Source organism: Stegodyphus dumicola, chromosome 1 (assembly GCF_044657685.1).
Source record: "Stegodyphus dumicola isolate Sdum_Otavi_A_Nest chromosome 1, ASM4465768v1".
In the NCBI taxonomy this organism is placed as follows: Eukaryota; Metazoa; Arthropoda; class Arachnida; order Araneae; family Eresidae; genus Stegodyphus; species Stegodyphus dumicola.
In genome coordinates, this window is record NC_140768.1 from 223,504,384 (window position 1) to 223,621,428 (window position 117,045).

At 33.5% G+C, this 117,045-nt stretch overlaps 1 protein-coding gene across 1 annotated transcript; it reads right to left on the reverse strand.

Annotated features, from left to right (window-relative positions):
* Positions 1-6,658: 6,658 nt before the first annotated feature.
* On the reverse strand, positions 6,659-88,891 carry LOC118188730 (retroviral integration site protein Fli-1 homolog). Its single transcript, XM_035359220.2, has 5 exons — positions 88,501-88,891; positions 79,482-79,805; positions 17,785-17,835; positions 12,167-12,214; positions 6,659-7,329 (listed from the first exon to the last, which is right to left on the reverse strand). The coding sequence occupies exons 1-5, from the start codon at positions 88,811-88,813 to the stop codon at positions 6,788-6,790; spliced, it is 1,278 nt and encodes a 425-aa protein (XP_035215111.1). The 5' UTR covers positions 88,814-88,891; the 3' UTR covers positions 6,659-6,787.
* Between the last annotated feature and the right edge of the window lie 28,154 nt (positions 88,892-117,045).

Sequence of the window (117,045 nt, forward strand, 5' to 3'; positions counted from 1 at the left end):
CAGAAATTATTAACGAGCAAGTTAGCTCAAATCTACATCAGCGGGACAGCACTATCAGCAAGATCAAAGCAACGCCACAGACAGAATGCCATCGTAGAATTTCAACGAGGTAATATGGCCTTCAACAGGCGGAGCACGCTCTATTTAAGCAATCTAAAAACCTCTCTTTAAATGCTATCTCTTTGTACTTTATTTATATGTATACGCGAACTAAAATTTACATTCTGATAGGAAAACTGAAAAGGAGAAGTGACAGTATAGATTCTGAACATAAAATAATTGATTAATTTATATAAATACCTTACAAACTAATATTTTGTCCAATTTATTGAAGCAAGAGTAACAACCTTTTCTCAATATGTCAAGAAAATATAAACGGCCTTGAAGAAGCAGATTTATGAAATGACTGGTAGACGTTTCTGTGACTTTTCAAAAGGCTTTCATGCCAATGTTATAGGCTTTTCTCAAATAAAAGATATTACCTTCAACACAAACTGCTTTCGAACTGTTTTCGATACAGCCAGTTAGTGATAATTATCTTGCTTAGGGTTCAAACAAGGCGTTCTATCACCAGTGACGTATAGAAACATTAAACTACTGACTATGTTTGCAGCACATTGGCATATTATGCCTCGCTGTGTACGATAGTAGTTGCCGCATTCAGTAGCACCATCGTAACCGAAAACCTTAATCGACGGACTTCATTATGAGCCTTGCGTAGGGCTTCAGCTATTGCTAATAGCATTTCTAAATGGGATCAGCTTAAAGGCCTAATGGAAAGCATTTATCAGATCATTTTGCTTTCGCTATGTATGCTATTGAAGGCATTTATCAAGGCTGTTCATAAATATGACATGGAAGTAATACATACTTACTCACGCACACACATACATACATACTATATATATATATATATATATATATACATATATATACCCATACTTTTTTTATTTCCAATGGCAGATTGTGAACAGTTACAGGGAAAAAAAAAAAAAAAAAAGTCTGTAACAGAGTCCATTAACACATCTCTTGCCTCCTAGTAACGCTCGGCGAGAAAAGTCTTGGCAAGAGCAGGACAGTAGAGAAGATGTAAAACAGCAGAATTCGCATAGTGCACTAATTTAAAAAAGAATAAAATCTTCTAAATTTTGATAGAACTACACTTCTTGTTTATGATAGAATTATATTATTTTTAGTGCAAATAAGAATACACATAAAATAAAAATATTCATTCTCAACTGAACCGAAAACTGTTGTTTTTGGCAGAACGATAACCAGAACTGAATCGATGTATTTTTTTTTTAGTTGAACCGGAGCTAAAAAATTACGGTTCGAAGCCCTGACTTGATTAAATCTTCAGTAATGTAAAAGAAGTGAGTCTGTAGAGTCATTAGGTAATTTTTTGATGCAGGAGAGATGAAAAATGAGCAATGCCCTCTCCAGGAATCAAACCACGGACCTCTTGAATACGCGCCGAGCGTGCTGATCACTACGCTACGAAAACATACTAAGAAGACGGGAGAAATATCTTATAGGTCAAAGTAATAGACATGCAAATTAGAGGTGAAAGAAATGTGCTCGGATTTCTTGTAAGTTTTTTCATGCTGTAGTAATTTATATAGTCAGGATTGTATTTCATCCTCTCCATAACAGGGGGTGACCAAATTTCAAGACGATAGGAGCAGTATGGTAGATTTCATGAACATTTGAGAGCCATAAGTCGAAATTTATATCCTTTACAAAATAATAAAGCAGATTTTGAATATTAAAAAAAACTTTTGAAGTAAATTATGAGAATTTCGCAATTTATACGGGATTAACATAGTTGCATATAAATATGAATAAATAAATCTCATATCTCCTGCTCTGTGTTCCGAAAATTTAATTCCAAGAAAATATAAATTTGTAACTCTTATAGAATGCAACTGAGCGTTCCTTCTTTCAGGTAGAAAAACCAACTATTTTCATCTAATCTTCTTTATCCCCCTCCGTTTATAATTATTGTTTTTTGATTTTAGTAAAAGTAAATTGAAATCAGAAGCAAATGCACTGGTTTTCAACTATGTAAACAAATTTTATTTGAGTGAATTATAAATCATTATTTTTTTAAAAAAAGGAGGTGTGCTTTTCTTTTTTTAACTCATAAGCAATCTTTTAAAATAAAAAAATAAAAAATACAGTTCAACGTGCATTGCAGAGAAATTGTTATTTAAGAAAGAAAAATTATTAAAAATGAGTTATGAATTTTTTTATGGGTTTTTTTTTTTTTCATAAAAATTAATTTTATTTTTCCACACAGTTAACAGGAGGATCAACATACCGAAATTAAATCTAATTTTAAGCAACTGAATTAATTCATTAGACGACAAATGGCTTATAAATTACATTTTTTTATCTGTTATTGATACTTTCGAATGATCAGATCTCGGAAATCTTCAGAAAGATTTTAAATTCCAAACATCGGATTTTAGAACTTTCTTCATCACTCGAATCTTCTGAATCATAACCTAAGAAATCGGTAAAATTTTTATCCCCAAATTTTGGTGTGGCTACTTTTACTGATGCCCATTGTAGAAGAATCCACTAAAAAAGAAAGAACATGATTACAATTTCAACGGTATCTGAATCATCACTATCACTCCCAACAGCCCTCTTGCTACACAATTTTGGTGCGGCATCCAACAAAATTTTCCAGAATTTTTATGAACACTCTGAGTCGTAAAAATTTCTCGAAACTATGTCTCGTATCATCCGATAACTCTGGACATAGGTAAGCTATTGCTAATAAATCTAGCAGTTCAATGCCGGTTGATGTAAACGCTTCGTCTAGCACATATTCCAACCGTCTACTAGTCGAACTTTTAGCCATATCTATTGAATTTCGAGCTATTTTTCAAATGGTGTCCTCCGAAAACATCGCAGACGGAAGTGTCGCGGTGAACACAACCGAAACCGTCGTGGTAAAAAACATCGTGGGAGAAAAGAAATCAAAGGGTGAAAAATTGCAATTATTTAAAACATCGAATATAAATAATCGAAAATAAAGCTCTTCAGAAACTTTCGTAGTTTAAAAACATGATCGTCGAAATCATCAAAATCGTTGTATCGTGGTAAAAACTAAAGTACCTACAAATCATCGCATGACGATAACATCGCACACATGCGTTTTTCAGGTTTTAAAAACTGTATATTCATTTTCGCAAAATAATTTGGGAGCGGCAGAAGGAAAGAGGGATATTTTTACTTTCGTGTTTCATATTTTTGAATGAACTAATAAATTTTTGCTGAAAAAGTAAGAATGAAGCTTAAGCATTTAAAAACTGAAAATGAATGTAACTTATAGCACTTAATAGAATTTTAAATTTACGTAGTTGATTAACAAAGGTCATTTACGTAGTTGATTAACATAAATTAATCGTTTTTTTATAAAGTTTTACTCATAATTTTTCAGGTAAAATATAGCCCAAAAGTATTTAGAAAAGAAAGATAAATAACTGCGTGAAGTTACCTCTGAAAAAATTGCTTAGTTAATTATCAAATTACTTTCTTTAACATTCGTTAATCTGATATTGTTTTGGTGAAAATTATATCTTGTTCTGTTTCCATTTATTCGTAAAATGTTGTTAACATTTTTTGCACTTTCAAATCTTTATGCGAATAGGCATTTACAACTTCTAAAACCTGAAAAACGCATGTGCGCAATGTTATCGTCATGCGATGATTTATAGGTACTTTAGTTTTTACCACGATATTTTCAACGACGATGTTTTTAAACTGCGAAGTTTTTGAACCGCTTTATTTTTGACGACGATATTTTGTACCACGATGTTTTCTCTTTCCTTTCTTTTCTCCTACGATCTTCTGTTCCACGAAGTTTTCGCCTTGCGTTGTTTTCGCTCGCGATGTTTTCGGCTGTAACCCTTTTAAAGTTTATGTGTCTAAAGCGAAATAGACATTATAAGGTTATTAGTATTTGTCTGAAGTCAAATCGATTCACGTTACCTCTCGATATTAGTAAATATCCCCTTTATGGTGATTAGCTGAGAGTAAAACCAGGTGTCCTTTTTGAGAGGATTCGATTTTCATAATTTTAACTTCCAAACCAGTGTTAAAAGAGTTAATATCGAGAAGTAATTGATCCTTTAATTATAAATGCTTGCTTTAATAGTAACTCACCAGGCATGGCAAATAAAATTTGTTGGATTTAAAATGTGTACTAATGTTTAAGTTGGCCCACCAGCGGACGAGCGGTAAAGTCACTGAACACTGGTAGTTCGAATCCTGCGAGCGAGGTGGCTGCACGGACATTTTCGTAGTTTTCCTTATGTGTAAAGTGTTAATACGAGCTAGTTTCCCCTAGAAAGTCCTCCACGAAGGCATCTCTCCCCTCCGTGTAATGCCTTAGAACGGAGCACTTAAATAATAATAATAATAATGTTTAAGTTGACTAGACGATAACTTGCTGACAGTTAGGAAATAACTCTGAATAAATCATGTTTACTTAAGAATAGTTAAGATACCAATGTCCATTTATTGAATTGCGAGATTTGAGAGGCTCTTCTAGATGTTTGACTTTTTCTTAAAATTTTAACACAACATCTCTTATTATAATAACGAACAGATATTTAAAAGCGGTATGCTATTTTTTAACAATATAATTAAATTTCATATTATCAGTTCAGTAAACCAAATATTTTTCTCACGTCATATAATATGTGCATCCACTGCTGATTTTTATAAATACAGAGTAGTCTTTCTTACTAAATTTGCCAGATTTATGCCCGTATGCTAAGGGAAAAAAAAAAAAAAAATCATTGTTGCACGTGCTCATAAAAGTTTTGGTCTTGCACCTTCTGTCAGATTGAAAGCTCCACTCGGTTGTCAAGAGAAGTGGTTAAAGACTCATCTGGGGGCAGGATCTCTTTCAACTAGACTTAGGGTCAGGAGATTAGGCTGGCAAAGAAAAGGGCGCGTGCCGGAGAAGGCCAGTAGGTCGGAGGTCAGTTGCAGCTGCTCTTTTGTGGCATAACGCTAATGCCTCACCGATGGTGGAATTATAGTGGTTAATATATATTTGGTGAATGGGACGGAGGTATTAGTTTGTCCATAACAGATGCTGAAGGACTCATTGTAACCGCCGTCCAGAACCTATACTTCTTTTACCTCCCGCTCACCTACATAGATAGGTAACAGAGATGATGGTTTCGGTTCAAAATTTCGGTAGCGTGTTTTCAGTGCATGAGAACTTAATTAGGGGTCTTTACAACACGTTTTTACTGTTTCTATGATGACGTCTCTTAAAATTCCTTGAATACATTTTAGTCCAAAGATAAAAAGATATACAATAATTTTAATCATATTATTATTATTATTTATTACCGTAAATTTATATAATCAGTTATAATAATTATATTAGAATTCATTGCAATGAAAAATACACAATAAAATATATTAAATAATTATAATAATAATTTTTACACTTCATCAAAAAATTATGTACATACAGCAAAATTAAACTTTGAAAACATTCATATTTTTACCAATATATAAATAAATAGGTAAACGCACAAAATTAAATACAATGTAATCAAACTGTTAATTACAAATGATAATCAGCAAATTATCTTAGATTACTTAAAAGTAATTTTCTGTCTTTTTAAATGTGTGTTATGTGAACGTAATGAAAATAAACCGGGAAAGGAAAAAATTCTTACTGCATGATTCCTGTTCCATCCACCCCATTTCGTCAATAAATCGGCCAGAATGGCGCATGCGTGTTTATGCTAATGGGCGTTGCCGGCGCAGTTAAACTATATTTATTTTGAACTAAGATTATGCTTAGCTATTATCCTATTGCATATCGGAGCATTTCTAATGCATTCTAAGAAGCAGATAATTAGTAACAAATTCTAGTAAGCAGTTTGAAAGTTCAGTGCTAACCTTTTAATAAATATATAAACAATTTATGAATACCTTTTGTAATTTAACTCAGAACTGATCCAGAAACTGTTTTTACCTTATTCTCTGGACATTGTAATATATATGAAAAAAAAGTAGGAGGCTATTGTTAACACTTCTCTTTACTTAATAATAATGCATTTAAATTCCAGTTAAAATTAGGCAAATGATACTTGTTGCTGACAATAACAACTGAGAATTTAAATAGCAAAATAGCAGACAGTTAATTCAAATAATTAGTTATTGTTTTATGTACATTTCAATTAAAAGCAAATAAGTAAAATTTTAAAATATATCAATAGATTGTTAATAATACGTGGCACATCTTTTTCCATTTTCACTTCATCATTTTGCTTAATACAATTAATTTCCAAGGTACTTACGTAGAAAATCCACTACTTCTCTTCTGCATGATACCATTTACTTCAGTATATAGTAATAGCTCACGAATTCGATTTTAATTTCAATTTAGAGCTTCTAACTTTAATTTTCACACTTTGATTGCATGAAAACTGAGAATTACTATAGATTTAAAAATTCTGCATATTCATAATATTATAAAGCAAGAATCTGTATTTTTATGCCTGTTAAAGTAATCAGGTAACCAAGACTAATTTATCTTGTTAATTAAGGATTCAATAACTATGACTCATTAACATTTATGCAGTTGCATAAATGTTTTAAAAATAATGAACCAAGGCAAAGGCTGAATGACAATTTTAATGGAACGAGTCAGTTTGCATTTCCGAAGACTAATTCATATAATATTTTACTTGGCCAATAATATACAAGTATAGTTTCTTTTCTTTGCTATAGACGCAACTGTACATCATGCATAATGAGGATAATGACTAGACACATGACCAGAATGGTGATGAGGTAACGGATGAGTGGTTGAGATATTAGCATAAATACTGCTGCTTGGGCTATTCCAGTAGCTCGTTGTTGATTGAAACAAATTACTAGGGGCAGCGACCCCAGTATGGTGGGGATTCATCCCGAAATTCAGTTTTGGTCCATGTCCATAATTTGACAGGAATAAGTCTGTCTGGTACTTGTATGTGGATGATGGATCTGACAAAGTCGGCTGGGAAGCTTGTTGGGTAAGTCCGTGAAAGTCGAATTTATAAGCATAGCGTTTGCCATGCACTTTTGTCATGATGTTCTTGTCGTAGTAGTAGCGCAGAGCCCGGCTGAGTTTGTCATAGTTCATATTCGGTTTGCTTTTCCGTTGCCCCCAGCGCCGGGCAACTTCATCCGGGTCTGTCAGTTTGAATTCTCCATTGGTTCCTTCCCACGTGATACAAGAAGCATTGCTACTGTCCGACAGCAGTTCGAGAAGAAATTGCCAAAGCTGGATCTGTCCACTACCTAAAGGAAAGAACGAAAATGTGGCTGTCAGTTTCAAATATATGCATTCATTATTTAATATAATTTTAATGCTTCAACTCCTTAAACCTTTTTACTCTAATGTAGCAGATCCTTCCCTTTTGCGTTACAAAGATAGCGAGGCATTTTCTTAATTTTAATTCACTCCGATCCTCCGTTAACTAAGATTGTTATGAAGTAAATGATATTCTAGTGATAATTATTAAAAATAGTTACTAAAATATTTCTCTTCTATGTCGTATGCGAAAAAAGATATATTTTTAGAGCAAGGTGTCATCCAATGCAAAAAAATTAACTCTTGCGACGTCACTTGTGATAGGAAAAGGAGCAGCAAGTACAAGCATGCTGAAATATTTCCCATCTAACTAAAACCTTACAAACCTATATTTTTCACTCGTTTCCTGAAAAGCGCTTTTTTTTAGCGTGTATTCTATTATAGCAACGATGACGATATAATTTTATGCAAAAACTCAAATCAGTCTCATCAGTCTCATAATGAGCTTCCTTACAGCCAAAATGTCTGTATGGTAGAGTGTCTCGACGATCTCTTAATGAATATGAAAGCCATACTCATTAACAGGTTAACAATTAGGATAGTGGTTAGTGACTTTGACTGTCGTACCAAAGGGCCCGGGTTCAAATCCCGGAGAGGGCATGGATGTTTGAAAATATATAGTGTATGTGCGGCACGGATGCACTCTAAATATGCTGCGAGCCGAAAGTCCTCTCGAGAAGTTGATGGCAAGGCAGAGGAGTAGAAGGCCCTCGAATTTCTCCCCCCGGGGAATATTTTTTTCTCAAGACTGGAGACGGAATAGCTAAAGTCAGGCTGTAATCTATATGGTGCTCAAGGCTTATGCCAACGACAGGCGCATTTGACTCCTTGCTACGATGAATCTCGTTGGTTCGCCCTGACCATTGTCAGGCAAGTGAGACTGGTAACAACGACGTGAATACGAAAGGAAACTGAATTGAAATATTTCCCTTCTTTTCCTGATCTTAAACTAAAATGTTTCCTCTTTATATTATTAAGATTTTACAGGCATATTTTGAAATAGCTATATTTGTTTATTATTTATAAAAAAGATTTTTTTAAAGCTTTTTTCTATGCAAAACTCTTTTGAACAAAGTACAATGATCTACAAATATTAAAGGAAAGAATACGTATTTTTAAAATAATCTTTAAGAAAATTTCTCTCATAATAAGAAAAACTAGTTTAGGGAAATTATTTCGGGTAATTTTCTTGAATAATTATTACCAAAACACTTGCTTGCACTGAACAAATACAATTTAATTTTTTTAATGTAAAATGGTTAAATTACTAACATCTTATTAAATTTGAAAACTATGACAGACTGAACGAAGTAAATTTTACTCTTCATGTAATTAAAAGTAGCAACTATTATTTTAAAGGAAAAGTAAATTTTAATAATTATACATATAATCATTCTATTTTTTCTCTATATTTTAGACTATATATTTTTTTAATAATGGAATATATTATAATTTTTTATTTTAAAATAAGTACTTTAATTATTACGCGAGGTTCTCTATTAAAGACATGAAATTCGGTATTATTCGGGAGGATGATAGAAAGATAATATATTATCAAAATTGGTTACTTGCATTTGCCGAAAAATTCGAAAACTGCATATCTTGCTTCAGTTGCATGAAATGGATACACAGTTAACTGTCCAAGAGCAATAAAAATAAGGATTGTGTCTGCAGTTCTTAGTAAATCTATCTATTACAAAGATAGCTACATCTAATATTTGAGCTCTGAAATAAATTTAAAATCATGCGATTTTTGTATTTTTGTCCACCCAGACCTTCTTGACATTCGCCATGTTTCTCGCAAGAGTTGGGCAAATTTTAGAAGTTATCAGATAAAATGAGTAGCCACCAACATATGAATGGCAGAATGAGACGCAGGAGATTATCGGTAGATTGAAGGCAGGCGAATCACAAGCACATGTGACTACAGAGCTCCATGTGACACCAAGTGTCGCCTGCAATTTGTGGAAATAGTTTCAGGACACTGGATCCATATGAAGAAGACTTCTACAAGTTGACCAAGATCTAAAACGACGAATGAGGATCGTTATTTGGCACTTTCAGTGGGGCGACACAGGACTCCTATACTGCTTCACAGCTCTCACTGAGCTGCGTGCTGTCCTTGAAACCTGAGTTTCACGGTCTACAGTTGCCCGAATGCTTCTCGAAATAAAACTGTACGCCCGATAAAAACCGCTATTTGTGCCCGCCCTCACTGCAGCACACAGGATAGTATGGGGCAAACAGCATGCTCCTTGAACCAGACATCAGTGGAACACTGTGCTTTTTACGGATGAGTTGGGATCCAGCTTGGACACTGATATTCGGTGTACCTATATCTGGAGAGAGCCTGGAATACGATACCGTACTTTCTTTCATTAGGGAAAGTATTTTTACAGTAGTGGAGGTGTAATGGTTCGGGAAGTTTATGTTGGACGACCGCATGTGTCTGAGAAAGGCTTTCTCATTGATATGAAGTACAGAGAGGAGATCTCAGAACCGTATGTTTGACTTTTCAGGGGAACATTTGGCCCATGAGGATACTTGCCTCATGGTTTGGTCAGCCAGATCTCTTGACCGTAACCCTATAGAGCATATCTGCGATGCTCCTGGGAGGGAAATTTCATTTCGCCATCATCCCCTCGGACCTCCCAGGAGTCGACGCAGGAAAACCTGTGAAGCTATACTGGCTAGGATCTGTACTAAGCAATCTCGACCACAGTGGTATAAAATCCCGAGATTGGCAGTTTCAGAACTCAGGGACGATCGTTACATTACGGTCAGATCGGAAGGATTGGCATAAGTCCTAGAGCCGATGACACTAGTAACTCGGTAGAACGGGTGTGTTGGGTAATGTCCTCGATGACAGGCAGCCCGCTTAGTATTGGTGAAAGCATTTAAATGACCAGTCAAATTTCCAAGCGAATAGGTCACAGGTACAAGTAGCGCCGAGAATAGGGAGTAATGACTCTTTGGACTCGGCTTGAAAGTGCGATCTGAGTACTTTAGAAATCCGTATGAACCGGGTGTGGGACCCGGATGCTCGGTAAATGAATTTTCAATCATCTTTAAGGTGACTTTTGGTTGGACAACTACTCCTTGCCTAATGAGGGGGTTTTCAACTGTGACTTCAGCCCGTATAGTTGCAAGAGCACATAAATAGTCTGTTATACCCCTCGGAGACCCGTCCAGGAGTTGAAAACTGCTTTACTGCAGGACTGGGAACAACTACCACAGAGACTCTTGATCCACCTGCTGTCTAGTGTGCTAACACGCTAAGCTAGCTATCCGGCTTTGAAAGGAGACCATACCCAAAATTAGATTAATTTTTAGTTCGATATGGCAACACGTACCTTTGGTCATCTCTGCACTATGAACTCTATGAACTTTACTGATAATTATGCGAACATAAAATGACTTTTGAATAATACATCTCTTTCTCTGTTACATATATATATTCCTACCAAATTTCATTAAAACCTGTCCATTAGGTTTTTAGAGATTCGACGTAACGTTCAGATTCTAATAATTTTGCACACGAGTTGAAGAGTTATAAGATGTATCAAATAAAAAAAAAAAACTGTAAATGCATTTGGTGTACCTACTTTCTTCTGAGGAAGAGAGCACAAGGCTTTCACAGAAAATCACCATTACCGTTAAACAGTACAAGATTTAGCAATGTAACTTTATTCACTTGACTAAACCTGTAGAATTATTATGTTTATGAGAGCAGGAAACACGAAAAATAAGCAATGCCTTTTCCAGGATTTGAACTCCGGAGCTCCCGATTATCAGTTGAGTTTGTTTCCAACTACACCACTATAGCAACTATTACTTGCCAAGTGGCAAGAAGGGTGAAAATATTTTACATTTCCTTCCACTTAAATTGCGACTGAGGAGAAGGGGACCCAGCCGCCAGATATAGGTCATGATGAATTACCGTCCACTATAGTTCGGAGGCCACTTGTAGAGCAGAGCTGAAAACATAAAAAATACGCAGTGTTGTGGCTATGATTCGAACATCGGACTTCGATTGCTTGTGGGATGTATTTTCGAATCACTCTACGAAGATCCGTGGTAGGAGAAAAATCCTTACAGCCCTACGTTACTCAGCGAAACTTTTGCTCTCAGAAAAAACCTGATGCATAATCTGAACCTCAGTGAGATACAATGGGTAAAAAAAAAATTAGTTAATTTATTTGCAGCTCTTGTCGTCACTGAAAAAAAAAAAAAAAACACAGAAATTAATAAAATTATCCACCGCTTCACGCGGAGTTCAAAGTAACATAAAATTTAACGCGATTATAATTCACCTTTGCTTAACGCTAACCTAGAAACAGCTAATTCACCTTCCTCGCTGACTGTTAACTTTGACAGCAGCTTGCTTTGACAAAGTTCAAAACATTTCTACGTCTCAAGAGGCATTTTTCTAAAATGACATATTTTCATGAATTTCTTTCGGGCATTTTAAGTCTTACAGATTTTATGCATTACACTGTTATTATATGTATGTTTAGTGCATATGTCTAACTCAAAAATGTTAAAAAATATTTCGCGTTTGTCTATAATTTTGATTGGCAGTTCTATTTTGTTTTGATGTTCATTTGCTTACAAACTTCATTACCATGTAAAACTGTAATTTTAAACAGTTTGTTGAAAATGATGCAGATAGAATCAGTAGAATACCCAAAACAACTAAAATTTCTTTAAATACAAACCAAAAGAAATGAGTAATGAAGGAAAAACTAAAAACTTTTCTCTCACCTGAGTTTGCAAGACGCGTGCTAGTTGGCCCAAACATTTGATATGGATCTGAAAAAGTTGAAAAAATAAATTAACAGTAGAAAATAGATATGAGTTCAGTTTTTAATAGATGCAATAAATGCTAACCACATAACAAAATCTGAGTTATTTATATAATTTTTAAAATATGAGTATCCACTCGTGTTGCTTTCAAAGTAAATAAAAGTCCATAGCGCGTATTATTGAAATGCAAATTTTTAGAAAACATTTACATAGCTATAAGGTATTTCTTCCCTCCTTTCCGCATGCCTTCGTAACTAGAAGCGTACTCACGCGTATTCGAGAGGTCCAGGGTCCCAGTCCCGGCGAGGGCACTGCATATTTTTCACGTCTCCTGCTATAAAATAACGTAATGTATAATAAATAATATTTACTTAAATAGCAGACCTCTCCTCAAAAATGCTACATAACTGTATTTTATTCATTAAATTCATTCTACTCATTAAATAATAAGAAAATATTAATTGTCTTAATTAAAGCTGATAGTGAAATTCTAATGCAGTATATCAAAGACTATTTACCGTAACCGCAAGGAAAACTCTATTACTTTTAAGGATATTCACAGATGAATATTAAAAAATGTATTTATTCTCTTCAAGAATTTCTTCATTTTGATAAAAAACATAGTATATTAACTTACTCTATGTGCTTGTTAATCAAACTTAGAAGGAATGAAAAACATATGAAATGCTTGCATGTGAAACAATAGCATTTCATATGCAAGTCATAGAAAGAAAGGATAGTTAAGCGGCATGGGAGTCCTCTAGATATGCGGTGACCCGAAAGGCTTCTCTAGAGGTTGTTGGTAGGGAAAGAGGGGGATCAAAATTGGCGGGCGAAACTGAGCAAAGCCGTACTGTCACCTGTATGGTGCTCAAGGCTCTTGCCGAGGCCTATCTACCTAAGGGGAGGGATGCCTTCGTGGAGGACTTCTAATGGGAACTGGCTCGTATCCACGCTACACATAGTAAAACCAAGAAAATGCCCATGCAACCAGGACGTTCGCCTGGAATCGAATCCAAGGCGGAACTACCAGTGTGTAGCAACATTACCGCTAGGCCGCTGGCGGACCTTGGTTTTCGTCAGAGGTCATCATCAAGGTGATGTTCAATACCACTGTATATTTATCTTGTCAGGACTAGTGGTTACTTTCAGAGGTGGGCGTCTTAGGAAGGCGATGGCCGTAGCAGGGTTTACTTTAACTAAGCATTAGCGTTGCATAGAAAAGTGGTAGTTCATATCTGTTAAAACAGAAAATTAGGATCTACGCGATTTGATAAAATTTCAGTTATTAATAATCTACCACACAGACTATGAGAAGCGCAAGCCGATCATGCTTGGACACCCTGCAGATACAGATTTATCGCGCACAATACACATGCAATACACCCCGCCAAATGAGAAAGCATTAGCTATTTATACAGATGGCTCAAAGACGGAGAAAGGCACAGGCTGCACCTACTGTGTACTCCAAGAAGGAGAAGTGGTTAAAACTTGGGAAAGACGACTGACAGACAAAAATACCGTCTTTTAGGCAGAGCTTCTTGCATTAAAAGCAGCCATCAATTTGGCAAAATATCAATTAGGAATAAAGGTCAACATATATAGCGACTCTGCCTCAAGTTTGGAGTCCATCCGAGGGCACAAGACAAGGAGTCCTCTGGTGCAAGACATTCAGAAAATTCTTCTAAGTATCCCACCAGATAACAGACCTATTCTGATCTGGGTTCCAGCTCATGTGGGTATTACTGGCAACGAAGCGGCGGACGTGCTTGAGAAACTGCAGCCAATGACTCCAGTAGACTGGAAAACGCTGTAAGTGTTCCGCAGTCCTATTTAAAAAAATCACGCTCAATACCCTTTTACAAGAATGACAGAAAAGATGGGAAAGGGAAAGCACAGGGAGGAGAACCTACAAGTTTTTTTCTGAAAGTTACGTGCTCAATTAATACATACAGCGGAGCACAAACTCAATTCTACACTGGCCATGATCCCTTCCCACATTATCTTAAGAGATTCGGCAAGCGAGCGTCAGAATTGTGTGAATGTGGTGCGGTAGGTGATGCAGATCACTTCCTTTTCAACTGCCCACAAACCGATAAACTGCATTTTAAAATGCCAAGCAGTGAATACTGGCCGCAATGGGCGGAGAATACCTGCGGCAACAAGCAGACGAAAACTAAAATAGAGGAGGTAATCAGGCTATGCTCAGCATGGTACTAAGAAATTCTCCCCGTCCCTTGAGAATTGTATCTTCGCAGCATAATTTTAATAGCAATTCAAAATACTACAACAACTGAAAATCAACACTAGAAAATTAGTTCACCCCGTAGAATAGTAACAGGACTGTAAGAGCAAAACTATTGTAATGTAAGCATATTACTATCCAGTTTGTATGTACTTGATAAAAATAATATTGTAAAGCAATTTAAATGATATTGAAAATCCAGTCAATGTGTAAATGAATTACAAGTTCACTTTGATTATTATCTCAGTAAAAGTATTGTAAATATGAATTCAGATAATTTTTAAATGTACACATAACTGTCATGATTTTATGTAACTATCACATGTAACTTGTACAAGACAATGTTTGTAATCAACATATTTTATGCTTATACACAGGCCTTGTATATGCCCATGCAATATTTATATTTATATTTTTACACGGAAAAAATATTCCCTTCTGCCAGGATGACTATTAACACTGTAAGACTTTTACAACAAAGTTAGGTCAGTGGTTATCTCAGGCGGCGCTCAGCTATTAATAATATTCTTTTTCGGTTTTTAAAGTTTTTTTTGGTTTCAATATAGTGCGTAGAAATTATCATGGTTTTATGATGCAATAAATGTGAAAAATGCATTATATTTTTGCCGGAATTCGAATCAAGGATCTTTCAGTAAGTAACCGGATGCGCTAATCACTTACAGCAAAAGATCATTTGTATCGCATTTCCTGCCTGGAATGCGATAATCCTTTATGAACTTGTACTGAATTGTAGATATTAGGTTTCATTTAATTTGTCGCATAAATACGAAACTTCATTTTATAGAATAATCTCATAGGAATTTATTTAAAGAAATCACATAAGAATTTTGCCATCTGAGATTCACTTCTTTATTTATATATAAATAGTGGTATTTATTTACATAAAATACTTAGTATGCACCAAAGCTTAATACTGAACACTGATAACTCTCAGAAAGTGCATTCATTCTAAACATTCACTCTAAATACTCTACACTCTACAGACCGGAATTCCAACATAAGTCCTTTGTTCACCACGTCGTCAATCAGCGAATTTGCATATTTCCGGAGCTAACACAGTCGCAGAAGTGCAATTTTGTGTTCAATTGTATTTAACATAAACAGTTACCGCATTGGGCATTGGTCGCGACAGTAACTTATCGAGCATATTTTTTTCTCATTATCCTTTGATTTTGATGACCAGTGTAGCTTACATTAGTTCTTCAAAACATCATCGTTATGAAAAACGTTACAGAAAATATTAAGTAAGCATTTGCAAGCCTAAGATGAAAAGTATGTATACAAAATTTATACTTTTATGTATTTTTTTTTTTTTTACACCACAATGTTTTATGCATCGATATTTCGAATTATTATTGCATTGATGTTTATTGCGATTTTTTGTACGACGGTGATTTAAAAACCGAGACACTGTAACCTCCGTCTATAACAATGCTTTGTTCTTCACTATCTTCTTCTTGCAATGTTTTTTCTTTGAGGCTTCCTCGTCGTGCCTGCGCCGGCATGATTTCGGCAAACATTTATTTTTAGTTTAAAAGAATATATTTTAATCCAGTTTTGCAAAATGATTATGTGTCAATTTTTCTAAACAACCTGTTCGCAGATTTTTTAGACGACTTTCATTATATTTGAAGCAATATTTGACCTAAAATGTTAGTGTTTTAAATGTTCTATTGTTCCCTTATTCTTTATTATCTTTCTATACCTAAGTTCGAAGACAATAAAGCCTTTCATAATATCGAAAAGGTATTTTATCTCATTTCTCTTAAACAGCTTTCCAAAGTAGGGGGCTTGTGTTGTAGGTTGACGTTTGGCCATTCCGCTTTGTAAAGGCCAAAAGCGCTAAAATTCATGGACGATATATCAGAAGATTTAGTAGGGATATGAGTGAAGAACATGGCCTTGATATCCGTTTCTTGTTCCATTTTTTTCCCAGGAAATTAACAGTGGATTTTGGCCTGTGTCTGCTTGCTTTGTCTTGATGCAGTTCTATTGATTGATGGTTCTGTGGATAAAGAGATGGCATTTTCATATTTAAAAATTCGGTGTACAGTATGCTCCTGTTAATATGGGGAGTTGATATAACATATGTATCCACTTTTTTTACTTTAATTTGCCGTTATAGGATAAGCCAGCAACAATCATAAATCCTTTTGAAAAACATTCTTTATATTCTTTGAATCATGTTTTTAAATTTGTTTTCTCCTCTGTGATGATAATAAATAGATCTTTTTTCATTGCAGTCATTTCAATACGCTCAAGATTCATCTAATACGACAACATTTTTCTGTTTTTGTCCAGATAAATGTTTCTCATAAAGAATTCTGCAGCACCTTCTGTGTTCGGCGATATGTCGTGGAGAAATACGATGTACAATGCGTTTTCCCGCCTTTTAAAAATTCAAACCAGCATTGATCACTTTATTTATAGTTAACACTGAGCATTTCAATGATTTGAAAGTGCCCTTTGACTTGTGAATTTTCTTTCAACATTAAAGATTGCAACATTCGAAGCATTCCGCTTCTTCCCTGGATGCGTATTTGGAGCAATTTTTTCCATCTGGCCCCAAAATGTTTTTTTCTTGCTTTCTTGTTGACATTATTACCTATTGCAACTTTAGATATCGAAAAGTCATGGCTTTCACAGCGTTGTGTAATAACTAAACTCTAAAACTCAGCGGCACAAACAGCCCTTAGAGAGCCATGGCCGGCAATTCCCTGATATCTGCTGTTTAGACCGTGGGTTCCGGGGTGCATGAACATATTCCTGGACAAGTGGTCAGTTTGTCGCAGGATTCTCGGTGTTTAGTTCCCAAGCAAACTTGCTACTCATTTTACCGATTTACTCAAGGGATAAAAGGCTAAGTCAACCTTATCCAGCCCGAGGACCGAACCCCGGACCTGTGGGGCTGCTGTGCGACGCGCTAGCCACTGCGCCACCGGGCCCTTTTTAATAACAAGATATGAATAATTTTCTTCAGAAAGAGCACAGTCATAGCCTCCCATCTATTGCTTCTTTTAAAGTGCCATTTTGCATGAAAACAAAACTGTCAAGAAACTGACGATAATTTAGGTTCTCAAAAAATATAGTTGAAGTTTAAAAAAATTTCCAAGTAGAAGACTTTTATATTATAGCAAAGCAAAATCGTCTAATAAATGTGCGAACAACTTCAATAGTTTAAAGAACACTTTTCAACTATAAATGCTCTTCGCATTTTCTCAAATATTTTGTATGAAATTTTTTGCTAAATCATTATATATTAAAATGTTAAGAAAATTAATTTGTGATTTGTTTTGAAAAGTGCACTTACCTTGTGTTTGGACTGGTGTTGGTGGACTCCATGGCGTTTTGTAGGAACTTTCTAAAAAAAAAAAAAAAAAAAAAAAAAAAAAAAAAAGGTAATATGTTAGGATGTTAGGTGTTTATAGGTTAAAATATCATTAGTTGATTACAGAATGACATACATTTGACATACAAAACTACGAAAATTATAAAAAGTTATCACATTTTTATCTGATAACGTAAAGACATGCTTTATAGCTATCCGTCATCGAATTTTTTTATTATTTTTTATTTTTATTTATTTATTTATTTATTTTTTTTTATTTCTAGTGGTAGATTACAGAGACAAGTGTAAACAGAACAAGCAAAGATAAAAGAAAATGGGTTTACAACAATCTATAAATCTGTTCTATGTCTCGCCTCCCAATATCTCTCTCAAATATCCATCATTGAGTACAGGGCAACGACTCAGATGAGAGGCATCCATTTCCTCACGCAAGTTGCCCAATTTAAAAATTGGGGTTGGAATAAATTTCATTCGATGCAAATGTTTTAAAAGGCAATCATAGCTAGTAACAAGACGAAAAATAGCAACAGATTTCTTTCTGGCCATAAAGGAGTATCAAAAATTCTGTTAATCCATATTTTATGACTCTTCTTTTCTTCTTTTCGATAACGTCATTCCAGAAAGCTTCTCTGTAGTTATCTTTGATTACTCTTTTGGCAGTGTAAAAAGGGATGTGCTTGTAAGTTATTTGAAGAGAGGAAATAAATTTAAGCCGAATGCACCAAAAAATGTGGATAATTAAATAGACCGTGCAAGGAAGTCATGTGGTGTTCATATCAGATTTTCTTTCCTCAACTGATATTAAATTTACTAGAATCTTGCATCAGATTGATAAGTTTTATAATTTAGAAAATTGAATGGGTCGTATGGAAAAAAATCCTATTGTTTTAATGGTATATTATATCAGTTTATATCAATATCAGTATTATAAGGTGTCATTTATATCAATAATAATTATATTAATAGTTGTCGTGCTATATATCAGTGCTTCTTTCGAAATTTCAAAGTGGGATTTCTAAATTCCTGAGTGGATTTAACAGTTGGCATAAATATCGGCATTGGCAAAAGGCAGAGATTATTTATTATCCATAAGCAATTCAAAGGTATCCTATCAATGAAGCATATATCTAATACATTGGCTATACAATTGGTTTTTGTGGTTTTTTTCCCTGTGCAACGTGAATTCGAGCCAATTTCCTTTAAAAATTCTCAACGAAGGCATCCCTTCCCTCAGGCAGATAGCCCTCGTGTACTTTGCCATATGCAAATAACTTAACCTAACGAAAAAAAGATATACATAAACAATTTAACAAGGCTTAACGGTATAAACGTTTGGATATTAAAAAGTTAAAAAAATTCAGGAGATTATTAGACAGTAGAAGTTAATAATAAGAAATGAAAAGTCATTAAATAAAGCTCACTGCAGTAAAAAGTTGATGGTTTGTTATCAATTATCAGCTTATCAACAAATCTCTGAGATAAATGCTATAGCAAAATTTATATAGTTTACATATTCCTATGAACTATATCTGCTATCACAACTCGAAAAAACAGCAACATTTAAAAATCTTATTTGACTTATATGAAATCAAAGAAGTTAAAAAATTAATGATTTTATTTAAAAAAATAGTGCAAATTTGTACGGATGAAAAAAAGTCAAAATTTTATGAAAATCCGTTTGAGATAAATTACCTCAATGTAGAATTTATTCTAACGAATTTTTAGAAATTTATACAGATATTTTTTACAAAGGGCAAATTATACGCTTGTGTATAATGTCTGATAGCAAGGCCTACATGATGAACGCAACACATTAAAAGGCACATACGTTAAGTATAGTAATATTATTGTATTCAGTTTTATTAACTTCACTTTTTAGTTTATAAGTTATTAGTAACCAAAATACTCTTACAAAACATTTTTCTTCCTGCACGTGTATTTTGTTTGTTTCTATAAATCAGAAGTTTCTAAATCATATGATATAAGAACTAATAAAGAAAATACACGAGGGCTATATGCAAGTAACTTTGGCATAATTCTCGGTATTATGTATGATCACGTGCTAGGAGACAGCGCCATTATGCGGGAGGTGGGAATTTGATATCGAAATTTTGATGGGAAATTTTTTTTTTTTTTTTTTTTTTTTTTTTTTTTTTTTTGTGCCGCTATTGCTGACTAAACAATTTTTTGGGAATTAAACACTAAATGAACAAAAGTTACAGAGTGACACGAAATTTTCTCCATGAATATTTTGATGAAAGACTATGTAGTTCCGAATGTTTTTCATCTTTAATGTGTTATCTTTATTTATTAATCGTCGCTTAACAAAGTTAAGCAATCATATAAAAGTAGAAAACTGAATTTGTATTTTAGTTCCTCACTCGCTATCTACCTCTTTATAATTATCTACCTCTCTCTTAATGTGTTATCTTTATTTATTAATCGTAGCTTAACAAAGTTAAGCAATCATATAAAAGTAGAAAACTGAATTTGTATTTTAGTTCCTCACTCGTTATCTACCTCTTTATAATTAATATTCGTACCCACAAGCGGCCGATCGGTAAGGTCGCTGAACACTGGTAGTTCAGTCCGAGGTTGGAATCCCGCGAACGGGCTGGTTGCACGAATGTTTTCGTGATTTTCCTTATGTGTAATGTGCACACAAGTCAGTTTCAGTTAGAAAGTCCTCTACGAAGGCAACAATTAATATTCTACGTGTTTCTCTCTACTTTGTATTGCGCTCTGTTCATTTCGTGGCGTTGAATTAAACATAATTTCAACGGTGTCTTCTAGAATGACACCCAAGTCCATCAGACTATGTCCAAATTGATCGAGGTTTATTGGTAGACTGTGGTAATGCATCATTCTTCGTTTAAATATACCCCCACACATTTTCTTGAAGGATAAATCAGGTAGTCTAGTTGGTCAAACAAAATATGGGACATCATTAATTCTGAAAGCTCGTTTTGGTAGTATACTATGAGGACTGAGAAGCATAGTCTTGCTAAAAAATTGCTCCAGGAAGATGGTGCAAGTATGAAAGTGAGATCTGCTCTAACGTTATTAACATATCGAATACCTGTAGTAAAGGCTTGAACTCTTATGTTATTTATCTTTAAATCCAATAGCCATCCCATGCAAGAATTCTCCTTGTTGACATAGTACGGTAGGAATTCAGTCTTCTTACAGCTTCCCATGAGCAGCGAATTTTTTCATCTAAAATAAATCTTGATTCATCAGAGCAGATGATGTCATGTTACTCAATTTTTCTCTCACGAATTCTACACATTTTGACTCTACACTCTGGGGTATGAAAGGTAATCTGAGAAGAGTTTAACGGGATCGTAAACCAGAGCATAATAAATGATGACACAGCATGGCAGATAACATTAGCGAATATGTTACCGTTCTCCAATGTTGTAACAATACTGTCGACGACGCAGGATACTTAGCCAACGATACTCCTATGAAACGGCAATCCTTTCCTGCCACTGTCTGCATACGACATCCAGAACCTTCTATTCATTTCTTACATCTCCTTCGAACAATTCTTTGCATTCTTTCGACAACAGAAACACTCCACCTACCCCATCCACTCATTTGTCAGTATCGTAGAAAAAAACACCGAGCTCTGCCATGGCAGATGCCAACAGTATAAGATTGCGCAAGTCGTACCACCGCTTAACCCTCTGAGCGGCCAGGGTTTTCGGTAAGAAAGCACAAATTATCTAAAACTACTATGAGAACAAATTATTATTTTTGATTTTAATGTAAAAACTCTCCTAGTATTTTACACCTGCATTTGTCTACTTTTGATATAATGCGTTAATTTCTTTGACACATTTTTATATGTACGTATATATACGTTCTTATTGATATCACAAAAATTATTCTAGGCCGTATATATACGGCCTTGCCGCTTAGAGGGTTAAGTCAAACCTTTTAAATATTAGCGTGATACCTTGACAACTGAGCCTCTGCCGGCAAAATGAATTACCCCCCAGTCCACCACATTGTTTCACATCGTGTTCCTGTAATATTTGTGTGGAGAACCGCGAAGAGAATATGATTTAGAACTTAAAATGCATAGTATGGATACACGACTTATGTGCTACAGTTGAAAGGAACACGAAAAAATATCTTTGCGATCACTGCTAGAATTAATTGTGTAAATAAATTAATTGAGAAAAAGAACGTTTTATTATAATTGTCTAATTTTAAACGCGGTATGACCTACAATCTGATGTCATTTATGGATTCTCTTACACGACATAGAGGCATTCTTACTCTATGCTAAACAGGATTCAAATCCCTATCCAGCCGCGACGCGTTTTTAAAAGAATCAAGGTTAATTTACATATAAATACATTTAGAGTTTATTTGATTGCTTCGGAATTTATAGATAAATGAGGCATGTAATGCTAACTTTTTGTTCTGTACTTTTTGTTCTGCATCTTTTTGTTCTGTTCTACTTTATACATTGTTGGAAAAAAAATGAAACTAATAGCCACATTTCTGCTAGGTCTTCTATTTTTGCTTTTTCAGCGGTTTTGAACAAGAACTCTAAAGCATCTTAGAAGAAAGAAAGATAAAATATACATTAGTTTTTACCGTAAGATTCAATCTTTAATCAACTTCAAAATTTAGGAATAGCATAATGTCATTAGATAATATCTTAGAGTAGTGTTTTTTAAATACCCATTTGAAAACCAAAAAGGGAAAAAGAAATTTCTGAAGTAAGAAATCGAAGCGGAATAAAACTTCAGTGAATTCTGTCCTCGCGATCATTTGTCTAATCTCTTGTGATCAATACTTTTAAGAACTATCTCTGAAAGTGATCAGTACTTCTGAGAACATAAATAACAATCGGCTTTTACATAACCTCTTTGGGCGACCACCTTTGAAGAAAACCAAAATCATCCATAACCACAAGCGTATCAGAAAAAATAGAGAAACTGTATAAGACTGGCAATAATGCTTGAAGTCTGAAGAAGTATTTGCATTGTCTGTAACTTACTTTTATTATTCGTTTCTTTCCCACGAAATGCTGAAACACACAGGGGTGGGAGGCTGAAAGAGTTCATATTTTAAACGGTCATACAAAAGGGCTGTATAAACTTTAATATGATTTTCGAATAGAGCTTACCAATATAGATGACTCAGGTGAAATAAGAAAACATTTTATAGAATACTATATGAATATCATTTAGACTAACGTGGGAACGTTCTGTATCTTCTGTACATTTGAAAAGTGAAAAAATATATAATGTAATTCGATAAAAATATTTAATATTTTTATTTAGATATATCATGAATTAAATGCATTTTTATTTAAATCAATCAGATTAAAAATAATATTCTTAAGAACTGCATCTATCACTTTTAAATATCTTAGTTTGTAAATCAATAACAGACAGATTAAATTTGAAAGATAAATATCATATACTTTACGAAATTTGGCAGCAGACTCGAATTAAAAAATGAAACAACGCATTTACGGTGGACGACGTTTTTAAAAGGAATCAAAGAAAAATCGCTTTTTGAATCTAATAGCCCTTATCTGAAAGGTGTCAGATTTTAAATTACGTCCTTTTTTGAACATTTTTGTGTGCTACCTTTATTTATTAAATATCACGTTCTTCGCACTTGCGACGTATAAAATTTAATTCAACAGCAAAATCATAAAGTATTTAAAAGCAGCATACCTTCGGAATTCCCGATAGAATGTTAGAGACTGCCATACATATTTTTATATTCGCTGTATTTTTTTTTTTTTTTTTAAACTATCCGATCGAGCGGCCAGCCAACCTAAATAATAATCATAGAAAAATATATGTATAATGATTTCAATGAGACCAGCTGGTGTAATTTCATAAAATTATTGAATACTTCTAATTAGGCATTTCAGAATTTTAATACATGTTTATATCAATCACATTAAAAAGTAGAAAGATTATTCTTAATAACTGCCTTGTTGCTTTTAAATCGCTTAGCTTATTACTCAGTAATCTTCCAAACAAAAGTTGAAGGTATTTTAGGCTTTACCTAATGGCAATACACTGACGCCTGAAAGATAAAAGTATTTTATTTCCGCCAATGGCAACACATTACTTTCACGCAGCAGAGTAAGAGTTTGTTTGTTGTAAGACTTTGTTTATTAAAACTGAAAGATAAATATCTTAAATTTTTCCTATTGGCAAAAGCCTAGCGTGTTGGGTATTTAAAAAGTTTGTTTCCAAGTGTTGTCACTGCTCGCTTTCAAATCGTTGAATTTGTTAATCAAAAATTCATTAAAGTTTTACAAAATACTAAATAAATAATAAAACAAATTCGAAATTCGAGCTTCCAGGTATATGATCGGATGAAGGACTACGTCATTCAAAATTTAATGGCTTTAGGTACCGCCGTTTTTACGCAATGCGAGGAACTTACATATATATATGTATATTTTTCATTATTTAATTTCTTTAAAAATAATACGGGGCGATAATATTTGGTGGCAGAAATTTGAAAAGTGACACGCTGTTTATTCGACGCAAAATGCCAATTCGAGACTAACAGCTCCTTTTGGGCAACCCCCCCCCTTTCTTTTAACAGAGCCTTTTTTCGCCAGTGATAGAAATGCATATCAAGATAGTGGGGGGGGGGGGTAGGAAACTAAAATTATAACTCTATATACTTCAGAAAAACAAATTTTAGACTGTAGTATGTTTTTCCTTAATAAAAAATCAAATCGTACTCACAGATTTACTTTGCCGGCGTGAATTAAAGGGGTTTTAATACATATTTACTGTGCTAGCATGAGTGTGAGACTATACAAAATTTGATACATATTTACAGTACTGGCTTCTGTAAGACAGAATAGCAATTACCTTGATTGCATTTTGGATAATATTTTGTAAGAAAAAAGACTATCTTATATATACGAGAATGATATATTGGAAGTAAGAAAGACAAATAAAGTAGCTATATAGTCGAAATGAACATCGAGGAAAAATTAAGATAATTTCTTTTTTTCTGTATGCAAATAGTTAAGAGATAAGTAATACAATAATTTAACATTTTTTAAAAATAGTATTTTGAGCATTATCATCAAAAGGACATTAAAAAAAAGCATCATGTTATATTCTGGCCAATAATCTCGATAAAAATACAAGCTGAAACTTAATCTTGTATTGACAAAAATAAATATCAAAATAACAAAATAAATTACCTGCAAACAACATGATGTTGAGAGGAAATCGGCGCTCATCAGCAAGTATAAAATGACATTGTACTTTATCCTGATGTGAGATCTCTGATTAATTTACTGAAGATTTAATTTTTTTTTTTCCTTAATTAACGGAAACGTATTATTTATCTTACTAAGTCTACATTTATTTTATTTCTATAATTACTGAATTCTTGAGTATTTCTTAACGAATTTATTTCGCTCATTCATTTAATTAGAATAGAATTAGAGAATAAGTAAAGTTCTTCTTTGATGCACCTAACGAACCGAAAAAGCGAAACAGGCACAAAAACATACGAAGCGTGAACTGCGAGAGTGAAATCTTGTTTTGCCGACACAGCAGCTGATTTCTGTGGGCGGGTGTCTAGTTCGCCAAGAGCCAATTAGAATGCCTCTTCTGATGATGTCACATGGAGTACGTTTCGTTCATTGGGTATTCTATTACATCTGCGTAAGGTGTTCAAAGGGGTGGGATCTGCACGGAAAATTGAAGATTAAAAGGAAACTTAAGAGCAATTATTCAAGTTTTTTGTGCATTTATTCAAGTTCCTTTTTATATGCTATTAATATGTAACTTTATAAAGTATTTAAGTACATCATTTATAAAGTTGTATTTAAATAACTTTTTTTTTTTTTTTTTTTTTTTTTTGCCTCCCCGGCGAAGCCTCCATCGTTTGTGCTTTTATAGTGAACGTTAAACTTTAATAGTTCTTGGATATGAAGGATTATAAAAGGCTTCTGAGTTTTTATTTCAATAGTTGAAAATTAAAGTGATCTGTATGATAATTAATGATGATAATATACACGATTAACAAACATTTTATGCTACTACAAATAGCATTTTTTAAAATCTACATCGATTACAATTTTAATAGTTGGCGTTAATATGCAAAATATACTGCATACATAAAAATACAAAGGAACCTAAAAAAAAAGGTGTATATAAAAAACACAAAATATATGGAAGTGTACGGATGCTAAGAACACATTTCCCGTCGTACATGCAACTAACCACATTACAAAAAATGTCCTCGCTCACTCAGAAGTGAATTTGAAGCACTATTCTTTATAACAATCATTGTCTGGAAGTTAACAATTTAACAATCGATTAATATTTGCATGTAAGTAATAAACTGTTTCAAAAATATTTATTGCACTAGTTGTAAATTTTAAACACAAATTTAGTCACAAAATTTTTAAAATGCCTGAATTTTCAGGTATAGTAACACTAATTTAAAATGACTCAGCTATCAGACATAATCCAAATCAAACAGCATGATTATCCCCCCCCCCCAAAATACTGAAGTATTAGCGCAAACATTTTAGCGATTTTTTACGGGTGAAAAGGTAAATGTTACTTACTGGGTGTAAACTAGGGTGTAAACTAAAAACTCCTCAACTTTTATTTATAGAAAGATTAGATTTCCAAACGATAAACATTATCAACATGTGAAAGAAAAACATACTTTAGCAATTTTAAAATAGAAATTTGAATTATTAAATAAGGATTACGTGATACATTCAAAAATAAGATACTTACATTTTTCTTAAAATCTTTCTGTAATTTTTCAGTGAACTCAGAGAGAGCGTAAAAAAACCTTATCAAACCCCTTTGGGCGACCTTTGGAATCTGAATTATTTAAGATCCCCCCTTTATTTTCACTTTTTGTTATTACCGTTTGTGTGTTAAGTTTGTTTATTAAATAAATATCACGTTCTTCGCATTTACTCAACATAAAATTCAGTGCAATAAATTCAGTAATAAACAGCAAAATCGCAAAATACTTAAAAACAGCATATCTTTAGAATTTCTCACAGACAGTCTCGCATGCTGGAGATAAAAATGTTTTATCCTGTAAGTGTTTTCCCTTTTCGTTTCAGATCGTCGAGTTTATTAACCAAAAAATGATTAAAATTTTACCAAACATAATATAAGCAATAAAAAAATATAACGTCCTTCTACGAAAATATTAATAGTTTTAATTAGCTAGATCGTGAATTAAGTGCATTTTTACTATTGAAATCAATCCGATACAAAAGCAAGGAGCGAATATCTTAGGAACTGCATCTATTGGTTAGCTTAGTTCAGGGGTCCCCAATTTTTTTGTCCCTAAGAGCACATTCTAGAATATCTGTTGGACAGTGGGCACCATTTACTTTTTCAAGGTGAATTTAGAATTGGATACAGTTAATAATGCATGACACACTTAAAAAAAAAAAAAAAAAAAAAAAAAGGGGGGGGGTCGGTCGCATTTCGCTTTGTGCTGGTATCTGTGTTATCTGTGTTGGACGCAATTTCTATTTCTTTAAAAAGGAGAAAACTTTCACACAGAATTTTATTGAAAACTAAAACATTTTTATTGTGATCGCACAGCGGAGGACACATGTTAAAGGATCGGCGGGCGCCATGGTGCCCGCGGGCATAGGGTTGGAAACCCCTGTCTTTCAAATTGAATCTGTCTACTGTGGATTAATTTAATGAACTAAGCTGTTAATCTACAGACAGATTCATTTTGAAAGATAAATATCTTACATTTTTCCAAATTGGCAACAGGCTCAAAGGAACAGTGAAAAAGGCTTTATAGTGATTCGATGCAAAATCCCAATTCAAGACTATTCGACCGTTTTGGGCTAAAAATAGAATTTAGATCCGATTATTTAAAATGTGATCGTTAAAATTAATGCGTTCTGATGACGTATTGTAATAAATTAAGCAAACTAACTTTTTATCATTAATTCTAAAGTAAGGATGGAGTTAGTGATCTATGGCAAAAACACAAATATATAGTATATTTTAGTAACATTAGCTAAGCATGTTCCGTTATTTAAACTGTCTTCAACTTCCATTTTGTTGGACAAATATCCAATCGTTCGGACTAACTGAGTAGATATTTTCACCGTTTTCTCGTTGTACAACATAATTATGAGCCAGTTTACCGCAACATGTCTATCATGAAAGCATCTCTGTCCTTAGCCGATAGCCCTTGTCGCTATGCAGAATTCCGTTAAATTATCAAAGGTCCAAGTTACTCGTTTGTGGCTGAAATGGCATGAAATTTTAGCTACATAAATTAAACTCTGCAAAAGTAAAATTTCATAGCCAAAGAATTATTATTAGTTGTCTGTATAAGAAGAATTCTTGTCCATGCAAGAATTCTACTTACGTATTTCAATACAGTTAATGTTTGTGTTTCGTTTTAAGATTAAAGAATATCGGCTATAGAATTTAGAACCAATTGGGTGCAAGGTATAGTAATTGGGAACGTACAAAGTTGGCACCCTGTAATAAACTTTTCGAACTAAATACTGAGTGACTTTCATACTCTTTTCCTTTGCAACTCCCAAAAAGTACTTGTTTCTTATTTTAATAAACATCAATTAATTCGATAGAACTAGATATCTACTTCAAGCTAGATATCACCCCCATCTCCTCACTAGCCATTATAGGCGTTGGCAATTACTATGGGCGGAAGCGGTGATCGCTTTATTATGGAGGCACCTAAGAGTGAACAACCGTTGCCTCCAAGGAAGGGACAAACAATTTACGAGTACATCCATGCCTTCTCCGGGTTTCGAACCTGGGTTCCTTGGTAAGGCAGTCAGAGTTACTAACCACTTTCCCGTCTGCGCGGCCCAAGCCAGATATAAACGAATGCTTCTTTATTCAGACGGTGAACTCGTATATCATTTATTAAACTTTCATTATTTCAGAATACGCTGAAAAAGAAGATAAATGAAAAAAATACGAAGAAGCATAATTTTAAGGAAAAATTTCGGTATATCTCGATTATTCCTTTTATTTAAAAAAAATTCGGAAATTATTCAGAAAATAAGGAGGAGGGAAGAACAGCTGCTTACATTTATTAAAAACACAGGAGCTGATGCTGTCTCCGGTCTTATATAGTTTTCTTCCTGCCGCCGAGAAAACTCTAGTACCATCCATTTCTCGAAGGAAGGCATATACGGTAAAGTTACATATAAGGGCAGTTACAGTTACATATAGGAATCAATTACAATCATACAGGAACCGGACCAAAATGTCAGCAAATGGTCGCCGAGTTTCGCGACTTCTCATCAAATTTGGTGACAAAAATTAGTTGCCAAAAACATCGCCAACTTGGCGATATCTCGTTAGTTTAGCAAAATAGTAGATACCTCAGTGTTAAATAGAATTGGCCTTGCAATCTTATTTTTCCGGCAGAGCTTCGTCTCTTTGGACTTTTTCAAGACTTCTTACAATTCTTTATGTTACAATGCATTTATTACAATGCACTTCTTACAATGCATTTATGTTACATTACGCAAAAGACATTACATATAATTTCACTAAAATCATGTACATATGTACAAAATTTGTAACAATATTTATGTGAAATATTTATCGAAATAGTGATCTTTGTAACTATTGGAGCTATTTATTATGATAAATCATTATTTCAGACCACAAAATATAATTTTTTAATTGAAACTACGACCAACTAGTGGCACAGTGGATGAGACTGTTGAACACTGGTAATTAGTTCCAAGTTCTCGTCGACTGAGATATTTACATAAGCCTTTTGTAGATTTTTTTTCATAATGACCTAAATATGGACCAGTTTTCTCTAGAAAGGCTTGCACGAAGGCAGCTTTTGCGTGCTTAATAAACCTTTAACCAAACAGTTGAAATTATATCGATCAATGTTCTTTTTCCGCTGTGCTTTTCCCTCAAAACTTAAAATATTAAAGAGAGAAACCATCTGTTTTTAAGTTGCAAAACTTGTGTCAGGCGGGAACGGGCCGTGATATTCTGAAATACAACTGCCTAAATGCGGCCAGTACCTCTTTTCAGAACAATCTCAATCACAAATATGAATATGCCACTGAAACCAGTCTTCTTTTCTCATTAATAATGAAAACCGTAAGTGTCAATAATGCTTTGCTAGAAAAAAATAGGCATTTATTATTCTGTACATTCAGTTTATTTTTTCACTGTTTTATAGTCTCTCAACTACTATTAATTATATTGTAACATATTTATGAATGTTACTTAAATAGTATATTATATTATACAGCGGTTAATATTATCCGGTTTGACTTAACAGCTACATATTTACTGTTTATTATGGAGAAAGTCACTGAGATAATTTTTATAGTATATGAACCGCATTATGCTAAGTTTTACAATACATTTATTCCTGTAAATATTTCGCATCTTGTATGCAAATATTTAATTTAGCACAAAAGGACATGGTCGTTTTCAAAGACTCAGCAATACATATAATGCAATTTCACGGGAGATATAAATCATTGGTTGCTTTAAGTTGCACTTTTTCTATGCGCTTCATATACAAATGTTGTAAATAACCAACGTGAAGGACATATGTTTGCGAAATATCTAGGTTATAAGTCTGTTTTCAGTTTAAGAACATTTGTTTGCAAATAGCGTTTTAAAAAACTCGCTGAGAGTCAAGTCCACACAACTTAAATTCTGAGTATATATTTCTTCTTTTGTAGTTTCTTTCTGTAACCCCGATGCGGATGATGACAAGATAAACAAAATAATTTCTCACGCCCTCTCACAAAGGATGCGCACAAAAGCTTTTGTTGTCAAACGCGCATCATAACAATAACAATATCCATGCTGCGACTCCCACGCATGCGCACTTGTCAACAGTAACTGCATGAGAGAGCTTATGTCTCTCAGCATGGAACCGGAAGACGATGGCTCCCCTTTTTGTAGATTATAAACAGTTTCAGTAAATTTTTCAAGAATAAAAAAATTCAATATGTCATAGACTAGAATAAAAACCATATTTTTTTAGCTATTCGTAAATCTATTATTCTCCTATATATCTGTTTATTTTTCTTACTTTATCTTTCTTAAATTATACACGAATGTTTACAATTGTTCTTTACTATAAAATTTTAGCTATAACGCAACAGTTAATAAATTAAGATATATGATTAACATTTAATAAGCAACTTGTCTTTAAGTTTCTAAGCTATTATCTTTAGATAGCTACTCGTCTATGAGATTATCGTATACTTACGAATTGATTTATACTTATCAATTAATTGTTAAACATTAATACTTTTTTATGATTACTTTAATGTTAGCCCATAAGGGGCGTTAGCCAAATGGGGTATTAGTCTCGAAACGGGATTTTGTAATAAATCACTATAAGCGGAATCCCGAATTTTAAATTTCGGATTTGTTTTATTATCTATTTCATAATTTCTAAGACAGATGAATTTTTGATTAACAATCTCAACAAGTTCAAAGCGAGCAGTGACAACACTATATGAAAAAAAAAAAAAAAACCTTTTATCTCCAGCCCGCGAGACTATTTGTCGGAATTTCTAAAGACACGCTGTTTTTAAATATTGTGCAAATTTACTGTTGAATGGAATTTTATGGGGCTCAAACGCCAAGAACGTGATATTTAATAAATAAAGTTAACACAAAAAACGTTAATAATAAAAAAAGAAAAAAAGTTTTGTAAAGTCATCTTACTAAGAAAACTGGACATTGATATGAAGCGAATCTGGAACGCTATCTGGCAGCCTTCGCCCGACGAGGTGGTTACTAATTTTTTCCCCGCCTCCTTTCTGAGTAACGGTCTTACCTTTCGTATCTTGGGGTATTCTGCAGTTCCTTCGTACGTGACCTTCACCACCGCAATTCCAGCATTTTAGGATCGGTTCCTTAGACGAGCAGTCACTTGATCCACTGGCTCCTGAACATGAACAGCACTGACTGGATGGCGGTCTCTACAGATTACTTCCTGGGCTGCCTCGAATTTCATGGCGTACGCTAAAGCGCTTTTTGGATCATTGATATCCGTCATTCGCAGGGCTTTCTGCATCGTAGGATCTTGGATGCCATCCATGAAGTACTGAAAGGACAGGATTTCCTTTATTTCTGTTGGGCAGTCTGAAAGGGAGAGACGAGACAGCCTTTCGACATCCGTGGCAAACTCCTGGAGGATTTCCTCGAGCTTCCGTCGGCGAGATTTTAAATGAAATCTCATAGAGTCTTTTAAACACTTTTTGCCAAAGCGAAGCTCTAACTCGCCGGATAGAGCTTCTAGCCCCTATTTTTTGAGGAGAACTTGAAGAATATCCTCTTTGTGTGCTCTCAAAGAAGGGACGAGATGGCAAGTCTTAACTTCGAAATTCTATCCATTTCTGTCTACCACTAAAGAGAAGTGAGTCTTTTACACTTTCCGAGAGTATTTATATCATACGTGAATTGCTTTAGACAGCGGCGAGGAAACATAGGTAAGAATTTAAAGCCGTCAGAATTGTTTGTAACTGTCACTATGAATTTCTTCAAGCTGTAAGCTTCTTTGACGCAGCAGAAACTCTGCCATCGATTTGTTGTTCGAAAGCAGAAGTTCTTTCTTCGATTTTCTGTTCCTGAACAGAAACTCTATTTTCAGTTTCTCCAACTTTACTTTCAACCGTGTCTATTCTGCCTTCCCTAATCTCGAATTTGGTTACTATTATGGTAGTAATTTCCCTTTTTCCTCTTGATATGTTTCTATGTTTTCTTGAACAGACTTGACGGCTCCTTCTATAACATTTTGGCCTGCTTCCGTCTCTCCTTGAACAGCTTTTATCTCTTCTTGAATGGATTAGACGGCCACTTCCATCTTTCCCGCCCCGATTTCATCTGTTCTTGGAATGCAGAAAAGGCTGACACTAGTTGTCTTAGTAGTTCCTCCATCGCTCCTGTCACAGGCATTCAATCCTAGTTCTGACACCAAAATCTGCTCCGTGCGTACAGGTTCGTAATGGATTGAATGCATGCAGAACTGATGAGAGCTTAATAAAATTCATTAAAAAATATTTCACAGTTCTGGAATATTTTACACAAAATTTTTCGTACATCTCTTCTTAGTGTGACAGAGCGCAATCAGTAGTTACCATTTCATCTAAAACTATACACACTGATCGGACCAAAATGTCGTCATATGATTGCCAGGCTTTGCGAGTTTTGGTAATTTATCGTCAGATCCGTGGACAAAATTCGTCTCCAAAAATTAGTTAGCTTAAGGTAAATGGCTCTCTCCCAAGTTGACGAGACAGACTATTTACCTGAATGTTGGATAAACTTAACTCCTGTATACCAATTTTTCCGGCTATGCTTCTCATTGTGATGCGTTTCGTGTCATATCATAGAAGAGACATTACAATTTACAAGTAATATCAGTAAAATTATTTACATGCGTAGGGTTTCACTTTACCAGGTAGTGTTAATTAGCTCAGAAACCGTAACAAACGGGAAGCGATTTATTGCTATGTCTGAAACAGTGACAAATTTTTGAGAAGGTTAAAAATAATTTTTGTTTAAACCGAATTTAGAGAACAAAAGCACTCTCTTGTGCTACAACTTCCGCAACTCGTGATGATGCAAATTGAAATGGAACAGTTCGAAGTAAATTTAAATGTAGAACAGTAGTCAAAGACTACACATTTTATTATAATACTAGAAACTGGCTCATTACTCTACTGAAGTGTCAGAATTTAATTAATTTTAATGGCAGAGGTAGAACGCAAGGCCCAATGATTACAACTATGAGAGCTGGCAGGAAACTAAAAACCTGAGCGTGCACGCGGTGCTAGAAACAGAAAAACAAAACATCCAAAAACCTCAGTTTAAATACTGGCTGCTCATTTGCATTTTTGGTAAGAAATATGGAAAGGAGAAGTTATAGTAAAGGCTGAAATTATAAGTAACTGGTAAATTAACATAAAATTCGTTACAGATGTATGCAAAATTCGTAACAATATTGCAGTAAGTTTAATAACTGAACAACGAAGAAACATTGAGGCATAAAAGTACTTCGTATTTCATGTATAATATGAAAAGCAGTTTTTTAATGAAGCTAGTAATGCCAAGTAATGGATATTAAAATAAAATTAAATGTTTTTCATGTTGTCTGTTAGCAAGTGGGTTAGCTGCATTGGTGTGAAGTCTACAAGTTAATCAAATGAAATTTTTACATTCCTTAATTTCCATTTTTCTCAAACAAGTAATAAAATAAAAGTAAAAAGGGGGTTAGCTTTAATTACAGGCAAGATTTTATAAGAAAAACTTGAACTTGCAACTTCTTTCTTGCCGGTTTCTTTCTTATTAACTTCCAACTGTGAAGAAAAGCTGTTCACATATAAATGTCCTCGAAACAAAGCGATTAGTTTTAGTGCAAATATTCGTAGATGAGGTTATTTATATTTTTACAAGTATATAGTTGACAAGTTTGACTAGTACATACTTATATTTTTACAAGTACATAATACAACAAACACATATTTGAAATGTATTCGCCGGCCACGTAAAATCGCTTCGGGAGTCTCCAGTTTGATAGAACTAGTCTACAAAGTTGGAAACTGGAGATAATGTGGTTGTCATAACTTTTAGACACGGTCTCCAAAAGTACTCCTTTATTCCATCATGGTGGAATCTGCTTTTGTACCAACTTGACCATAAGAACATATTCATTCTTCTTCTGTGAGAAATTGAACTGCTATATCCTGTCTTATGTACGATTTATGGGTACTTCAAAATACAAGGACCCGATAATTTAATGTCTTGTTGATAATTAATTGTGCAATTTTCGCAAAGTCGTGAGGGAAATCCGTGAACAGATGCAGGCTTAGAGCTCCATGATCGGTAAGTTCACGTATATGCATATCCATTTCAACGAAACGATATCTTATTTGTAAAAAATGTCTGAGCTAAAATGAAAATGTCACCTTCAATGAAGTCTTTATAAAATAATAGTCACAGACGAGACGCGCAATTTGATAGAGTTCAGCACTTGCTCCTCTCAAAAGGTTCATCAAATATATTTCTTCCTAATAAAAATTTATGGCCTTTCACCAAACTCGTTTATGAACCCCTTACATAGAACGGAATAATATAAGAATAAGGGATCTACTGCATGCAGAATATACACAGAATTATTTATCCTTAAATGTGTGTGTTTCACTTATGGAATCTGAGTTAAATTCGTTCTAAACTGAAATTTCATAACCGTTCAACTGATGAAAGACGAATCTAAGGAAGTTTGAGCCTGATAGGCAACTTTCGGTTTAGTTAATCCATTTCCTTCTTTCTAAACTTTTTTCATAAACAATATTTAAAATTTATAGTGAACATTTCGGTGTATTCTTGATATTAGAGAAATCAGCGAATACTTGAAATTAAGTATATCTGTGTTTGATTAACATATCTTAAGAAAAGGACTAACCTTGATAGACAATTCGTGACAGAATAGACTATAGGAGACGCTTGTTAGGAAAAGTTAACTTTGTAAAGGATATTCGACGGATATTAATGTTTATTTTGCATATGGAAACATCCATGCAACTACTTATTTCAAGCACTATTGAATACAAAGCGTACTCCGGGATCATTCCTTTGTTTGGTGGATTTGGTCATTTGTCGACGACCATTTGCCACTTCCCAACTGAATCTTATCAGGTCCTGATTTTTCCAGAAATGAAAGAACCACGTGTCCGGACCCACACTTTGAAGACTCCATATGGTATTTATGTAAAATTAAGTACACATTTTCCCCTTTAGGAATAAAATGGATAATTTCATATTTATGCCTTTCCTTAAAACTCAGATGATGAGCCTTTGTTTTGCACTCTTGGTGGTTAACGATATCATTTAGTAAAGCCTGAATCAAAATTTCTTTAAATTCTGCTTTTTCAACTGATTTTTTCCTATAGTATATTTAATTTGTTGAAGATATTTCTTAATTTGAATTAACGGTTGTTTAATTACTAAGAAATAGTGTAAAAATAACTGTTATTAATTTAATTTGAAATCGCAGATTAGTAAATTATGATTTGTAATGAGCGAGAAGAGATGTCTTTTAAATAATTCCAAAATTAACTTTTAATATGGTTAGGATATAAATACCGTAAAATGATTCATCAGGAGAAAAAACTTTTGAAACGTTAGAGAGAAATTGAATTTTTAAGTTCACATTTTATTCCTATACTTTATACTGAACTGACAAACAATTTAATTGCATTAATTTGGTTATATATCTATAACTTTATTAAGGTTTGCAATAAAAAGAATAAGAACATTTTGGATACTTTACCTTTTTCAATTTTTGTAAAGATTTTAAAAAAAGAAAAAAAATGAGAAAAGGCGAAATGCGTTTTCGATTTAAAAATTTTTGAACGAAAAATGCTAAATTATAAGTTTGCGTTAGGACGTACTTAAAAAAAAAAAAAAAAAAAAAAAAAAAAAAAAAAAAAAAAATCAGAGGCGAGGTCACTATAAATATTTTTGTCCGAGACTACATTTCTGAAAATCTGAATTAGTAATAACTTAAAAAAGAGTTACTGAATTGTTTTACATATGAACTAATTTCTAATTTCTTTCCTTCGACTTCCAAATGCATTGGATGTGAAATCATAAACTGAGATTTTCCGAATTGCTCTAATTATTTTGAACATTTAATTCACACTTAAAAGTGTTTTGATTTGTAAGGAAAAATCATTATTCCCTGAATTCAAATTATTTATTCAGGCTTAAAAAGAAAATTCGACAAACCATACATTCACTGAAGTGTAATGAGCTTAATTTTCTCCGTATATCTCTGTTAAAACAAACCGCCAAGCTTTGCATTTCTCATCTGAGAAAAGCAAACAAAAACAATACTATTCTTTTTCACGCCTTTGAAGCCGTGCCAGGGCACCCAAAATCAATCAGTTAGAAAAAGCAGGCACCAAAGAAGCATATTGTGCCACTCAATCACTCCCACCAGCGGGCCGGGGGTCAATATACGCATGGGGCCTGAGTGGAATTGATATCTTCCATGGACATTGTAAACAGCTTTTATATAACTTATACGAAATGCAAGTCTGTATAGGGACTGTATACTTATCACTAATGATAAATTGCATGAATTTATGACTTAAGAAGGCGAGCATCTTGCAAGGAATGTTTGGAAATGCTTACATCTTTCTGGCTCTGAAATAAATTTTCTTGCTCTGAATTGAATTATTGATTTGAATCAACAGCAGAATGTGAAAATGTGCTGTTTCCTAAACTTCAAAATCGCGTTAAAAAAAAAAAAAAGAAAGAAAAAGAGAGAGAATCTGCTATTTTTATTTTTGCTTCTTAAATTACACCGAATACTGATGTCAAATCTTTACAAATCAGTTGAAATTCTTTAGGATAACAATTTAAAAAATATATTCATATTTAGATTTCATTGCTTCTGATTTTTTTAATAACTCAGAAGATTTCTAACCTAGCGTTTCCATTTACGATGTTTTTGTTTGGAAGATCTTTACAAAGAAGTATTTTTCATGTAAGCTTTAAATGATTTTTCCCCTGTTTTGTAATATATTAAAAGTATTAAATATATAGTTAAATATTTACTAATACCCGGGGAAGGAAACTTCGTTGGAAATGCTGAGATGATGTTTTCTTATTTCCAGAAATTAATAATGATGAAATAACAGCTGAAATGTTATATCCATTCCTGAGAAAGCATAAAAAATACCATTAGACAGCTAAAAATTTATCTTGAAAAGACTAAAAAATAGCAAAATGAAAGTAATTCAATGTATAAATGGGGATAAAATTTATTTAGGCACATTACATAAACTGAAAGGCAACCTCAAACAATTCATTAACAACAATTTCATCTTTTACTGCTTTAAGCACTTAAAGAATATGCAAAAGAATTTCTAAATCTGTTTATTTTATATAAAAATTAATAATTTAACAAAATTGTAGAGCTTAGAAAATGTGTGATGAGCTTCAGAGAAATAAAACTATTTAATCTATTTCAGAGGCGTATACGGATTACATAAATTAAGTTTGATATGATAAAATTTTAATATTTAACCTTCGCCACCCCATCGAAAAAGTGAATGAATGCGTTTGAACCTCATAATATAATATTAGTCGTTTAATTAAAATTCAGACTTTTAAATATTAGATAACTATAAAAAAATAAACAAATAAAAAAGTCAGAAAGCTTTCAAATTTTAACGGCCGCCTAGAACGGTTTGTTAAGGTTTTTTACGCTCTCGTTGAGCTCGCATTCTACCAGTCTGCTCTTGCACTCATTCCAACTAACTCATTCCTTTTTTTCCTTACTATAAAGCTTTCTTATTATATAGTCTTTTTAGCTTCACTATAAAGCATCGGTTTCTTCACACTTCTGCCATGCACGGTTTTTTTATTTTATTTGTTAAATATCAAGTGCTTCGCACTCAGCTACAGAAAATTCAATTCAACAGCAAAATCACAAAATATTTGAAACAACATATCTTCAGAATTCCCGGCAGACAGTCTCATGCGCTGAAGATAAAAATGTTTTACTTCGAACAGTGTTGGCAATGCTCGCTTTCAGATCGTTGAATTTGTCAATCAAAATTCATTAAAGTTTTACAAAGTATGGAATAAATAATAAAACAAATCTGAAATTCAAAATTTGTTTCCAGGTGCACATGTTCGGATGGAAGACCACTGTATTCAAAATTTGTTGGCTGCAGGTACCGTCGTTTTTTCACAGTGCGAGAAACTTACATACATTAATGGGAGATTCTTCATTATTTAATTTCTTTAAAAAAAGTAAGGAGCGATAATATTTGATAGCAACTGACGATTTGAAAAGTGAAACGTTGTCTATACTGAACAGACTAAAAGTCCCATTTTGAGACTAATTGATCCTTTTGGACAAATTATTGTTCACTTTCTTGGAAATAAGAGTACAGATGAGCTGATTTATAGTTTTAATAAAATTGACAATATTTTAAAATATTAAAAAAGTGACAGATTTGAAAGAAGTTGACAATATTTAAAAATAATATTTTAAATAAATAACCACTGAGCAATTACGCCTAATTAAATCATCATGCGCATAAGAAATCAATTTTTAAGTATCCTGTAAAATTTAAAAGATTTCTCTATTTAGAGTTTTAATTTAATTATATGTATAGTTAATTTTATCTCATTTTGAAAAATAATTAAGCAATCGAAGCTAAATAAGTAGAAAATGAATCAAAAAGAAACTATCTTCCTATCTTGGAAATACTATATCATTCCATAAATAATGCAGTTTCTTTCAACTGAACACTACAGGTCAGAAGGGATGATTCACCCGCATCAGCTTAACAACTAGCAGAGGATGAAGAGCGTATGTATTAGAAAGAACTTTATCTTAATTTTGGAGAATAAAGGAAGCATAAAGAAGCCAGGTAATTTATGGAATGACCCAATATTTGAGATTGCGATCTTTGAATGCCAATACGGCAGTAACGAACGATTAATGGGAGCAATGAAATTACTTTTATGTTAGTTGGTAGTATTAATTCAATACGTAATCGGGGAATGAAACTTCTCTAGTTGCGAAACGGGCAATCTTCTGGCAAAGTTACTTAAATTGCTTCGTTGATATTAGTTTAAGAATTTTATTACTTTCTGTTGTCTAAACTTAACCGACCGCTATTTGCAATCACTGTATTTGCTTATAATCCCCTTGCAGTGATTCCCAAGTAGGTCGAGCGACTCGCTCCACATCGCGCAAACAATTCTCCATCGAAGTTGGGCTCTTAAGTTTGTTTTCCCGCCACTCGCGGAGTAAAAGAGTTCTTCGTCTGAGGTGACGTGATCCCTGTATAATGCAGAGAGCGCTGACGCGTGGCTTGGGAGTGATGCCACATAGATAAGGTTTGGGAGAATTCGTTAGCTTATTGTGGACTTTTTCTCCCCTTTATTTCATAGGTGATTGTAGGGCCGAGTTTGACTTTTGACGGATTTGATTCTTGTTTACGAGTACAGCAGATCAAGCCACATGTGCAAACATATGACAGTCTGAGGTTTTCATATGATGAAAGGTGTTATTACTAAGTTTTTTGCATGGATCAAATGCTATTTTTTTGCTTGTAAAATTATTCTATATTTGGTAAAAACATGAAATATCAAATATGAAATAAAGAGGAAAGTAACGTAATCTAAAGAAATTCGAAAATACACTTAGAAATCTACATATTTGGTGTTAATAATATGTAAGTAAACTAATTGTGTTTTCTTTGGAAATTCTGAGAGAAAAGTGCTGTGAAAGAAAATTAAAATTTTGACAGGCTATCTTCCGTTTAATGAGCACAGAAGAGAAATATTTTGTGTTTTAAATGTTTTCAAGAAAATACAATCTTCTTAATTTTTATTGAGGTAATAGTTCTTTCTATTACCTCAATAAAAATTAAGAATTATTATTAGCTTAGAGAAAAAATTGTAATCCTTCCTTATACATAGTTTTAATTTTGGTTAAAATAACACGCCGAATATCGAATATTGGAGAACAACAAGAATCAGCGTAATATTTGTAAATGAAATTTGTGGAAGATGGTTCTATAAACCCTCGAAACTCGTCCTGCAAAATTTACAAATATTACGCTGATTCTTGTTTGACTTCGCTTAACTATGTGGCCAGAGGAAAACTAATATATGCGTATTCTCCTTCCTTTACGCATGCCTTCGTTGTGTAATTGGAAGCATACTCGACAGATCCAGAATTCGAGTCCCAGCTAGGGCACTGCACATTTTTCACGTCTCCTGCTTCAAACACACTAATGACTCTGCAGTGGCGCTCGACCTAAAGGATGGTAGACAATAATTCGTCACCAGCCAAGTTTTGGCGATTGGGGTCCTTAATCTCCAGTCGCCCTTTAAAAAGAGAAGGTATCTTTTGCGTGCTTTCCTCATGCCTTCGTCGCGTAATTTGAAGCATACTCGACGCGTATTCGAGAGGTCCAAGGTTCGAGCCTCGGTGAGGGCATTGCACATTTTTCACGTCTCTTGCTTCAAAAAATCTAATGAAAGTACATGCTATATATATATATAAATCACGAAAATTTTTTTGCTTTGTGCTATGGCATGTGGGTAATATCTTGCTTGTTTGTAAAGCATTGAACCAGTGAGCTCTGAAGGGATAAAGATCAGTGAGCTCTGAAGGGATAAAGATAAGTGATTCGAAAAGTTGTGAGGGGGAACGGAAAGGAATTAGACTTCAGCCCCGACGCACAAAACAGCATTTTAAAGCTTAAAATTGTTTATCAGTAGAGATTATCAATAGAGATGACCGAGGGAGAATATCGAAATATTTTACAGGATATTAGATGAACAAATATTTACACTAACATGGGAACATTATATATCTTTTGATCTTTTATACATTTGAAAAAAAAATAACATCATTAAAAATTGCATATTTTTAATTTATCTAATTAATCGATTAAATGATTAATTAAATTATACCATGAAGTAAATGTATTTTTATTTAAATCAATAAGATAAAAAGTGTATAGAATATTCTTTAGCAAAAAATACATAATATTCTTAAGAACCACATCTGTTGCTTTAAATAGCTCAGTTTGCTAATCAGTAAGAGTCAGACTAAATCTGAAAGATAAATATCTTACATTTTGCCGAATGGCAACAGAAAAATGAATCAACGCAAAATCGAGTTTCGAGACTAATAAAAAATTTCCAGAATCTACTGAAAAGCATGGGAAAAAAAAAAAAAAAAAATCAGGACTGTAAATGATACAGAGCTAAAAAAAAACTATGACATCGCAAATCATTAACATCACGGAGCATAGATTAAATCTTTCGTCATAAAAAATTATTGTCTGATGCTACTGCCAGAAGAATTAACTAAAGGCAGAACTTCAGATATGAGAACCATGAAAACTGAAATTCTTACTGTAGCATGTAACGTAGCACAAGAAAGTTTTGGAGGCAGGAGTCAAAAAGGAGAAATGATCCTGAGGCATGATTTTTTCATGATTAAACACTGGAGTAGTATACTACTCTTTTAAGTATTAAGGAACAGTAACTACTATAAGGCTGGAGTAGTATACTACCTCTGCGTTAATCACGAGGCTGATTATTATCGGCCGGAAAGGTTGCAGCACACTCTTATATTACATGGCATGGAGTTGCCAGTTTGGCACTAAGAGTGAAGCACTGTTCCAAGCTTCGGTCACCAGATGGGGGAGGGGGGTTGTTTACATTCAGAAGCTCCCTTGCCAGCGCTTCGATATTATTCCGACACACGACAGTTCCGTACAAATCGAAAAACGGGACATTTTATCATAAAAGAAACATTCATTGTGTGACGGATGATAGCAATTTGTATAGTTTAGTGACATTTACGCAAAAATCACATCTTGGCTACTTTTCGATAACTAACAACAGCGTTTTTGATTATGAATTGTTTTATAAAATTCTAATCTGTTGAACTACAAAAACGTAGATTTTAGAAAAAATGTTATGCTTAAAGAATGAAAAATACCCCACGGTACCTTTAAATATACGTCTTTCGATAACCTTGATTGAGTATTCGCTACTTTCATTTTATGTTCCAAAATGATTAAAATAAAATAATTTTTTGTCATCCACATATTATTATGGAATGTACTTTTTAAAAAAGTTTTAGAGGAGAAGCTTTATAGTTGCTCATTTTAAACTTATCATTTTATTTATATAACTGAAAAATAATCACTTTGGGTTTACACGTTTTACTTATTTGGGTTAATTAAAAATTAAAATTACCACCAAATACTGCAATCCTCGTCAAAATTAATAAATATGCATACAGATATGCCAATAAGTTAACTTTTCCTTGATTTGTAACCACACATTTGTGCAAAATTATGTAGAGTTTTACACAAACGTATGGAACAGAAGACCGATACATTTGCGAATTCCGCGGAAGTACCATGTGCGGTCAAGATGATATGACCATGTGAACGTGACACATCATCAAGATAGCTTATGTCTTGATGATGAAATATGAAAATAGGGTAATCGACGGAGGTGAAAACATTTGTGTATCCTGCCAAAGGAGGTCCGATCGTGAATGGTACTCTTATTGTTTCCAGATTGTTAAATGTTTCCCACGCAAGTCTTTTATTAGTTTTTATTTATTATATTATCAGAGAATTACTAAACTGTGTAAAATCGCTAAAAGAGGTATTGAGTGCTCTGCCAAAATATATTTAGTAGAAGATTTGAATTTAATGATGAATGTATCCTAAAACGACGTTTTAAGTCAAAAGTTTGAAACTTGATGGCTAAATGTAAATATAAAATTATGCATGTTAAAATATTTGTAATTAGGCACATAGGTCAGGTTAAGTTTTTATTAAATATAGTAAGGCATGCAAGGGCTCTCTGCCTAAAGAAAGAGATGTCATCGTGGAGGAATTTCGAAGAAAAACTGACCTTTGAGTGGGTATTAAAAATAATGCATGTAATTTTCATTCAAATTATATTTATACATATTTTTTATGTAAAAATTTCGTGTATATGCTAAATTATTGTAGATTACTTTACCCGAAAAATATAGTCAATGCACAGAAATTCAAGATTTGCACATGCCGGAAATGAAAAATGGGAAATAGGTATGGTTATTTATGCATAAGCTTGCAAAAAGCATGTATCGGCCTTTAACAGAATACGTAAATATTTATTAAATTATTTGTAAATGTATTAGAAATGAAGGATTTATTTATTCATAAACACCTGTGAAAGTTACTACGAAGAAATCTAATTAAATGTATCTAAATTTATAATGATTATAAATATTATCTGAATATATAATAAAATTAACATTGGATTGTGATCATAAATTGAAATCTTGTTGACAAATACATTATAAAACTATTTAAGCAGGAATTGTTCGTACTGGGCAATCTGTTAAAAGGTATTGTAAAGCAAATTCTATGAGACGCATACTTAAGTAATAAAGAAGAATTTTAGATTATGTTTTGTTAAAATTAAGGGTATAAAAAATCTGATAAGTATAATTAAAAGAATTATTCCCCTTACATTTTGTAATAGCTCAGTTACAAGTTTTAAATAATATTTAAAAAAAACTTTTTTTTTTATTCTCTTTCAGAGATATTCAGAGAACGTTAAGTACTGTTTAACGTATTTCGAAATTAAAATAAAAGGTGTTCTAATTTGAAATGGACCGAATAGAGCATTAATTATAAATTGACTTGATTATTCGATTTAAACATGCCTCAGAAGCTAAAAAATCATGTCATATTTGAGAAAGTATATTAGGTAGAAGCTTTATAAATAGAAAAGAAATAATGCATAATTTTAATATTAATAATACAATAAACTTTGATCTTATTTTTTGTAATCCTTAACCGAATAAAATTGAATTACCTTAAATTTTTTTTTCTAATGTAATTAACGAAAACTTGTGAAAATATTTCATTCAAATTAAACCCGTTCTGAGCTAACTGTTCTGTGAAAAGTATAGCATTTAATTCCGTTCAGAATGAAATATTGTTTAAAAATGTATTCTTTTCATATACTTTGGACTCTGAAATATTGTAGAAAAAGAAAATATATGCATTTATATGCATATTTACGACGTAATTACACAATATTTATATCTGATCGTGTCAAAACCCATTGAACTTAACGGTAAATGATCCAATGTTTTAGTCACCACGCAGGGATCGCCAGTACTTCAAAGTAGAGTATGGGGAAAACTGGTTAGGGCCACTCCATCTTACTTCATACCTCCATGTTACACGGCACTTTTACTCTTACTAAAAGATGTTTATTACAGTTCCGAATGGTGGAGCAATACTAGAGGAGAGTGGAAGCTGCTAACCAGATTTCCAATAAAAATATTAAACTGGATATTTTTTCTTTAGCAGGGCAGCTTAGACATCATATTCCAAAGTTGGATTGCCTAATAGAAAGGGGATGGAAGTTTAAAAGGGGAATTTAAAGTTTACTGTAGCCTTAAGATTAACTACACAAAGATATGGGGGGAAAAGGACCAAGCTCGACATCACATTTTATTGTCTCCTTTATTTTATAAATAGAGATTAATAGCTTTACTGAATTTATTTACATCATTAATGGAAATAAATACTTAAACAAATCTTTCTACTTATATATGCAATGTTCCACAGCAACAAAAGTAACAACAAAATCATCCTTCTATGTAAATAGCAACAAAGTCAGAAGATTTAAACAAACCTTAAAATTTGAGAAATGCATAGTTTGTGCTTACAACAAAATATCTGCAGCTTGCGGAATTTCAAATAACATGAAATGCAAATCAAAATTCAAAGGGAATTAACTCCAACAAAGTAATCCTTAGAGCTGGGCAAGGAAATAGCAAAACGGTCAGCGTCATTGCCAAAACTCTCATCTTAATTTCCAAGAGCTCGGTTTTTAAAAACACGTCTCATTTACATCCTGGTGACAGCTTTTGAAAAGTAGCTAAAATAATAAGGTAACGGGTTACAAGCATTACTAACTGGTTTATGTTAGTCGTATGTAAAACTATAGAAATTTATTCAAATGGAATTATTGTACCTAACCGATTATTTTACACAGTTTTTAGTTCTTATTAACTGCGGTTTTGTAATTTTTACAAGAATCTTATTTCCGCCAATGAGGAAGATAACCGCAAATAAAATGTACTCTTTTCGAAATGTTTGCGTCTCTCTGTTTTTATACAACCGTTTAAAAATATTTTTATAAAAAAATTTCTTCTAATACAATTTTAGAAAATTCATTATGGTCATCGAAAACTGAGCCGGAGATCTTCCAAGTTTTTGAAGTGCAGTAAAATAATAAATGTTGATGAAAACCTTTACTGCGATAACTTGATTAATATAAATAGTAAAAACTTTAAAAGGATTATATTTTGCGTTATTTATTCTTCACATTAATTTTACGGCAAAAAAATATAACTTATAATAAAACTTACAATAAAACAAATAAAATATATAAATATAACTTATAATAAAACATAATTAGTGGCACAAAATAAGACCGAAGTATCTCGATAAATCTTGGACAAGTGGAAAGCTTAAAAAGCATCGTATTGCAGACTGAATGTTCGACGTCATATCCTGTAATCTAAGGAAGGCTGATTTCAGGATGATTTTATTACTTAAATATTGAAAACATTTTATTAAAAACTAAATGTTTTCCTGTTTCTATCGGCATACATCAATTGGACATCAAAAGAAAATTTGAAACGTATCTTTAAATGAAATTCAAGCGGTATCTAACCATGCTGATAGGGTTTTTGAACGCTTTCGTGGAAGTCATGTGTTGGAATGCTTTCAAAATAATAGGGGGACCGGAAAGTAATGTCGCTTTCTTACATTAAATTCAAACGAATAAATTTGTAACAAGTTTCTATTTTTAATCAATAATATAATCACCCTCGTTATCAGCAACCTTTTGCCATCTAGTATACCGATTTCAATTCCAGATCGATAAAAATCAATTGGCTTTTGAGTAAAATATCTCGAGATGGCATTTTGGACATCATCCAAATTTTCAAATTTTTTTGTCACTAAGAAAATATAGGGATTGGAATAAATGGAAATCCGAGGGTGCGATATCGGGCGAATATGGTGGGTGAGGCAGTACCACCCACCCCAATTCATTATATTTTTCCAGTGTTCGTCTTGCACAGTACGGTATTGCATTGTCGTGTTGCAGAATGACGCCTTTTCCGTTGACAATCGCCAGATATTTTTCGATTAAAGATTGGTTCACTAGATCCAATTGTTCACAATAAAGGTCTACATTAACAGTTTTTCCAGGTTTCAGCAATTCAAAATGAACAATTCCGCGAATACTCCCTCAAAAACCCAGAAGCGCCTTTTCGGGATGTAAATCCTTTGTAAGCCCTATTAAAACTGCCTTTTCAGTTTTGGATTATCATATAGGACTTATTTTTTTTTGTCTCCACTAATCAAACGATCAAAAAAAGGTTCTGTATGGTGCCGTTGAAGCAATACGTTGCATGTGATGGATAGGTTGGTTTTGTTCTTTTCGGACAGATTATGGGGGACTTAAACACCTGCTTTTCTTATTTTTCCATTCTGCTTCAAATGTTCTTGGATGGTCGACCTCTGCCCTTAGCATGTCGTTGTCGACATGCGCAGAAACGACATTACTTTCCGGTCCCCCTATTATATATATATATATATATATATATATATATATATTCTGAATATCTAAAATGTTTTTTAAATGGTTCCGTTAAAGTTGAAACTTCGGTTTAGGGAACCAAAACTAGTCCTCAAATATCAAAATCTGGCAAAAAAGGAAGTAAACAAGTGCAGCTACATTTTTCTGTGTAGTAAACAGATTGATGATAGATGCATTGAGCTCAACGGAATTTATTTTTTGACAGCAAGAGGAGTCAGTTGTTGCTGTTACAATTAGTTGTGATTCTTGAAAGAATCACATTTTGGTCAACAATACGAAATTTTATTGCATTCAAATAGGTTGTTTTCTAAATGATAGACTAAGTAACAATTTTGACTCAACATTATTCAGCTATTAATATTTATTTATTCAACTAATTTAATTATTAATACTTATTCAACTAAACCAGTTAAAAATTACCTTTATTCTAAATTTCATTTGTCTGTTATAATTAGTGTATTAATTTCTCGCTTTAGAGCTACTGATGCTTTTTGAAGCAAATTTTTATTTCCACCAATTGGTAAACTTTTAGATTTGCCTAGTGAGATGTGAATTCAACGTCCCAGTTCTAACCTAATAGAAATAGACTAAGATTTAAGGGATGTACTTTTATAACACTTTTGTAGATTTTATATAAAAAATATCAGATAAATATTCTATAATGGAACTGCGGGTTTTGATACTTGACACCCACTTCAGTGGGAACAAATCAACCCATGTGTACAGTGAACAAAATCTCAAACATTGTTGAATCAAGACAATGCATCGCACGTAAAAATTTCAAACTCATATAAAAATAGAGGAGGGGGTACCAGTGGCAAGGATTTCTATTTTTCAAGTACCGTGGCATTTTCCTCTGTAGCTTTACGAAGGGCGTATGTATATTTGGGGAAGCCTATTCATTTGCAAAGCTGACCACGCGTCTCAACAATAGCGCCACCACCGGGGTGCTGGGAAACTAAATGATGGCTTGCACGCACTCGTTTGTTGTTGATAAATTGACGGTCCTGGGTGATAAAGAATCCATTTTTTCTCTACCTCCGAGTGGCATGAAACGTTTTGGTTTAATTGATAGCCAACTTCCGATCTTCCGTTCGCGGATCGAGGCATAGGAAATTAGTAAACGTGATTGCAATAACGTGGTGGGAATTTCTATTTAGATCAAACTTGTCATAACATTTTTCTTGTATGCGAAAAATAAATATAAGGATGTGTTAAGCAATCACAGTTTTTAAACTGCTATTGATTTTAAAAATACAAATGAAGTCAGAGCTCAAGAATGAAATTTGGGGATTAAATCATAATTTGGGGCTATAGATAAAATTATTTGTTACAGAACTAGACCTGATACAGTTCATTTAATATCGTCCTTCAGTAAAAATTGAAACCCTCACTTTTCTAAGGGGGAATTATTTTATTCTTCCTTCAGAATTATTCTTAGTGCTTAAGTAAAATAAACAGGTAAAAGACATATCCAATTAGTTACATTTATTCCAAATGCAAGATAAAACTGTCAGGTCATCAAGTACGAATTAGCAAAACGTAGCTGAGGTGGCAAGGTCTGATTAACGTTCAGGTTTCTAGCTAGGAGTCTAGGATTCCAGATTTTACACAACACCCAAATCATGCCTGGTTCCCCAAAATTTTGTTTTTTCCTTATAAAAGTAAGCAAAATAGGCATTAAGAGTTCTAAAAGAATGCTGTGCTTAGAGGCGTTAGACTGATTTAATCATACTCTGCGCAGTAGCCAAGTGACAACTTTCTCGACGGATAATAGAAGTGTCTTGAATTCAACTCTCAGTAGAAGACTGGATATTTAGAAGTTAAAAAAAAAGGCATATTTGTTACAATGTTATCAAGAGAAAGAATAAATTAATTTTCATAAAGAAATTAATGCAAAAGGCAATACTTTGACACTTTTGTTCCCAAATGCAAATTTTATAATTTAAATGTTAAATTATAATATTTCATCTGCCTAGCGTCACTGATTCTATAAACAAATTACTAAAAACTAAACTATTACTAACTAAACTAAACTATTACTAAAAATGAATTAAAATTTTGCTCAAAGAAATAATATTATTTCAAGCACAAAGTAAAACGGAGTTTCCATTCCCCCATTGAAAGCCCAATGAACATTTTAATGCAGTCAAGAACATTAGCAGCTCTTTATATTACATTTGCAGCCACCAGTTGGGTAGGGGATCCTGCTGCGGTACCCAAGGGCAAAAATGCCAATCCCGGAGAACTGTCCATCCTTTCATAGAAGGCAAGTAACTGTCTATCTCTTCATAGAAGGCAAGGTTGGCCGTCTATTAAGTGCCTCCACAATAAAATGGCCATCACTTCTGGCCTTAGGAGTGGCCGATGTTGAATAGAGAAGTGCCCACTATTGTTAAAAAATTACGTCTGTAAATACACAGCACATTCTGATGAAATTAGTTCAACGAATATGTAACTTCGAACAAGAATTTTCGACTGCAAAATTTCTATCCATAACATGTAGGGAAAATGGAATCTCTTAATATATGAGAAGTTATATGGAAGCTTATACTTCTCTTAACAACAATTTATGAAGGTAAGTTGGGTGACTTTGAAAACCTAAAAGACAGATAAGACAGAGGCAGGAAGAGAGAGAGATTTCGATGGCTTAAGATATTTCCTTAGTTTAACAATACCAGTAGTTCGCCTTTTCAGTATTTGACCCATTTAGTATCATCCAACGAAATAAAGTATTAAGAAATGCGAACCGGCATCTGCAGATAGGACAACTTCAACTCATAGATGTCTAGTTTTAAACAAATTCTTAAGCCCAACCCAAATGTTTAATTTTTGAGGGGCCAGAGTTGCATCCTAATCTTTACAGAATATTTAATTAATTGAATGTTTTAGAAAATTACAGAATTTGGTCCCTAGAAGAGATTTTTGTAATCGAATTTCGCTTAAGGAGCTCCTTTAAAAATTTGCTACTTATTAATTTTCTCAAAACGCCTCTTAAATTTCCAGTCAACCGAGACAAAAAAAACTCCATTTTTAAAAGAAAAAACTTCTCTTTAATATAACACATTTTTAATTTATGAAACTTACCAAGCTGGCACAAAAGACGAAATTTTGTTGAGTGAAATCCCCTTTTCATTATTGTACATGAGAAATTTCATGCCTTGAACAAAAGAAAGGACTAGATCAAAGGAAGGCCTAGTCTCAAGGCAATCTGCCCAGTTTGAATAAATAGATAAAATAAGGGAATTTAGGATTAGATGATAATTCATTTGCCGCATTTTCAATTATATGGCTTACGAAGACATTCTCTATGAAAACGACTTTTCAGATTTTTATTCAACAATGATAAGCTTGTATATAGATTATGTGTTTTGAGTCGTTTTCGTATTCATGTAAACTAGAGACTATTTCTCCATAAATATACTGTCCTTTTTGCTGGTATTTCTCTTGAATGTATACTTCACTTCAGCAGTAAATCTTTTTTACTTTGATCAATAGATAAAAATTTGGAATCATAGAATTACCAAACATATCTCCAAAACGAGGGAAAAAAAGAAATGAACCTGGCCCGTTCGAAAATCAAGAAGAAAATTAGAAACTTCAATAAAATGCTCACTAAACACAGTAGCTCCGAAATACTTTTGTTTGTGGCGTCCTTTATACATCGGAATTTTTCTGTAGCGCCCAGAACATAGATCTTAACGCAGTACATTTACAATACAGAACAGAACTGACACGACTCGGAGTTCTTCGCTATTAGTCTCGCCCTCTGTATTTAACGTGCCAAGATTGTTGAAAGGTCGCCAAAGTCTATCACAACCTGTCGCCAAACGACCGACCGTCTAAACCAAGGTCTAAAACAAGTAGATAAACAATGTTATGCTTCTTACAACACTCTAATTCATCATTTGACTTGAATAGAAGAACGTAGTCCAACTGCATTTAGTTCGCTAAGGGAGTAGTTGCTTTGGAATAGATAATGAGTCAATGATGTCACATGTTCGGGAAGAATAAACCTTGCAGTACAATAACCTTGGTTTTAACCACGGTCACTCATAATCCACCTGTGTTACGAGATAAGGTCTAAGTAAGCTTCGTGGTACCGCTGTATTTCTATATATATATATATATATTTTAAGAGAGAGTTACCTAGGCGACGCTAAGGACTTTCGGCAATTTGATGACAGTTTGTAACCCACATTAGCTGTTTATTGATAATCCTTGTGCCGTATAAACAACGGGGCCATAATAATAAGAAGGCTGACTAGGCTAATCACATTAAAAAAATAATAAAAAACTAAATATTCAGACATAGCTTGTATTAAATATATCAAATAAGCACATATTATTGAATAAATAAATCTATAATATGAATCGAAGGTGGAATGCTTTTGTTGGGAAGGGCGACCCCTTTTTTCTTTCACAACTTTCGAAATCTAGGAACCAAACTGGTTATAACCTCTTCATTTCCTGTTTCATGTAGATTTTTCTTATGATACTTTCTGTCACAGTGGCAGCCGAAAATCCAGGGTTACGCAAACATGACGTCGTATATGACAATTAATTTCTTTTTATGGCTTCCAAACATTAAATAATTCCTAGAGGTTGGATTTCGTTTTAAGTGTATCATCGGAAGTTCAGTAAAATTTTCTTCTATGGGAATAAATTTAGAAATAACTTTTGTTGTGAAACGGCCTTGAATTCTTACGAATAAATCAAAATTATCCACTCGAATATTCAAAAACAGTAATCGCTCCTTCAGTGTCTATTATGGGTTCTTTGCAACACAGCCGCAACGCATCTATGGTTTGATGCTAAAACCATACTGGTTTCTCGTTTATTTCATTATGCCAAAGCACACAATAGCTTCATAAAGGCAAAGAGGCTTTCACGGAGGATCTTCTAAAGAACACTAGCTCGCATCTACGTTACGTACCTAAAACCATGTTGAATAAGTGTCATTTCTATGAAAATGCTGGAAAATTTCGCGGTTCCTTCATTCTTTAAAATATTACACAGTTTGGAAAGGTATGCTAAATGTAACTACTTTATGCTAAATACTCGCTCAGATTAGTTAATAAGCCCTCTCCCCCCTGAAAAAAAAAAAAAAAAAAGAGTGTGTACTTTAGGTTGAACTCCTAGAAAATTATACCTGTAATCTACTTTGAAGACTGCAGAGTTGTTATTTACTTTGAAATCGACAGGGGCGTAGCTAGAGTTTCCAGCGCCAGGGGACAAACCATGAAAGAACAAAACCATGAAAGAAGCATTCTAACTGAAATAGATCTCAGAGTAGGGTTATCGATGTTTAGTTGTTCAAATACTTGTAAGGTTTTTCGGTATTTACGTATTAACGCAACCAGGCCAAAATTAGCATAAATCGCCAAATTTGGCGACCCTACTTACGGCAACCTTACGTGTTATACATAGTTTTGTAAAAAGAATTTATGTGTAAAAAGAAAAAATAACACTGGGCGTGTACTACCACAGCAATGGGTTTTCGGCGGAATTTGCCGAGAAAAGAAAGAGACTTTTTTGGTTTACTGTACCTAACAGAAGCGCCGTTACGTTAAATATAACTTTGTGGATTCCAACACGGGCGTTCACACTCAACATGTACAGCGCATGTGGGGCTCAGCCAAATGGCGCAACAAAAAACAGAGAGGAACAGCCCGTCATCATCTTGACTCATACCTTATCGAATTTATATGGCGCCAAGCTCAAGCTGTTAATGGTGAAGACGGTTTTCAATCAGTGCTAAAAGCAATAGCCAAAAGATTTCCGCCGAAAAAGTAATTCTGCAACTTATTCAAATTCGAAACCGGAAGGGTTTAATTGCTATTTTATATTTTAAAACAAAATAATATAAAAAACTGTATTAAAAATTATCTGTAATTAATAAATGTACATTTTCTTTCTATTCATACTTTTTTACTCAAACTTACAAATCGCGCCAACCTGGTTGCGATAATACGTAAGTACCGGTTTTTCTCCCACTTTTCTACGCGCATTCGTGGTGTAGTGGTTCTGCACACTGGGCCGGTACCCCAGAGGTCCGCGGTTCGATTCCCGGGGAAGGCGGTTGCTATTTTTCATCTTTCCCGCTTCCAAAAATATACCTAATGCCTCTTCATACTGATGGAAAAACATTGAAAGCACAAAAGTGTGAATTTACATTTTAATTGCTGTTTCATTCATAAACCAATAGAAGGTTTTGCATCGCCACATATTTCAAGAAATGGGCAGTTGATTAAAGGACTATAAGAAAGTACACGGAGGTTATCTGTCTAAAGGGGAGGACATTCTAAGGGAAATTGTTTTCTATTTGCATTAAGCATCGAGAAAAATAAGAAAAACACCTAACCCTTTCAAAGCCGGGTTGAAGTACTCATGTTCAGTGGTCTTAATTACTCAGCCGTTAGTAGGTGTCGTTTTCGGGGGAAGAGAGAGGAGTAAATTTCAAATTCATCTTAAATATAATGTGATATTTAAAAGATTCAATCCATTAACATGATCCAAACATCAAAATCAAAATAACACGAATTTATATGACAAGAAAAGCAGTATATCAATTGTGGGTTTGATTAAATAAAATCTATTCGTTTCAAATGTCAGTTATTGTATGATTCGCAGTTTCAAGTCTGTTTTAAATAAATATTATTCAAATTTTCCTCTACTACTGCAGAGACATTAAGTATTTTTGAATATTTTTGATGCTGGAGACATGAAAAATGAGCCATGCCCTTGCCGGGATTCGAACCTGAACCTCTCTAATACGCGCCGAGTATGCTAACCGTTACACCACGAATGCATGCAGAAAGGAGGGAGAAAATACCTTTAAGGTTTTCATATTCTTGGAATGTCATAAAATAAATATTAAATTACTTTAGAACATGACTGACTAAAATCGGTCAGTGCTGCCTATTTTAAAGCCTAATTTAAGGTTATTAAGATTATTATATTATGAACAGTAAGAAAATTTATTTTCTGTGTGTAATTCAATTTGATTGGTTCAGTGGCTATTGTCACATATAGAGGTAATTTTGTGTTAACAAAGTAGGGGAAAGAAATAAATGTTCTTTCCTATCAACTCAAAAAAGAAAAGATCTTGATTTTTTATTTGCATATATGCCACATTTTCTCTTTCACTAATGCCATTTAAAATTCGTTTCCAGAAAGATGTCCGAAATTTTGGAACTAAATGAATTACATGGCATTTTTAATTAGTAGTGTCTATCCAGATCAGTAATATTTATTGTTAATAAACAACGTCAAAACAAGAATTTCTATAACAACCAATACCATTTTCTGTTTATAACGATTTTTGCCATTATAAATTGAATATTTGAAAACAGAACCTTATGTGATTATTTATCGCCTCTGCAACGAAAAAATTGTTTTATTAGCTAGCGATTAGTAATAAGAAAAAAACCCAGAAATAAGCCCATTTCACAGATTTAAACAAAATACTGGATTAAGAATCATCTTTTCCTACTCCGAACTTTTTTTCTTGCATCCCTTTCAGTCCGAAACCCAGCAGCACAGACAACAATAGTTAGCTCTTCGAGTAGAGTCGGGTACACAACCACTTTCTGTCCTTTTCTATGCGATTAGGCATTCATAACTCCCCTTTTTCTTTGAAGCAGGAGGCTTTATGTCGAGGACTGGGAACAGCGTTCGCGTGATGCGGCCACGCGTTCTGCATTGTGGATCATAGTTCGCGATTCGCATATCGGGAACTGATCTACATGACGTGCTTATGGGCCACGTGTCCCCCACAGAGTGGCAGGGGTACTCATTCAAATCAGGGATCCGCTAGATCGGTTGAGGAAAATGCACACAGTATATTATTTTTACGGTGATTTTTCTGCGGAAAGCATGCGGAACGCATTTATTATGTAAACAAATTCTCACGATGGTATACGAAATATAAATACAGCATCAAGAATTTTGCATAATGTCTTGACAATTGAATAGTTCCAAACAGAAGTAAAACTTTTTTTTTTAAAGTTTTAGAAAGGTATTGATTGCTGTTATTATTATGATTTGTATTATTATAAAATATGTAATGTTAAAGTACGATAAGAGGTAAATAATTAAACGTTCTAAGCTAAAATATGAAATTACGAGAATCAAGGAATGTTAAAGTAAAAATGTGATTAAAATTACTTTTTGTAAGAACAAAAACTCTTTCAGAGGTAGAGAAAAATTTTTTTCATATCACTTATTATCCATATTATTTACAGTAAAATTCCATAGACTTTGAAACTTTTTAATTTAAGTAAGAAATTGTGCATATAAAAGAACAAGCAGAGTATTGAAAAATTTTCACACCATCAAGTTAATTGTGTTCCAGATCTTGGGAGAGTAATTCTTAAATTAGCAAGCCTGTCGTTAACTGCATGGCTTAAAACATGTCAGGAGCATATTATTAACATAAATTTAGTAAATTGTACGTAAGAAGTCCATACATAAGTAGTCTTGATAACTATAATAAATGAGAAATAAAATTAGATTAAAAATAATAAATGCTCCGATGGTGAAAAGCATGACGGGAAAAATGAATCAGTCAGAATAGAGGGCAAAGCCCGCGTGATCTAAAATGGCGGAAGACTATCCCGTGATCCAACATGGCGGTCTCCTACGCCACGCGCCTTTTCTGTGATGTCACTTCCGCCTACCATAGCGGGGCTTATACCACTTACATATGTGCCACCGAGATCTAAAGAATTTTAAAATGATTGAAACTAGAACTAAGAAACAGAAAGAATTTATAATTGCTTTCTTGAAAGCACTATTATGAGAAAGTTTAGCATGGAAGCATGCTTAGGAAATTTGATGATGGTTAACATTAAATTCTTGCGTAAAGTATGGCTTTTTATGAGCTCTCGCAACCTTTCTTGCAAGGGCATTATCGGTTGTCTTCCACAATACTTAACTGAACGATGTGTTCGACCAGCCATGGGACAGTTTCCAGATAATGCCTCATTGGCTAATACTTAGGTTACTAAGCCCATTTTTTCTATGTGGCTTGATTTGCTTTTTATAAAAGCAATGACTTTGCCTTTCCCTTCTTAGAGCGAAGATTTTAGTGTTTGGCACAAAAATTCCGCATTAATATTTTTGTTCTTTTGCATAAACTTAGTGTAAACAACTCCTTGCATTCCGAAAAAGATAGTGGCCATGATCTCTCTCGTTGACATTGCGATTTTGGATTTTGTTCTGAACAATAATATATATTTTCATTCCATAACTGCTCTTTACTTTTGTAGAATAAAATATCTTCATTGCGATGCTGTTTGAGAAATCATTGTTTCCTGTATAATAAAATTGAAGGAAGTGTAAAGCAGATAGAAACCAAGCATTTTTATGTTCGAGCGTAAAAATGATGAATTTATTGCAAACGGAATTTGCGATAATCAAGATAAATTTGAAAAATCTAATGCAATTTCTGAGACAGCCATTCTAAGATTTTTTTTAGAAAAGAAGAGTCTAAGAATATTTTATTCTAAGAGCAATTTCAAAAAATTTCGCCATAATATTTTTTGTGAATGGTTTTCATGGTCTTCCCTAGAGCTAAGCATAAGTTCAACTACCTTTAAACAGCTAGCTCTATTGCATTACAGCTGGATGAGCTATATTGCAACTAGAAAGCCCGGCAGTCATACGAAATGACCGCTGTTCTAGATATTATAAATTGTAATTAAAATGATTTGTGCAAAGGTGTCTGCTAATTCAAACTGGCAATGAAATAAAATACAGTAAATACCACTCGAAGGCAGTGACTGTGTACTGACGACCTTGCCACTCACACGCGATCGTGTATAGGGTACGCACGAAGCTTTGACTTCACCAAAACGTCGCTATTTTTAACGCGTTACCTATGCGTATCTCTTTATCCAATTTTTAATTTTCTTGTGTTTGCCAATGTGCTCTTTTATCTATCAATGATGCATTTGAATTGACTGTAACCTTTGTAGTTTTGAAGATATAGGCTTTCGCGAACACCTCAAATAGCGTCATCTTTTTTGCTTTCGCATCAGACCGTTGTGGAGGAACTTAATCCTACGTTAAAAAATTATTTCCATATTTAAAGGGCTAGATATGTGTTCTATCTTTCCGAGTGTCTCTTCTTGTTAGCTGGAGATTCCGACAATGGTAATTAACTCTTTGAATTCGTAATGAGCTTAGTAATTTTTATTTCTTTTATTCAGGTATCGTATTTACAGTAGAAATAATGGAAAAGTATTTATACTCCTTAGAGAAAAAATACATAAATAAGAAATTCTGATACGGACATCATATGACTTTCTTGTACGGCCTATCAAATATTCATTTTAGAGAAACAATGAACTGATATTAAATACTGTAAAAAATTTGTTATTTGTCGAACTGCCTATATAAACTGTTGTTATATACGCAGAAAGATTTCACTATTGGTTAGAAACGAATTTTGTTTTTTAAATTTGGTATTGCCAAAACAAAAATATTTTTCGTCATTTAAAATCTTCTATAATTGGAAGAATATTACTACGATCAACGACTGTGAAATTAAAGGCCGAATAAGAACTTTCAAACCAGATAAGTGGGTGGATAAAGAAATGAAAAAGTCGAATATACGAAGAAGAAAGTCGAATATTGGAATTTCTTATGCCGAATATATTGAATACTTATGAAGAAGTCGAATAATTCCAAGTACTCGTCCGGTTTTTAGTTATTAATAAACCTAACTATTGTCCCTTAAGTAACTCAATTACGGATGCATGATATCGTTTCAGGACCAGCAAGGAAAGTATATAGGTAGTTTCAGAAAAAAACGTAGCCGCCCAAGTTGATTTTATTGTTAGCTTCCTTAACTGACTAATAAGCCCGAATTTCAATTTTATTGAAAGGGAAAATTCTGGACAGAAATAAGATGAATTTATCATTTTGAACAATAAGGACGAAATGAAGTAAACGAATTGGAACTATATGGGAACTGACACAGAAACAAATCAATTTTTAATATACATTCGTGAATAATAATTCTTACATAATTACTTGCTGACGTTTCAGTTCTTTTGTGTTGGCTCCGCGTATGACTATAAATTAATATTTTTAAATAATCTTTACATATTCGCTTTTTCCTTCGACAACTGAAGTTATTGGAAATTGCCGAGGCATTGTTCTTTAGTCGACTAAAGGTAACAGTCTAATGCATATGTAAGTAGCTCTATCGGATATATCACTCAGCCAGTCATTTAAGAGTCACTGTAATCTAATAAATATGTAAACAGCTCATCTGTCATGAGAGTTTTGAACTACAAATGATAGGAAATAATTTTTACATTAAAAAAAGGAAGGTATATAGTAGTTTCAGAGAAAAACGTAGCCCCCGAGTTGATTTTATTGTTAGCTTTCTTAACTGACTAATAAACCCGAAGAAGTAGGAAAAGAAGATAATTATTTAAAAAGGTACGCTACGCATTATAGCATTATATAATTAAATGAACTATCCATACTAAATTTAAATACTATTCAATAAACCTGTTTTTCACAAATATATAAATTGTTCATAAAATTAAATATTATTTACTTTATATTATTATATTATTATCACCATCTTTATATTATTGTAAATATTTGTAAATATTGTTGCAAAATGCCTAGCGGCTGCATGGGTGATAGCTTCCTCGCAAAGCAGGTCGAAAACGATGGGCTTATTGTTGCCAGAAGGTAACGGGGAGGGCACTGTTGCCATATTTGGCCTGAAATCGTCCTTTTGGCCATTTTTGCCAACAAAATTGGCGATATGTTATAGACAGAGCGAGAACATTCTAGAACGCATTTTTTGCAGTTTTCTCGGGAATATTCTCGAAGGTCGGTTAAAGCTACATGTACCCTGTCTGTCCGGAGAGAGGGTAGTACCTTGAATTCAGAGATGAGCTTGACAGCGAGCGACCGAGTCCGGAACTGTACTTTAGTGCTTTACCGTGAACCTGTCTTCACCGTTACAGCCTGAACGCTGTGTTCCTGATTGTTTCAACGTGTTTGTCGTAGTTTTTAAATGAATGTAAATGAGTCTTTGGAGCCCGAAGAAGTAGTGTAGCCCTGTGTAATACTGCCGAATAAATCGTGTTTTGATTCTTCATCAAATGATTATGAATTATTCCAAATCCAAGAACCCATTGAACACAACAATATTTTAAACATTTTTTATTGTATTTGTGTTGTCTGTATTGTTTAGTATTTTGCATTGTTTTATATATTTATTGTTTTTAAGATGGTAACTTTATGATTTATTTTGAGTTTATCTACTTTGCGACTAGATGCTTCGTATTTAAGTGTTTATTTGTTGCATGTAATTGTAGATCTTTAGTTCTGAGTGCAACGGCTTTGAAAGTATAAAATAACTCAAACAACATTTGAGATACAAACACTTTCGTTCCTAACGGCCCTAGGCAAATTCTAGCTAAATTGGCCTCTTTCTGGAAGATTCGCGAAAACACACTTTCGAAGCCCTACTACAGATTCTTCCAGAAATTTCTAGAGCCCATGCTACAGTGTATAACTACGGGTCGGAGAGCTAGGGAGTTGAGCCGTGAATCAGCTGTGAGGCTCAACAGTTAGCTAGGGTTCACCCCTAGAGTGATTTGAGGAACTTTATAATTTATTTCGTATGCTAAGGAGGAGGTGCTACACATCGGCCTTTCTCTTTGAGTTATTTCCAGCTATTATTGCATTGTGTATAATATTTATGGTGCCTATTTTCCAAGTAAATTGTTTTAAGTTAATCGCTTTGAAAATTACATATTTTATAACTCACGGAGAAATATTTTTCAAATCTTAAATTTCCAGACCGAAAAGACTCTCACAACACAGTACGTGTCGTATAAAACTTTTGTGATAGATGATTTAACTGAAATTATCTCAGTTTGGCCGTTTTGCAAATTAAAAAAAAAAAAGTAAGAAATTAAGCTAAAGCATTACAGCCATGATTTAAATCCCTGTATGTATTACAAAGACGAAACAAAATAAAATCTGTTCCCGACTGGAAACCTAGTTAAATGCTTCAGAAAGTCTCTTCAAAGGTAAAGTACATGAATGAGAAAAGGTAAGATTATATATATATATATATATATATATATATATATATAAACTTCAAGCTGGCAAATGCTTTATGCGAATAGTAAAATATATAAATTTTACTATTCGCATAAAGCATTTGCCAGCTTTAATGCATTTCCTTGACGTAATGATCTGGTACTGAGAAGTTACTTGAGAAGGTTACTTGAGAAGCTAAAAAGAAAATTGATTTATTTAAAAACTTTCAGGAATTGGAAGATGATTAGCTAGTTACTTTATTATCGCGGAATAGAAATGTTTCTCAGATGTTAAAACTTGGGAAGTTTAAGGGAGCTGTGTATTTTATCAACATCAGTACCAAATGGAAGAGTTTTTAGTTCGACTGATGGCAGTACTTAATTTGATTTAATTTAGTAATTAAGTCGAATATTTAATTTTCACTTTCAGTATACGAAATTCTCGCTTTTCGCATGTGTAACGTGTATCTATGAGGTCAGGTTCCGTCAGAAAGTCATCCACGAAGGCATCCCTTCCCTTAGGCAGATAGTATTCAAGTGAATTTCCATAATCAAATAATTCAAACAAAACTTGGTTTGCGCACACTTAAGTGCTTGGTTTAGCTTAGTGTTTAAGCACGTGAAAAGTGTCAATGAACTTATGTGTTGAAGTCGTGGTTAAATAAAGAAAACTAATAACAATTCGCAAAATAAGTGCAGATTTTTTATGAGTTAATTTATTATTTTCATTTTTGCTTATGACCTTTTAATGTTCTGTTATTTAATATTTATGCATTAATTGGCCTCACTTCTATTTTAATTAAAACATTTTCTTTTCATTTTCGTTATAATGGCATTTTTGTTTGTGGCTTAATGATAGAAAATGCAAATTACTTTTCAATGCATTTATTGGTGCATTTTAATATAAAATTTTATATGGAAAAAATTGAATAAATTTATAGATTAAACTACTAAAATTTTATTTTTATACGCTTGAAAACTTTAATGAAGCTTTATGCTTAATAATTAATGGTAAATGTTTTAATAATTTATCTATGCGTCTATTTATTTGGCCTTTAAGTTTTACAGAAGATACTCGCCTATCATAGGGTAAAGCTTTCTTCAATGATAACATACTTATAAAGATGTGCATAAGTATGGAAAAGAACTCATTAGCTTTAAAAAGAAAACTGAGAACTGCTTCAAGCCGAAAAGGGGCACAAATCTACCAGATCATTACGTCAAGGAAATGCATTAAAGCGTTTGGTACGGCCTTGGATGTTGAGAAAAATAGAAATTTGACTTCAACAAAATAATTCTTAAGCTTTCATCTCACAGAAATGCACGAATTAGATTTATGCTTAACTGAGTACCTCAACGCATACGAAGGCTACCTGCTTAAAGATGGCTTCATAGAGTTCTGTTACAAAATGTTTCATATTCACATTACACTTGACGGAAGCACTAAAACACTCATGAAAAAAGCTCGTTCGCCCAAGATTCAAACCAATGTCGTACTATTTTTATTGGGTGCAATGGGCTAGGCGAATATGCCCTTGCCTTTTTCATTTATTACAGTATAAAATATAGAAAAATAGAACAGGAAAGAGATGCATATGAAAACAGGAAAAAAAAAGGTATTTCGTAACTGAATATTTTAAATAATTTTAAACTTAAACTTACATTTATTCTAGCAAATCATAAATCAGTTATTTAGCAGTCAAGGAGGCAGTAGAACTACAAACTGAGCCATTCATTTAAAAAAATTAAATAAACTTTAAAAAATAAAAGCAAAGCACTTAGAATAATGTATGAAAAATTTCGTATCTTTTCTGTTATGGGGCAATATGCGCCAAACAACAGTAGAAAGGTGTATGCATCAAAGTTAACCTATTGTCCACCATTCAATTAAATGTCCTCTTCCTTATAAAGTGCTCTTATATTCAAAGTAACTATTGCTAATAAAAGGTTTTTATAGTGTGCGACATGCTATTAGTCCAAAGGGGCTTTATCCCTGAAGGACTATTGTTTTCGTTTTGCGACTTTGCGTTGTAAACTTTAAAAGGCTGTATCACCTTTCAAATCGTTGTCACCGAATGCTATCACCCTGTATTCTATTTGAAGAAATTAAATAATGAAGAATCAATATGGGCATAAATGTATGTGTGTTTCTCGCAATGTGAATAAAACAACAGTACCTAGAGCCATTCAATTTTGAATGACGTAATCCTACTGCGAATATAGGCATCTGAAAGTCCAAATTTGAAATTTGGAATTTGTTTTAATATCGATTTCATATTTTGTAAAACTTACACGAATTTTCGATTAACAAACTCAACGATTTAAAAGCGAACAATGGCAAGACTCTACGGGGGGGGGGAATCTTTTTATCTCTAGCGCGCGGAACTGTGTATCGGAAATTCTAAAGACATGCTCATTTTAAAATTATTTTGTGGCATTGCTGTTGAATTGAATTTTATGGTTTCAGTGCAAAGAACACGATATTTAATAAATAAAGGTAACACACAAAACGTTAAAAAGACGCCCCTTTGGACGTAATTTAAAATCCGAAACCTTTCAGATATATATTTTTTTTTTCGTTCTTTCTTTATTGAAATATTTTACCCTTAGCGCTCCGTTTGCTCTGGTATGGAGATATCGTTCATTTGTTCAATAACTCTGGCTCCGCTGCAAAGCCAAATGTTTTTCACGAGATTAATACTTACGATGTTATGTCATTATCAACGTCGACAATTGTTATCTATAGAGAAAACGTTTATTGAGGTTAAACAATTTTATGACTTTTTCTATGGTTAAAACATGGAACCGAATGAATGTTATGAAGAAAATTTAGCATTATATCTGGAGCCTTGTCTCCTGTCTTCTTGTCCATCCTGAAAATTTAGTGGATCAGCTTGTAAGACATTTCTGTCAGGATAGAGCAAAAGTTTCTGGATCAACTTCTGAGACAAGATTAAACGGAAAACTGCATATAATCAGGAGAAATTAGTGACTGCGTTGTATATTCAAAAAAGCAAGAAAAGGATGGTAGACATCAAACTAGCGAGTACTGTGACATTTGACAAAGTAATTCTAGAGTGTATATGGGGTATTGTTTCGAAGATATCACACAATAGTTAATTAAAAAATTTAAAAAAATTCATGTTTCATTTACAAGAGTGAATAATTCAAAGCACGTGTAGTTCTTTCTACACAAAATAATGCTTCTTCCTCTGAGACTCTCAGCTGCAAAAAATGTGTCGGAGTTATTCAAGAAGAAAGTAAGCTACTTCATCGAAGGTATTGAGTTGGTAGTACATATATTGTTTTAGAAAACTTTTTTCAGCATGTGTTGCATGATAATGAAATAGATTCCATACTTCTTTTATGAACTAATCTCCTTTTATTATTAATCATCGTTTATTAATCATGTATTTTATTTTTATCATCGTATTTCTTAAAAACTTTCAATAATTTGAAATTTATTCTGTACGAATTGTACTTCATTTCACTTCAAAAGAGCTTTCATTATTATTTGCACAAGTATGTCAATATGGGAATGGTCCCTCAATGCGTCGCGCGTTGAACATTAACCCTGCAAAATGATCAGACACTGCGGCTTTGCGCACGAGCTCGTATTCAAAAACCTCTCTACTTTGGAGCGTGCACTCTGCCATACAACTTCAGCAACGTAGAATTTAAACCGAACTGAATCCAATTGTGATTAAGAAGTAAAAAATCGAGCTAAAAGTTCCCTCAGGGATAGTTTTGGATATTTTTTAGATTCAAGAGTTTAGATTCTTTTTTTTACATAAATAATCTTTTAATGGTGTGCACGCGATGTTCGTAGAGCTTTCACTGAGTGTTAAAATTAATCGGTACTTATGCTTTTTTACACTTGGATATTTTGCTCGCCCCCCTCTTTTAGTCATTGTGAAATATTTATTTGCAATATGAATTTGAAAATGTTTCAAATTTAATGCGGATTAAAAATATGAGCTAGTAGAAAGGTTATTTTGAAACGAATTTGACCTAATTTTCTTCATCACTTTTCACTTACACTCGTATATATATCCCAGGGCTCTGCAAAATGGAGCATTTATCAAACGCATGGAAACATTTGCATGAATACTACTAGCTGATCAAAACGTAATTCTGAACATCAGTATTACACTACTAACATGAGTGTGTATATGTAGCGTTAAATGTGCGTGAATATGTGGAATTCAAAGATAAAAGATGCATGTGTGTTTTCATATCCAACTTTGCATATATTGTACTTTTTATACATAAATGAAAATTTAAAAAATATTATTCTTTATTTTCCAGTCATAACTCCGAAAATTAAAAAAATATTATTAACATGACCTCAAATACTCACATTCCTGTAAAACATAATTTTACCCCCTAAAATACAACTCCATAAACTCTAATTAATGTTTCTTAAATTTATGCTTCGTTTTGGATGTGCGCTTTACACCGGACTTAAGAATAAACAGAATTTTGACACGAGTATGACAAGCTTAAAACACAGAAGATGAAGTGCAAATATGAAAATAAATGTATTCTGAAAAAAATCCACAGTATATAAATTACTATAACTATTCAATAAATGAATTATATTAATAACAATGATTTAAAAACGGTAAAAATTTAATAATATATTTTCAAAATGTATCTACACTGCTAATTAGTAAAGAAATGGAAAAAGACACTAGTGTGGAGTATATCTATATCGATAAAGTTACCGCGCAGCAATTCTTACTGCTGTAGTATACTGAGTGCTAAATAACCTAGGAATTTCTAGAGTCAGAATGATTTTTTTTTTTTTCTTTTCTAAAATTGGATTTCGAGCTCCTATGCCTTATCTGAGGCATTTCTAAACGTGTTCGATTGATATAGGATCTGGTATAATATTGCCTAGTCAATGTGATTAATACGCTAGGGGTTTTTATTTAGTGCCTGCAGTCTTCCAGTTAAATTATATCGTGGGGTACGTGGTGTCATGTATGAAAAGTAACACAACGAAGAAACCAAATACAACGTCGAGAAACTCATTTCTCATTCGCTGCAATATCATTTCACATATCATAATCCCCTTTCTCACTATTTGTAATTTTTATGCACATGTCAGTTCTATATTAGAGCATAGACATCTTATTTATTCCCTTTCCTACACATGTATTGTGAATACGAGCCACTTTCCCTTAAAACGTCGTCTAGAAAGATATGCACTCCTTAAGCAGATAGCTCTTATTATCTGCCCCAGCTTTCTATTGAACTGATACGCAAAATTCCAACACGTAATCTTCAGAAATAGAATTCCTTTCTTGTATTTGAAAACCAGAATATACATTCCTGTTATTAATATTGCTACACCAAGAAGGAAGGTAATAGAATAATTTTATTTGATGTATACATGTTACTGTGAAAGACCAAAATTGGAGCAATGGGCTTTATCAAGCAATGGGCAGTCAAAAACCAGGTGGGAAACGAGTTGCTGAAAGCTAAGATTGCAATAACACAAATTGGAAGACGTCCCATCTTAAACCGTTCAAGATAAACATTAAATTTACCATGTCCAGACAAAAATTGCGTAACTTTAAAATTGAGCAACATTTCAGTCTTTCAAAAATAGTTGGGAATCTGTTGAGATCTTGCATGGCATTTAGTAGCACCCTCCCGGATTCATCGATTCCATATTCGCCTGGCAGACATGGGATCACGAGCACCAGTGCCTCGGAACGATAAATCACGAACGAAGTTTTCCTTCTTACATGAGGCATACCACGACATTAAGGCAAACAACCAGCACTCAAGAGCCATTTCCAAATAAGAAATTCACTATGCAATCATCTCCTTTATACTGCGCATGCGCTGGAATGTTAATCATTTGCATGTTACAGCATCCTTTCACGCAAATTTAATGCATGGCGTCTTCATGGTGTAGCAATTTTAATGCCCAGTAGAGTAATGCATGCATTTATACATGCATACGAACATATCTTTCTCACTTGACAAATAAATAACAAAAATTTTAAAAAGAGGAAATTTTTGATTTCTGAAAATTATTTGTAGCTGGAACAATTTATTATATAGAAAGTGTAAAGACAAATTTTTGTCACGAATACCTCAATATTTACAGAACACTGTTTATTAAATATATTTATAAATTATAACCAAACTCACTGTATATTTAACAACTGAAACAGTAGAATATTTATTTAATGTACTTAAAAATGTTTAAGTAATGACTATAGTATTTTATTATCCCAAGAACTAACTTTTAGTTCGCAAAAAAAATTTTTGGTGAACAGTAGAATATTTATTTAATATAGTTAAAAAATTTTAAGCCATGGCTGGAGTATTTATTATCTTGAGAACTAACTTTTAGTTCGCAAAGAAAATTTTTGGTGTACAAAATAATGATTGTTGGAAGAGTTAAAGTAACAAAATATTCTACAATGTCCAAGGCGTGTAACATTTCCTGGCGAGTGGGCGGAATGATATTGGCCTCCTCACTTTCCTCTGAGACATTTGTCGCACCTTAGACACAGCTGCTTGTACGACAGATTCCACTGGACCATACGTGGCTACGTTGTCATCTGCACTAACAAACTCTTCAAACTCATCATTGACGCATTGGTTGCGACTGTCGAGCAATGTTACTCATGTTGGCTGTGTTTTAAAGAATACTGTGTATTCTGGAGTTTCTCAATGAAACGAGAAGGAACAGTTCTGAACACATCCTAACAGAGAAACAACAACAAGAACAAAAAAATATCGAGCAATGTTGCTCATCCTGGCTATGTTTTAAAGAATACTGTGTATTCAATGAGTTTTCCGATGAAACAAGATGGAATATTTCTAAACGAGCAGAGAAACAACAACAAAAAATATGTGGGCATGTTAAATGATAAAATCTAACGACGCTACGACTAAAAGATAGTTCGTAATTCGTGTTAACCGATAAAACACTCTATAAGATCATATACATCACAGCCGAACCGATATTTTTATTCATGTTAAGCATTCGTGTGAAAGGGTTTTACTGTAAATAAATTGAAGTAAATTAAACGAAATAAAAATAAAACATATGAGAAATCGAAAATTTAAATTGAAGCATTTGTTTTTATTATTAGAATTCATTCATCAAGATATAATCTACTTTTTTATGACAGTCTTGAAGAATGACTTCTAATAATTTTCAACAATTAACATTGATCACTTTAAATTTTCGATCACATTAATTTTAGCATATTTCGGTGGTTTTATATGGTTTGGAAGAATAGAATATGGAATAAATTTTTTATACTAATTTTAGAATGCGACCGAGGAAACTTTCTGTGGAAAAAATTAGTAACAATAAATCTGTTAACCCAATTTAATGCAAACATGACACTGATTAAGATAATTTAACTAATAACAGTGCTTTTATTAAATTGTTTTGATATATCAAGTAGAAAACAGTACGATTAAGAAATTCGACAAAGATTTATATATATATTTGGAAATTGCAAATTATTCGAATTTTCGCAATAACTTTCTCACGTTGTAATAAAACATTTTAAGTAAGTAAATTATGTTACCCCCATATGTGTCGAGACATTAAACTCATGTGATTGCATATAAGTATGTCCCATTTATGCTACTTTGTAACGTTCTGCACACGCAAAATTGAAAAAAGCAAAAATAATTGTTTCCCACGGTTGTTAAATAGTGACAGCATCAATAAGTGTTAACTGAGGAACGAGTTATGAATCACATGCTATCCATCGAATAATGCCAGCAGCCCTCGAAATGAGTACATGAACCGTTTTATTAAAATGACTATTAAAGCGTGTCGATTTCTGCGTGACTAGATTTTAGTGCTTATTCTTGTAAACGACAGGAAGATCATGGCACGTGTCCCGCTCATGTTTCTACGTTCTAATCATGTTCGAAATTTAATGAAGTGCGGTTTTCTCGAGAGAAGTTCTGTTTTGCCCTGCTAATATTTTTCGTAAATATCGAGATGAATATCTATAATATTTGTAAAAATTGCCATATGGATCTTAAGTTAAACCAAAACGTTTCCCCTTTAATCTTTTATTACTTTTTAATAAATTTTCCAAACTGGTGTGTGGCAGCTATGAAGAATACCTGTCATGCATTTCTCATGAAATATTCTTGTGCTTTTGAAATAATTAAATAGGAGTTCGTATTGCAAGCTATGTTACAGTTTTGCTTTCATTTATAAGCTATGAAAGTTTTGGTAATTTTGCTCTACAGTGCAGCATTCTGTTTTCCAAAAGCTACCCCAATGTGGTATATTATTCAGCTGCTGAATTTATAAAATATTATCCAAGCAAGAATTTATAAAATCAAAGACACTTTAATACTGCATGGTAATATTTTTAAAATATTATTTTTATATTACTAAATGAATTGTTAAAACTGATCTTGAGCTCCCACATCTTTTAAAAAGATGTGCTCAGCAATTTTTCTATAAAATTCTTTGATTTTAAATTATTATTTAATCTTTAACTGATAAGAAGTTTGGTAAAACAGAAGTATACAGTGAATACAGTGAAAACGCATGAACATTTAAAACTTTTGGATTCTTCTTAATAATATATAGTGAAATATTAATTATCTGCATAATATTATAACATGTATAACAAACGCTTGTTATCAAAATTGTTTCGTTTTGTTACGCTTTAAATATTTGTGCATAGACCACTGGCGCTACAACACTATGCCGAGCGTGTATGGTTTTCTTGAAATTTAAAATCGGGATAATTTGATACTGTTAACGGCACCAGCATTATTACGCCACATGTCAATTTTCCTAAAGCATTGCAACGCGTGTTTCTTGAAACAGCTTTATTGCAAAATCATGGCTTTGATGTTGAGCCTATGACATGAAGATTTCTTTAATGTGAATTGAAAGAGATTATTTAGAGTAAACCATAAAATGTTAAATTCAAATATCTGCAGTTTACGTTTATTAAGAATGTTTTCAAAACTAGAAACTGACTTTTTATCTTATAAATTCTTTTTGTAGGAAAATGCTTAAATTTAAATATTTTTATCCAAAAAATTTGACTTGTTACTGTTTATTAAAAATTAAGAAGAAGAAATTTCACAGGCCTTGAGAAAAAGGGTGTTTTATGCTACAGTCATATATAATTAACATGCAATTTTTTTAACACTCACATTAGGAATATTATAATTAAAGACATATTTGCAATTATACTACTGTCTTGGATTTGAAAAAAAAATTAATCCTTTTTAGGAAAAATAAGATAGTTCAAAATGTAAGTATTGTGACAAAAATGCTGCTTAACATTTTAATTAACTTCGAAACAATTTCCTCTGTATGTGCTGCATGTGAAGCGGATATCCACATCGGAAACTACATGTCGCTCCTTTAGATTTACATCAGGAAGACATTTCCTGAAATCTTATGCTGAAAGTGTTTTTAAATAAGTGTTTCGATTTGAAAGTAATGCATTTTGATTTAAAACGTTTCTTTCTATTCTCTTCTGTAATTCAATATTTTAGTGAAAAGCCTTAAATTTTGCAGAATGTAGTTAATTATGCAATTACAGCTTCAATTCAGTATCAAAAATAAGACTTGTAGATTATTCTAAGAGTTAATCCTCTTTCACTTTTCAAACTATAATTTCGCAAAAGTTAATTGCAATTAATGCATTCATAATGATTTCTGCAGAATCTATTCGTGAACGTTTCACATATGACACTAACCAACATTAAACTAAACATGCATACTGCATCAGATAGGTTTTACACTGCATAGGACCTTCTAACTCCATCCGTCTCAGCAGTGTCTTTTCCAGTGACATTACTCTTCTAATGTCGTTTATTTGCATTCTGGTAACCTTTAAAATGGCCATAAAGTAATGGCATACAAAACGCAAGACAAAGGATTACTTTTAAAACATAAGAACAAACTTCAGTTTAACCCAATCAAATTGGTTAAAATTTCCCATGAAAAAAAAAAAAAAAAAAAAAAAAAAATGATATTGATGATTGTAATTAAATTGTTAAGACGAGAAATGTGCATTTGGAAAAAAGAAATGAGATTGTATTAAAACTCTGTTTCTTCCTACGCTTTTAATATTTTATTTGCTTTACATTTAAAAAAGAGTTTAACACTTAGTAATTTCTCGAGCATTAAACATATAAATTTTTTTAAATTATGGATTAATAATTACTTGCCACACTTATCATAAAACCTAATACGTATTTCCTGAATATATTTTTCAGTTTTATTTATCACATACGATATTGTTTTAACAAGATATTTTCTGGTGCCAGGAAAAAAATATATATTCTGTTACTCTAACATTTCGATACTGGTGCTTCGACTTCCGGAACTCTTCTGACCGGAAAGTCTACATGCTCATATCGATAAGAGTTAAGGGGTCAAGTTGTTTCCGGATGCGCTTCCGGCGTCTATAATTATGAAGCTTTCACTGTCTCCTAAACCTTGTATACTTGTCCTCCTGATGGCCCACAGAAAGGACATACGTAAACAAAAGGGCACGGGTAATCATCTAATCTCAGAATTTGGTTTATAGTCGAATAATAAAAAAAGTATCTGACGTAATTGCAAGAGCATATCAAATTAACACAGACAGATTGTTCTTTAACGAGGAGAGAGAGAAAGAAATTGAAGACTGGATTACTTCGTGGCCGCTGTTTAAATTTTATTTCTTATTAATATAAAATATCTGATGTGGACACCACATGACTTTCTTGTACGCCCTATTAAATAATGCGCATTTTTTTCTGCATTTCGTTTAAACTTATTTCCATGAATTTCATTAGAGATATATTTCGCTTCAATTAATTCAGTTTTTCACTTCGCAGCAAGGCAAAATTGCATAAGAACTCTAAACATAATTATTAAAAATTGTAAGACAGAAAAACATAAAACATCAAATATAGTTAAAACAGATAAAGAAAAACAATTTTTACAATAAAAAAAATCAGCGTTTCTAAGCAAGCAATTCGACTAGCGGGCAGGAATACTGATATTAGATTTTCAGTTATGTGAGATACATTCTTAGGTGTGTACGTACAGATATTACGAAAAAAAATCTCTTCTGAATCCATTTAAAATCCATTTTGGAAAAAAAGCCCTTTAATTTTGTCCGCATGTACAGATGTCATTCAAAAATATCGTTCACATGGATTCGAGAGCTGTCAAAATTGATATTTTCGTTGAACTACGATACCCGAAATTTTTCTCTACTGCAATACTTCTTTTACTTCGTAAAATCAAATAAAAAACCCTAAAAATTGTGCTCTTACGTAAATTATGCGGTATATTTGCTAGGCAACTACCAAAGTGCAATAGAGGCTTTATTATCTACTTTTTATTTATTGCAATTATTCATTCAAAATGACTCTACATAAAATTAGTCAACGATATGAGAAATAAGATACATAATTTGAAATGTCTGTAGTTATATTTCTAGTAAATATTAAATCTGTAAATGAATCGCCAAGTGTACAGGAATAGTTACTTGGCAACCTATTGAGATTAAAATAACGCTTCATTAAATCTAACGCCTTTTCATTTCGTTTGTAGTAGATTTTCGTTTGTAGTTAGATTTGGAAGTAGACATACTTCCAAATCTAATATCATAATAATAGGAACATCTGTAGTTACACTATACTCTTTATCGGTCAATAAAACTGTTTGAGAATATTTCATATCAATGCACTAAACAAGAATATCTTCAAATCTCCTGAATTAACAGTTGGATGAATATATACGGATGATAGAATAAATCTTGATTACCCACTAACAGCTACATCAACCATACAAATATCGTCTGATTCTAAATCCTGTATTCTCCTACTGTACTTAACAGTAAAATATACTTGTACACAATCTGCTACATTTGTCAAATTTCTGTAAATCTCAACACTACTAATTTGGAAAAATAAATAAATAAAAATAAAAATAAAAAATAAATAAATAAATAATATATATATATATATATAGAAAACATTATCTGAACACACTGACTGTCTACCAGACTACTTACCACTCATACGCTGTCGCGCATGCGGACGGAGCTTTGATTTCACCAAAATTTCGCTATTTTTTGTCACGTTACTACGAGTATACCCTTTTCCCATTTATTTATTTAATTTGCTAATGTGCTTTTTCATCTATCTAATGATATACTTAGATTGACTGTAACGTTTTTAGTTTCGAAGATATATAAGCATTCGCGCACATCACAAATAGCGTCTTAATTTTTGCTTTCCCACAAGAAACGTAATCTTACGTTAAAAACGTCTCCGATATATGAAGCTTCAGCGGCCTGTTCGCTCAACCAATCGAAACGAAATTTCAAATATTGTTATTTGAAGGTATGCGATCGAGATTGGAATGATTTAAAGCAATAGAGGTCTCACGGCTACTGTAACTGTGAAAATATTTCAAAATTTTAGAATGGCAATTCCCATGTTTTTTTCTTTGCAAATTGATCAGCGCATTGAAAACTCAAAAATCGCTTTGCAACGACACATGTATGACGAAAATTTCCGGCGTAAAACATTTGCAAAGAAGAGCATTCAATGATGACACAAGAGAGGACACGGAAAACAAACTTTTCTGGAATTACAAATTTTCAGTATACGTACCTTCGCAGACGATAACGCATTGCATGCGGAAAATTGCTAACAACAATGACGAACGTAACATCGCAAGAAGAATCTATATAACTTCACGTTTCATGGCATCATATCTCGTAGATTTGAAGTGTATAATTTAGATTTCAAAGAACCCCCAAATCAGAAATCCATCGAAGTGAGATCGGGAGATCGCAGTGGTCATTAAACTGCAAAGTTACGAAACATCCCTCCATCTTGAAACGTTGGGAATTCGCACTTTCAATATTTTTTTCCCCTCTCCTGTCTTGGTCGTCACTGGTCCTTTGCAATGCTATTATTTTGCAAATGTTTTGCTCCGGCAATTTTCTTCGTACATATATCGTTACAACGCCATTTATAGTTTTTCAGTGCGTTGATCAATTTCCGTAGGAAAGAAGTGGGTGTTACCATTCGGAAACTTCGAAATGTTTTCACTGTAACCGTAACCGCAACCGCGAGAGCTCTATTGCAAGAGCGCTTAGCTCATCACAATCTCGAACGCATACCTTCAAATAACAACTGAAACTTCATTTCGATTTGTTGAGTGGATAGGCCACTACAAGTTCATAACCTGGAAAGTTGTTTTATGATTACTCTGTATCTCTCGTCACAGTTTTAAGAAAATACACACATTGGCCAATGAATTAGAAACCCAAGATCAGTATTTTATTGGACCACCTTTTGCACGGATAACTGCTCTGATTCGTTTGGGCATCGAGTCTACATGCTTCTGGAGTGCATTTACGTCCAAAGAATACTATACATTTGCTGTGCAACTTTTTAGATCCTGTAAATGAGATGAAAGAGAAGAGAGCTGTCGGATGCGTCTTACTACCATATCCCACACATTTTTCAGGGGTTACGATCCGAGCCCTGCGGTGGCCAGAGAAGGTGTTCGAAGTCAGACTGATGTTCAGTGAACGAATTTTGAACACTTCTGGCACGTTGTGTAGTTGCATTATCATCCATGAAGTATTCCTCGCCATCAGGTAAAAATGTAACATTGCAGGGTGCACTTAATCTACCAGTATATCTAGGTATTTCATGGCTGTTTGTTTACCCTCGAGGAACACCAGGGTACCACTTGCATGCCAGCAGAACATGACCCATATCATGATACTCCCACCACAGTGCCACATAACCCCTGCACAGTGCGAGTAAGGCAAGATGGATTCATGGCTTGAGATTTTTGCCCAATTCGACGCCTTCCATCAGTGCAAAATAAAGTGTAGTGTGATTCATCCGAACACATTACCAGTCTCCAATCCTCAGATGTCCAACCGCTAAACCGGACATTCATTAAAAGAAAGTAATGTTGTGTGTTTGATGGATCAGCGCAGGCATATTTCACTATAATATTTAGAAAGCTGGAAAACCATAACAGCCGAGATTTACTCGTCAAAATTGCAAAGTATTTAAACTGCACTGCACCAGAAGCAGCCAGCACTGATCAACAGAAGAATTCTTTTCCTCCACGATAATGCCAGACCTCATATGGCAAAAGCGACCAAAGAGGTCATCAAAACACTGAGCTGGGAAGTTCTGATCAGCCATCCTATTCCTCGCTCATTGCCTCATTTGACTATTACATACGTTTGGTCATGTATAACCAGCTGCGCAAACAGCAGTTCCGAAAACGCAGCGACGTCACAAAAGCTGTATCACAATTTTTGCACTCTTGAAAAAAGGGTACAAGCTTGTGTCTCGTTGGGAACATGCAATGGTGATTATTCTGAAGAATGAAATGGGTGTTTGAGATTTTCGTTGGACGTTTTTGATGAGTGACATTCAGTGATGTTTGTTAATATTGAAAATATCAAATATCGTGTGGTGGTTGAGGAAACATTATGAGCATAAATCCAGCACATATTCGTAAACATATGATTATAAACTATGATGTTATAACACCTTTCTATGCCACTGTTAAAAGTTAGGATACCAAGTATATTTATTCAAGACCAGGTGATCTCAGACCAGGTTGTGTATGGATGTAATTACTGAAAAAGTGCGCGTTAAAGTCAAAGAATGTGATAGAAATCAGACAGTTTCTCAGATTACTGTGGAAGTAGACATCAGGGCTATAAAGAGTCCTATATGAAAATATGGAAGATGTCGACGGTCTGCACCAAACGGACATTCAAAATGCTGAAGTCAGAAATGAAGAAACATCAGTCAAATGGTCTCGAGAACTGCTTTCCATTATAAGTGATAATAAAATATTATTGTCATTGTTAATGAAAGGAGATAAATATAGTTTTCCATTGTGACCCAGTAATAACACTAAAGGACATAATGTAGAAACGCAGTTTATCTCCTCAATCCCACAATTCCAGAACCTGAAAACCCGCCGAGACCAGATGACTCAACTCTGACAAGCCATTAAAGTAAAACGCTGTGCCAGCAGAAAAGTTTTTTTTTTTTTTTTTTTTTTTTTTTTTTTTTTTTTTTTTTTTAAATGGTGTGTGTGTGTGTGTGTAGAACTTGCGTTTATGCACGCAAAATGGAGATTTTTCGGACTGCTGTGCAGCAATGTGAAATTCTGCTTCTCCAACATTCTACTATGCAACTACTTAATCAGGAATTAGTAAATTGCAAAAATTCGTAAATCACATGTTTCTAAGACTGTATCGCCCACCAGCGGCCGAGCGGTAAAGTCGCTGAACACTGGTAGTTCTGTCCGAAGTTCGAATCCCGCGAACGGGCCGGCTGCATGGGTGTTTTCGTGGTTTTCCCCCTGTGTAACGTGCATACGAGCCAGTTTCCCTTAGAAAGTCCTCCACGAAAGCATCCCTTCCCTTAGGCAGATAGCCCTCGAGGCTTTGCCGTAATTAAATAACTTAAGACTGTATCCGTCAGGAATTGACTACAATTTTCAATCTAATTCACATACGGTAAGGTTTTAAGAATAATTAATAGTTTTAATAATAATAGTTCTTGTTTTAAGTTTTTGTACTCTTTACTTCTTTTTAACTCAAAGCTGCCCGAAAATATGTAAACAGAAATCGGTACTTTGGTATTATCGCAACTATCTTGGCATAATTTGGCGATTTGTGGAAGATGAAAACGAATAATAGTTTCAAGTCGAAGAAAGTTACTTACTTCATATCATACATAGTATTAGGTACAAATTTTAATTTTAGTTCGATATTTATCGCGGAAAACAATTTATAAAACTACTTACAATTGGTATAACCTGCATTTAATTATTCCAGTCTACCACAATCTTATCGTCCATTTCTAAGTCTTCTAAGAAAAATTTGGAGAAAGTGCAGAATCGCCCACTGCTTGGCGCGTTTTTAAGAATTGCACATCCTCGGTATCCATGTACATATCGACCTATTTCCACTTAAAAAAACATCCCAGAATTGCTCAAAAATGGCATTGCGCACTCCTTTATCCATGTACATATCGGCCTATTTTCACTTAAAAAGTCATAGAAAATTGACAAAAATCCCATTCTTCTTACTCTTGTAAAAAGCGCCAAACAAACGCCAAACAACTAAGTGGGCGATTCTGCACTTTACCCCAAAATTAACCCTCGTTAATTCTTTACTCCAGCGGTATATAAATCTGACTGCTGCAGAAAATGGCAGATGACTATTCTCGAACCAATTACGGATTCGAATGCGAACGTGCCTTTAGAGCTTCTAATATAAACAAAACAGCGTAGAAAATAGCGACGTTGCTTATTCAAACTTACAATTATCGATATTGTTACGGATTTGGTATTTAATTAATTAATGTTAGTAGAATTATAAATAAAATTGTTTTATTCCCCGTGCAGTGCAGCGCGTGACGAATATTAAAAGAAAGCTAAGCTGGAAAATTAAAAGTACAAGAGCGCGTGCATTTAACATTTAATAAATAACTATCTCTTTTTGATTTCGAGAAAATACCAGAAAATTCTAGCGCATTTAAAAAGCTTATATAAGCGGCATGAAAACCTCTCAATTCGTTATTATTTAGTTAGTTGTTGTTTTAAGAGTTTATTTAGAAAACTGCTCTTGTTGACTGTAGCGAATTCGCGGATTAGCTTTCTCTAGCTGTTTTGAATTGAGTTCTGTTGAACGTTTGATTAGTTAAGAGATAACTACTGTGAGATATTGTAATATTGTACGAATATCTAAGGAAATTTAAGCATTTTGTGATAATAATATTTTTTTGTTCATTTTTCATCGGACTTGTGCATTCACTTCATAACGAACCGTACGCACGCAACAATATGGTTACCTAAAGAATTGTTATGCGCATATTTGCCACAGTTTGGCGACTTCTTCCAAGGTGGTTGCGATAATACCAAAGTACCCAGAGATCATATTTACGCAAACTGAAGTGAAGTTAAGAGTACAGTGATAGGTAGTGATATTGCCTCTTTAGTCAAATGGTGCGTTATACTTTCTATTTGTATATTAATCTTTGAGTGTAAGTGAATAGCTGCTAAAGCAAAGGAAACTCGCTCATGTAAATGGTAATTATATTTAAACTTTACTGAGAACCGAGAGAAGGGCCGAGTTGACGAGAAAGTTAATTTTATTAGTTATCGGCCCGCTCTTCTGAAAATTTTGTTCTTAAAATAATCTAAGCTTTTGCTACTAATGATATTATCGACGTCAGACCGTGTAAGTTGTAGCTATCCAGTGAGACTGTGGTTTCAGTTTTATAACTCTCAGGTTTCAATAAATTTGTTAATTTGCTTTCTATTTAAGGAAATAAATTGCCAATTACAGTAAAGTGAAACCTTAATATTAAATCAATATAGAAATTAAAGTAGGACAAAATAGTGATAGAAGTCTGATAAAGCTAACTCTAACTAAAGAACTTAAAAGTAAAGTTAATATTTATGTCCACTTTCAAAACGAAAGAATGCAGTGTTTTGTGTTTATGTCTAAGCTTCTATGTTTGCAGATAGCACAATAGTTACCAAAATGCACAGAAGATATGAAAATCTGCTACCTTTTCTTTTCAGGACATCTACTGTTCATAAACTAAAGCTTACCTTATTGAACAGTAAAATATGACAATAAGAATGTTGACATTATTTTAATTACATAGACAATTAAACAGCGAAAGAGAGCTCATTAAAATCTGAAAAGAAGTACTTGAAGGCGTTTTTGTATATTGTATGGCAGATTTGTGCAATAAGATATTTTCTTGGAAATAAATTGCTCAAGTCTATAGCCTGTCTTCTCTTTAGCATTTTGTTTTAGAATCTATTTCTGCAATATCTTTCTTCTCAGAAAAAGGCAAAGGGAAGCTTTAATGATCTTTCCCTTCTCAAATAACCTAACTCCGCACAATAACCTAGCTAACAACGAATCTCTGCGCGAAAAATTAATAAAAGAAGAAGCTTTAAAATTTTCAATGGATTTTATGCAAAGGTGGCTATTGTACACAACAGTGGTTCTATTACCTGAGCTGAATATGTTTAGAATAGGTTATGATGATCCGTTTGTTAATTCCTTTTCATATTTAGCAAAGGAATATTTCAGATGAAACAGTTATTCTGGAACTTTAAATTATTAATTCTAATTTATATTAAAAGTAAATTTTTTATTTCAGCATCAAATCATAGTTTTCAGCAAAATGATAAGGAAAAATGAATACCACTGGTAACACAAATACACACAATTATTGATTTTTATACATTATAATGCACAACTAGTATAATTACTTATTAGTACTAATTTTTTAAGCAAAACTAAAGCCGGTTTGGCTATTGAGATTATGATTCTTTCGACTGTAGTTGCAACAACTAAAATAATTTTTTAAGTCTCTCTTTAGTGAGTCTTCTTTTGTTTTCTTTGTTTGTTTAGGGTTAGAGTCTGGATACTGATTCTGTAAAGGAAACAAGCCCAGAGAGGCTGTGGCAGAATAAGGTATGTGAATACGCAGACTGTTATTAAAAAATGCCTTTTAAAAGCATTATCTCACATATACATATTACAGGCACCAACTTGTTCACAAGGAAACACGCCCAATTTTTTTCCTTCCGCAAAATATTTCTTTCAACCAATCAGTTATCATTACCAAATCTCTGTCTCTGCGGCTACTATAAAGCAACTGTTTCCCTTTAAATGGTAATCCTATTAGCCTTCGGTGATTGGTTGATTTACACCCTAAAACAATGTTCAAAAATTGTACAAAGAAATTGCTCTTCTTGTTGTGGGATGTGAAGTTATAGAATACCAAGTGAGTAACGATTAAAAGATTTCGAAAAACTTCGCTCGCCACATATGACTTTTGTGTTTCTTTTTTTCCAGAATCTTTGCCAATATCTACCCAAATAAGTTATAAGAAGATCGGGTAATTATCATTGTATCCAATGATGGGATTAAAAATTTTTATAAAAAAGTGCGCTACCTGATAAGCACTAAAAGTATGCATTAAGTAGAGATAAATCGTCCAAATAATTATTGAAATTGAATTTTAACAAACGCTTCTATGAACAAAAAATATTTAAGGAGCCTTTTCTGTCGAACTGGACAGAAGCATCTGAAATTTATCATTATATAACACAAAAACCTTTCATTAACTTCAAGTAAGAGTTTAAAAAATTATCTGTGTTTTAAATGAATTAGATCATTACTCTTCAAGACATAAAATATCCAATCAGATAGAAAACATATTACCTAACCAAAGATCAAAATAAAATACCTAATGTACTCACCATATGTTGTCTGGCTTCTTGTTTCTGGATATGTGATTCCAAAACCATTCTCACAATGTCTCAAAGGTGTGACCACAGGGCGATAAATTTCTGTGTGCGTTGGACTGTTATTGAATTTAGATGAATTAAAATTGCCAAGAGATTCACTTTGGCTGGGTAATTCATTTGGATATTGAATAAGCTGATTAGGATATCCAAGGTACGGGTCACGAATGGTGAAAACAGATCCATATAGCCCTCTGCTCTCAGGATAATCGCTATATTTTAAGATTTGGTTTGATTGCTCTTCTGGAAGTCTTGTTTCTTGTACTATGTCTCTATAATCTGCAGAATAATAATAACAATAATAAGAATAATTATTAATTAATAGAATAATAAGTTATGTTCAATCAAATAACAGGAAATTGCTAGCAAAATAAAGAATAGATAGTCTTTTTCAAGAATAAAGAGTATTTTATTTCAAGAAAATGATACATAGGTTATATAATCCTTTAACAAAAGGCCAAATTGTCTCTCTGCTATATAATGGCGAACTTTAAATTTTTAATAAATATTAGCGAAGTTTTATGAAAGTTGCAAAAGAATTTTTAATTAATACAGAACATGGAAAAAAACGAAAATACATGCAGAAGAACAGAGGTTTTTAACTTTAAATCCCTCAAAGTAAGTTTAGTATTTTTCCAAGTTAGTAAATCCCTCCAAGAAAGGATTTCATGGTTTTCGAACGAAGGGATTTTCTTTAATTTTAAAACTGGTAGACATAGATTATGAAAAAAGCTCATGATAAAATCGGTTACGATTTGGTTGGAACCACAGTACTCATTAAAATACTAAAACACGGGTTTCATGCAAGCGTAGCGAAACCAATAGGAACGTTTTTTTATTTATATTTATTAAGCACAGTATAATTTGAATATTATTCAACAAAAATAAAATATGCTTATGAAATAAAACCCTAAATTTATAATGTGTTAATTACGACGTACCAAAATTAAAATGTTTTCAATTTAAAATGTTAGATAGAACAGACCACTTGAAAAAGAAACTTGAATGCACAATAATGGCACTACTGACTTATGGTGAGAAGGGGCAAGGATCAAAGTGGTTGAAAACTACTGCACCATAGATTAACAATATACAAAGCTGGATTAACCGTTAAGGAAAATAAGCACTTGTTTAATGCATCAAGGAAAGGAGGCACAACAAAAATTTCTCGTTGCCGTTTTTATGAGGAGATCTTTTATATATGGTATATATGGAATGTATGGTGCAGTTAAACAAGATCGAGCTTGAAGAATGGGGAAAACTGATGATATGTGGCGACATCAAAATTTTTCAAGTGCTTAACTTGGCCTGGAATATATACTTTTATTGCACAAGCGGAAGAAGAAAGATATTGCAGCTGTCATAGCCAATGGAAGTAAGGATGCTATGTCAAAGCACTGTGATTAATAAAAGACGTTGTTTGTCATACTGCATGCCAACAGCATCTGAGCAAATCCTGCCAGAACTATTTCCACAGCAACTACGCCGCGTATACTTCGATTCAAGTATCACTATTTAACAGTCAGAAGTTTTAAGTATTACAGGAGTGTTAGCATTGGCTAAAGGTATGAGGATTAAAGTTCAAGCCACTGATAGCTAGGAATGGGCAATTTTGAGCATTGAGACCCATCCAAAGCTATGGCGTTTTTCTCTCAAAAATGCTAAATTTACTTTTTCATTTGAGCAGCCTTTTTCCGTCTGGAGTAAATAATCCATAATTTATAAAATGAAAGTAAATTATCGAAACTTTTCAAGTTCCTCGATAGCGACGCTTTCATTTAAGCTTAATCTATCACTCACATGTGAGCACCATCCTCCCTTCAAAAAATATTTCACATACTTCGTTGTGACTAGTCGGCACTGCTTGAAGTTACGTTAATTCTTGACATAATGATCATAATATCGAAACATTTGAACTAGCTTAAGAATTAAAACCTGGGTTGGTTGCAGAGTCCTGTATAGTTGCTCGGCAACGAAGCTCTTCTTCTATTAAATGTGATAAAAATGCCACTGAATTAATGCATCATCAGTTGATGACACTGTCATCAGTTGCTGATATATCTTTGTTTCATGAGATGACAAATTCTATGTTTTTTCCCTTTATTGACGACTGAAAATAAAAATACTCCAATATAAGTTTCACATTATTAAAGACTTCATGGACATAATTCGGAAGAAAATTAATGAGCCAACTTAAAAAAATAATGAGTAGAACTTGAGGACTTAGCCTTAGGACAGTACACAGTGAAAAAGAAAACATTCGGATTATATAATTTTTGGAACAAAGTGGTACTTTTCGGTCATTTCTGTTAATTACACAGAATAAAAGTCACGCAATAACTCTTGTATTAATATGAGAAAAACACAGTGATAACAGACAATTCTATTTTGAAAATGACAAATCGTTCTCTCCGGGTTTGTGCAATGAAAGCGTACTTCTATTTTCTTTATGTTTTCATTTCATATTGAAAAACATTCCGTCACATTCTAAAACCTTAGAAAAAAATCGTAAAAGATAAATCAATGGCTTGTAGAGACTTATAAAATACAGTGAATGATACAATAACATACCAGCAATTCTATAAATTATATTCTTAGCAACCAGTATGGATTTTTAACTTCCATAGTATACTCTACTTACTTCGATAAAATTATCCAGAGAGCTATCATAAATATTAAATATTTTCTTTACGAAGAAACCTGAAAGATACGTTTGCGATGCTGTTATCTATTGAAGTCATTCAGTCGTAGGTTTTCCTCAGGCTTTCGAACAATGGTATACTGAATTGACAAGAGATAAGGGCAACAATATGTGTGAGGGAGAAATGCTTGAAGAAGTAAATAATTCTGAAAAGAGTGCGTTGTATTCAATGCAGTTGTGCACAAGAATGTTATTCTAAGTTTTCGAGAAAAGGGGACATAATTTGGGGTAAGAACATTTCTCAGCCGGATGAGTTCGCGGCATTACGACTCAGACGTTTTCTCTTTTTGCGAATGAAAATGGAAATCGTGCTTCAACAAGGATGTTTGGTTTTAGTGAAAGATCTATACATGAGTGGAAGAAGAATTAAGAACACAGTACAATAAGACAAATAATAAATTTGATTTGCATAAAGGAGTAACGCCTGTCCTAGAAGAAAAACATCCTGAATCGTCAGAATGGATTAATTGCAAAAATAAACAGTGTACGCGTATTTTCCTTCAAGTAGGCCAAAAAAATGAAAATAAAACTTTAAAACAACTTTGAGTTGGTGCAATAGATTTATGGCACGGAATAATTAAGTTCTACGAGAAAAAACGAGAAAAAAGTTTCGCAAAGCCTTCCGAAAGGTTTGGAAAACAACCTGATAAGTTTCCAGAAGTATGTTATTGGTAGGAAGGTAAAAAAAAATTATTGACTGTCACATATTGCAAGTATGGAAGAATTTAAGTGTTTGATATGATAGGAAGTAAAACAATTAATGCGAAAGGAACAAAACCGGTACACATAAAACAACAGGTCAGGAAAAATCTGAGCTCACCATAGTGCTTTCCTGCTTAGCGGACGGTACAAAATTAAAATCTGTGATTATTTTAAAAGTAAAGACGATGCCGAAATGCAATAAAGAATAGGAATGAGGAAACAGAAAATTAAAAACAGTTAATTAGAAACTTAGTTTTATAAGATATGTTGCATGGAACGTATGTGAGACAAATATGCTGTTAACTTAGACATATGAAATAATAAAACATAAAGGATTTAAATTATTTTTGTTTCTGTTTATCATAGATTTCATTAACGTAATCAGCATAAAAAGTGTCTCATGATGGTTATTGGAAAATATGACTTGCAGATGCAGTATTAGTGTACAAAAAGCTACTTTTCTTTTTATATTTTTCCAGTAATTTTTATCATCCATAATGTATAAGATGAAAACCATAGTAAAAAATACTCCAAGTTCTATAAATTTTGTCCTCTTAGTACAGGTTTAAAGTTTAAATTAGAAGACATGAACTGTAAGATAATTATAAGCACTGGAATTGCTCCAAAAAAGCTAGTAGGAGAAAAAATATTGTATAGGCAAAGTTAGATTTAACAATTCGCTTGTGTCTCAGTACATTAATTTCAAATACATTATTAATTCATGTTTATGATAAAGAAACAGAGATGTATATTCTCTTATCTTTCCTACATTCATACATTAAACTCAGTATACAGAAAATGTTGTTATCATATTTTTCTTCGATCTTTTTCCTGTATTATTATTTACTTCACATTTAGCTCGTGTTAATGAGTTTACAATCTAAGTTTATAATTAATAATATAAAAACTATGCTGAAAAAGCTTTAATTTTCAAAAGATTTGAAATATGTCGCATAAGCAACTTTTATGGACAACAGTCTTAGTTAAATTGCACATTTTATATGTAACAACATTTAGTATTTTAAATAATATACAAGAATAATATGTAAATACACAAATGTCTTATGCATTTAATTTTGCTTATGTTTGTGTGCAGTTGGTTGTCGAGGTAGCAAAATGTGAATATATTTAGTTTTTTCTTAATAATAGCAAATACAAGATGCTAGTTATACAGCATCCGTTTCAAATGAAAAAATAATATTAAAAAATACCCAACTTTATAAAGTAAATGCCATGTACAGAAAAAATTCGACTTACAGAAGAAAATCCAACTTAAATTAAATATAGTGCATTATTTAGCTGCTTTATTTATTTTAACTATTAATTTATCACGTTAACTACACAATCCTTTATGTTAGCAGCAGGAAGCTGGGCCTACAACTTTTTAACCCTAAATAACAGTTAAAATCTTCCTTTACCTCGTTAATATGTGAGTAGTAAAACCAAAGGAAGCAGGTGATTCTTTACGACTCCAAACTAAAATAAAGAGAGGAAACTTTTTGTGGCAGAAGAAAATAACCTAAGTTTTCATAATTATGTTATTCTACTTCTCTTATTCTGGCTTTAGGATGTACGAAACTGCATTCGCTATAATTAGGGGATGTTAATTTGGCAGATTTCGTTAAAAATTATAAATGAGTAATTTTCGGTTTTGTCGGCGACCACTGAGCGATTTATCGCCGAGAGATCTAGAAAACCCAAAATTGTGACCAAAATCAAGCAATAAGATTTTAAAATTTGCAAAATATATTTTTTTTTCTTTTCCGGAAATTTCTATTTACCATTAAATGAATATGAAGCTATTGCATTTTTTTCAAAGAAAGAAGTATTTCACCCTTTATAAGAATTTAAAAAAAAAAAAAAATGCGAATGATTTTTTTTTAATTCGGGCTGAGGGTGAAATACAATTTTTTCGGTCAATTAGACTTACACAATGTTAAACTAATTAGTTACAAAAGAGATGTACATTGATGGTTTAGAAATTTACATCAGAGGTCACGAAAAAATCCCTTTTGAATACATTTTAAATCCATTTTACAATATGTCTTAGGAAAAAGAATCTTTTATTCTGTCAGTACATCGCACAAAAAAGAATAGTAAAAATGGATTCAGGAGCAGTCAAAACGGATATTTCCATTCAAATCTGTTAACCGAAAGTTTTTACGATTGCAATATTTCCTTTACTTCCTTCATGCAAGGAAGTAAACAAGATTCTGGACCATGTTTAATTTTCTGTGGTTAGCTATTAAATAGCATGAAGCTTTTATGCACTAAAAACTAAAATAGCTCTCCTAAAATATCGTAAATAAATTTTGAAAGAATAATTATACAAGAGAACAAATCCAAATCCTGTTACTCTATTTTTTGCTCTTTCATTCTGGGTTACAGCGAGATCTGTCCTTTGTTGACTGAGTAAAGATAAGTTTAGACTATCCCCCCCCCCACAATAAAAAAATTTTAGAATATATGATACAGCTTTATCTTTATAAAACTCGATGTATTAAGCACTAAAATTACCAATCGGAAGAAATGCATCATTACTCTTAAAATAACATTAAAGATTAAAATTTCACAAATCAGTTCAAACATAATAAATTTTTCAGAGCATACTGTTTTTAAAAATTCATTTCCGACATTTTTGCTACATTACTTTTCATCTGGCTAACTAGTTCATTCATTAGAAGTTACGCGAAGAAAACATAGCCTGCGCTCACGAAAACAGCCGTTATGAACGCTGATATATCGGAATTACAGGAAGACTGTAGTGTCACTGTAATTCGTACTTAATTTTCGATCCTTAATTAGTAAACAACGGTTCTTCTATTTTGTAATTTAATTAATATTTTTCAGTAACCAGTTAAAACCCTTTCTAGTAACAGCGCTTTCATTATGCGTAGATAAAGATAAATTAGAATTTTAACACAGAATAATATACATGATTCTTTGTTACAACTAAATTCTTAAACCCAGCCATGGATGGCTAATGAAAGGCAGACTATTTATCAAAACGTTTGTTAATTTAAAACATAAAAATGTTCAGTAGTACACGTCAAATGATAATTTCTCTATCACGTCTAAAAATGTAGTTTGATAGATATAGATATAACCCATTAATTCTGATATATAATTTTCATCACAGATAATATGAGTTTTCACATACTCAGTGAAAATTTGAAAATATAACGCTGATTTTTGTTGTTTGACTTCTGAATTAGTATTTGTTCAGCCTGTTATTGTGTCTTAATTAATAAACCTGCTTTTATAAAGGTATTTAATGTTTTCTGAAAGATTTCGACTATTATACAATAATTAAATGCACTGCAGTAATCATTAAATTTCGAAAAAACGAATTTAGATTTTAATACAGTCTTCAGTTTTTATAATTAGAAAGATTTTTCGTTAGGTACATATTATTTAGTATAAAACTAGAATCGTTATAGTACAAGCAATTATCCATTTAAAAATTTTTAATAGCTCATGTTTTCTTAATTTTCTGCAATCAAAGATCTCCGTTTATTGCATTGCCAAAAATTGACTGAGAAAACTTCAGTAAAAAAAAAAATTGCATAATGTATGTATGAATTAATTGTTCATGAAACTCGTTTGCTTTATTCGGGGGAAGAAAAAATAATGTTATGATTTCTCAGGCTCGAAATTTTTTACAATGTTACTATCGTAAAACCTAGACCACGAAAATGTGACTAAATTTTACTATTTAGCTCGTGATCGACTCGCGAGTTTTATTTCTTTCCTTTCGAAAAATATTTCTGTCCTTTTAACCGTCTTTAACGCTTTAATTAACTTTAATAATAATCATCGTAAAAACATAATAATGATATACATCTACATACTTTTGAAAGCTAACAAAACAGCGTGAAATGTTGATTACCCATACTTAAATATTACATAGATAGAAAATATTTTCATTAATACGTTAAATAATATCGAAATCAAAATTTTTCTATTGCACTTAAAATTTGGAAAAAAAAAAAAAAAAGTGCTCATGAAGAAAAGGGTGTTTTTGTGTCTTAGCCCTAGTGTGCTTTGTCATAATTAAACCAACCAACTAACTAGAATTTATTATATTATCAGTATAAATACGTTAAATACAAAGCACATAAAGACGCCGTGGCGAAGCTAGAGGGAACGAAGACGGCGTTCCACTTTTGACGGCAGGTTTTTAGGAGCAGCATTCTTTGCTCGAAATATCATTTTATAGTTACTAGGCAGACGGCTCGTCGAGGCAGGCGAAGAATTAAATTCTAAATTGCCATATTTAATAAAATGATAAAAAAGAGTTTTTACTCTAGATAAAGTATTCGAAGAAATCACCACGGAATTTCAATAGCTACATACTTTTGTTATGCCTTTTTTACACCGTCGAAACATTTGAATGCAAATTATGAATATCAACTTAATTATGATTCTGGGGGACATTCATAAGGAAGAATTCTTCAAAGGAAAAAATATTTCAGATTTTTATTTCCGATATCTCTAGGGAAATCGAAACAAGAACGTGGAAGGACAGTCCTTTTGAATTTTTACAGTTTATTATAAAATATAATATCTAGACCAAAGTTCCGAATACTGTAATACCAGTGCAAACTTTCCTCTTAACTGTTGTTATATTAGTAGCTGCAAGAAGCATTTTCTAAATAGAAATTATTTAAGAAGTATTTAAGAACTACGAATGAATTTTTTGCATTTAACAAATCTTTCTCTACTGTCTATATAACAGCAAGGGCAATCAAACAGACTTCTACAATGCCATCGAACAACAAAAAGGGGGAGACAAAATAATTATGCAATAATATAATTTTAAAACGTTGGAATCAGAGTTATTCATGATATATAAACGTAGAGTTTGAATTTATTTCTCTACGTGTCGTTTTGATAAATTTTTGTATATCAAGAAGGGCGTGCGTTATTTGTTTGCATATCAAGAGAGGAGGTAAATTCAAAAACCACCCCGGGCGGCCAAAATTCTAGCTACGCCACTGCAAAGATGTAGCTACTATTTGGGCATAACTTAAAATTAAAACCGATATATTACAGATTCAAATTGCTAATCATGTTATTTCTATGAAACAGAAAATTTTGAAACTTATCATTGATTTTAACTAGAGCTCACACAAGCTCTACACAAGAGCTAGCTCATATAATCTGGTACCCTACAATTTAAATTATGAAAGTTTCAAGCAGATTAAAAGTACTGGAGAATGCTTTTGTAATATAAGATATGCAGTAGTAAAACATTCTCTGTATTGTGTACTTAAATTCGTTAAGCACAGCATATAGAAGAATATAGCAACTATTACAGCATTTTTAATTAATTTGAAATCTGAAATTTTGCAACAGCTTTCAAATTATTTATCAATAGTATTTGCAGTTCATTGTGTTTTTATATTATAATTTATAAGATTTACAATTTTTATTAGTAGATACAGATTGTCTTCCTAATAATTGAAATCAATAAAAGTAAGCCATTTGAAAAACTTTAAATAAGAATTAGTTTTGTCTTAAATATAATATTAAAAAAATTAAATATTATTTAATTTTAATTTTACTTACTATTGCTGATACTTCTTGATTCTTCTAAAGGCTGACACCTTCTTTCTGGGTGAAGTAAATTCGGAGACTCAAGTTCGGATTCTACAGAACACAATCTCGTATTCCATTCCGAACTTTCACTTTTCACTTGTACATCCAAAGTATCCGCACCACAGTTTTCTGGTTCACGTCTGTCCACTACGTCCTCCATACCATACAGAGTTTGTGACACTTCCAAAATATCAACGGTTCCTTTTTCCGGTTCGTCAACCGGTTCCGGAGGAGGCTCTCCATAATCGTGCTCATAACGGCAATGGTCCGATCCGTCAAACATCTCTAAGAATTGAACGAAGTTCTGACTCGGTAATAATTGTAACGAGTAGACCTCCGGCCTGGTTTCCTGTAGTCCTCCTTCCTGGAAATGGAATATAGTGGAAGTTTTTCCGGTGCTTTTTAAACAGAGCTACTTCCTCAGGAAGGATATAAGAACATCGCAAGGTGCGGTGTGGAATATTTTCAAACTATGCAAAGCGAAATCTAATGAATGAGTTCGTTGACTTGACGCAATCAAAAATAAGGATCCCGTAGCTGAAAGAAGTAAATAGATATTGAGCCGTAAATATAGAAATTAAGACAGCATTCTCAGAAGAAGATGATGGATCCAATAAGTTTAGAAAATGTTATAATAAATAAATCAGAGATCATAACAATAATAGAAATTACACATAAATACTTTTTTAATTTCAGAACATTGCTAGTTTCATTTTTGAATTCTCCTTCACATGCTTTCAAAAATTAATGGTATAAATTTTAAAATACTTAATTTCTTCCATCAGATGAAATTATTTATCTATTCATTTCGGAAGTTTTGCTGACAAAATAATTGTTAGTCATTGTAAATGAACTTTTGCTACGAAAAGCCCGTATTTCATAAAGAAGAAATAAAACAAAAATTTAAATATCAGAAGACATATTACTCACTCGACAAAAGAAACATTAAATTTGAAATTTAAGCAGACTCGAAATGATTGAAATATGTGTTTATGAACTATATAGGATTATATTCTACAATCAGAACTATCTGTATAAGCCACAATATTCCAGGTTAACTTACTGGATTCTTAAAGTAAAACTTTCAATGCATCTCCTATATCTTATTGAAGACATTCTCTGTAACGGACATCCAGATCAACAGACTGCACTAAAATAGTTAGAATGATAACCATATGGAAATAACGATAAAAGATTACAAAGAAACATCAGTCATGTTCTTACAATTCTACAAGAATTCGCTAAAATAATTAACGATAACTCGTCTTGACACTGATGTTCTGTTACAAGGCAGACTGGCAACAATACCAGAGATATATTACCTCGAATTAATGGCTGTAATACTGAAATTTTCTTTTCCATTTTAGCGACATTTCTAAACAAAATAGTTTCTTCATTAATTTCAAATGCCGAATACTATAATCTTCCTTAATTTCAAGTGTTGAAAAGCAAACTCGTTCTCTTATAATTAGCATACAATTTACATATATTCTAAGCATGATGTTGATTTGCTGTTAATCTTAAGTCGAAAAGAGTCATTTGTTAATGAAATAAAGAAATTTAAAATATATATAAATTGATTGAATTAGAAGAGGCAACAAAAAATAAATTAGAAATTTTTAGGGCAAGTAATGGTTCAAAAAATACTGCAATACTTACTAAAGCTTTTTAACTCGGCATTTAAAATTCTAAGAAAATTATTGGTTTGGTAATTTTCTTCGAAGAGCTGAAGCAGCGCCTAGAAGTGCAACGAAACCCCTGTTCAAGCAATAAATAATGAGATAGAATAAGACAATCATGAAAATGCTTACTCTGAAATTTCCTGATAAAGAGAAGGTTGGGAAAAACGAACCATTAACTCTCAGCGTGTCGTGGAAAACAGTTTTTGCTGATAACCTTAACGAAGCTAATCAAGAATAATACGTAACCGCATGATTACGGAATACTGAAAACTGAAGCTTAGTCATTACTGTAATAAGTAAAAGAAACTATTTGCGTCTTGAAATCTACCAGACTTCTTAAGGGGGGGAATGTTATACAAGACTTTCCGAGAAGTGCATCAGGATATAGTTTCATGGGAGGTCTGCCAAACTAACTGGATATGTGTGAAAATAAAGTTGGGCTTTTGAACCAGATTTTCTTCGAGGTATGTATGAACAACAATGTGTAAGTCGAAAGTAGTCTATGACTATTGCACTACAACTACCAAACAGCCAATTAGGTTCGGGCATTAAAATATTCCTTGCTCGAAAAGAGGAAAATTTTTATTAGGTGATCCTTTTCCCTTTCTTCTCGATGTCCATCAGAGGAGTTTTTGTTTCTCACACTTTTTTGCTTGTGACATAAGTTGTGCGTAAAAATTCATGGGTCACACGCACCCCAGCACACAGGAATACAGACACATTGTTAATAAGCCATGTGCAGGTCACGTGGCGACAAAACGCAAAATGCGCATCACGTGACACCCAGAACTGCAGGGGATAGTAGCACCCTCCGTTCGGAGGACGAGCACGATGGGAAAATTATTCCGTGATGAGTAGAAATTTGCGTGTAGCAGTTATATACAGACCACCCCTTAAAATGGATCTTTTGCGTCAGCGTTATAGATGCGCATTCACGATGCGCTTGTAATTAGCCTGAAGAGCTAGTTATGGGAAAATATATTTTGTGAATATTGGGAATGAGGTACGTATAATTAACAAGAATATCATAATTCCAAGCTGAGAATAATACAAACATGCAAATTTTTCTCACCACACCTCTAATGTTTCCTTGTTACAATATTGATAGCGCGGTTGGAATTAAGCTCGCATCATGAAAATAAATGGTTTCCCCAGTGAAAAATGTAATATTTGCGTAATATCAGGAAAAATACACACATATATATATTTCTAAAACCGTTTTCGCTGAAACAGGAAAAAGGGAAGTTCAAAAATCAATCTCATGTATTTTCAGATTTTTATGTAATTAAAAAAGCATAAAAATGAATACACATTAAGTATTATACAGACATTCATGCATATTTATAAATTATGCGAATTTATATCTTACCAAGACTTTTATATTTTCATGTTCATTTACTTAAAGTGAATGTAGTAACTTGCAAATTTATTTTTTAAAAACATGTCCAAAAATTTCAGCTGTAGTTTATTTGCATTAATTTCAAATTTCAAGCTAAGTAAAAATCAACCTTAAACTAACATTGGGTTTATTTAAAAATATATATGTATTTCAAGGAAGACAGGTAAGGGATCTCTATAAACGAAAACAAGTTGTTCTACAACATTAACATCAAAACTGTTCTCATCATGTTCAACAAAATTAAATATTTTGTCATGGATAGTGAAAGATTTCAAACAGAACTTACTTCTAAAAATTCTAAACTACTAGGAGAGCTATTTTAAGTCCTGATTATTCAAGGGAAAATGACGTATGAGCAATACAAGAGTGTTATTCTGATTGCTAGCAAAATTATTTAGAAATGTCTTAAGATAACACTCGAATAATAATTGAAAACCCAATATATCGAGCAATGTTATTACGAAGGTTTACTATTATTGGGTCCCACGAAGTCTGTGTATAGCGTCTCAAATTCGCTTAATCATGTCGTTTCTAGGAGTATTGCATTATTAATATTTTGAATAGTAAATAGGTATTGAAGTAAAGGAAATATGGTAATTTCGAAAACTTTCGGACATCATATTTCAACGTAAATATCGATTTTGACAGTTCCCGAATTATTTGGATAATTTTTTGCGTGAAGTCTGTGTATACGTGCAGAATAAAGGACTCGTTTTCCAAAACGGATTGTACAACAGATTTAAAATACATTCAAAAGGGATTTTTTTTTGTGACTTCTGTACGTACACACCTATGTGTGTATGTATGTATCTCGCCTAACTTAAAAACGACTAGTCATAGAATGTTGAAATTCTGTGCATGAAACTGCCATAGTATCTAGTTGTGTACCTCCATTATTGCAATCGGCAGTACCAGACATGTATATATATATATGTGTGTGTGTGTGTGTGTGTGTGTGTGTAAGATATAAGAAAATACAATAGCTGCTTTAAGAACAGTTGGTGACTTCAAAAATAACGATTCTAGATTCGGTGCTCTCCCTCTAAAGTCATCCGTTCTTCCAAATTTGAGATCCTTCTATGTTATGTAACAACCTAAGATTCACCAATCATAGCTTCTCTCTACAATTACATCAGACTTAGTATAAATACTTTTGACACAAAAAACTATGTCATTCTTCTCCTAGCTTCCGTCCCGCCAACATCCAAGTTGCTCTGCTTCCCCGTCTTTCCCGTCCCAAGTGCCTGCGTCTTATTTTTTAAAAAAAACAATGTACATAGCAATTTATCCTATTTAATTATGATTCAATAAAGGTCTGCCAAACTAACTGGATATGTGTGAAAATAAAGTTGGTGATTTATCGAAATACAATTCGTTATCTTCATCTGTATCCTTTAACCATAAGCCATGATGGCTACCGAAAGCTGTTAAGAATTCCAGTGTCTTTTTCTATGCATAAAAAATATGACATATATGTGAATAGCAGGACTGCGACTACTCAGCATGACTGTCTGTATTGTAGTGAAATTTATGATGGAAGATAAGGATAGCAGTCGTGCTTTATGATGTATTAAATGCTAGTAGAAAACTTCAGAAACGTAAATTGTAACAGACAAGCAAGAGGAACCGTGCGAAACGAATAAACTACAGAGACCACTGAAGAAGAGGAGAAGGATGAAAAGCAGATAGAAAACCTGATGACAAAGACACTGATACAGAAACTAAAGACGGAACAAACGAAACTAGAGAAGGTAAGAAAAAAGAAACGGAAAATGGATTCAGATTCATAGTACTTAATCACACTCCTATCCCCTTAGATCTAATTTGAGGTAGAGAAAGAAATGTCTTCACTACAGTTACCTCTCATAGGTTATGATATGATTATATAAGGGAGATTATGTTATTAGAAATTATAGTTTTCCAGACTAGTTAATGAAATACATAAATAACCCCAAACGTCTCTGTTTCCAGCGTGTAGTTTTAAAAAATGCGAGTGCTAAAATTACACAGTAAAAGTTTTAAATGTTTTAGTTAGGTGAGATTTTCGGAAAAGTCATTTCTGAGAAATCTGAATTTTACAGTTACGGATAGTGTATTCCTGCGTCGTGAGTAGAATCATCAGAATCAAGTCTTTTGAAAGTCATCATTCCAATTTTCTTCTCTCTCTCTCTCTCTTTTTTTTTTTTTTCTTTTTTTTCTTTTTTATTTCCTTGTATGAAGAAAGGAAGTGTTGTAATCGCGAAAAATTTCGAGTATCGTATTTCAACTAAAATATCCATTTTGGCCGCTCTCGATTCTATTTGAACAAAGTTTTTGCGTTACATCTGTACGTACGGATAAAATAAATGACTCTTTTTACCAAAACGGATTGTGAAATGGATTTAAATAATGGATTCAGTACAGATTTTTTTCTTGACGTCTTTACTTACGTGCGTATATACGTATGTACGTATATATCTCGCATAAAAGGAATTTACATAATTAATACTGAGTATAAATAATACAATTAATATTGAATTATATTGTTCTTTTGTTTGTTGTGTAAGGTTTTTATGCTTTAGTTAATCTACATGCAATAGTTTTAGAATTATCAACAGTTTAAAAGTTGTTTAAGTTCCACTAAGCCTAAGAACGTCGCTATTTGTTTACATTTGAAACTTAGTCACATCGTGAATTAAGTCAGTTTCTGCACTAACTTCAGTGTCCTTTTGTCGAGTAGGGCCAAAGGTTTTGTACCCCGAGAAATCTGTCTTTCTGCCTAATTTTAATTGATTTAAACTTTAATTTTAATTATGAAAATTATTTTGTTAATGGTTTTTAACTCTATTTGGTGTTTTATGTTCTTCTGTATTTTACAATTTTTAATGAAGATGTTTGGAGTTTTTATGTATTTTTTCCTTGCCGCAAAGTGAGAACTGAATTGATTAAATGAAAAATATATCTCATGAAATAAGTTTAACTGAAATGCACGAAAAACATATGCATAATTTAATATAATTATAAGAAAGTCAAGTGGTGTCCACTTCAGATTTTTTTTAATCTGTGATAAAATAATGTTTCAGAAATCTGAAACATTATTTTTCCTAGAAATCCCTTATTCTCTTTTTAATGTTAGCAATGAAGGTTGTGTGCAATGATTAAATGCGATTAATGCTAAGTCCATATTAATTACACTTACCGAAAAAATTAATTGTATACCATATTGCAATATAACTTCAGTAGCTAGAGCACTGATACGCCGCACTGATACGCAGACCCACTGTACACCCCAGTTCAAGTAGTATTTGATGAATGTTGCTCGTTGCCGCTATAGATCTCTGTAAATTACATTGTATAAATTTCACCGAATTTCTACTTTAAAGGGCCTATATCTATCCTACTATCTCTATTCCCGGTTCATTTGGCTGATTTGCTGTTTTAATTTCTGTCGATAGGTCGGACATTTTGTTGAAAATGCCGTGTGAGTGCAATCAAATGTTGTTCCCTTATGCTCGTTTGAAATTAACAATTTACACAAGATGGTTGTTCTTGGCAATCTGTTATTGGAGCGTCGTGAGATCTAGCACACTGGGCACACTTTGGTTTATTCTGACACCCTCGGCTAATATGACCTATCTCCTGACAATTATAGCAACGTGTTAAGTTTTCAGAGTTATAAGTTCATGAGTTGACTGAAGATTTTTCAGGACAATATGCCTGATTGACCTCGTTCCCCAGCTGTGGCTACATTGCGATTGACTACTGGACATGACTGCTTGGCGGCGCACCTGTTTTGCATTGGTATCATGCCAAGTCCAACCTGCCCACTCTGCAGCTGTGGTATTATCGGTAAAGACCATTTTAATAAGGTGCATTGCAATTTGTAGAAAATCTGAGACTGAGCGATATTGGTTGGCGAGATCGTGCATGGGTCATTAAAAATTAATGTTATTATTTTTTTTAGCTTCATATACCTAAAAAAAGACTCAAATTAGCTAAACTTCAGCTAAAATCTTACAGAAAATTTTAATCGCATTAAATAAACCATTACATTATGTCAACCGTCGTGCTATTATAGTGTTTATTTTTTTTTTTTTTTCCTTTTTTCGACACTTTCAGGCATGTTATGCATAACTTTAATAAAATTAACAGTAACAGAGCTAGTATGCTCAATTTTATTTCATGTAGTTATGATCCACGATGTATGTAAAATATCATATGAGAAATTTTGACCTGAATTTCATCGAACGTAATCCTAGATAGCAGTCTCGGAAATGCACCGATGTCTATCTGCGTAGATTATTTTAAATAAAACATACCTTGAAGATCGTGATTAAATAATGCAGATTCGAAGTTATACGAAGTTTAGTTTCATTAAAGCTTTCTAGCAGTAAATTATACATTTTTATTTCCTTGTATTAATTAAAAAGAAGTATTGTAATCGCAAAACATTTCGGGTATCATATTTCAACAGAAATATCCCTTTGGAATATTTTTTTGCGTGACATCCGTTCGGGCAGGGTAGAGCGCTCTTTTTTCCAAAACAGATTGCAAAACGGATTTAAGATGGATTCAGAAGGAATTTTTTCGTGATGTCTGCACGCATTTATATATATGTGTGCATTTATGTTTGTATGTATCTAGCATAACTCTAAAATGACTAGCCGTAGAACGTTGGTATTTTGCATAGGAGACTGTTTATAAACATCTAGTTGTGCACCTACATTTTTTTGTAATCGGCAGTACCAAACATTGTATATTTATATATTTATACCCACCCTCTTGCCTGGCTTAAAAGTCTTTACCTGGCCTTAGTTTCCAATCGTTGGTCGTAGTCATATATTTTCAATTACAGAAGTGTTTTAAATGGCGAAAATATTTTCGTTTTGTTAATATAAAAATATAAATAAATAAATAAAATAAAACAAAATCAATTTTCGATAAATAATGAAATTTAACTTTTAATACTGTCTCATAGTTCATATACTTACGTTTGGGAAAGTTTTACACTCATTATAAAAAAATAATATTAGAAATTTGACTCCCATACGACAAAAATTGACTAGAATATTTAATCTCAAAATTTGAAGTCTTTGATGTAATTTTTAACTTATCTTGCTAGATCGGTTAACTAAGTTAAACTAATTCGAGGAAATAAGCTTAAATGATGTGCAGCTAAAATTGTGTATAATTTAATAGGCCATGCAAGGAAGTTATTGTGGTGCCAGTATCAAATTTTTTCCTTTATTAACTAAATCATTTATCTCCATACAATATCTCCATTGGCGAATAAATTTTATAGCAGGCTACAAAGTATATTGCAAAAGCTATGCAATATTCTCGACCTAAATCCTCTATGATATTCCTGTACCTTTGCTTTGTATTCTTTATTATTAGTCCAAGACTGTGTTCTGCTACAGGTTAGACAGTTTAGAGTTTCCATTCCTCTAACTTTACAGAAAATCCACCGCACGCAAGTTCTACAAATCTAACAATAAAATTAAACCAGGAAAATGTAAGGGAAAAAATACTAAGAAAAAAAAGATTCGCATTTTTTTTTTTTTTTTTTTTTTTTTTTTTTCACTGTAGCAGTAATGCTTAATAGAAGTTGAATGAATTATTCTAGACATCTCGACATTCCGCAACTTTACTACAATGTTTAAAGTGAAGAAAAAATCAAGTCTTATGAAAACGCTTAAAACTTAGAAGAGAATGATGATATTTCATATAGCAAAATAATATATGAGCAAGAGTTAAATGGTGAGTAACACAGGATGCAGAAATTACCCAACTTAGGATATTTAAAAATAACCCAGATAGCAACAGCGGAAACAATCCTAGATTTGAATTTAATGTATTTCATTTTTTATGTAACATGAAAGGCGGTAGTCGTACTACTCTTAATCGGTTCAAAATAATTGTTTATTTTGAACTCGTCAAGACGTTATTAGAGTGTATAAACTCTACATCTATATTCACTGTTCTTTATCTTATATTCACTGTTGTTATACCTTTCTTTGAAAACAGCCGAAACCATTTGTAGCTTAAGTCATATACTACATAGAAAGCGAAAATTACGAAATGAAATAATAGAATACATTTCTTAGAAAAATACTCAGAGAGCATGAGATATTCGTGTGCTTTCTTGTATCCCTCAAAACCCAGTATTAAATTTCTGTTAATGTGAGCACAGTACATTAGTATTTTCATGGAGTGGTTCCAGAAAGAAAAATGTATGAATGAAAATTGGAAATTAGAAAAGGCAAATAACCCAAATAGTCACTCTGAATTGCCATTTGTGTACTTTACTGTAAAGCGTTTGATGGAACCAATAGCAATTCTGTAGAAATCTTGACTCGGTATAATTGGTGTATGAGATAAAAATTCCCGCAAGAACTTTTTAGGGAGATTTACCGAAAATGGAAAATTTCTAACGAATGTTATAAATGAAAACTAATTCTCTTTAAATGTACACTGCGGGAAAAAAAAATGGGACAGTTCTATATCTCCCGTTCTACTGGGCCGATTGACGAAATTCAGCTTGCGTTTTCCTTGTCTCGAAAGTGCGACTTAGGCTATGTATTAGATTTATATATAGCATTGTTCTAATATATGTATTTTAACACAAAATTGGACTTTTTCTGAAATAACATACCAATTTTTTTCCATATTACAATTCTACCAAATAGGCAAATTACGCGAAAGTACCAAGTTTTGTAAAAATCGCATGAGTAGTTTTTAAAACAGTAGCTCTCAAACTTTCAGCTGCTCAAAATTTAGCTAAAATTAGCTCCTCAAATTTTAGCTAGTTTGGTATATAATTATTAATCTCTCTTTTGTTATCAAGCTTATTTGATTCTTCCTTCTATATTTCGAAATTCAGGCTCATTCCAAAAAAAATTCATGCATTTTTATGATTTATTTTTAAAATTTGTATTTTTGAATAATTTTTATAAATTTTTCAATTTCAAAAACATTTTCAATTATAAGCTATAAAAGTTTTACCATCAGCTTAAAAATAGACGTATTTCTAAGTAAACCTGCAAAAAATTACAATTTTTTATTCAAAACTTCCGAAGATATACGTAAATTTATATTTTGGCCCGTTTTGAAATTTGGCATGTTTGTTGAAAGCTATAAAACATTAGATGTGGTTTAAACACTTTGCTAAAATTATTTGGAAGTAGAAACGATGTGACTTTTTCCCGCTCATGCACAATGTAAAAAGGCAGGAACGAGGTGCCTTTTTTTCTGCTCCGGCATAATGGAAGGGAAAGGAAAATTGGTTGCCATATTTTAAGAAGTTCGCCAAGCGCATTATTTTCGGCTCAAACTGAAAAAATTTCGCCAAGCTAAATTCTTGAATTTCTCCCTAAATTTCGCACCAAATTTTACAAAATTTAATATCTAGGCATAATTTGAATCGTAGAATCGAAATATAGAAAAAATGGTATGTTTTTTCAGAAAAAGTTCGATTTTGTGTCAAAATACCTATGTTAGAACAACGCTATATATAAATCTAATATATATCCTAAGTCGCGCTTTCGAGACATGAAAAAACGCACTTTGAATTTTTTCAAACGGCCCAGTAGAACGGGAGATATAACTGTCAACTGTCCTCCTTTTTTTTTTTTTTTTTTTTTTTTTTTTTTTTTTTTCGTAGTGTACTATATTAATGAAGACGGTAATTCAGTCCACTAGTTTTTTATTAAATAAATAAGTATTTGCACATAAAAAAAGAAAATTTTATTCTGCCCTATTTATAAGGATAATAAAAAAAAAGTATGTTTTTAAAACAAGGACAGTTTGACGATATCTTCTTAAAGCTTTGTATACTGTCAGATATCACTTACAAATGAATTTCTCATTCTGAAAGATACTGGTTAACATTAAGCTCGCCTACAGCTAAGAATGGAATCTAAATACAAGTCTTAAAGGTATAAAATATTTTGCGATTCATCTCTTAGTATTTGCACGGTAACTTAGCAGTTTTCATACAAAACATTTTGAAGGTCAGTCAGTTCATTTCAAATAAAGGCAGGTTCTTTGTTGTCTGACAATGTCATTTAAGAAAAAAAAGGGTACCAGAAAGACGTGCGCTAAGTATTACAAATTTTAGACTTTAAATAAATTAGGATTTTAAAAATTCTTCTTCGAACGAGAGAAATTTTATTTATTCATCATTCTGAATTAAGCTGGGAAGATGCTTATATGCAGTATACATAGAAATGTAATTGCACAATATACTTATATCTCAAACTGTAAATAGCTCAGCAGCATCCAAGCAACAAAGTGGCTGAATACTGTAGTTCGAAACGAAACCAAATCCCGGAGAATGACGTGGCTGCATGAGCATTTTTGTAGTTTTCTCCATGTGTAACCTGGGTACGAAGCAGTTTCCCTGGGAATCCTCACGAATATATCTCTACATTTAGGCAGTTAAGCATTCGCGTGATCTTCCACTATCAAACGAACCAAACTAAGCTCTAAGATTGTTTGTATATATTTCTTCCCCCCCCCCGGGTGTTGATTCAGGAGAATTCCTGGGAAGTACTGGCTAGGATCAGTACTTAGGCAGTCTCGACCACGGGGCTATATAAGTGGTCTTCACAGGACTAGAGCCATGATTCAGTCTCAGGCTGGTTCGGGCTTGGCAGGGATCGTACTGGTACTGTCGTGTCCGTTCCTTCGGTTGTGGTGGAGCTATAACCTATGGTTTCCAGGTGGTCCTGGGAGAAGTGCCTCGGTCGGCGGGGTTCGTGCGTCGCTGACGGACCTGGTGATTGCTTGAGGTTGCCAGCGAGCGTCTGGAACCTTGATATTGGGCTGTCCATATCCTTCCTCGCGGCGCCACCAGGTGGACGCCTGGGAGGACCTAGTTTCTGTTCATGGCCGAAGTGGTTCCTCGTGCCTGAACTTCGACGCCCTGATTTTCCTCTTTCCCTTCTAGTGGTGTCGTGGAATGTGTGTTTCTGGTCGCTTCGTCGCTTCGGACTGTGGGGGCGGGCCGGCCTCGCCGATCGGCGTGCGACTCCTTTGGAGCGCCTCTAGAGTCTTGGACCTTTCTATGTGAGGCAGTCTTTGCAACAGCCAGGTAATAGAGAGTCTTTTTCTCCTGGTGCATTGTATATATTTCTACTGGTAAAGAAACCTACGCTTCTATTCCGAAATTCATTTTAAGAGATCATTGCTCCTGTTCTTACCACGGGCAAGATTTCATCGTGGCATATCTCTTGGCATGAAATTTGATTGAATTTCCCTTTTTTCAATGTCATCGTTTTAGGATGATGGGAACAATTCCAGAGATTTTAGGGCTAAGCGAAAAGTCTCTTCACCAGAACATTATCGAAATTTCTGCTGCATTTTTATACAAAAGAAGCGTTAAATGTTCGTTCAGATTAAGTGCATTTCTTAAGCATACTCTACGATGCATGTCTGAATAAGCTGTTTGTTCATAGTTCTCTACTATATACTTCAAATCTGGTTTCGGCAAGCTAGTTGATATTGCAGTCAGCATAATGTGAGAAAGTGAACATGCAAAGTATTGGTTTATGTGATTTCGTGGAAACAGTATCGAGTTTCAGGATCAGCCCCATTTAAAACAATGATAATGACTGGGAACTGCAATAGACAGGTTACCACTATGACATGTAATCCGTAAGCACTTTTCTTTGGAATCAGTTCAAATGCAGTACGGACTCTTCCCAGTAATCTATGGAAGAAGCCTCGTCATCTCCGATATCTTACTGCCGCACCGACGACTAGCTTGATCATTGTCCAACAGATCAATAATGAAGCCTATGCAGTTCGTTTATTTACATTTAAGTTCTTGTGAACTTGATAGAGGAGTATTCACGTGATAAAGATTCGCCTTCGTCTTCCCTGACACAATGATCCATGTGCATATACTGGAGTATGTTTAAAGATATTTATGAAGCTGTGATATAGGCGTTCCTCAATATACACTAATGCAGGCTAGCTCTAAAAGGATTTATTAACACAGCACACAAGAACGGTTATAAACAAAAAATATACATAAAAATGAAACATATACCAAATGGAACATCAAACATTAGAATTACAGAGACATCTAGTACAGGGTAACCTATCAGTATCGCGGTTGGAGGTCGACTGCCGTGTTTCCTCTTAGCCACTAGATGGCGTTCAATAAAATAGGTCGGTTACAGTTAAATAGTTCTGTTACAGCCTCCTCCCTCGGACTTCATAGACGTCTCGGCAAGAAGACAGGAACTGACATTTGTCTACTTTGTGCAGTAGGCGGAGAACAAGATGGACGGGCTAGAGTTTGACAAGCAGTAGATTTAGCGTCACCAGTATCTTGTGCAACAGGTGCAGATTCAGGTGATATTACATGGGCGTCCTCTTTTCTTTAAGAGAACCACTGGAGTTACACGAGCTGATGTCTGAAACTTATTTCGATCTTCATATGGTTTCAAGGCTGAAAAATTAAATTTTGCCGAGAATTTTGTCTGGTTCGTGAGGATCGGCAATATCATAAGTGGTTGGAGATCTTGTAGTCACTATCACATAAGGACCATCTCTCTTCGGCATGGGTTTAGCAGTTTTCTTTAGTGCAGCTTTGCTGATTGGGTGGAGGGTAACCCAAACTTTATTTCCAGGAACGAATTTTGGAGTTTCTCTTCGTTTTTTGTCAGCATATCGTTTCTGCTTATCTTGATGCAATTCGACTCTTTCTCGTACCTGTTGTATATTTCTTGCAAAACGTTTCAAATATGGAATAATTTCGGGAACAAAATTATCGTTCTCAATTACGGCTTTTATATCATGGTTTACATCATCTAAGGTTCGTAACTCTCATGCAAATTGAAAAAATGCAGCAGAATGTCCAGTTGAATCACATTTGGCTGTATTCAAAGCAAACCTCATTAATGGCAATTTATCCTTCCATGACTGATGGTCATTACCAACAAGTATTGCTAAACGCGGTTTCAGATCTCTGTTCTTCCTTCAACTGGATTAGATTGTGGGTGATAGACAGGAGTAAGACTTTGATCAGTGTTCAAGATATAGCATAGTTGTTGCATAATAGCACTAGTAAACTGGGCACCATTATTACTTATTATTTTTCTGGGTAGCCCAAATCGAAGGGCGATTTCTTCCAAAAGAATAGTGACACATTCTCTAGCCGTGGCTTCCTTTAAAGCAAATAGTTCTGTCCACTTCGTTGCACAGTCCTGCACAATAATCCATTTTTAACCATGTTTCGGGAAGGGGACCGAAAAGATCAATTGACAAGGTCTCAAAACGTTGAGCATAGACAGGAGTTTGAAGTAAGCCAGATGGCCTTTAATTAGAGGCTTTATAAAGACAACATTCGAGACAGTTTTTGACATAGTCTGCTATATCATTTCTCATTCCAACCCAGTAGTATCTTTTTGCTATTTGATAAAATGTTCCTTCAGATCCATAGTGACCGGCCGTTGGCGAATCATGATATTCTTTCAAGATTTCTGCTTTTCTTCGAGGTATAATTAGCTGAGCTTCTTTCTCTTCCGAATCAGGGGCATATCAGTACAAAACTTCTCTGTTCATAATGCACCCTCTTCCAGTCCAAGTTGTACAGTCTACTTCCTTCTCTGGACTCTTAAAATGTTTCAATGATCTTCTGAAGATCATCTTCCAGCTGTGATTGGTGTAGTTCTGCAGGGCTAATGGTAGACATTTCGACAGAGACAGCACAGACTTGACTGGAATCTGTACTTGAGTGTTCACAAATAGGACGAGATAATAGATCAGAACTATGGTTTAATCGTCCAGGAATGTAATTTTATAGTCAGATAATTTTAATAAAAATAGCCTTAAACATTTCAAGAACTGCTCATCACCTCCTTCTATAGTTCTCCAGCAGAGGAACTATCTATAAACCTCAACCAAAACTAGGTAACATCATCAATAGATTCCCCCCAATTCCCTCCACATCACTGGAGGAGACTTTAATGCCCATAACCAAATATGGAAAACTCTCGTACTGACCAAAGGGGAATAGAATATTTTATTAATAGTTACAATCTAGCGTTAACAAATGAAGATTCTGCCCCACCGACATTTGAAACAAGTTCTGGAAAAGGGTGGCTCGACTTAACGCTTGCAAATAATGCTCTGGCTCACTGGATCACGAACTGGACGGTCATGCAGGATGAAGTAATTTCAGACCACAAATTAATATCATATGCATAGGCTGTAGCAATAACAACAAAGCGCTTCAAAACCACAAATAACAGGATTAAAAGATTTGTAAATTCAATCTCCACGGAAGTTCTTTTAATACTAAATGAACTCAAAAGTTTTACTAATGGAGTTCAATTAGAATGGAGACTTGACTAATGGAGACTTGACTAAAACTGATAAAATCAATTCAAGCCCACTGTGAAAATTCCTTTGACATTAAAAATCCTAGTAATATCAAAACGTTAACTAGTGGATAACCTCACTTCGATCGGAACGCAATTCTTTAAAGAGAAGAATGAAGTAAGCAAAAACAGAAGCAGATAGAACAGCAGCGTACATAATTTCCGCCAAACATAGAGCTTTCTATAAAAAAGAAATTCGATCAGCAAAAATAAACTGCTGGAAAAAATGCATATCAAATAGCAAAGACCCCTATGGTTCGATTTACAAACTCTGCACCAACTAAGTTTTCAAACCTTCAGAAAAAATAATTCCTCATTCCGTTTCACATGTAAGAGGATGCTACTACAACTGCAGTAGAAAACATTATGGACGCCGTATTCCTAAAGGACGATGCAGAGGGTGATACAACAGCGCAAAGATCGAGAAAAGAAAATACCCAGCCTCTCTGAACACAAGATGACGCTCCCTTCACAGAATTCGAAATTAATAATATTATTAAAAATCTCCCAAAGAAAAAAGCTCCAGGCCCAGATGGGATAGATAACGTAATAATAAAAATAATAAACAAACACTTCCCTTCTCTTATCCCGGTACTAATAAACAAATGCTTACAATACGGTATTTACCCCTCCTACTTCAAGAAAGAACAGATAATTCTGTTCAACAAGAAAGGACAAGATGCGTCCAATCCGAGCTCCAATAGGCCAATAAGCCTTCTCCCAGTGCTGGGAAAAGTTTGGAAACGGTTTTGAAAGAACCCTTGCGAATTGCCTTAGGCACCACAGGAGAAAATCAAACAGCATCACTAATTTGCAATTTGGTTTCACACCCAACAGAAGCGCTGATTTCTGGAATTTAGCAATCAACGAAGCAATAATCGAAATTTTTAACAACAAAGCCCAAAATCTACATTCCGCTTTACAATGCCGCCTAGACCTTAGAAAAGACTTCGACTCACTCTGGTGGCCTGAGGTATTAGGCATACTTAAAGAAATCAAATGCCTGAAGAACCTATTTAAAGTATTCCAGAACTATTTTTCCAACAGAAAGAGCATAATAATAACCAACAGCAGAACCAGCAAAAAAAAAAAAAAAAAAAAAAACTCTTGTCTTAGCGCTGATTTCTGGAATTTAGCATTTAACAAAATAGTACAACATCAACAGCCAGACCACACAAAGTAATCGCATTTGCTGATGATGCAGCCTTTGTAATCAGTGGATGCTCTAGACAAGTATTGGAAGCCAATGTTAATACCACCCTGAAAAAAATTCAACGAACTTTGCAAGCACCAAAAAACTAACAATATCACAGGAAAAATCTCAAGCCATGATATTTCATAAGCCTTCTCAAAAAGTAACCAGATTACCAAAATTCCACATTGACAACAACAAAATCGAAATTGTCAAATCCTTAAGATGTGTTGGGACTACAATAGATAATAAACTTAACTTCATTGAACACCTACAGCAAATTAAGAAAAAACCTTCAGTACAGCTAACAACCTGAAAAGAATGCAAGGTATCGGATGCGGCTTAAACCCCCAGATACAAAGCTATTATTTTACACTGTTATAGAAAAGATAGCAATGTATGGTGCAGCGATATGGGCGTCACCAATGACGGTGAGAAAACAAAAGCAACTCCAATCCATCCAAAGGCCCTTCCTTTTGAATTATTCCTGAGTTTACACAACAACCTCAAACGTCGCACAATTTCAGCTCACCAGCAGCATCCCCATGCTTTTAGTTGCGGAACAGGAACATGCAAGGGCTTCAGTTCTTCAGCTAAGAAACGGCTGCATAATTAAAAATGAGATAGTAGCTGCCAGCTCTTACACCTCACCGACCCATCCATATGAAAGACACCCAGCTAGCCAAAATAATATCACGCTATGCATAAGGCAGAATAGATACCAAGCATTATTTCCGAAGATCTACACTGATGCTTCTGGCATAAACAATGGAAAAGGATGTGCTATAAAAATATATCTCAATGATCATGACACAAAAGATTTAGTTTTAAACTTGACAAAGAGCACAGCGTTTTTCAGTCGGAAATGTTCTCGATTTTGCAGGCAATCAACGTAAGCATACATCAACATTTTCCAAGGACTCTCATCTATACAGATTGTCTCTCGGAAATGCATGCACTCGCGAATACAAATAATAGATCATCAGTAGCTCAGGAAATTCTTAGAAAGTCCTCCGATGCCCAAGGCCAACACTTCTTTATAATCTGGATCAAGGCCCATGTTGGTCACAAGAGAAACGAAGAGGCTGACATATTAGCCAAAGAGGCAGCATAGGGAATCAATGGCAAAAATGACCTCTCCTGGTCACCTGAAACTAAAACTACAGATTACAACTAAAGAGTTATGGCAAAAGTGGTGGGACGATGCAAATACAAGCAGAAGAGTTTACAACCTCTTCCCCAAAGTTGACTCTCCATCCATCCATATCTCCAGACAATTCACGTGGTTAATCACGGGGCACGGCCCCTTTCCCACGTATGCAAGAAATAGCTCTTCGTCAGACTCCTGTGCATGTGGTGAAAAGGGTCACCCAGAACATTATCTATTTTCCTGCCCGTTTACAGATTCCCTTCATCTAAAGAAGCCAAATTCAGAAGAGGATTTATTCATATTTCTAAGATATGAAGTCAAGAATAAGCACTTGAGGAATAAAATTACGAAGGTTATTGACTTTTTGGCTGCTAGAAGTCAAGAGCTATGTAGTGTAATTTAACCTTCAAAGAAATGCTCCAGCAACAGCAAAATAAAGCAATTAAATACAGATAATAATGTACGCGGGCATACCTTTACAGGAAAGAAATAAGCACCGTAAACCATATAAGGCACAAAATAGGTCACTCATAAGGTAGGGTAAGGGGCTCCTATCTATTTACTTCGGGTAAATAATAAATGACCCCCCACATTTCTATGTAACATAAGGTCACATTACCTGAAAAGTGAACACATATAATAAATTGCAGCATTGAGTTGGTAAAGTTTCAACAATGTAACGTATCATGAAATGTAATTCTTGTAAAAACATACGAAACTGCATGCAATGAACTGACAAAAATAAGTTGGCAATGTATCTGCATTTGTATGCAGATATATCTAAAAGTACGTAGTACGCATAAGTATGTATTTTCTTTTGTTTTCAAACTTATTTATTTATGTCTTTTTTATTATTTTATATTCTTTTCTAATTTTGACTGCTAATTGTAAATAATGATTCAAACAAGTCATGATCTATAAACTAGAAATAAGTTGCTTCTAGTCATCACAATTTATAATGCCATAATTAGTCTTCACATGCAAATAAAAATGTACTACTAGATAATAATGTTATTTCTGAAAATCATTTAACAGAAAAACATACGTTACAGCACATAATGAATCTTCAAAATTGAGCTGCTAAAGTTTCAACCCAACTTTACTTTTAAATGTAAGCTTCGTAAACAATTTTTTAGTTCTTACTTAATTCCGATAGTAAACAGATTATGTTCACAAAAATGATTTGTAACACGGAAACATCATGCCTGTTTCTACTGCAATATATAATATCCTGAAACATGTTACCTGTACCCACTACAAAAGATAACATCTTAAAATATGCGCCTGCACAACTATGTATATCATGTAATTTAATCCATTTTACTTGAGTTAATTTAACGCTGAAAGGTAGGAGTGCCGTTGATGCCGCCGGCGGTGACAGTATTTGTAGTGCTCGCTGTAGTCACAGTTTCCATCACGACTCGAGGAATGATGCCAGAATGTTGTTAGTGTGTGAGACTAATGCCTACTTACTTAGGGTAAATATTAGGTGGCCCCCTCACTTCTGCATAACATAACATACCTCACTACGGACTCGAACTTTCCCACTTAATTTGGCAGTCACATGTATATAATCATTAGCAATGTTTCACTATGTTTTATTGTATTTGTAATTCAGTTTTATATGTATTGTATCCATTTTTTTCATGTATCCTTTGTTTTGCTATTTCATCATGACTTCCCATGCTCGCCTTCGCCACACTCAGGGTTTGCACTTTCGGCTCTCATGTTTTTGCCACTTGCGATGCTGGTTATCCTAATCCTCGATTTTTTGCTTCCTTTCTGTATTTTATTTGTTAAGATAATTTTATACAATTGAGCCTTATCGACATAATGTTTACTGAGCCAGATAAACTGTATTCTTATATGGTATTCTGACAAAATATCATCACTCAGTCAGTCCCTCTCCGGGATTCGAACCCGAGCCCTTCGATTCCGCATCCTAAACACTATAGTGTCTAGGCGGCTACCTTATCTATTGGAGAGTCTTTAAGAAACACTGCGTCTAGTATTTTGTTGAGTACAACAGCTGTTGCATTTTCTTCTGAAATGTGTTTTTGGGAGAGGTGTTAGGTGGTTGATATGTTTTACTTATGGCCATTATATAAAGTTGGCTATAAGTCTTTTGTTCTTATTGCAAAACATTTTCCAGCTTTTCATTTTTGCTCATGTTATCTCCTTTTTGTACGATGCTAACTGTGCTTTATACTCTATCCATGCTGCTTGTTTCTGTTCATCTGAAACACTTCATTTTTAGCGCTTTCATGAGGTTCATTTAGTGCACCAATTTGTTTTGGTTTTCTTGCGATTATTTCGTAGCTTGAACATACGTTGAAAAATTCTTTTAAAACAAAAGCACTTTTGGAGATTGCAACAAATGAAGGCTTGGGTCTCAGCAGAAACTGGAAAGAGGAAGTTTCCTCCTCTTACCAGTGGATTGGCCACTCAAGCCTCATTGGCATCTGATAAAAATGGATAGTACACCAGTTTACATAAACTGAAATATTTCTTTACCTATAGCCCAGATTTGAATGTGTGGTGGCCGCGGGGATTTATAGCTCGCAGATATAAGACGCTTTCAAATTTTGTAAGTGTTGAGATTCTCATTCTTCTATCGGTGATTGTGATTTTATCGGTCGTCTCAGTGTGAGTTCTGATATATCGTGATTTTTAACGTGTCTTGTTTTTTTGACTGCGGCGGTACCTGCGGGTAAAACCTAAAATGCCCATCTTCAGGACACCGATTGATGTTACGGACGATGAGCTAAGCGAGCGGAAATCTGAGAAGTCGTTCTAATCTACCAGATCGATGCCGGTAAAGTTCGGGAAAGAAGATTTCGTTGCCAAGGGCAGTGCTAAGAAAGGAAAGGGCAAAGCTAAAGGAAAAGAGGTTCAGAGAAGTTTTATTCTCCCCAGTATGGACGATCCACGTATCTAGAAAATGGTTAAGCAATATGGTGTGGAATATGTCATCAATCTTCTAAATCGTTATTAAAATCAGCAGGCACAAGCACAGCAGCATGAGCAGGTGCAGGCACAGGAGCAGAAGCCGGCACGTGATGTACAGCCCGCCCAGTTGACTTCTGAATCCAGTGTAAAGAAGCCTAGAACTGATGAAACTACCTTTGATGAAGTGATGAGTGATCAGGAATGGAAAGGTCCGAAGAATTCCGCGAAACAGCAAATTCCTGAAGTGCCGATGGAAGTCACCCAGACTAACAGATTTGAAGCGCCTAATAGCACAAGTCAGGGAGGAGAAGGAGGTGCGTCTGCAGTGGAAACGCCCCCGCCGTTTGTGTTCCCGTGCGATACGCCTGATTGGCTGTCGATCGATGAACTTTTTGCCAAAAACTGCCCAGTTGGTTACGAATCGAGCATCAAATCCAGAGCCATTCACGTTCATGTGAAAAGTTATGCAGATTACCAGACTATGACGAAACTCCTCAAGGGAAGGAATTCTGCGTTTCATACGTACCGACCACTTCATGAAAGGAATATAAGAGTGATTTTGAAGGGACTCCCTGCTTTTATCAAGGAAGACTCTATTCTTAGTGATTTGAGAAATAGAAAATTTCCTGCTGTCAAGGTAAAGGCAGTTTGAAAGTACAAGAAATGGAGTTAAAGCCAAACTGCCCGTATTTTTTGTCGAGCTCCAGAGAAATACTGAAGGGAGCTAGATCTTCCAGCTGAACGTCTTCAGTTTCGACATACGTGTAGAGAAATATAACCCGAAGAAAATTGTTTCCGCTGCCAGACTTTTGGTCATACGCAGCATCTATGCAATAACCCGGAAAGATGCGTGAAGTGCGGAGGGTTGCACAGGAGTAACACCTGTCCGAAGAAACCTGAGGAAAAGCCATGCTGTCTATTTTGCCAAGGGAGCGTGTAAGCAGTTTCCGTGGTTGCGCGGAATATAAGAAGAGGTTTGAAAAAGAAGGACAGCCCAGAACCCAGAGGAAACCAGACCCAGATGACACCCAAGAAAATTTTCTTGAGTTGACAACGGCCGAGTCTCGGCGGAGCGGAACTACGAGCAAAGCCAGCTACAGTGAAAAGCCGAGAAGTAAACCTGCAAAGTCGCCAAAAATCATGGAAGAACTCCTATCCTGGGTTATTAGCCTGGATATTCAAGAACTGTTCAACGTCTTTTCTGAAATTTTTAGTTTCCTTCGAAATATCAACTTAGCTGAGAAACTTGGTGATTTGCTATAAACTGTACAGACGATTATGCAGATGACCTCCATTCAAGATTAATCTTTTCGTCTCAATTTACTTTCAGCCTATTATCTTTGTTCGTGGAAAATACTCACTTACTTCTCAAGATTCGAAAACTCCTTTTTGTTTCATAAGGGGGTAGGGTCTCTGAACCCAGGTACCTTGGTGTTAAGACACCGTTCTACTGGACCGATGTAAATGTTGAGTGGCTCCGTCCAACTTCCCCAGTATCTGTATGCTAATGCGGACGGACGATATGCCGCTGTGTTTTCAGCCCATACTTTTGATGCGATTGATCTTTGCGCTGGTGCGCAGTTCAGTTCCGCTAATGCATCCGCGGATCCACTCAACGCTTGCAAACTTGAAAGCGTCGCACAACTGCCAACCATAAATCACCATGGTACCGCGGCCGCCACAAATGAATTAGTCGAAAACGATTATGATTTTATTCAAGCGCTGCTAGCTTTACAAATAACATTAGGATATTCATCGTTTTATTAAAAAAATAAGGACAAACTTTGTTTCGAATACTACCTGATTTTAATCTCACTTAATCGTTAAGTTTTACCATGATTTGTTATGTATTGTTGCTCACGTGGATGTGCTTCTGAGATTTCGATTTTATATTATTTCATTATCACCATGAATTCTATTTTGTTTTCAACAATTTTAGTTACTTTAAATTATATGATTTTATAGCTTCTAAATAAACCTTTCAATAATATTTCTAAACAAAATGCATATCTTTCAATACACACTCTTATATTTGTGTTTCGTCTGATTTTAACTATGAAATTTTTTTTTGACTTCATTCCGTGCTTACAGCAAAATATTTACGGGAGGAGGGGATTTCTATACTATTATTTTCTTGCACAATTGTGAAATGTCTTAAGAACTATGTTCACAAAAAAATTATTGAATATTCAAAATAACGTAATTTTACTTGACAGATTTGTGTAACAAATTTAATGAAACGAATTGAAAACTGCAAGAAAATCAGGTGAAATTTATTAATTTTGCGTACTCTTTTGTATTACTTTACACTATTCTTTTGAACAAAGAATTTGAAAGTAAAAAAGGACATTATGACTTCTTAGCAAAGCAGAGACATTGAACGATGATTTTTAACAGTTGGTTTTGAGCTGTTCTTACCATGAATATTCTTCATTGGGCTTTTAGACCTATTTTCAGTACGAATAGTAACAGTTACTGAAAAAAAAAAAAAAAAAAAAAAAAAACACCTTAAAAAGTGGTTATCAAAACTTACTATTAAAGTATTAAAAGACATTTAATTAGAAAACACACTGTGGTAAATATGTATACATTAATGTTCAAAGTTAAGAGAACAAATGGGTGTTTTACCAATTTCTCAAAAAATACAGAGTTGAAGCTAAAGAGTATATGATCTAATAATAATGCAATAATTATGTTGCTGAATACATAATTTAGCCCCTACATGTAGGCTGTGCTGCCACAGCTTTATGTATAAATAGCTGACTTTTGCTATTCGCTGTTCTTTCTTTCATACATATCAGAGATAATCATAGCATTTGTAGGAAAAAAGATGTGAGGTAGAATGTTTAGCTAATAGAATGAAACAGATAACTTTGGTAGGATGGTAACAGGACAATAAAAAATCCAGGCTGGAAAACAGCTCAGTGTAACATCTTGTGATGTCTGCCATTTGGGGAAACAGTTTTAGTAGACAAAAGTCCACGTTCAAAAGACCCTAGAAAAAGGTGCCTAGTTGTTATGATGCCCAAGTATCGTTATTTTGCACTTTCACTCAGGTGCCAGACTATTACAGCCACACAGCTTCACTCATGAACTCCTGCTACCACTGGAACCTTAATTTCAAGAATTATTACTGCTTATTAGGCTACAGGCTCAACAGCAGCCGATGGAAAGTTGCTGAACTCTGATAGTTTAGATTCTTGGTGAACGGCTAGATAGTGGACGTTTTCCCCATGCGTAACGTACACACAACCGAACCCAATGGTTACAAGAAAAGCAGCTTTTTATTAGAACACCCTCAGGCTCCCCGACTGCTCAAAGGTACAGAAAGGAGATCTTAGAGCCCTTTATGTAAAACTTCAGGTACAACTGCCTTCAGTTCTTTTTTTATGGATGACAAAGTTCGCTCACATCCGGACGCCTATTCTATGATCACTGGATCTGTCTACAACTTAAGCGAACAATATTGGCTCAAAGAAACCGGTATGGACAGCTATCAACAACTTATCGGAGAAAGCCATTCTGTGGTCCTCAGTTGGTGGGCGGGTGGGTCCATTTAACTTTACTGAAAGGGGACAAGGCTTCAAGGAGCTTTAGACCAATCGCAGTACAGACGAGTGACGAAATTTATAGCGCGCGCTGGCTGAAGTTCTAGGAATATTCTCCCATTATTTCACTAACTCACACGCTGCATTTGTAGTTCGAAAAAAATTGCACAAAACAGTATTATGACCAACACGCAGCGGAATATGCTGCTGTGTTATGTGAAGGAAAATTCCGTTTTTTAAGGGGAAACTTAACTCAGGAATTTAGAGCTAAGAAATAAAGAGTGATATGGGATACCACGAAAGCAATGGTAAATAGATAAAAGTAAATGAATTAAGCTTACTTCAAATCCTTTTAGAAATAAACAATTTTAATCATTTAAATTTATAATATGATTAATTTGCATTACAATCTAATAGCAAACTAAGTTTTTTTTTTTTTTTTTTCCCATGCTTACATTAAAACTGTTTTCCCGCAATTTATTTTACAGTTACTATTGGAAAAATATTTCTTTACATAATAAATTAGAAAGAAAATATTTCTTTCTTAATATTTCTTCCCTTTTTTTTATTTTCTTTTACTATGAAAATTATTTCTTTCAGGAAAAGAAATAAAATTCATTCGCTATTACAGTATGGCCGATTGCTGCTGCATTCAACTATCACACACGCATCAAAATGCTTTATTTTAAATAATTTATTCTATAATTAACATGAAAGACAATATTTTTTCAATATAAAATATATAACCAAAATTAAACTAATCTATCCTGTATGTGTGATTAATTCGTTTTGCAATTTTTGTCACACAATTACTAACACCTTTTTTTTTTTTAATATTACATTGCTGTTACTTGAATTTTTTATATATATAAGAACTGCTCAGTTTAAATATTCTTCCTTCTCAAAAGATTTTATTCTGTGAAAATAATTAAAATATAGTAATATTTTCACAGTGTAAGTACTAAAGTAAAAATAATCAGTTCAGTCACTTGCAGTTGAAGTCTTTGTCAAACAAGCGTTTCGACACATTTTAAATAGAAAACTAATAATAATCAATATCTCTTTTACAATATAAAAATGAGAATGCTATGAACAGTATTTTTTTTTTTTTTTGGGTTAAATTTTCAAAGAAACAATGATTTTTTAATACTATAATAGGTTACAAAAGTACTATTCCATGAATAAACCCTCAGTCTTATAGCATTGTTACTTCATAGCATAATACAATAATAATGCAGTATAATTCTACTAACAAGCCCACCAGCTGCCGAGCGGTAGAGTCGCTGAATCTGTAGAAATTTTGCTTTTGAGCAAGAAGAAAGGAGATGAGGACTTTGGCGAACGCCGTTTCCTCCAGTCCGTGAGGAGAGTCGCTGAACGCAGGTAGTTTGGTCCGAGGTTTGAATCCCGGGAACGAGCTAGCCGGCGTTTTTGTGGCTTTCCACATGTGTAACTTGTATACGAGCCAGTTTCCCTTAGAAAGTCCTCACTTAGAAACCAGTTTTAAAACGTAATAAAATTACACACAAAATAATAATAAATAAATAAATAAATAAATAAATCTGAAAACCTTCAGATTTTATATTACTTCCAAAGGGCCATTATTTAACGTTTTGCGTGTTATCTTTATTTATTAAATATCATGTTTTCCGCACTTAAACCATAAAATTCAATTCAACAGCAATATCATATAATTTAAAAAAAGCATATCTTTAGAATTTCCGATACATAATCTCCCGCGCTAGAGATGAAAATGTTTTTTTCTGTACAATGTTGCTATTGCTCGCTTTGAAATCGTTGGGTTTCTTAATCAAAAACTCATAAATGCTTTACAAAATATGAAATCTATAATAATAAAAACAAGTGTAATGTGTCTGTCTGTCTGTCTGACCGAGCTCTCCAGCCAAATCTGCACGCAGGGACCTGGAATTTTTTATACGGAAGCACAAAGGGGCTGGCCACCAGACCTCGAAGCCCGATTTTCGATTTTTGAATTAGAAAAATTTAAAAAAAATTATTTATAATTAATTAATCACGGTTTTTTTGACTCACTGATATTATTATTTGTTTTCAAATAACGTTCGATTGTAACAATTGATTTCTTTATTCTAGCGTTAGTTTGCTGTTTTGACGATACATTAAATCGATTAATTACAATTCATTTCTTTTTTGTAGCTTATTATTTATAATTAATTAATCACGGTTTTTTTGACTCACTGATATTATTATTTGTTTTCAAATAACGTTCGATTGTAACAATTGATTTCTTTATTCTAGCGTTAGTTTGCTGTTTTGACGATACATTAAATCGATTAATTACAATTCATTTCTTTTTTGTAGCTTGTGGGGGGGGGGAAGAGAGAGAGACAGTCTACATGTCCTACACTACTATTCCTGCGCTATTCACTTATCTGCATTTTCTAAATGCACGGGCAACGCCGGGCGGGTACAGCTAGTAGATAATAAAACAAATTCTCAGTTCCAAATTTGGGCCTCCAGATGCCTATATTAGGATGGAGGATTACGTTATTCAGACTTTCATGGCTCTAGGTAGCGTTGTTTTATCACTGTGCGAGAAACATTCATACATTCTACAGATTCCTCATTATTTAATTTCTTTAAATATAATAGTGCGATAATACTTGGTGGCAACGATTTGAAAAGTGAAACGCCACAAAATGGCAAAACGAAATTAATAATTAATAGCTCCTCTGAGCTAAAACTTATTTTTGAAAGTATCACATTAGTAGTAGTACAGCTACTGAAAAAGATATTATAAAGCTATTTTATAGTTTTATAATTTTTTTTTTTTAATTTTTATTTTACAGTAGTGTGAATTTCGCGTAATAATGAACGACATTCCTTTTTGTGTTCACAGTATTATTGGTAAGGTATTCAACTGTTAGATTTTAAAGTAAACGTAATTCTTGCTGTACATAAATCGAGTAGAAGCATATCGGATGTCTATATTTGTGTTAAATAAAGAAAGTTTATGTGCTTGATAAACTTATCATCTTCTACATTTTTAAAGCACACAATTACAATTTATATCTATAATTTCTGGAATAGTATAACTTTTCTTTCGGTAGAAATTGCGTTCTTGTTTTCTGAATGTGGCTCCAAATACTCTCTCAGTTCATCGCAAATTAAAATAACTATAAATTTTGGCAATCTGAAATACGCAATGAAAACATCTTTTGGCAGAGCAAAAGCATCAATATATTTTCTATAAATTCGCCACCGATTCAGAGATCTACGACCGTATTCTTCGTTTAAATTTTTAAAGCACACAATTACAATTTATATCTATAATTTCTGGAATAGTATAACTTTTCTTTCGGTAGAAATTGCGTTCTTGTTTTCTGAATGTGGCTCCAAATACTCTCTCAGTTCATCGCAAATTAAAATAACTATAAATTTTGGCAATCTGAAATACGCAATGAAAACATCTTTTGGCAGAGCAAAAGCATCAATATATTTTCTATAAATTCGCCACCGATTCAGAGATCTACGACCGTATTCTTCGTTTAAATATGAAAAAATCAGCAGCGAAAACACATACAAAGCCATTGTCTACTTAGTACGTCAACTGCACAACCCTGATTGACGGCGCGGCAACACTTTTTCACGCGCTTTCGACAACTTCCGTACTCAGAGAATATAGGATGTCGGGCAGACCTGTTTTTTATTAGCAGCGACATCTGGCGGCCCACAACTTGCTGTCGACTCTCGTAGCGTAGAATAACCGTCCCGGTTGGACCGATCGACGAATAGCAAGGATATTCGGCAGATCGGTTGGTCAGTTATATCTTCAGCCTGGAATCAGATTGGACATGTCCGAAATGTACTTGCAAGTTGCTAGTCACCTACTTGAATCTTCATAGAGCTAAAAATTGTTTTAGAGCAGGGGTAGTTGCGGGAACTGCTTCATAAGAGTCCTGCATTATAAAGGTGCCCGCCACTTTATTTATGTCATCTGTACTCCAAAAACATAGAAACATTCATAAGATTGTGTGCACTTTCATGCTGGACACTCTTATGAAGGTTTCTTTCATTTCGAATTATGGTTGACCTACATAAAGGTGCAGTTGCAACAGGGACTCATTAACTGCCCATTTAACAACAGTACGAAGACTAACTGTGCGACATGTGATATTTCCTATTAATCTCATTTTAGGGAAGATGTCGCAACAGTTTTGAGCATTCCTGCTGTCTACATAGTCA

What these genes read in the sequence shown, in the direction of transcription:
- LOC118188730 (XM_035359220.2), bottom strand. Translation starts at nt 88,813, where the DNA reads ATGTTTGACGGATCGGACCATTGCCGTTATGAGCACGATTATGGAGAG. An exon ending in AAGAAGCCAGACAACATATG is followed by an intron (nt 17,836 to 79,481) that starts GTGAGTACATTA and finishes TTTTTTTTTTAG; the next exon opens with AAAGTTCCTACAAAACGCCA. An exon ending in CACGCGTCTTGCAAACTCAG is followed by an intron (nt 7,330 to 12,166) that starts GTGAGAGAAAAG and finishes TCTTTCCTTTAG; the next exon opens with GTAGTGGACAGATCCAGCTT.